The sequence below is a fragment of the Copadichromis virginalis genome, linkage group LG3 (genome assembly GCF_057382275.1).
Source record: "Copadichromis virginalis isolate Kocher_CV1m ecotype Utaka linkage group LG3, C_Virginalis_male_GT1.1, whole genome shotgun sequence".
In the NCBI taxonomy this organism is placed as follows: Eukaryota; Metazoa; Chordata; class Actinopteri; order Cichliformes; family Cichlidae; genus Copadichromis; species Copadichromis virginalis.
In genome coordinates, this window is record NC_140620.1 from 10,821,915 (window position 1) to 10,963,780 (window position 141,866).

Here is a 141,866-nt window from a genome sequence, read left to right on the forward strand (position 1 = left end):
TGGGGGGAAACTCCCACTAGGCTTAAATCTGGGACTCTCCACCATTTGACCTTAGAACTGAAGAAGCTTCTCGGATGAGAGGTGAAACGTCTTCAAGCAACTTAAAGAAGTCCAGACGCTTTTCTTTGCAAGCTCCTTTGACTACGATGGCCTGGATGACTGAGAACCTTCACAGACTTATTCTACTTTGTATTTTCTACTGACTTTTATTTGGATTTCATTTGGACTTTTTCTTTGGCTTCACTTCAGTTTCAGTGAGTTTCCTCAGAGGATTTTCTTCTTTCACTTTAGTTTGGATTCTTTCAAATGTTTCCTTTTGATTGGTTTAAGTCTATCTCCAAATAAACCTTACCTTGATGACTGAGTAGCTGGGTAGTGCAGTGGTAAAACTACACATCTTTGAAGCAGGAGTTGCAAGTTTGATTCCCACCCAGTATCCAGTAAGGATCCTGGCTTCACCCCTCATGCTAACCAGAAAACCCTGGAATGGCGTGGCTTTGTCTGCAGCACAAACACAAGAACATTTCACTACACATCGTTCTCTGTATGATACTGTATATGACAAATAATAAAGCTTGTTTGTTTGAGCATCCATCAAGACAGTTTAAAAATTCACATTTTTATTTATTATGGCAGAATGATTGATAGGACCAGATGGCCCTGCAGTATAAAGTGATCTGGGAGAAACACCACTGTATATCAGTGAAGCAGCAACATGTTTTTGTGGTGTTGCACTTTGTAGACGCTCCCTGAGCACTTCTCTCAAACTCAGCTGCACCTGGAGACAAGCAGGGTTTCTTTCACCTCCACCTTAATGTTGGGATTCAGATGCTGATGATGTTCTGATAACCTTTCTTATCTGTTATTGATCCAGTTCAAATATGTGGCATTATTTCAAACTTATGTGGTTCTTTCAATAAACTCAAACCAAATGGAGGCTCTGCTCTTTCCACGGTGAATCATGCACCCACGCCCTGGAGGGTTTATCAACTTCAAGTTCAGCCTCTGAGCATGTTGAACCAGTTTACTGGATCACAGCCCAGCAGGAAATCCTCTCTGTTCGTTAGCAGTGAGGCAGGAATGGCAGAGTTTTGAGATGTGGATTCACTCAGTTATGAGCGGAGTGATCAGGACTCTGTGTTTGCTGTCCTTCTTTGAAGGATGATGAAAAACTTGCTGTCGTTCCTGCTCCTCGGTAAGAAACTCCGAATATATTTAAAAGTCTCGAAGTGAGTAAACTGCCTATTTCAGGCAGGAAATGTTTACAGCAGCCATGGAAATATGTTTCATGGATGCCTGAGTAAGAGTCAGTTACTGGATTAGAGTCTGTTAACTTTATTGGTTAAATTATTTAGTTTTAAGCGATTCTACAAAGTTTTGTTTTGTGCAGATGCATCACAGTCAGTCAAGTAGAGGGGAAGAGGGGGACGTGTGTGTGTGTGTGTGTGTGTGTGTGTGTGTGCGTGTGTGTGTGTTGGGGAAAGATCATGAGTACAGCAGAAAACAGAAACAGGTTTATCCACTTGAGAAAGAGCAAGAGGCTGAAAAGACATTTAAAATTTAATTTGACTAATATTTTCTTTCTGTTTCTGCACAGACATTGAGATAAGAACATTGTCAGGAATTCTTGTGATCATGATAATTTGGGCATGTGGTAATCTGATATTGTGACCGTCCTAATCTACATAATTAGTGTTTTTGCCAAGGTCCGGAGTCTGGTGACTCCATGTTTGTGTTTTTTGATTACTAATATGCTTCGTTTCATTCGTTTCTGGATATATTTTGGTAATTCCTCCTCCTTAGGTTTTGTTCCTGTGCTGTTAAGTGTTTCATGTCTCTAGTATAGGTTTGGTTCTCTTTATTGATTTCTGCTTGTGTTATATTTATAGTTTCTAGTTTTCTGTCCCACGTTTAGTTATTCTCATGTTGCATCAGTTTCCCTAGTCAGTCATGTCTCCACATCACAGTGTGAAGTCTGCGTCTTTGTAAATGCCTCTTGTTTCCTCTTTTATTTAGACAGTCTTGCATCCCACGTTCAGTGTTTTGAGGTTTGCTTCCTTTGGTTCATCATGTCAGATTATGTTCAGCTATGTCTCCCTCCTGTTGTGTATTCCCTCTGTTGTGGAAAATCTTAAATAAAATTGCAACCACCAGATGAGCATCTCTTTTGAAGTGAGGTTTACTAAAAAAAGAAAAGCATAGCAGTGGAGAAAACATTCAGGTCAAACACCAAAATGGTTGTCTGAATATTGACACCGCCTGAAACTCTTTTATACCTTCCCAAACACTCTCAAAGAAAGAACATTCCACAGCACATCATATATCCATGTGCCTTCAGTCCAGCTCATCCTTGACCCCCTGCCACTCTATGGATGGATCTCTTGAACTTTACAATGGGCCCTCTGTGAAAGTGCAATAAACCCACTTGTGATAACATTATACATGCATACATACAACTGGTGACAGCAGTGATCTTGCTTTACTAAAGTGATATGATTAAAATATGTGATTAATACATCAGAAAAGAAATCTTCCACCACACCTCGTAGCCCTCTGTGTATATATTGTGGGTGTTTCCTTTGTTCCTCGTTGGGTTGTCGGCCATTATTTGATTCCTCGTGGTTCCAAGTCCCCAGGTTGCTCCAATTTCCTCTATTGTGGTTTTCTCGTGTTTAGCTTTCCCCTGTTTAGTTAGTTTTTCTTAGTTTCCCCTTCCATGTTGTTTTAGTAGCTTTTTTGTGCAGTTTTTTTGTTCTGTTTATCTGCGCTTGGGTGTACTTCTCTCCACATGACCTGCCTTTGCCAATCATGAGTAGCCTGGGATGATTTCTTGCCCTAAATTATTTTCTCACTTCTTATGCAATTCAACAAACTGACCACATTCAAAAAGGGAAAGTTTTTTTTGCCTTTGCCATCAGAGCATCATGACAGTGAGATTACCGGACAGAAAAAACAGCGAATCCACATTTTTGCCCAGATTTGGCCTCTTAAAGGCATGTGGGCCTAAACTATTGATCAGCTGTTAAACAGCCTGTTTCACTTTAAGCGTTGTTTTCAATAAATTAAATGCTCAAAAAATGTTTTGTCTCACTCCCATTTCTTCTTGTTGCATGTTGAAGCTCAACTTGGAACCTTGTTAAGATCCAAACATGCAAAATATGATTTTTTGCCATTTTTGAAGTGGTCTTAAACTTTGGATCAGGACTGTAAAATAAAGACCAGGAAGAGGTGTATATTCCAACATTAACTGTAGACTTAGCAAAAATCATTTATAATTAAATACACCAAATGATTTTACTCTCCTGAAATGAATAACAGACCATGTCTTGCTTTGGTGGAATACATCCTAAAGACTTCTTCAAGCCTTGTGAGGTCTTGCTCATGCTGGTCTCTCTGCTTCCTGCACAGCATGGAGTTCATTTGTGTTTCTGTTCCTGTCCTCAGTTTCCCAGCATGCCCTGTCTGTGGTGGTGGAGGTGAATGAGGGGGCAGAGTCTGTCCTGCTGCCCTGTGAGTTCTCAGGTTTAATACCTGAGAATGACTCCACCGTGATGTGGACTCACGAAGATCTTTATAACAAATCTGTCCATCTACGACGAAAAGAAGGAGATGATCTTGGAGAGCAAAACCAGCGTTACAGCGGGCGCACATCGATGAGGCCTGATGCTCTGAACACTGGAAACTTCAGCCTCACTCTGAGAAAACCACAACTGACTGACAGCGGCAACTACACCTGCTCCATCAGTGATGGAAGAGAAGAAAGGAGACTGATAGATATACAGCTGCAGGTCAAAGGTCAGACACAAACCCAAATACTTGCTGTACTTATAGGTCAAAAGTCAGCGCTATGGACAAAGGTCAGGGGTCAAACTGAAGGGAATAATTGGTCAAATGTAAGGCAAAAAAAAGCAAAGACAAAAATGACTGGGTAGGTGGAGAGATTGAGTTGGAAGGGTTTTTCTTTGGTGTTTATTCTTCGCCCATCTATTTTTACACCACTCTGAGAGCCTGATTCTGCTGGAGGGTCTTTACCTTTTAATATTAAGCGCCTTGAGATGATTGTTGTTCTTCTCTTGTGGTGAGTGAAGAGTGAATGATGGCAGAGATGAGTGGAAGTAAGGAAGAGAGCCAATATTTCACAAGTGCTGTAGGCAGAGGATAAAGATGAGATGTGGCCGGCTTTGATTTATATATGAACTGAGAAATGTCAGATATATTAGGAACATGAAAGGTTCAAAATGGAGAAAAGGGTCTGAAGAGGAGATAGACACAACATTCGAACTGAGTTGCTGGTGAATGTTATTAATGAACGTGGTGAAGAACAGCATCAATGAGTTAAGGGTTTCAGATGAATAGAAGTGTGGTGGGTAGACCTCAGGGCGTTGAAGACGTTTGTTGAGAAGCGAAAACAGGATCCTGGTGGTTTAAAATGGAGCACTGTAACAAAAAATAATTTCCCCCAGGGATCAATAAAGTATTCTGATTCTGATTCTGATTCTGATTACCTTCATAAGAACTGAGTTGAAGATTTGTTATTACCGTATTTTCACGACCATAAGGCGCACTGTGCTAAAAGGCGCAGTCTCAGTTATGTGTGCCATTACTGTATTTAACACACACACATAAGGCGCACTGGATCATAGGGCGCATACAAGTACCGTATGCGTATTTAAAAATAAAGCAGGAGCAAAACAAAGTTTGGTACTCACATTTTTATCATCAATCAAACCCATCGAAGTCCTCATCCTCTGTGTCTGAATTGAACAGCTGCGCTAAATCTCCATCAAACATGCCAGGTTCACTTTCTTCACTGTCAGAGTCACTTTCCGTGCCGTGCGGCTCCTCGGAAATGATGCCGGCTTTTGCGAAAGCTCGAACAACAGTGCCAGCAGACATGTTAGCCCAAGCATCTACAATCCATTGGCAAATTGTGGCGTAACTCGCCGGGCGCTGCCTTCCACTCTTGGTGAAACTGTGGTCTCCATCGGTCATCCATCGCTGGATGTGTTTGTCGCCGATGTGTTTGCTGCAGTAGGAGCGGAAGATGGCCAGCTTTTCCTTATAATCCGCTGGAAGTTGCTGCGCTACCGTAGTCCTGGTCCGGATGGAAAAATGGCACGGTTTCATAAAAAGTGAAAGTGAAACTGCTTTTAGCCGAATGGTGACCGTCGAAACGCTTCTCCCGCTCGTTCTTTGCTCGATGATCGCCTTATGTCCGCGGAAACTCAGCTGCGTTTTCTTGACCTGCCGGAGCTTGTTTTCTAGCTTCCTCCATTTGCGAACCATCGATTCATTAATCTTAAATTCTCTCGCCGCTGCTCGATTTCCATGTTCCTCCGCGTAGCTGATGGCCTTCAGTTTAAACTGTGCTTCGTAAGCGTGTCTCTTTGCCATTTTCAGGGTTGTTAAAACAACGGTGTCCTGCATAACGCACATACCTGTTCTTTTATACAGGTATGTGCGATAAAGTCAACGCACACACTTCACCCTTTAGCGTTCTCATGGTGTTCTCTACTACGTCCTCCTTACAACACAAAGGGCGCACTGCGCTATAGGGCGCGCCGTACTTTTTGAAGAAAATCTAAGACTTTTAAGTGCGCCTTATGGTTGTGAAAATACGGTATATAATTCTCAAACACGTAGCTTAAAGCAGATAACTGATAAGCTGGAGAGGAAATGGCATATCACAAAATTAGAAGATCATCATTTAGCCTGGAGAAATAGTTTGTTGCTTCATAAGAAAGAAAATTAGAACACCTTAGTATTGACACACACGTCTGTGAATATATTTCTAATGTATTTTTTACTTTTTCCATTGGTCAGCAGTTACATGAAACTGTTAAGGGTTTATTTGTTTTGTTTTAAGAAATGTGTTGGAATCAGCGTTTCTTATTGTAACCAGAGATTTTAATGATTTGACATTTATTATGATCTCTCAATTGTTGGTAACCATAGCAATAGTTCATAGAGTACAGTTTAGCTGCCATTCAAAACAAAAAGAGTCAGAGAATATTTTTATATGATTAGAGGATAGAGTTAGAGATCAGGAATGCAGCTGTAGGTCAAAGGTCATGTTGCTATTTTCTTTATGTTTCTCTACAGAACAGTTTCCATCCTGGGCCACAGCTCTCCTGGTTCTCCTGGTTCTCCTTGTTCTTCTTGTGGTTTCTGGAGGTCTTCTTTTTTATTTCCGGCACTATTTCATGTCAGGTGAGTGTCTCCTACTACACTACCCATAATACCACTGGTTAGCAGGAGTCATCTGGTGGCTCCTTGACTGTTCAGAGCAGACACATGAGATCTTCATGGTTTCTGTGCTGATGTGTGTGAGACATGGCCGACTGTGGAGGCTCAGTCTGTCTGTTCTTCTGCTCTTCATCCAACATGTCTGCAGCGCTTTACAGGACGCTGCAGACTAGTTACCAAAGAACGAGTCAGGAACACATCAGGAACAAACTGAGACACAATCTGACTGAGACTAGCCCCTTTTCCATTAGTTACTTGTCCATTAATCGGATCGACTGGTTTTACATTGCAATCCAGTACTACCCAGAGTGTGTGGTTGTCATCATAGTAATGCTGCAGATACAAATACAGCATCTTTCAATTGCTGCCTCATTCTTGACAGGACCATCACAGATAACTGGTGGATTCCTGACTGATTTCTGGCTGACCTAACTCTAATGACATCCTCCACTTGTTATGTGAACAATGTTACCATGAATGTTAACAGCATTTATGAAAACCAGTGGTAATCTCGTGTGCATCCACTAGGGAGAGCAGTGCTAATTAAAGTTCATTCATGAGCTCTATAAATATAACAACAGGGGTTATGCACACTGGACAAGCAGAAAGCAAAATGTGATGTTTGCATTCTACGGTTATTGATAAATAATGTTTCATGAACATGAAAGCATGGCATGGCAATTTTTTCCCCAATAAATTAACAGTAATGGGAGTAAAAATCACAGTCCTGCCTGCTTACTCAAGTTGTCTGCCATGTAATCTTAGTACAGTATAATACTATTGTGGTTTATTTTTATACTCTGTTTCAAAAACCCACTCCAAATCCAACAACTGGTACATGTACCCCAAATAAGAGCCCAACCTCCAGTATGTATGTATTTAGTTATGATCAGAATCAGAAATACTTTATTGATCCCGAAGGAAATTATGGGTTACAGCAGGCAGCATGCTGGTTGGCGCATGCGCACTCACAAAGGAACCGTCCAACCAAACATACTTACACAACATCACATCGGGGAGACAGGTCAGAGAGGTAGGCTGAAAAGAAAAACAGCGAAAATACACAACATGAGGTAAGAGGGGGAGAAATAAGCTCCACCCAGACTGAGCTCCTGATGGGAGAACAGTTTGAGAACAGAAAAAAACACCTCAGCACAAAAGCACATGACAAACAACAGGGTGAGTAGGGTGAGAGTAAGCCAGTGTAGACAGCATATCCAGTTCTCCAGCATGCGCTGGGCCCAGACCTGCCGTCTGACCTCGGCTTTGGAGATAAGCGTTCATCATATGCATCATATCATCATCATATGCAAAATTTATGGGGAAGAATCGTCTGAATCCTGAAGATGAATAAATAAATAAAAACTTTAATAGCACAATTTGCTAAAATGTATTAAATAAATGTCTTAACAGTAATTTTACTAATAATGCATGGATTGCATTGTTTTAAAATGCAGTAAACTGACGACTGTGAACCCCTGTATTTTTGTTTAGCTTTCCTTACTTGCTCTGTACATCTCAAACTTAAGTGTAACTTAACAAATATATATACAAAATATACCAAGTAGAAATTTCTACTTGGTGAAATGACCTGACAGAACATGCTGACACACTTTTTTAACAAAAATATATAAAACATCTACTACATGAAAGACAAAAAAAAAAAAAAAAAAACCCAGAACGACACAATTAAAAACAAGTTGTTTGTTGTTCCCATTTCCAAAGACCCAGGCCAGCCCCCATGAAACATAGCTCAAAAAAGCTGATAAGAGTTACACACCCACGCACATCTATCATGCTCAATCAGAATCAGCGTACTTTATTAATCCCTAAATTATGTGGGTTACAGTTGCCACAATCCAGTAACAGTAACAGACTATTAACTAGACTAAACAATATGTTACAGATTTACAGATTTAAGAAAAAGCACAATATATACAAATCACTCAATAATAGATATCAAGGACTGGCAGAGGTAAGTTAACACTGGTCTAACGCTTTAATTTAGCTTGAAAAACATTCTCCAAGGAACAACTTTGAAACACCTTCATAAAGACAGCAGAGCACTTAAAAGAAGAGAAACTAGATAAAAGTCTGGCCTCTGAAATAAACAATATAGAGAAATTATAAGATGCTGAAGACTTTTAAAATTTGTAAAAATTTAAATAAATCTAAAGAATAATTTCAAATATTAAATTGAATCTAACAAAAAAATGAAGGCCATGCTCATAATTCAAACCGGGGTCTTAGCAAGTAACAACCCAGAAAACTATTCAGAAATGTCTGAATTGTCAAACTGCCTGTAAAGTTTTATCCAGTTATTTTACATTTTCAAAACTTAACTTTTGTTAACATCACCTCATACACACAACTTTTGTTATGTTTTATTTGGTGACAAGGTTTACATTGAAAGTTCAAAAAATATGAAATTCAATTCATTTTTATGTAGTCCCAAATCAAAACAGTGGCATTAATGTTTTTTTGTATTATAAGGCAAAGAGCCAACAGTGATACTGAGAAAATCTTCTATAGCGAACCATCCAAGTCAAAGTATTTTTCAAGAATGTGCCATTTCTCTGTGACTACAACTGAGTAAATGTTTATTTTAAAAGTAGGTACGTCATAAGGGATAAAGTCAGCCTCTGGCTGACCTCAGAATGCTTTATTGTACTTAAAACCGTACAATAATTTGGAGGAAACCCCAACAATCAGATGATCTTTTTAACAGCAAAAATGTGTCAGAAAGGTCATATCCTGGTTAAAAAGACGACTCCAAGGTTCTTCACAGTGTTACTGGAGGCCGAGGTAATGCATTCAACGTCACTATCTATTGAGACACCATGTTTTGTTGTGTTTTTTAGATTTTTAGGGCACATTAACCTTCATTTTATATAAATTTGGGAAAAGGAAATTAAAGTTAATTTTGGCCTATGTCATTAAGGCGTGGCTACAGTTTAATTGTCATCTTTCATTATACATGAAAAAAAATCTTTGTATCGTCTGAAATGAAAAAGTATGCCGTGTTTTCTTTTTTTAAGACTTTTATTTAACTTTTTTTCCCCCAACAAATACAAGACTGGTTCACATCCAAAACAGTAACACTGCACAGCCCTAGAGTATTACACATTCTCCAGAGTCCACAGAGAACTTGTGATTATTTATTTATGTCCAGAATTGTTGTCCATTAGAATCCAGTTTACAGGTTACTCCCAGTGCTTCCAGTGGTTTCTTCCATTTGTCCACAATAATTCGGGAGCTCCCATCAATATAGTGTCCCAGCCTGATCAGAGTCATGACATCAATGATGAGCGACTTCCATAGAGAAATGGAGGGAGGCTCAGCCCCCACCCATCTCAACATGATGCTTTTCCTAGCCAACATTAACAGTGACTGAATTATATGCTCATGTTGTACCAGTGAGACAGGAATATATCCCAATATACACATTAATGGGTTTTCTGTCGCCTAATGACCAATGGCTGTGCTAATATTGGCGCAGACCTTTTTCCAAAATGACTGAATAATAGCACATTCCCACAAGAAATCTAGTGCCCACTCTGGCCTTACACTTGAGACAATTTGGAGATGTTCCCATATTATACTTACTATAAATATACAGAGAAATATGCACATTGTGCAGGATTTTGTACTGCAGTTCTTTAAATCGGTTACAAACAGAGATTTTAGATGGAAGGAGCAGGATTTTGTCCCATGCTTGTATATCTATTTCACATTTAAGCAACGTCCCCCAAGATTTTCTCAACCATGTTAATTTGTCCACAATTAGGGCATAAATCTCTGAATAAAACTTTGATACAAAATGTTTATGCTCCCTTTTATCCAGAAAGAATTTCTCCAACTGAAAAGAGGCTGTTGAGATTTGTAATCATTTAGCATTTTTTAACACATAATCTCTCAATTGCAAATGCTTATAAAACTCAGTCTTTGACATAGAATACTGGGACTTCAGGGATTCAAATGATTTAAACTCACCATGTTTAAAGAGGTCATAAAACCTCTTTACACCTACTTTATGCCATCCCACAAAGCTCGACCCTATGCTTTGCGGCAGAAGGTCTGGATTATTTATAAGCGTTGACAAAATATTAAACCGAAGGCTGCTGTTAAAAGGTTTTCTAAATTTTCCCCACGTCCACATAGCATTATATATCAGTGGGTTGTGCTTTATTCCATGAGGTAAGTCATTTAGATGTTTCCCTAGAAAGTTAACAGGTGAGGATGGTTTACATAATACTTCCTCAATATTTAGCCATGGCAGATCAGAACGTTCATGTATCCAGGAAGAAAGAATCCTCGCTTGTATTGAGAGAACATAATTTTCTATATTTGGCTCTCCTCACCCGCCCAGATCTTTCGGTAACTGTAAAATGGTAAATGGCCTGTATTTGTATAGCGCTTTACTTAGTCCCTATGGACCCCAAAGCACTTTACACTACATTCAGTCATCCACCCATTCACACACACATTCACACACTGGTGATGGCAGGCTAATTGTGTGTCCAATTTAATTTTGGGTTTTCTTCCTGCCCAAATGAAACCCACCATAGCCTTATTAATTACTTTAATATCTTCTGATTTCAAAATGGCAAACAACATGCCTGTGGGATATAATATTTTCAGTAAGATTACCATCTTAATGAGATTTATTCTTCCCAAAAATAACATCGGAAGTGACTTCCATCTTCTCAGCATCTCTCAAAGATCTTGAACCATTCCATTAATATTTTCTCCATATAAGTGACTAACGTTTGGTGTAACTTTAACTTCCAAATATACAAAACCTGGTGGTGCCCAGTGAAAAGGTTTAACATATAAAGGTTCAATGTCCCCTCCACTACACAGTCATTATAACAGATTTATCAACATCTACCTTGTATCCAGATATAAGACCAAAGTCCTTGATACACCTAGTAAGAACAGGTAGAGAGTTAGCAGGGTCAGTCAGTGCCAGAAGAATATCATCTGCATAGAGCAGAGTTTTATGTTGTCTATCCCCAATTTTAACTCCATGAACACTTGGATTTTGTCTAATGGCCAAAGGCTCAATGGCCAAAGCAAATAATAGTGGTGACAATGGGCTACCTTGTGCTGTACCTCTGCTCAATGTAATTGGGGAGGATAACAAGCCTTTAGTTAACACAGATGCTATTGGTGATTTGTATATAATTTTGATCCACCCCAGAAACTTTTTCCCAAACCCAAATCTTCCTCCCCTTAATAAAGCCTGTCTGGTCAGCATGCACAATAGAGCACATTACCTTTTCTAGCCTAAGAGCCAGTATCTTTGAAAGTATCTTATTATCAACACCAAGAAGGCTAATAGGCCTGTAAGACGAGCATGACTCCGGATTCTTATCTTTTCTAGCTATCAATGTTATATTAGCCTGGTACATAGATTCTGGGAGTTTCGATTCTTCGAATGCTTTATTAAAAACCCTTAATAATAAACTATTTAACTTCACTTTCATTACATTAAAAAATTCTACTGGGAAGCCATCTGCCCCAGGACATTTCCCTGACTGGAGTGCAGATATAGCTTTATCCACCTCCATCAATGTGTGGGTGACTCCAGCAGCCACATGGACACTCCAGCAGGCTAACCTGATCTTCAGAGAGCTGAGGGAATACTAAGTCGTTTAGGAAAAAGCCCGAGTTAAGCCTTGTTAGGTCCATCTCAGACTGGTATAAATTTGTATAGAGTTCTCTGAAGCACTCATTAATCTGACGGTTTGCTACTTGCCTCTCACCATTCACATCCACAATAGCTGTGATAAAATAACTTGATGGAGTATTCCTTGCAAGACGAGCCAGAAAGCGTTTAGGCTTATTAGCTGATGCAAAAAGCCATTGTCTGGCACAAACATCTCTTTCAGTCTTTCACATTATCAAATTACGCAAAGATGTCCTGGTAATATTAAGCTCACTTAATGTTTCAGCTGATTTTGTTACATAATATTGTTTCTCCAGCTTTTTTTATATTATTCTCGACCTCTAACTGCCTTGTTAATCGTTGTTTTCTTTCATGACTTGTGTATGAAATAATCATCCCTCTAATGTAAGCCTTATATCCCATAAAGTTCTCGTGTCTATCTCCTCTTTAACATTTATTTCTAAAAATAATGTTGTTTGCTCTGTTGTGAAATGTATAAATATCTCATCCAAAAGAGACAGTGTGCTCATCTTCCAAGACATGGAGGCTCAATATGTCTCATGGGTTGAACAGTTAGGACCACAGGAGCCTCGTCAGAGAGACCTATATGACCAATATTTACCTGCTGAACTAACTGACTGATACACTTGGACATAAAAATATAATCTATACGAGATGCTGACAAGTGAGGGTTAGAGTAGAAAGTGTACTCCTTAGGTAGTGGATTATAGTGTCGCCAGACGTCCACAAGGTCGAGCTCATTTACAATTTGCCAAAGGGCTTTGGAATTTTTTGTCAAAGTAGATTGTGGGGGAAGTTTATCCATTTTGGGGCATAAAACACAGTTAGAGTCACTCACTAATATTATATTAGCACAGTCCATGTCCACTAACCCTCTCAGATTATAAAGTGGAGGTGCAGTGTTTTCAAATAATGTTTCCTCAGGAAAGTATCTATATGTGACCTCTGTGTAGTGTCTTCTCTGGTCTGCATTCACAACAAAAAGGCAATGGTTAGAATGATCTCTTTTTAATGTCGTGGGCAATCAGCACAAAACCTAAATGGGAAAGCAACAACAGAGTTAGCTAACTATGCTCCCAATTTGTTTCCTCTCCTCCCAATAAAGAAATCTCACATAAACGTGCACTCAGTTCAACATAAAGACTGGTGAAATGACCCGCAACGAATGATGTATAAACAACAAAAATAATCGGGTCAGACTGTATTACTTTAACAGCCTGCGATATGATTTTTCCTCCCCACGACATTTGCGCATTCCTTACCTCGCAGGAATCCTCCATTATTCTGAGGATTACCCAGAATCCCTTGCCCTTTGTGAATATTGCAGGGTGACTTTTTCAACAGTAGGTGGCGCCAATGTCCCATTTAGCAGGATTTTACTTCAACTCTATTTAACTATGTTACATATACAGTAAAAAGTATTGGTCCCAGCATAGAACCCTGTGTAACTGTGTGATTAAGTTGCAGAAGACTGTTCATTTACGTTAAAAAATTAGAGCCTATCAAACACACATGATTAAACCCACAGCAGTGGAATTACCATAATCCCCAAAGTGTGTTCTAGTTAGAAAATACTGTGATCATTTTTTTTTTTCAAATGTCATATTGAGGTTGAGGACAGAAATAATTTCTGTGTCAGAAGATGATGATTAGTAACGTTCACTACAGCTCATGTTCTGCTTTGTTGCCCTCTCAGATTATAAGGTGGAGGTGGATTCAGGGGTGGAGTCTGTCCAGCTGCCCTGCAAAACCACAGTTAACCTGCCTAAAGATGCTAAAGTGGAGTGGAAGAACAAAAACAACAGGAAGGTCCACGTGTATCAGAATGGCTCTGACCAGCTTGAAGAACAGCATAATTTTTACAGAGGGCGAACAAGGATGAAGAGAAACTTACTGGAACCTGGAGACCTCAGTCTGACCCTCAAACCCCCCACAGACACAGACACCTACACCTGCACCGTCTACAACAACAGGGGGGAGATTCTGATGAAAAAAGAAGTGCTGCTCATTGTCAGAGGTCAGTGCTGTAGATACAGGTCAAAAGTCAGAGATCAGACTTATGGATAAGACAACGACCAAATCCACCTGAAAAGTCTGCAAAAAGAATTTTCACCTGTTCACAGTGGGGGACTTTGAGTAAGCCCTAGTAAATAGTTTTAGAGTACCGTATTTCCCGGACTACAAAGCGCACCTGAATATTAGCCGCACAAGCTAAAATCAGGGGAAAATCCTGTTTTGTACATACATTAGCCGCACCTGACTAAAAGCCGCAGGTGTTTCAATGTTGACTTATCATGTGTAAGAGAATATGCACAAAGGGAATTGTCAGGAAAGAGATGGCTGTTTGGAGACACACCACTTTTATTAATATTTTTGAAAAACAAGTTATGGGTACATATTTGCACATGTAGTACATAACAGTAACCTATAGCACACCAGGAAAATAGATTCGGCCTACCTTTTAGGCTCAGGTGCAGCGACACGGCTTTAACAAGAAGAAAAGTCAGTCATTCACCACCATCTTCCTGCGCTCTAAAACCACCAAAGTCCTCTTCTCCAGTGTCGGATACTAACAGGCTCAGGATGGCTTCGTCATCCACTCTCCGCTTCTCTCCTTCGTTGTCACTTTCAAAACCAAAGAAATCCTCGTTGTCAGTGTCAGAGTCGAACACCCTCAGAAGGGCCGTGGCGGTGTCCTCCTCTCCATCATGCAGCAGTCCAGCCCTTCAAAATCCGTTGGTGATCGTGGATGTTTTCACACTTTTCCACGCTGTCAGAATCCACCGGTGGAGTTGGGCATAACTTGCTTTTTGCAAGTTTATCGCTGCTCATCATCCACGACTCCCGCTGAACGCGTAGCGCTACTTTGAAGTTTGTTTTTCGCGCTACTTCGTACGGCACTACGTTGCCTGGCGGACGGACATGTGACTAACATACCACTCTTGAACCCCGATCCTTCCGCCAGGCAACGTAGTGCCGTACAACAGCGGAACAAACAAAACAAATCGTCTTACGATATCACAAAAATCACGGACAATCCATAGAAAAGCCGCACCTGACTAAAAGCTGCAGGGTTCAAAGCTTGTGCAAAAAGTAGCGGCTTATAGCCCGACAATTACGGTATATGTACTTTACATATTCTAATTTTAAAATTATTATTTTGCTAGCTAGCAAACTCACGGGATAAAATTTTGAAATGCACTGAGTGTGATGCAATACAGCGCTATTATAGCAGTTAGTTATGGCATAACAGCAATGTTAGCCAGGTACTTAACTAGCCAACTTAAGGCATTCTGATTAAAGGCTCAAAGTGAAGTTGTCACCAAGTAGAATATGGTCTAGAACTGGTTTATAACTAACTGGTACCAAACGGAGAGAGCATATAACCCCAGTTTTAGCTTCTTTACACTGGCTTCCTGTCTCCTACAGGATCCAATTTAAACTTCTACTTTTTGTTTTTAAGTCACTTAATACCCGAGCCCCTCCTTACCTGTCTGAGCTCCTCTCTGCCTATGCTCCAGGAAAAACCACGAGGTCTAGATCAAAACTAATGCTGTCCATCCCACGGACTAACCTCAAATCCCGTGGTGATAGATCCTTCTCTGTGGCAGGTCCCAGACTTTGGAATAGTCTCCCCTTAAATATTAGATCTGCACAAACACTTGAGCAATTTAAATCATTACTAAAGACACATTTCTATGCCCTGGCCTTTAACACACTATGACCCAAGCATTTTGGTCTTATTTGAATCAGTTTAGTTATTGTTTTAATTCTTTTACTGTCCTTTTATTGTTTTTTATTGTTATTATTGTGTTACATTGTTGCTTTTTAATACCATTTTTATATTGTTAAGCACTTTGTGCAGCATCGGCTGTTTGAAATGTGCTATATAAATAAATTTGAGCTTGACCTTGACCTTTATATTTTTGTGTATTGCTGCGGCTTTTTCAACTATTAACTTGGAACCTTTGACAACACCTTTGGGGGAAATAATGGTAAATGCCTGATGCATATGTGCACAAAGAATAGAATTTTGTGCTACTGAAGTTCCCCGACTTTCATTCTAAATCTGTTTATTGTGAGCACCTACACGTTAAACAACTTAAGCATTATAAATAGCTTCAAGCTCACACTGAGGCACTATCAGCCACTGACACAATAGACAAATATGTTTGTATGTGAATATTTCATACTTTAAGGCTGCCTGTTTTTTTTAAGGGAGATGAACATTACATTATAATTGCGCATAATAATATCACAGATGATCGATTAAATAAATAGATTTTAGATAGATGCTTGTGCATTCTTAAAGTCTTATATGTTGAACTGAAGTATGTCATCTGTTCACAGCCCCTCCCAGTCAGTGCTGTTATCCACGCCTGTCTTACTGTGTATTATTGTGTATAATAGGCAGTGTATTATTGTCTTCAACAATAATACACTATATGCATATAAGGCAAACTTTTCCTTTTGCAGTATTTTTGTGTGGTGCATTTTTCTATGTTTTAACAAAAGGGTAACAAAGGTATTTAACAATTCATATATGAAGGAAGGATGATGACAGGATTTTTTTTCTTAAGTATTTTTATTCTTCTTTAGGCACAATTTACATGTCCACTTTGGTGGACAACATATGTTTTGACTTATGAATTGAATATGGAGTGACACATCAGTGTCCAATGTAGTTGTTTATGTGCAAATATACCATCAACATTGACACAAATACAAGAAAACAGCCTGTGAATAGCTGTCCGCTGTAGTGACCACTATGCGTGAAAGGGTTAATGACCTTATAGTACCATATCACCCCATTAGCTAACTCTCCCTCTCTCTCCTTTACCCCATATCATGTCTGCTGCATATGTACAAAGTCATTTACTGGGCGTTAATGTTTGCACTAAATTACCACACTGTAAATACTGTTATATTATCTTATACTGTTTGCGCTCAAACTATCATATTGTAAATACTATTATATTTTCTTTGTTATTTACTGTGCTAAGTGCCTTCCTTTTACTTTATATCGTATACTTTTACTACAGTTATTTATTACCATGCTGCTTCTTGTTTTATTGCTGCTGGCCTTTGTGAGCTACCAAACAAATTTCGTTGTATAACTACAATGACAATAAAGTTCTTCTTTATCTTATCTTTATCTTCACTCTCGCTCTGCAGGCCTACTTGTTGTTCCTAGAGTATTTAAAAGTAGAATGGGAGGGAGAGCCTTCAGTTTTCAGGCCCCTCTTCTGTGGAACCAGCTTCCAGTTTGGATTCAGGAGACAGACACTATCTCTACTTTCAAGATTAGGCTTCAAACTTTCCTTTTTGCTAAAGCATATAGTTAGGGCTGGACCAGGTGACCCTGAATCCTCCCTTAGTTATGCTGCAATAGACGTAGGCTGCCGGGGGATTCCCATGATGCATTGAGTTTTTCTTCTCCAGTCACCTTTCTCACTCACTATTTGCTTTTTTTGTTTTTTTATTTTGTTTTGCTTTTCTTCAGCCTGTCCCATTTGGTTCTTTTGCCATCAGAATTATTGTCTAAAGGCAAAGAAAGATGCCCAACAGATTTACTTTACCAAATGGACCAACCGGCCTTGCCGTATTGGTCTATTTGATTCACCTTTGCTTTTATTTATTTATTTTTTTAATTTTCACTTGCTACACGGGACAGACATGAACGGTGATGAAGGGCAAAACAAAACACAACAAAACAAACAGACAAAAAATACCTGGATCATCCGTTGAGAAAGAAAAAAGAGAAAACAAGCAAAAAAAGAGAGCAATGTAATAAACTACAACATCGTGATGATCTATGTGAATACAGGGAGTGCAGAATTATTAGGCAAATGAGTATTTTGTCCACATCATCCTCTTCATGCATGTTGTCTTACTCCAAGCTGTATAGGCTCGAAAGCCTACTACCAATTAAGCATATTAGGTGATGTGCATCTCTGTAATGAGAAGGGGTGTGGTCTAATGACATCAACACCCTATATCAGGTGTGCATAATTATTAGGCAATGTCCTTTCCTTTGGCAAAATGGGTCAAAAGAAGGACTTGACAGGCTCAGAAAAGTCAAAAATAGTGAGATATCTTGCAGAGGGATGCAGCAGTCTCAAAATTGCAAAGCTTCTGAAGCGTGATCATCGAACAATCAAGCGTTTCATTCAAAATAGTCAACAGGGTCGCAAGAAGCGTGTGGAAAAACCAAGGCGCAAAATAACTGCCCATGAACTGAGAAGTCAAGCGTGCAGCTGCCAAGATGCCACTTGCCACCAGTTTGGCCATATTTCAGAGCTGCAACATCACTGGAGAGCCCAAAAGCACAAGGTGTGCAATACTCAGAGACATGGCCAAGGTAAGAAAGGCTGAAAGACGACCACCACTGAACAAGACACACAAGCTGAAACGTCAAGACTGGGCCAAGAAATATCTCAAGACTGATTTTTCTAAGGTTTTATGGACTGATGAAATGAGAGTGAGTCTTGATGGGCCAGATGGATGGGCCCGTGGCTGGATTGGTAAAGGGCAGAGAGCTCCAGTCCGACTCAGACGCCAGCAAGGTGGAGGTGGAGTACTGGTTTGGGCTGGTATCATCAAAGATGAGCTTGTGGGGCCTTTTCGGGTTGAGGATGGAGTCAAGCTCAACTCCCAGTCCTACTGCCAGTTTCTGGAAGACACCTTCTTCAAGCAGTGGTACAGGAAGAAGTCTGCATCCTTCAAGAAAAACATGATTTTCATGCAGGACAATGCTCCATCACACGCGTCCAAGTACTCCACAGCGTGGCTGCAAGAAAGGGTATAAAAGAAGAAAAACTAATGACATGGCCACCTTGTTCACCTGATCTGAACCCCATTGAGAACCTGTGGTCCATCATCAAATGTGAGATTTACAAGGAGGGAAAACAGTACACCTCTCTGAACAGTGTCTGGGAGGCTGTGGTTGCTGCTGCACGCAATGTTGATGGTGAACAGATCAAAACACTGACAGAATCCATGGATGGCAGGCTTTTGAGTGTCCTTGCAAAGAAAGGTGGCTATATTGGTCGCTGATTTGTTTTTGAATGTCAGAAATGTATATTTGTGAATGTGGAGATGTTATATTGGTTCCACTGGTAAAAATAAATAATTGAAATTGGTATATATTTGTTTTTTGTTAAGTTGCCTAATAATTATGCACAGTAATAGTCACCTGCACACACAGATATCCCCCTAAAATAGCTAAAACTAAAAACAAACTAAAAACTACTTCCAAAAACATTCAGCTTTGATATTAATGAGTTTTTTGGGTTCATTGAGAACATGGTTGTTGTTCAATAATAAAATTATTCCTCAAAAATACAACTTGCCTAATAATTCTGCACTCCCTGTATAACAGTAAATACTAAATATTGAATATTATTGTGCAGCACGTAATATCGACAGCGCACAGTGTGCTTTAAGGTAGGAGCCAAAAAGGGTGTAGTGTGTGTGAGCACCCGTGTGTACACCTGTGAGCATGAGCGCGCTTGTATTTAAAAGGTTCCTTCATGCAATGATCTGCTAGAGCACAGGTGTCGAACTCCAGGCCTTGAGGGCCGGTGTCCTGCAGGTTTTAGATGTGTCCTTGATCCAACACAGCTAATTCAAATGGCTAAATGACCTCCTCAGCATGTCTTGAAGTTCTCCAGAAGCCTGGTAATGAACTAATCATTTGATTCAGGTGTGTTGACCAAAGGTGAGATCTAAACCCTGCAGGACACCGGCCCTCGAGGCCTGGAGTGCGACACCCCTGTGCTAGAGGGTGTGGGGGGGCCACAGCCCCGTCCTCCAGGGCATGAAGCAGGTATGGAGGAGATCAAGACTCCAGACATCCAGAGGCCCCCAGAACACAAGAGACCAAGGAAGACCAACAGAGGGGCAACTCACTATTTGTTAATAGACCTCTCTGCATTGAATCATCTCTCTTCCACAGCATGTCTTTTAATACTGTCTCCCATCTCTCGCCTCAACCGGTCGCAGCAGATGGCCCCGCCCCTCCCTGAGCCTGGTTCTGCTGGAGGTTTCTTCCTGTTAAAAGCAAGTTTTTCCTTCCCGCTGTCACCAAAGTGCTTGCTCATAGGGGGTCATATGATTGTTGGAGCTCACACTGTATGTATTATTGTAGGGTCTAGCTTACAATATAAAGCGTCTTGAGGCGACTGTTGTTGTGGTTTTGCGCTGTATAAAAAAATTATTCAAATTGTGTCTTAAATGCTGCCAGTGCCTCTCTTTGCTGTAACCAACCTTTCTCTTTATTTCTGAGCTTTTTAAGGACTTTAACTGATGCATCAACCTTTGAAAATGGAAAGAAATCAGTCAGATTCATGGCTGCATCACAGTGTCACATGTAGTTCTCACCATCAGCTGGATTATATCTATAGCAGCAAACAGCAGCTGACGCACAAATCTTTGTCTGTGTTAATAAAGTTGGATCAGTTCAAATAGTTTGCTGCTCTGCATTCAGCCTGTTAGAGTCAACACAAATGTCTCCATCCAAGCTCATGTTGTGCTTTGTTGTCCTCTCAGTTCCCCAGGTGGAGGTGGATTCAGGGGTGGAGTCTGTCCAGCTGCCCTTCAACACCACACTTCACCTGCCTGAAGACGCTAAAGTGGAGTGGAAGGACAAAGGCAGCAGGATGATCTATGTTCATCAGAACGGCTCTGAGCAGCCTGAAGAACAGCACCAGGCTTACAAAAACCGAACGAAGATGAATGAAGACCTGCTTAAAACTGGAGACCTCAGTCTGACCCTGAAACACCCCACAGATGGAGACAACAGGATCTACACCTGCACCGTCTACAGCAGGGAGGGAAACATCCTGCTGAAGAGACAAGTGCAGCTAAAAGTCAGAGGTTAGTTTTGTAGATACAGGTCAAAGGTCATGTAGTGTGATTGAGAGTGAATCAGTGTGAGTGATGGAGGCAGCAGGAAACTAACAGGCTGACTATCTCAGTGAAAGACCATCTCTGAATTGAGGACTAAGGGTACATTCTTTGCCATCTTACTGTGATTGCAGCCATTCACCAACTTTCTACAAATGGTACTCATGGCCATTGATCAGTGGTCTTTGATCAATGGTCATGAGAATTTGAATATTAATGATCAAGGAACTGACCTCCCAGCCCATTGTTCCTTCAGTGAGCTGGTTTCAGTCATTATGCAAATGTCCTGTTTATAAGGTTGGGGAAACCTACAGTCAGCTGAGACTGAAGAAGTCACTTGGATGAGTGACGAAATGTTTCTCCCACCAAAAAATGCTACGTCCAGATAAACAGAATCAATCGGTCTTTTTCTAGGAAAACTCCCTGAAATGTAAATCTCATTGAAACAAGTTCAGTGTTTCACAATAAAAGCCTCTTTAAAGCATTGATTCTACTCTGCTGTGGACACAGACAGCTAGAGACCCACGGCTGAGGAGTCCTTCCTGTTAGACCTCTTTGAAATCCGCTTGAAATCTGCCCGGTAACAAAAAAGGGAAAAGTGGATGTCCGCACAGCCCCTCACACTCCCCGTCTGATGACATTTAAGATAAGATAAGATAAGACTTTATTGATCCCACAATGGGGAAATTTTTGCGTCACCTCAGCTCAGGTACAGATATATGAAGGAAATACAAAAATACAAAAATACTTAATTTATGTCACTGTGACCACGCGGACCCTCAGAAATCAAGTGTTTGTGTCCACTGACATGTTAGAGTGCTTGTACTTTGAAATGCACACAGGAAATGATGTCTTTTCATAAAGAGTGTAGTGCAGTAAGTTTAAAAGAGCAGGGCCAAAGCAGACTGATGGATTATTGTGACATCACTGTTTGATTCTTCTATCAAATAGAAGAAGAAGAAAAGTTCTCTTCAGCAGGGGAGGTCAAAGGTTAAAGGAGAGAAAACACACAGTTCATGGAAATGAAGTAAAGGCCTTCCTCATTGTGATGACCTTTGACCTGCTGCCTGTTATTTTCACTCATTAACGTGTGAAAGCAGCAGCTAGCAGCAGCTTTTAAGGTCCACTGTTTTCTTGCATGTTACTTAATGCAGGCAGTGATGTTGTAAAGCAATGAACACTTTAAGGGCAAATTTCCAAAGTGGGAAAATGATGGTGGAGACAGAGGTTCAGGTTTAGGTGGAGTAATGACCCACCTGCCTCTCTTAAACAGCTACTGCTTGATGGCTGTTCAGTCATGTCCATTAATCCGTAAATGCCTGTTTCTAATCACTGATTTATTCCATACATTTATCCCACTTTACACAACAGTTACTGAGAGAAGTTAATTTCAGAAGATGTAAATCTGTCAGCAACTGTGTCACATTTCAGAGTTTAACTAACTTCCTTACAGTACATGTGCATTTCTTCATAGTCAGAATAAGTCAGCACATCAGCCTGAGACAAGAGTAAATGTAAAAAAGAAGAAGTTTTCATCCAGAGGTCTGTGGTCCAGACAATTTCCAGATGTATTGATATATAAAATTTGGTTATGCTATTCAGTGGTTAGACACCAATTGCCTGTTACATCAGTATAGAATAACAGAATATAATAGAATAGAAACAGGACCTCTGCAGTCTAGACACTGATGGTGGTGAAGATAAGGCATGGATGGAGCACTGAGCCGAGGTTGGGATGGGGAGGAGGTGGGTTGCATAAAGGAGTCTGCAAAGGAGAACGAAAGATGAGCTGTGAGATTTATGTCACACAGAGGAGGCTGGTTGGCCTGAAGAGTGTGGGCAGTGAGATAATTGGACTAGAATAATGATGCCAGTTTTGAGTTTGGTGGTATGGGAAAGTGGAAGTTAAGTAACAAGCAGCCAAACACCTGGAAAGCAGACAGATGAGTGAATACAGATGTTCCTTGTTGAACTTACACATGAGCTTCATTTCATGATCTGCAGAGTCAGTATGAAGTTTATTCTGTTTAGCGTCCAAAGAAAGAAAAGAGCTTCCTGTAGATCCTTGTAAATGTGATGTCTGTAAGATGTCTCCTCTCTCTTTGTCTGAATGAATGTTCTTGAGCAGCGCAGCTCTGTGCTAATAACTGCTTTATTCCACATCTGTATTCATAAAAGTGAATAACAGTGGATCATCTCTCATCTAATCAGCATTTCTAATGTTGTGTTTGTTGTCCTGTCAGTCTGTCAAGTGGAGGTGGATTCAGGGGTGGAGTCTGTCCAGCTGCCCTTCAAATCCACAGAAAACCTGCCTGAAGACGCTAAAGTGGAGTGGAAGGATGGGAGATCCAGAACGGTCCATGTGTATAAGAACGGCTCTGATCAGCCTGAAGAACAGCACCAGGTTTACAGAGACCGAACGAAGATGAATGAAGACCTGCTGAGAACTGGAGACCTCAGTCTCACCCTGAAACACCCCACAGACTGGGACAGCGATGATTTCATATGTGAAGTTTGGAGGAGTGGAAACATCCTTAGAACAAAATCACTGCTGCTCAAAGTCAGAGGTTTGGTCCTTTGTTTGTCTTGTTTTCCTGGCTGCCACTGAGGACAGACTTTCTGGACTCTGACTCACACATCATTTCTTCTTCTCATGTTTCATCCTCAGCTCACATGATTGCAGACATGAGCAATTGCAGACATATCTATATATATCTATATATATATATATATATATATATAGATATATATAGATACACCCAGCACGCCCCTGCGGGCGGTTTATCCTTCAAGCTCGGGTCCTCTACCAGAGGCCTGGGAGCTTGAGGGTCCTGTGCAGTATCTTAGCTGTTCCCAGGACTGCGCTCTTCTGGACAGAGATCTCCGATGTTGTTCCCGGGATCTGCTGGAGCCACTCGCCTAGCTTGGGAGTCACCGCACCTAGTGCTCCGATTACCACGAGGACCACCTTTACCTTCACCCTCCACATCCTCTCGAGCTCTTCTCTGAGCCCTTGGTATTTCTCCAGCTTCTCGTGTTCCTTCTTCCTGATATTGCTGTCATTCGGAACCGCTACATCGATCACTACGGCCGTCTTCTTCTGTTTGCCTACCACCACTATGTCCGGTTGGTTAGCCACCACCATTTTGTCCGTCTGTATCTGGAAGTCCCACAGGATCTTAGCTCGGTCATTCTCCACCACCCTTGGGGGCATCTCCCATTTTGACCTCGGGACTTCCAGGTTATACTCGGCACAGATGTTCCTGTACACTATGCCGGCCACTTGGTTATGGCGTTCCATGTATGCCTTGCCTGCTAGCATCTTGCACCCTGCTGTAATGTGCTGGATTGTCTCTGGGGCATCTTTACACAGCCTGCACCTGGGGTCTTGCCTGGTGTGATAGACCCCAGCCTCTATGGATCTTGTACTCAGAGCTTGTTCTTGTGCTGCCATGATTAGTGCCTCTGTGCTGTCTTTCAGTCCAGCTTTGTCCAGCCACTGGTAGGATTTCTGGATATCAGCCACCTCCTCTATCTGCCGGTGGTACATACCGTGCAGGGGCCTGTCCTTCCATGATGGTTCCTCGTCTCCCTCCTCTTTCTTGGGTTTCTGCTGCCTGAGGTATTCACTGAGCACTCGGTCAGTTGGGGCCATCTTCCCAATGTATTCTTGGATGTTCGTTGTCTCATCCTGGACTGTGGTGCTGACACTCACCAGTCCCCGGCCCCCTTCCTTCCGCTTAGCGTACAGCCTCAGGGTGCTTGACTTGGGGTGAAACCCTCCATGCATGGTAAGGAGCTTTCTTGTCTTTATGTCAGTGGCTTCTATCTCCTCCTTTGGCCAGCCTATTACCCCAGCAGGGTACCTGATCATGGGCAGGGCGTACGTGTTGATGGCCCGGATCTTGTTCTTACCATTCAGCTGACTCCTCAGGACTTGCCTGACCCTCTGCAGGTACTTGGTGGTTGCAGCTTTTCTAGCGGCCTCTTCATGGTTCCCATTCGCCTGCGGGATCCCCAGGTACTTGTAACTGTCCTCTATGTCTGCAATGTTGCCTTCTGGTAGTTCAATCCCCTCAGTTCTGACTACCTTCCCTCTCTTTGTTACCATCCGACTACACTTCTCCAGTCCGAACGACATTCCAATGTCATTGCTGTATAGCCTGGTAGTGTGGATCAGTGAATCGATGTCTCGTTCACTCTTGGCATACAGCTTGATGTCATCCATGTACAGGAGGTGGCTGACAACTGCTCAGGTATCCGTAGCCAGTCTTGTTAATGATCTCACTGAGGGGGTTCAGGCCTATGCAGAACAGCGATGGGGACAGAGCATCTCCTTGGTAGATCCCGCACTTGATGGTGACTTGTGCTATGGGCTTGGAGCTGCCCTCTAGTGTTGTACGCCACATCCCCATTGAGTTCCTGATGAAGGCTCTCAGGGTCCCATTGATCTTGTACAATTCTAGGCATTCCAGTATCCAGCTGTGGGGCATTGAGTCATAGGCCTTCTTGTAATCAATCCAGGCAGTGCACAGGTTGGTCAGTCTGGTCTTGCAGTCTCGGCTGACTGTTCTGTCTACCAGTAGCTGGTGTTTTGCGCCTCTGGTATTCTTGCCAATTCCTTTCTGTGTCCCGCTCATGTATTGACCCATGTGCCTGTTCATCTTAGCCGATATGATGCCTGACAGGAGCTTCCATGTAGTACTGAGGCAGGTTATTGGTCGGTAGTTGGAGGGGACCGGTTCCTTCTTGGGATCCTTGTGTATATATATATATATATATATATATATATATATATATATATATATATATATATATATATATATACACACACATATATACATATATACATATATACATATATATATGTATATATGTAACAAAGTGATTTCCACGTCTCCTTCATGATGTGACAGTGTCAGAGCTGAATGCACTTGTAGAGCATCATGTTTTTATGGCTCACATTTAAAGTGTTGCAGCTCTAATGTACAGCTGTCATATTAGAAATAGAAGCAGCTCTGATTTTAGTGCTCAAAGAAATCTATGAAGTGATGAATTCACACATGAACAGTTTTCTGCAGCGTTCCTCTCGGCCTTATTTGCAGCTCCACTCTTGTTTTTGCTCTAATAATTATTTCTCTCCATGAGCTGTTTCTCTGCCTGAAGGAGGCGCCACTCCATCGCTTCATTTAGTGCAGAACAAGAGTCACATGATGCTGCTCTGAACACCAATCACACTTTGTACAGCTCATGTTGTGTTTGTTGTTCTCTCAGTCTGTCAGGTGGAGGTGGAGGAGGGGGCGGAGTCTGTCCAGCTGCCCTTCAAAACCACACAAAACCTGCCTGGAGATGTTAGAGTGGTTTGGGAATGCAAAGAGCCTGAACCAGTAATGTTGGTCCATGTGTATGAGAACGGCTCTGACAAACCTGAAGAACAGCACCAGGTTTACAGAGACCGAACGAAGATGAATGAAGACCTACTGAAAACTGGAGACCTCAGTCTGACCCTGAAACAGCCCACAGAGAGAGACAGTGGAGAATATGCATGCTACGTTGTGAGGAATCGAGCTGTGGTTAGAAGGAAGAGAGTGCAGCTCAAAGTCAAAGGTTTGTGTGTACATGTTTACACATCTTTGTGAGGACAGAACATTGGCACTATACTTGTGGGGACAAAATGTCTGGCCCAACAAGTTTTAAGTCAAATGTGGTTTTACTGTCAGGGTTACAGTTAGCCTAAATTTTACCATGACCTAAGGGTTCAAGTTTACTTTATTTATACCTATAGATAAATTGGCTTTATGAAAATAATTATAACATTTGGCATCCCCTCACAAAACACACACCCACCCATTAAACCCTGACAAACACATTTGATTATTACACAAGCAATAAAAAACAATATAAATGAGATCAAGATGAATCAAATAAAACAGTTCTTATTGTGTTTAGTGACGGCAGCAGAGACAAAACTGTTTTCTTTGGAACTAGAAACCTTCGTCTAGAGGAAAGAAGCTACAGAGGCCAGGGGAGTCCAACCTGTTGTCTCCTCAGACGCAGTTTGACACCTCTGAGTCTCCCTCTTTTTCTTTTCCTTTTGTCACTTGTTCTGTTAAAATCTCTCCGTATAAAATCCGGCATACATGAAGTAAGGTCTTTACCACCATACGAGACGTTACGTTGTAGCAGCTCCTCACGGGAGTAAACAATCTTCAGCTGACTCACAGCCTCACACTCATCAGGGGAAACAAGCCGGCACAATAAAAATCCAACAACAATGAATAAAAAAGAATCCATGTCTCACTGTTAGTGGAGCAATTATCACCTTGAAAACCCATCACTTGTGTGTGTGTGTGTGTGTGTGTGTGTGTGTGTGTGTGTGTGTGTGTGTGTGTGTGTGTGTCTCTGACTGTGTTGTGTCTCCTCTGCAGGGAGAGTTCAGGTCCAGGATCAAACAGGGGACATCAGGAACAGAAGCAGCTCCATTGATCCGACTCCTCTGATGGCTGATCAATCAGTTTGATCTGTGTGTTCTTTGATTATTGATCAGTGATGTCAGAGTGGAGTCAGTGTGATGTTGTTGTTGTGTGTTTGAGACTTTTAGTGTCCATGAAGGTCTCTGCTGCCGTAGATCCTCTGAACTGTGACAGAGGTCTCACTCTGGAGGAAACTCTCAGCACTTTCCAGCAGCTCCTCCATCATGGAGGACGTTCCCTCACTGTAACAGGTGGAGGAGAGAGGAGAGGAAGCACAGGTGGATCCTCTGAGGAAGAGGAGCGTTCCTGCAAACCACATGATCACATGACCAGAGGACAAGCATTTGCAGAAACACATTAAAGTCAGCCTGTAAACACGTTTGTGTAAATTCTAGTCGTGTTTTTCTGTCACATTCAAATAAAAGCAGAGAAAGCAGAACAAATGCTGAAGCTGTCTGTGTGAAATAAAGGAGTTACAGTACTCACACACACACACTCACACACACACACACACACACACTCACACACACACATCTGTCTCCTTCACAGAAGAAGAAGAACAGGATGATGAAATGTCTGCTGTGATGCTGTATGATGCGAGCCGCTGACAGACACTTCAGTGTGTGAGTTTATGTGTATGTGGTTTGTGGCAGGCAGATAAACACTGCTTTGCATCCAACGCACTGACTTAGAAATAGATCAGAAACACACACACACACACACACACACACACACACAGATGTTTTCAGAAAGCTGATGGTGAAATCTGACCGCAGAGGGAACTTTCAATGTCCGGGTGTTTGAGCCTTCGCCTCTGCGCTGTCAAATCTGTAACGGGGCAGTGATGGGACGCTGGCCGCCACCTCGCTCCAGTTCCTGCTTTTATTCTGAGGGTGGTTCAGAAGCAGTGATGCCAAAAACCACACAGATGTCTCAGATCCCAGCAGGAATGAGAGTACACCATGTACTTTGTTTTCTCCAATCCTCCAAATCTGACACCCAAAAACTTCCATCCTTTCCATCCAGCATCCATCCTGAGAGTCCATTTTCATAGAGCCATGTAATGGAGACCCAGGTGTTCCACTGCGCTTGCCTTCATTTTAATTGTAAATAAATAAATGAATGTATTTTTATAAGTTTGAGGGATTGGTATTTAAAAGGTTACATGAAAAAGAAACATTTATGGTTTGGTGATTCTGTAGTAGGTTTATCGAATTTGACATTTTTATGGAAGGTGAAGAAACATCCATCCTGTGTCAGGAAGAAGAACCTGAGTGGCAGCTGATTGCAGTTCATCATTTGTCTTGTAAACCTAAATTCCTCAAACATGTATTTAAGAGAAGTGTGTTTGCTGTACTCATCTTTTCCTGGTCACTTCTTTTACAGGAGCAAACGAGTAAGAGCAGCTCAATCAGCTGCTTATGAGCTCTTAGAATAAACCAGTGTGCCAGCTTAGGGGAGTTTGGTTAAGGTGTTTCTAATTTATATATAACTGACTGAAGTGTATGTGTAATTTAATTATTTGTGGGACTTTGTGCGTATATAAATAAGTCTTCCATGTGTTGTGTTGTGCTTTGATGTTTGCTTACATGGATGATCAGTGTAGCATTTGGTTTGCTTGGTTTCCCAGATATGGGTCATACAAGAGGCTCACCTGAATCAGGTGGAGTATAAAAGCAAGCCAGTTGCTATTAGAAAGGTTTGGGTTCTTTGGTGTGTAAACTCATGCTTTTCATAATAAAGACCACATGTTGGTGGATAAAGTTTATTCCAGCAGGCCAAACTCACAAGTCACATGACCAGATACCCTGAAACGGGAAGGACTGGACTCACAAAGTCTTCTACTTTCAATGGGATTTTAAAACAATTTAAAACAATTCTAAAAACATTAAAAACAGCCGCACCTTCATTCATTTAAATAAATTATTTGAACTGCAGGATCTGAAAATTCCCACCATTCCTACTAAGAAGTCAGACCTGAGATGATTAAAAAAAGGTGAACTGTGATAGGACGATGAATATTAAAGCAGAATTTATTATGAAACTGATGGTTGTGTCTAATCTGGTTTATTGTTGAGCCTCTTCTGTAACACTTGGCTTCCTCTCTCTCTGGTGTCGTGTGGTTGTGTGGCAGGAAGTCCTGCTGGTTGTGAAATGTGTTTACTGCCAGCTGGATGTGTTGTTGTGTTGGTTCACCGCAGCTCCATGAATCTGACACACACCTCATCTGGAAGTACTTTTAATCCTGATACTTTTTCTTTATCTTATTTCGCTTCCTCTGACATCATCAGTTAAATAAAAGTTAAACTATACAAAATAAACCCAAAGTCCTGGATCAGAGGGCGGAGCTCTGGACTAATGAAGGGCCTGGACACACCTGAGGAACCACAAACATCCAAATGTGTCCTGAGGTTTGATTTCTCCCCATTAAAGCAGGATGGAAGCACTTTGAGCTTCGCCATGTTAAACAGCTGCTTCCATCAGAAGAAACAATAAAACATCTGCATGACGACTGCTTTCACATCACACCCTTACTGCAGTGAACACTTGCTCTCACACACAGAGACACTCCCTGCCAGTATAAATCAGCCTGTTGTTGTTGTTGATGTTTCTCTTGATGGGCGTAACATCCGTGGGAGGGGGGCAGGGACTGAGGGCGACATGATGACATGACACTTCCTGCCAAACACGCAATAAAACAGACGGAGCAGAGCAAGACTCGGTCAGAACCTGCAGGACCCCCCACAGGACCAGGATTACCCCGGACCTCCAGGACCGCCCCGAGAGCTTGTTACGATGTGGCTGCTTCTGATGATCGTCAGCCTGCTGGATCAGAACCAGGCTGTGCCAGTAAGGCTGGATCATACTGGTCAGTTCATGAGACATGAGGCTCATCTGTGACTCTGAGACGTGTTTGTTTTTGTCTGCAGCTTCCAGGAGAACTCCACAGCCTTCAGCTCCTCCTGCAGAGCCAAGTGGACCAAACAGCAGTGAGTCAGTGCAGTACAAGTACACAGAGTACTCTCAGTTCTAAGTGGCTACAGCTAGAGCAGCAGACTCCATCAGAGTTGTAGTAAACTTGTATTTTGAGGTGTTTTCTTCAGGCAGATATTGATGCAGCTATTTCATCAGCCTGAGCCTTGTGTTTCCCACACACGCTGTAACATGTGTATCCAGATGAAACCCTACTGCCTTCCTTACATTAAAGCATCTTCATCTGAAGTCTTCAGTTTCTAACATCACTGTGTGTCTGCAGCCTTCGGCCCCTCCTGACCCCGCTCAGAAGATCACTTCCTCCTCCTCCTCCTCCTCCTCCTCTTCATCAGTTTCCTCGGAGTCAAGCCAGAGTTCAGAGGTCAGAGGTGACCTGAGTTACAACACAATCTCACTGTATACTCTGAGTCTATTTGCAGCTTTGAGGTTAGAGTCTGGTAAAATCTTTAATTTGGTAAAAACTGAACGGAGTCTGGTCCTGCAGTCCAAATATCTGCTATATCTTGTTAAATGATCACAACATAAAATGGTACATTATTCAAAAACCTCAGCAGCATCCATCAGAAATAATTTTATAATATGTCCTCCATCTGCAGTCATTACGTCCTGACACGTGCTGAGTTTTTTCTTATTTGTAGTTTTTTACCTTGTAGATGAAATGAGAACCTGCAGCGTTAAAATGAGCGTCACTGTGCCATGTGACCAATCAGCTGTGGTTATTAAGGACAGAGTGACTGAATCAGTCCGTTTGGTCGATGTTTACAGGGTCCACAAATGGTGCGAGAACGGCAGAACCTGGAGAACACGGTAACACACACACACTCAGCTCCGTAAACAAATATCGTCACTCTTACTGTGCTACAATGTGTGATGTCATGACGTGTGTGTGATGTCATATCCTGCAGGCTGTGGAGCAGGTGGACTCCTCTCAGGAGGTGAGCCGTCACTTTGATGTAAATAAAGCTTATTTTAATGAGATTAAATGTTAAATGTGTGTCTGTGTGTGTCAGAGTGAGGAGCTCCTCCAGCCTCCCAGTGACACCAACAGCACCACCAGCACCAACCTGTGGATCAATGAGCTAGTTTTACTAGGAGAGAGAGCGGGCAAGCAAGAAGGCGACGGAGAGAGAGACACCAGAGATGGAGAGGACAGCGTGGAGAGCCAACACAGGGTGACATCACAGTGACATCACACACACCTGGGCAATACTTTAAACAAGAATGTTTGATCTGATCGTCTGGAAGATCAGATGAGTGAGACTCTGGGGCGCAGACAGCTTAAATTATATTATATTCTATTACATATTATATCTATTATATTATGTTACATTGATGTTGATGGTTGCTAATATAAAAATATGCACCTGTCAGGTTTTAGGTTATTTCTGTCTGCAGTCCTGTGCAGGTCACATGACTTACAGCAATAAAACTAAAAAACGAACTGAGACGAGACTGAAAGCACAGCTGGTTCAAACTGATCTCTGATTGATGAAAGTGTAATGATGACGCATTAGGTGGGCTTGTCCCACGTCTCCTGGTTGGGTCTATGGAACTAACCCAGCCTCCCCCTCAAGTCAGCTCGTCGTCTTCTTGGCTCCTTTAGGTTCTACAAAATAAATCAACTCTAGTGTGACTCCCCCCTGTCTCTTTTTACCCCGCCCCCTACCAGCCTTTGCTGATGACCTTCCACCACCTCCTGACACGACCTCGGCACAGAGAACCCGGTCTGATCTCAGAAGTGGCTGCAGAGGGAGGCGTGTCTGAAGTTGGCGACGTGGGTGGTGCCAGAGAGGAAAACTCTGAGTTTCTGCAACTGTGGGGTGACAGCATTGAGCGAGAGGCCGGGCTGACCTTTGACGTGCCTGACCAAGGCCTCCATGAAAATGAGGCGGGGCTTGAGCTGGGGCTGTAGAGACCATCCCCCCATTGTTATGATCACTTATTAACCAGTAAATGATGCAATTATTATTATTATTATTATTAACTACTGAAGCGTCACAGAACATGTAGCTCCACATATTAAATGTTTAACTGTCCCGATCAATCAAGCTCTGAAGTTTTAATGAGCACTGAGCATGAAAGCAGATCATCACACAGTGAATTGACGCAGAGGTATCAGCCTCTGTTTGGATCCCAGCAGTTTAACCTGAAACAATGAGCTGAGTTTGACTGTAAATAAACGTGTTCCCATGTTTTGTTTTTTCTGTTTGAGCCTGAACATTTATTAAACTAAACTTCACATCTGTGCCTTGTCACTGTTTGGTAATAAAAAGTTTAAATTTTTCATGAACTCCAGTCCTGTTGCTTTTCCATTTAAATATCACCATGCTCGATCCACTGTAATTATTGAAATTGTTAATAAAATTGTGGAGTCTCAAGCAGCTGCATGTTTGACTGCACTGTGATTTAGACTCATTCACCTGAATCTTTTTGGTTTATTTTTAGTCATTTTGTTGATTTCAGGTCAGTTTTTATTAGTTTTAGATATTTTTTTTCAGATTTTTTACACAATAAAACTCAGATGATAAAGAGAGCTGTGACATGTTTAGATATTTAGGTTATTTTCTTTGAAACTTACAGAAAGGACCAGACTGGTTCGCATCCCTTTATTTTTTTGTCAACAAACATTATAATAAACATTAATGAGGTTAATGATTTCATTTTACAGTCCCTGAAAAGGAAACAAACTTTACTTTGCAGCAGAAAAAACAAAGTAAAATAAATGCAGTTTTACTTCGTTTTAGGTTTTTTTTTTCTCCAGGTAGTGGTTCAGCACTGTAACAACATAGCTTCAGAAAAGGCAGGATCAGGGCAGCTTCTACAGGAAGCACAAGTTTGTGGTCCTTAAGGAAGAAGTGTGCCATTTATCGTCCTAACAGGAGCAAAGGGTTTTGATTGGGGGCTCTGAAATGCCCGATATGCAGAACTGTGAGCAGCTCCTGGTGGTCTGTGGATCCCTGAGGACATCTTCTCCTCTGGTTTTACAGCAAGTTTGTGGAGGTGGGTTCTGGTCAGTCTCATTTTCTGTGCCTACATTAAATAAATGTTTGTCGTCTTTAATTGGGTGTTTGTTTGTTTGTTTTTAAATCTCCCATAGGTATTATTCACAGTATTAATTTAAGAGTGCAACAGAAAGTTATTCATTTCTGTTGTTCAGCGTTTTTTCCCCCTCACAGCAGCACACTGCAACAAGCAGACCACACAAATGTGTTTATGATGTTCTGAACAATAGAACAAACTCAGATGGAATTCCACTGCAGACAGTAAAAAGGAAGAAGATCTGAAAATCTTCTACATGAAACATGAAATGGTTATTTTATAAAGAGACTTCTGCTGATCCCGGCTCCAAGTTCTCTGTCCTGTTCTGATGTTGTTCTCGGTGTTGTTTGAAGGTGCCCTTGTGACGGAACGTTTGCCCGCAGTCCTCACACCAGTATGGTTTTTCTCCTGTATGGATTCGCATGTGACATGTCAGGCTGAACTGCCGACTGAAGGCTTTCCCACACTCATCACAGCTGTACGGTCTTTCTCCGGTATGGATACGCTGATGTTTCCTCAGAGAGCACGGGCGGGTGAAACTCTGCCCGCACTCCTCACAGTTGTATGGCTTCTCTCCAGTGTGAGTTTTGCTGTGTTTTTGTAAAATACATTTCTGCTTGAAACTTTTCCCACACTTGTCGCAGCTGTACGGCCTTTCTCCAATGATAACTCTTTGATGACTTTTAAGGGAGCACGTGTGAGAAAAAGGTTTTCCACACTCCTCACACCAGGGCGGACTCTCTCCGGTGTGGATTTGCTGGTGGACTTTCAGGGAAAATTTCAATGCAAAACTTTTACCACACTGGTCGCAGCTGTATGGTTTCTCTGCTGTGTGCAAACGTATGCAGTGAGTGTTCAGACTACATTTTAGAGTAAAAGTCTGACCACACTGATCACAGCTGTATGGCCTCTCCCCGGTGTGACTTCGTTTGTGCTTCCTCAGATGGGATGACTGAGTGAAAGCTGAGCCACATGTGTCACAGCTGTATGGTCTCTCTCCTGTGTGAACACGCTGGTGGATCAAGAAACCACTTAGTTGAGTGAAAGTGGAAGGGCACTGATCACACCTGTATGGTTTCTTCCCGATGTGACTTCGCTCGTGCCTCCTCAGATGAGACAACTGAGTGAAAGCTGAGCCACATGTGTCACAGCTGTACGGTCTCTCTCCTGTGTGAACACGCTGGTGCGTTAAGAAAGTCTGCAGTCGAGCGAAAGTGGATGGGCATTGATCACAGCTGTACTGTTTGTCATCCATGTGAATCTTCCGATTCTTGTTTGAGGCGTTGTCATGGTGCTGGGAGCCATGATGTCTGGGTCTCTTGTGGCCACCACGTTTCTATGGCAAAAGAGGAAAAAGAAGGACAATTTGGTACAACAAGGTGAATGTAATTACAGAGACAACACACGGGTTCATAAAATGCTGGGACTGAGCTTTGAAACCTGGTGGAGGAGGGCGGATGGAAAAAGGGAGGAGAAATACATGCGAAACTTGAAAAATTAGAATATCGTGCAAAATTTCATTTATTTCAATCATTTAGTTTAAAAGCTCAACCTAATAATAGGATAGACATTGCAAAGCAAGATATTTAAAACCCTTTATTTGTTATAATTTTAATGATTATGGGTTACAGCTTATGAGAACCCCAAAATCTCAGAAAATTAGAATATTACATGAAATCAATAAAACAAGGATTTTAAATACAGAAATGTCAGAGCTCTGAAAAGTATAATCATGCTTATGTACTCAGTACTTGGTTTGGGCCCCTTTTGCATGAATTACTGATTCAATGCAGCGTGGCATGGATGCAATCAGCCTGTGGCACTGCTGAGGTGCTGTGAAGACCAGGATGCATTGTTCAGTCTCATGTCTCTCATCTTTCTCTTGGTAATGCCCCATAGATTCTCTATGGGTTTCAGGTCAGGTGAGTTTGCTGACCAATCAAGCACAGCATTCCCATGTTCATTGGACCAGGTTTTGGATCTTTTGGCAGTGTGGGCAGGTGCCAATTCCTGCTGCAAAATGAAGTCAGCATCTCCATAAAGCTTGTTGGCAGAAGAAAGCATAACATGCTCCAAAATGTCCTGGTAGACGGCTGCATTTACTCTGGACTTAACAAAGCACAGTGCACCTTTATCTTCCACACTTTTCCCTTCCACATAACTTTCTATTAATGTGCTTTGAAATAGCACTTCAGAAACACCCAACTTCTTATGCAATTGCTTTTTGAGGCTTTCCCTTCTTATGGAATGTGTTAATGATGGTTTTCTGCACAACTGTCAGGTCAGCGGTCTCCCCCATGATTGTGATTCCTACTAAACCAGACTAAGAGACCATTTCAAAGCTCAGGAACCCTTTGCAGGTGTTTTGGTTTAATAAGCTGATTAGAGTGTGACACTTTGAGCCTAAAATATTGAACAATATTCTAATTTTTTGAGCTTTTGAATTTGGAGTTTTCATAAACTATAAGCCATAATCACCAAAATACTAACAAATAAAGGCTGGAAATATCTAGCATTGCATGTAATGAGTCTATATAGTACATTAGTTTCACCTTTTAAGTTGAATTAATGAAATAATTGAACATGATATTCAAATTTTTCGAGTTTCACCTGTAGAAGAGGTGGACAGAGAGACAAGTAGGAAGGGAAGAAAAGGAGAAGAAGAAAACGCAGATACTGAAACAAGGAGGAAATGTTTTCTTTCTTTCCTTATTAACACGTCATTTCATTATCTTCTACTTCCTTTCTTCTTCTCTCCTTCCTCATTGGCTTCAACCTCTCCTTAATTTCTTCTCACCCTCCTTGTTCATTTCTCTCTTAGTTATTTCCTTCTCTTCCTCTTTGTTTGGTTCTCTATCTTTCTATCCACTCTTCTTTCAAACTGCTTTCCATCTCTACCTCCTCATTTCTTTCTCTCTCTCTCCATGTTTACTTCTCTCCCATCTCACCTCCTCCTTTCCTTCCCTGTTCCCTCCCTGCCTACTTTCTTCCTCTCTCCTTCATTGTAGAGCATGTTTAGCTGAGGGAGGATAACCAGTGTTATCACGCTGACCTCTGAGTGCCTCGTGCTATCCTCAGATTCATGCTTCAGCAGACTGCAGCTCATTGTGAGCTCTGCACATGAAATTAATAAAACTAGAGCTGGGCGATAGAACGATAACGATATGTATTGTGAAATAACTTTTTCTCGATAGAAAAGTTAAACTATTGCGATAGGCCACATCTCTCTTGTCCTCTTAAAAAAAAAGGGAACAACAGCCAATCCAAATTAAGTAGCGCAGAGCCGAACCAATCACAGCCACAGCATCACGTCACGTGACTTGTTACGTACAGCACAAGTGCCAAGCCGCACGTGTGTTTGTTTGGGAAGCAGCCAGCCGCCGTGCCGCCCGGGTAATGGAGGAAATGAGTGTGCCGACTAGAGAAACATCAACCGAAAGCGTGACCGAAGAGAAAACAGATGATGGTTCCAATGCCGGAGAGATTGTCGAACGGAAGAGCCACAGAAGTTCCGTAGTGTGAAGGTATTTCAGCTATTTCAAGTCTGACAAAAACAGAGTAGCGTGCACTGTAAATGTGCCGAAAGCAAGTCTGGAAATACAATAAAGCGGTGCAGCTCAGTCTCTGACTGGAAGTGGTAATTCGTCATTCGGCTTTTGTCAGACTAAAGTAACTGTTAAAACTGTTTGAAAAGCTCAGCTATGCAACAAGGAGAGATTGAGAATTTCCTTTTAGTTCTCAGTTTATTTGATATTGACAAAAGTTAGTCAGTTTTGTCTGTTCTTCTGTAAAACAAACTAAGATTTATTTTTAGAATTAATATTTTGTTTTTAAGTGAAATTGACAATTTAGTCTGTTTCGTTTGTTCTATTTTGAAACTTAAACGTGATATGAAAAAATCTTATATCGCCCAGCTCTACATAAAACTGAACACAAGAGCAGTTCACTCCGGTTTGGCTCCCAGGCTGAAACAATGTTTTTGTTTCTGACTTTCTCTCGAGTCCAAACTCAGAGATCCTCCACTCACAAACTTTGGAACTGCCGACCACAAAGTAATTCACACTGGAGTATTTAAAGTTAATAAATACTGTAAGATTACAACAGAGTAGCTCTACGGGACATTTATTTATGGCCTCACCTACTGAGTATCCATCTGATAACAAACAGGGTGTTGTGTTCAGAACATCCTGTTCTAATCTAATCTACTTTTTGTGTTTGTGCACTAGTGGAGTGATGTGTGTGTGTCTGACTGTCTTGCGTTTCCTCTGCAGGGAGAAACTAGTGCGAGTACATTATGTGTGGACATCACCCCCCGCTCTATTATTATATTTATTATTTATTTGTTTAGTTTTGTCTGAGCTTCTCCACTTTCTCTAAGCTGTTTTCTAATAAACTATTGTTGAAGTTCGCCAACTTCACAGATTGTTTTGATGGTAGAGATCAAACAGAGACAAGAACTTCATTTGACACTCTTTATTTTCCAAGCATTCAGTGAACACATATCTGCGGGACTGTTTTGATCACGCGGACTGGGAAATGTTTCACGTGGCTGCTAGGGACATTGATGAATACACAAACTCAGTCTGTGGATTTATCAGGAAATGCGTGGAAGATGTCGTCCCATCCAGAACAGTTAAATCCTTCCCAAATCAAAAACCCTGGATTAACGGAGATGTTCGCGCGGCACAGAGCACCGCTTTTGCCTCGGCGAACACATCGGACTACAAACACGCACATTACCAACTCCGGAAGACGATCAAAGCAGCCAAACGTGAGTACAGGGACAGGGTGGAGCAACAGTTTGACAACCCTCGGAGTATGTGGCAGGGACTAAACACGATCGCAGACTTTAGAGGGAAAACCAGCACACCGCAGACCACGGCCTCTCTGTGTGAGGATCTAAACGTATTCTACGCTAGATTCGACACAGCGAACACCATGAGACTGGACAGTGTGCGCACCGCGGATGACGTCAGTGCGCACACTGTGTCTGAGGAGGATGTGCGGAAGTGCTTCAGGAAGGTGAACGCGCGCAAAGCTACTGGTCCGGACGGGATTCCCGGCCGGGTCCTCAAGTCATGCGCGGCTCAGCTGGCTGGAGTGTTCACACACATCTTCAACCTTTCCCTCTCTCTGTCTGTAGTCCCAGCCTGCTTCAAAATGGCCACCATCGTCCCTGTACCCAAATCCTCCACCATCTCCTCATTGAACGACTGGCGACCTGTAGCCCTAACCCCCATCGTGAGCAAATGCTTCGAGAAGCTGGTCAGGGACTTAATCCGCTCTGCACTACCCGACTCACTAGACCCTCTACAGTTCGCATACCGCCACAACAGGTCCACTGATGATGCCATAGCCCTGACACTACACACTGCCCTGTCACACCTGGAGAAGAGAGACACGTATGTGAGAATGCTGTTTGTAGATTACAGCTCAGCATTCAATACCATCGTTCCCTCGAAGCTGGACAGGAAACTGCAGGATCTAGGACTGAGCAGCTCCCTCTGCAGCTGGATCCTTAGCTTCCTGTCTGACAGACACCAAGTGGTCAGACTGGGCAGCATCACCTCATCCCCCATCACACTGAACACTGGTGCTCCACAGGGGTGTGTACTGAGCCCTCTCCTGTACTCACTCTACACCTACGACTGCACAGCCACTAACAGCTCCAACATCATTGTGAAGTTTGGGGACGACACTACAGTGGTGGGTCTTATCACCAACAGTGATGAGACAGCTTACAGGGAGGAGGTCAGCGCCCTGACCCACTGGTGTCAAGACAACCATCTCACCCTCAACGTCGCAAAGACAAAGGAGTTGATAGTGGACTTCCGGAGGTGCAGAGAAGTACACACCCCCATCACCATCAACGGCGCTGCTGTGGAGAGAGTGAGCAGCTTCCGGTTCCTTGGAGTACATCTGGCTGAGGATCTTACGTGGTCAGTACACATAAACAAAACAGTGAAGAAGGCGCAGCAGCGCCTCTTCTTTCTCAGGAGACTGAAAAGATTCGGCATGAGCCCCCGCATCCTCAGGACCTTCTATCACTGTGCCATTGAGAGCATCCTCACTGGATGCATCACCACCTGGTATGGCAACAGCACCGCCTACCACTGCAAAGCTCTCCAGCGAGTAGTGCGGTGCTCTGAACGGATAATTGGAGGTGAGCTTCCCTCCCTCCAAGACATCTACAGGAAGCGCTGCCTGAGGAAAGCGGGGAGGATCATCAAGGACTCCAGTCACCCCAGCCATAAACTGTTCAGACTACTTCCATCAGGAAGGAGGTTCTGCAGCATCCGGTCCCGTACCAGCAGACTGAGAGACAGCTTCTTCCACCAGGCCATCAGACTGCTGAACACTTCATAGACACCTCAGCTTCACTACTGGAACTTTAACATTATGCACTCCACACTGTATATAAATGCCACTTGTTTTGCACATATTCAACTCTGTATATTTTTATATATTTATTTTATTATTTTTTTACTATTTAATTTGTAAAAATGTGTACACACACACACACACACACACACACACACGTAGAAAAACATTTAGTATACACATCCAGAAATGCATACACTATTATATATTGTACATAGGGCTGAACGATATATCGCATTTGCGATAATATCGCGACATGATCAAGTGCAATTTTCTAACCGCAAAGGCTGCGATTATACTGCGATTATAAGGCTGTCCAAATTACTACCATATCCCAGAATTCATAGCGCGGCCCAGCCAAACTCCAGTTTCCAGCAATGGCGGCCGCTACTAAGTTTTAAAATTACTCATACTAATCTTTCTGGGTCACAAAATAAACTTTTAACATATTTTCAGGCGAGAAAGTAGTTGTGTAAACATCAAATATCTGCTCGGTTTATCAAGATATCCCATATTTGCAAAAGTGCTTCGACGTTTTCAGAGGCGTCTGCTACCCACCAGCTCGACAGCTAGCCGGGAGCTCGAGGATTACTGATGCGGCCGAGAACGGCACAACTCCCGGCACATCATTTTCAGATCACCGCGGAGTTTCGCTGCTCGGGTTAAACGTAATATATAAGTCACTTAGACAACCTAAAAATGTTATTGTTGGGCTTTTTTCAGTGTTTTGTTTGTTCGTGAGTAAATCGGTTTGGCTGAGATTAAAGTTATTAGATTAGATAAAATAAAACTTTATTAATCCCCCGGGTGGGTTCCTCCTTGGTTTTCACACAGCTGACTAAACGTCAAACAGAAAACTTATTAAACAGAAGTGTGAGACAGTCGAGAATTTACACCAGTGTCTGGTTATATTTTAGATAGCAAGAAGCAGACGGCCGAGTTTATTAAACTCCACCGAGACAGCGGTGACGCTAATCAGAACTAGACCGTCCAATTTCACGCCTTTAAACTTTAAAGGCGTGTTTGTGTGTGTGTTTATACAATTGCTATTATGTTTGCACTTTATGTGTAATGTTACTGACTGCAGAGATCAGTAAGATGTGTGTATTTTTTATTTATTAGTTTTATTTATTTAATATTATTTTTTAATTGAATGACTGTCTAGTAGTTCACAGATGTCGAAAAACTGAGTGTGGTAAAGCCACTGATTTTTTTTATGTATATTTCTGCAATCTGCACATTGTACTGACTTTCATTTTAATGTTTACACCAGGGTTCCTTGTCAGCACTTTATGCTCAGATGTTTGTAAGCTAAAAATAAACTATTGTGTATGTTCAAATATACTGTTGTGATTGAAGAAGTTAAATAAAAATGTCAGTCATCAATTCATGCATCACCTCATGTCATCATAACAGAGGTCTGTCTTCCAGGAAAGAACAGTTTAAAATTAATGTAATATAGTATTGGCCATACTATATGATGTATTGCTTGTCTTTGTTTAATAATACAGAAGACAAAGACCTTAAAAAATAATCGCATATCGCATCGCAATCGCAATATTGGGGCAAAAAAATCGCAATTAGATTATTTTCCATAATCGTTCAGCCCTAATTGTACATATATTTATTAGTTTCAGGTTGGCCATTCTTGTATTTTGCTCGTTTGTGTTGTTGTGTTTGCACATCTCTGTTGCTTGTGAAGCTCACACACAAGAATTTCACTCGCATGCGCTGTGCCAGTGTGCCTGCACATGTGATGTGACAATAAAAGTGATTTGATTTTGATTTGGAGACCAAGCAGCTAGAGCTCTCTATGGGCGAGGTCTGGCTAAACAAAGGGATGTACTCGTGGAAGCTGCTCTCTGTGACACAACTGCTAGTACTTTCTCTCTCCATCTCTATGGTGACACCACTGTCTCCCCATCTTATCTCGCTCACCTTGGTCTACTCCCCTTTCTATGCAAGCTGCTCACATTCTTTGACTACACAGAAGCAGGCCAGAAACTAAAGCAACCTGAAACACAATTAATACAGCATGGAATCAACAGAATTACTTTATTCAATTTAAAAAGAATAATTATCATTAGCTTTGTCGTTTCCATTACTTCATTCCACACTATTTTGTGCAATTTTCAAGCTGCATCTCCAGCATTTTTGTATTGAACCATGTGTTCTCGCTACATTATTAAGAGTTTTGCAAGTTTAGCTCAGAGATCATAAACTCAGTCCTCGCTGCCAGTTTTTTGACACAACAAAACTCTGTGGATGCTCTTAGAGACTGCATTGTGGAGAGCACACTGACCAGCTGCATCACTGCATGGTACAGCAGCACTACTGCTATGGACTGCAAACGCCTGCAGAGCGTGATAACAACTGCAGAGACGATCATCTTGCATATTAAGCGCATAGCTGTTGGTGGCATTAAAAACTGTCTTTAGTGATTCAGGATTCAAGCGTTTATTGTCATATGCACAAAGAATTTCTCTGTGTATTGAAATTCTTTCTTTGCTATCCACACACAGATGCCTGGTTAATATTTATAAATAGAACAGACAAAATACAAATAGTATAAATAAATAAATGAAGACAAAATGTAAGTGTGAAATAGATGTAGTGCAAGAGAGCTATAAGAACAATCTGACTCTTTCTCCGTACAGATGCACTAACCTGTAGTTATAGAGCAGATGCAGTTTCTTCATCAGCCTTTCCCCTGTTTTTATGGCCATGAACACATTTGAATCTAGAACTCCAATATTATCCATTCAATTCCGCATTAAAACATTAAAAAACTCAAATTGTTACCTGATAATAATAATACCACTTTTAAAGCCGTTTAAATAACCACCACGGCTTCTGGGAGGACGATTGCTGAGTTTACGAGATGCACCTAAACGCCCCATGCATTCCTGACGGAGTCTACAGCTTGGACCGTAAGTTCTGGTGCAGACGCGCACATCGTTTTCTTAAACTGCGCGGCTGTGTCCCGATGGTTGTTTTGTCTCCTTTCTTCTGTCAAAGTTAAAGCCTGAACAGGAAGTCCCTCGTGCCCCTTCACGTCCTCTTTCAGCTGTGATAACCTCTCACCTGTAGCTCAGCGCGAGCTGAGGAGGACTCCTCTCCGTTGCTGTTCTGCGTGTCCCGGCTTTCCTCCTCCATTATTCCTGCTCTGCTCCTGTTCCGCCAAAACTCAGCAGCTCGTCTCAGTACTCTCTCCAACTCTCGCGGTGACTAAAAAATAACGCGAGAAGAACAAAAACACTCCCATGGCCTTTCCTCAAGTACGCGAGTCCCAAGAGTCCGACACGCACAGACTAGCGATTTGTACAGCGTACTTGATGATGTCACAGGTCCGGAGTTTTTACTCTCTTAATTCAACTGTGACTAACATGTTATGAAGCTTAACTTTAATCTCAGCCAAACCGACTGACTCAGGAACAAAGAAAACACTGAAATAAACCAAACATTAACATTTAGAAGCGATCGAAGTGACTTATATATCATGTTTGACCTCAGCAGCGAAATCTCTATTAATAAAAATAATGTACATGTATGCCTTAATAAAAACAAACAGGTGAGATGTTAGGACACTTTATTTTTATTTTAGTGGACACTCAAAAATTACAACAGACAGCTGCTGGGGTTTGGAAGAGAACTGAACAAAGATTTAAAATATAATCGATCATTTTGAAGCAGCCTTCAGAATCTCCACGTATTAACATGCTGTCTTTGTTTCCTCCTGAAGTGAAATATATCTCAGCCAAAACGATTTACTCAGGAACAAATAAACCAAACATTAACATTTCGAAGTTACCTAAGAGACTTATATATCATGTTTAACCTGAGTAGTGAAAGAGCATGGGAGGGTTGAAAACGATGTGCCGACCTCTCGGTCTGCTATGGAGCTGGTGGGCAGTGTTGGGAAGGTTACTTTTAAAATGTATTCCATTACAGATTACAGATTACAGAATACATGCCCCAAAATGTATATGGAGCTGGTGGGTAACAGATGTCTCGGAAAACGTCGGAGCACGTTTGGAAATATGTGATATGTTGATAAATCGAGCAGATATTTGAAGCTTACACAGCTACATTCTCACTTCAAAATAACTTACAATTTTATTTTGCGACCCAGAAAGAGTAATATTGAAAAGTTTTAGACGCGCTCCTCCGCCATTGCCGCGTTTGGGTTCTGGACTGATGACGTATCACGAGTACACGAGAATGCAAGCACGCACAAGTACGCATATTGAAACAGGCCCCTTGTGTATTTCTTTATTGACAAACATCTCCGATGGTAAAGTGTTGGAATCTCATTCTGGACTTATATCCTTCCTTCCTTATTTCCTTCTTCCTCCTCGTGTGCTTCACTCAGCGGGTGTAAATCACCTTCTAAATGAGGTGAAAATAAATCTGAGTTTGTTTCTTTACATTAATCTGGAGTGAGCCTCATCTGTGACACAGGTTATAATCTTTTTTATTAATTCATTGTTTTTCTTTTCTACGTTTATTCTTTTAAATGTTTTTAACCTGTCAGAACGGCTCCTTGTTTAATATGAAATGTCAGACTTCAGGGGAAACTTGTCCTTCAGAGCCATTGTGTGTTTATCACTGCATTCAGGGTTCAGGTTCATGGATGGGAAATCTGCGGCTCACTTTGCTTCAGGTCTGAAACCGATCAGCGATCCCAGAGGAACATCGAGAACGATCAGCACTGATGATCATGCAGAAAGATGCAGGGGATTCTTTTAAAGAACAGGTTTTTATTCATGGCAGTGAAGAAGAAACTGGAACTTTCCCTCAATTACTAGTTCATGCATTACTTGATGAGGTTTTTCTCAGAGACTGGAAGGCCAGCTCTGTAGTTCTGATGGATAACGACGCATCACGCAGAAAAGCTGAACCTCTGTGAACATTTTACCATCAGCAGTAAAACTTCAGACACACACATCTGATTACACAGTTTACCTGCTTTGTTTTATTTATTTATCCTGGATACGATGAGCTGCACTGAGCTTCTGTAAAAACTTTATTTAAACGTGTGAGTACACTCTGGTCAAAGATGGTGTTGTGTTGTTCTGTTTACAGTTAAATAAAGACTTGAATCCTCTTAAAATCATCACTTTCTGTTTTTATTCACAACCATTTTATTTACGCAGCATCACAGCTTTGTCACATGTTCGTCGGTTTAACGTCCATTTCTTCTCACGGCGCTCGTATCCAACTGTTCGTCAGTGGTCGATGACTCTGTCCGCTCCGTCGACACGTTTAAATAAAGCTTTTTTGAACACGCTACTCGCTGTCCCATGACAGTCGTTTGAGGGCTCCTCCTGTGTGGACGACGGTGAGGCCACAGGTCGCTGCAGCATGACGTCACCGTAGAAACACCATGGTAACAAGACCTGCGAGACAACCACAGCATCACTGCTTCATTCTCTACCTCCTCATTTCCTTTTCTGCCTCCTTCTTTGTATGTTTTTATGTACTTCTGAATCTTCAACTTCTCGTTCCCTTATCCACCATCTCATTTCCTTTTCTACCTCCTTATCTCCTTCGTTTTCCCTCCAACTACATTCTTGTTTCCTTTTCGTTCCTGCCCTTCTCTCCTAATTCCTTCTCTATATCTAGTTTCTTTTCTGCTTCCTTATTTCCTTTTCTATTTTCTTGTTTGCTTCTTTATCTCCACATTTCCTTCTGAGACTGCTTCCTTTTTGCTCTGACTTCTCATTTCCTTAACTGTCCCTAGATTCCTCCTTTCTTCACCTATAACTGTTCTTCTCTACTTCCTTGTTTCCTTCTCTATCTCCTTCAATTCTTTACTTTCTTTTTGCTTACTTTCCCACTGTCCCATTTGCTCCTGCCTCCCCTCTCTCTCAGGTCATACAGACGTGTGTGTGTGTGTGTGTGTGTGTGTGTGTGCGTGCGTGCGTGCGTGCGTGCGTGTGTGTGTGTGGTGTTACCCAGTGTGTAGGCGCAGACCAGTTTCTGATTGGTGGACACGTGCAGCCAGCGTGGAACCAGCGAGTTGCTGTCAGTGTGCAGGGGGAGCATCAACACTGTGACACACAGCACCGCCACAGCCACACACACCGCCCACTGAGACGCGCTGCGCACAGCTGCAGACGCAGACACACACACAGAAACATCATTAATAAGATCAACTCACTCTGCACCCGCGAATGCACTGCTGCAGGAACCAATCAGAGCACTCCATGGTGCCTTACCTGTGCAGGCAGGCAGGTGTGCCTGTGTGGGCAGGAGCTGAGAAGTAGGATGAGGCAGCGCCCTTTGTTGACCTCCTCTTTGCTCCTCTTCCTCTTGTCCTCCTCTAAGCTCCGCCCAAATCTCCCGTCGTCCCACCTGGCCTCCACCCCTCACCTCCATGCGGAACCGGTCCCTGCGGCCCCAGTGTCTGGGGGAGACGTCCAGGTGACGCACGACCCTGACAGGAAAACAAAATACTTGATTGCATGTGAGCGTCGTTATGGATTAAGTTTTAAACAAAGTTTGAAACACTCACAGGTCGACGCAGGACTTGGCCCGGATGCTGCCCTCTGCCTCCACCACCCTGTAGAACGAGGGCGCCGTGCACCACACTGTGAGGACAGAGAGAGAGGCTGTTAGAGGCTGTTAGAGCCAGTGGCGGCATGACCAGGGCCTAAACAAGGCTGCACTCACTCTTGAAGCTGAGGCTGAAGTTGTAGGGGTTGTAGAGGGTCAGCACCCTCCTATGGGAGCTCCTCTGCTCTGCGTAGAACACCATCTCTGAGGGGAACAGGAAGACGGCAAGACGCGGCACGCCCCCCACCGCCACGCTCTGCTCCCCTGCCACCGCCGACCCCCCCTCGTCTCCTCGCCCGTCATGGCTCTGCCTCCTCCTCATTAGTCCGCTCTGTGTGGAGCCCCGCCCGCGGACATGATCGGAGAGCTGTCATTGGATACCTAGAGGTAACACCGCCTACCACCACAGCGAGACAAAAAAAAAATCATTTAACGAGGAGAAAAAAAGTTTCTCTTTCCTAGGTTGTGGCTCCTTGGATCCTCCTCTGTCTCCTTATTTTGTACAATGCCTCCTTGTTACCTCTCCCTACTTTTTCCCCTCCTCCCCGTCCTTTCTGTGTCCTCATTTCCACCCTGCCCCCTTTATTTACCAACTCCTTTTTTCCTTCCTCATATCCCTCCTTCCTGCCTTTTCTCTGCCACCATGATTCTTACCCGATACCTTGCTGCCTTCTGTACGTCTTTCCTTCCTTCTGTTTCTTTGTTTACTTCTCTACCTCCTCTTATCCTTCTGTGCTTCTTCCCTTCCTTCTCTGTTTCCGTGTTTACTTCTCTACCTCCTCTTATCCTTCTGTGCTTCTTCTCTTCCTTCTCTGTTTCCGTGTTTACTTCTCTAGCTCCTCTTATCCTTCTGTGCTTCTTCCCTTCCTTCTCTGTTTCCGTGTTTACTTCTCTACCTCCTCTTATCCTTCTGTGCTTCTTCTCTTCCTTCTCTGTTTCCGTGTTTACTTCTCTACCTCCTCTTATCCTTCTGTGCTTCTTCCCTTCCTTCTCTGTTTCCGTGTTTACTTCTCTACCTCCTCTTATCCTTCTGTGCTTCTTCTCTTCCTTCTCTGTTTCCGTGTTTACTTCTCTACCTCCTCTTATCCTTCTGTGCTTCTTCCCTTCCTTCTCTGTTTCCGTGTTTACTTCTCTAGCTCCTCGTTTCCTTCCCTAAACAAACAGGACCCAACATGTAAACAGTGGAGAACAAACACAGGTGACGCCTCATAAATAAGTACCTCAGCTCCTGTGTATCCCTCCGCTGCCAGCCTGTAGTATAAATTGTTTATTTCTGGATCTCTGTGTAAAAAACTCCGAAAAACTTCACTAACAGACTTTCTGTTAGTGAGCTTCCTGCTGTTTGCTAACGCTAGCTGCCCAATCACTCGCCAAAACACCAGTAACGTGACGCAGCAGAAACTGTCGCCAGCTCCGCGATATGATCTCCGGCAGCCGGACGGCCACACCGAGGCGTTTTATGGGAGTTTAATCCGGTAAAAAAAAGAAGAAAAAAAAACAGAAATAAAACTGCTCAGTGTTTCTACTCACCGCTGCCCCGGATCTACTTCCTCAGCAAGCTGTTGCTTATAATAAATCCCTCCCCCTCTCTAGCTCTAAACCAATGAGCGTTCGGAAAGAGTCCCAGCCTTCTGTTGTTTTGTGTGTCACATCAGACTCCTTAGTTTGACGCTGTGTTTAAGCTGAAATGATGGTGGCAACAGTTGTAATTCATTTTTAATTCTGAAACTAAACAAGAAATCGTTTTGGATTTATAAAAGCCATAATATTCAAGAAAATGGTACAACAATGGTTGCTACAATGTTTCAACCATGCTACAAGAAAATGCTTTCTTTCTTTGGCTCTCGGAGGAGGCGGACGCATCTTTCACCGTCTCCTTCCCTTATCTTTCTGGGTTATCCTTTTGTGTTACACATTTCACTGTTTTTTTCCTTTGCTACCTCCCTGACCTGTACGGTCTTCAAGGTCTGTCTTCTCGGTGGGCAACTGCAACTGACAAATAAAGGCTATCATCTCATCTCATTACAATGGTACAACATTATAAGCAATAAATTATTTAACAAATAATTGTGGCTTTTAGTTTCCTTATTTTAAAGAAACTAAACATTTATATAACGTCCTACCAGTTATACACTTTTAAATTTATGTTTTCTACATATTTATAGATATACTTAATTTAAATAACTAGCGTTGTAGCATCTGCGGCATTCAAGTTCTCTCGGAAATGAAAGACATAAGAATGCCATGCACGAATTTTTAGTTGAGTAGGGCCTCTTTATCAAAAGGCTCGTCATCGTTTCAAGTATCAGTCTGTATAAACATGTTTTTGGTCAAATGATGAGGAATTCATAATCAACTTCACGTGTGTAATTTATTGCATGCCAAATGCCAAAATGTTTAAAATAACATTTTTCTTTTTAATATAACATCAGTAAGTCAAAGACTACAGCCTTCTAAATATCTGATATACGCTGTACGTCATTAACTTCGTTGTATTAGTTGATTAGTAGAGTTCGGATGGAGGAGTTTAAAAGGAGACCATGAACGGAGCACGTTGATCGTTCCTCGCCTCCTGATTGGTCCGTTGCTCTTCGTGTCTCGGGACGCGTCCGCTTTATAGAGTCACCTTGCTGCTCTTGCTGCCGCCGCTGCGACGGGGAGAAAGCAGGCGGAAAGCTCGGCTCAAAGGCACACAGGCAGGCGGGCGGCAGAAATCTGAACGCAGACTCTGCGGCCACTGACCGATCGGGGGAAACATGGCGGATGCGAAGCCCAAGACCTCCCCGAAGGCCATCAAGTTCCTGTTCGGGGGGCTGGCTGGGTAAGTGATGCGGCTAGCTGCCATGCTATCGCGCTAATGTCAGGGGTCAGAGGAGAGCTCTGGTCAGTTTAAACCCGCTCTGTGTGGTTTAAAGGACAGCACTGAGGCCGTTACTGCGGCGGAGCGACACGCTGATGGTTAGCTGTTAGCAGCTGATGCTGGCTGTCACAGGACGGGCTGCACCCCGAGAACTCCGAGGGGACGTTTTTCATCAGCACACCGGTGTCATGACGAAATCTGGGCACCTCTCTGCATGTGTTAGTTAGCCATGTTCGAGTAGAGCTTCCTGCCCCTTTTTTCTCACCAGAACACATTTAAACATGCAAACTCGTAGAAGTCCTGCAAATGTTCCGCTTGTATCCCCGGGAAATTATTTGTTAAAACCTCCCGCCTGGGCTTTACAACGAGGAGTGCTAGCAGGCTAACGCTGGATTGGCAGCGAAGCTTCCCTAAAGTAAACTCTGACAGCAGATAAGGGGAGGTGGCACCAGTCAGGGGGACCTGACGTCGGCTCCCCGGTCTGAGCTCGGCCCTGGCCGAGTTCCCGTTAGCATGCTAACTGTTAGCCGGGATGGATGACAGCTTTATGACCATGATGATGATGATGATGATGATGATGATGATGATGATGATGATGATGATGATGATGTAACCTGGTTTAGCCTCTAAACTCTGAAATCAGCTTCAGTTAAACTCTGATCCATGTTTATCACAAAACATTTACAAATGTAATCATGTATCATAAAAGTTCATTAAGCCAATTAATAATTTGATGAATGAATTAAAATTATAATCTCAATAATTATCTCACACTGCACCTCAGTGATTGGATGCCCCTCACTCAACAGGGTGCGTGACTGTCTCTGACATCATACTGATCCAAAAATAGAAAAAAATGATAAACTGAACAATTTGACCTTTTGGCTCACAGGGATTAGTGAACGTATGCTGACATGAAGGTTAACATGAGTGTATGAGAGGAAACATGGAGAACATTACTCACACACACACACTTTAAGACGATAGTGTGTGTGTGTGTGTGTGTGTGTGTGTGTCAGGTTACCTTAGCAGGTTAAACAGCCTCATAATAAACAGTTGAAGGTCACCAAATGTTGACAGTATGGCTGCTTCTTACAAACTCCGTGAGGTGGTGTCAACAGTTGACTTTATTTCAAACCTGCACACCTTTTTTCATAGATGGATATCTATCGATATATCTCTCAGAAACTATAAAAGTTACAAATAATGACATGACTAAATGTTAGAGCTGTAGGTTTGCAGATTAGGCCTTCATTTATATTTTAATCCATATTTGGTGTGAATCAGAGATAATTTAGAGGTATCTCTGCACCATCTCTAATTTTACAGTTTGTAATTCGTCAGGATCCCAGCACGCTCTTCTGTGAAGCTTCATTTGAGATAAATAAATGGACGTGTTCTGATTTAAAAGACAAGAATCGCTGCCCCAGGCAGGTTTTCATCATCGTGAGTTAATCTGTGCTCTCACCTGCTGCCGTCGGTGTTTTCTAAGGGAGGCTAAACTCTCACCTCCTGATAAACTCACAGTACCAGCTCTTCCAGTCCCTGATAACTTATCACTGCAGAGTTACCACATCGCTGCAGCTTCACTGCTAACAGAAGTGTAAATTCATTAGAGCAAACACCTCTGTTCTCCAACTGCGCTTAAACAACCTGCCATGTTTTAGTTTTTACTGTCTCCCTTAACTGTAAAACTCCTCCCTGATGTTCTTTTCAAATAAAAAGAACTTTTCAAGTGAACTTTGATTTATTTTGATCACATTGTTTGGATTTCAGTGGAAGTCGTTGGAACAGTCAGTCCAAAGGTCTCATTTTATAAGTTACGATTTAAATCTGTTCAAACATCTGAAATGTCAGATATATGATAACAAGTCTGCGCTCCCAGGTTTTGTTGTGTCTTTGACTGTGCCAAAAAGTTTTTGGTTTCATGTTTTCTCAGTAATGCTTCAGCTTTAATAAACGTACTTGTGCTGTTCCCTCTCTGCAGGATGGGCGCGACAGTCTTCGTGCAGCCGTTGGACCTGGTGAAGAACAGGATGCAGCTGAGTGGTCAGGGGACGAAGGCTCGAGAGTATAAAACCAGCTTCCACGCCTTGTTCTCCATCCTGAGAAACGAGGGCGTGGGGGGCATCTACACCGGGTACCAGCGCTTCGCCCCATCCTGATTTTTATCATTTTAACTCACGTTTCATCTCCCTGCTTCATTGTGGGTTTCTTTGTGTGTTTGTCAGTCTGTCAGCAGGTCTTTTGCGTCAGGCGACCTACACGACGACCCGTCTGGGAATCTACACCATCCTGTTCGAGAAAATGACCAGCAGTGACGGCCGGCCGCCGAACTTCTTCCTCAAGGTGAGCTGAAAGAGTGAAAGGCTTATGAGCTCTGAAATCATCTAAGCCTGTAGAAAGCTTTTAAGCAGTGGTAAAGGTGTAGATGCCACAGCACCCTCCATGCTGCTGAGTAACAGTGTGCTCCCCCTACAGGCTCTGATTGGTATGACAGCTGGAGCCATTGGAGCATTTGTGGGGACGCCAGCAGAGGTGGCGCTGATCAGGATGACGGCCGATGGACGGTGAGACTCTGTTTACCTTCGAGCAGCTTTCTCTGCTCGGCATGGACACAAAATGACTCGCAGGCGTTTTCCTCACCGTTTGTGTCTCCAGGTTACCTGCAGACCAGCGGAGAGGATACAAGAATGTTTTTAATGCCCTCGTTCGAATAACCAAAGAGGAAGGCGTCACTACGCTGTGGAGGGTGAGGCTACCATCATCATCATCATCATCATTTTCTTCACTTGGGCCTGAATGAGTAGCCATTAGTCCAGATGCAGTAATTTAATGTGGAAATTTTAATTGATAAAAAGGTTTGTGTCCTGAAGTGGTCCTTCACCCAGAGTAGATGCTGCCCGATTTAACATCACACAAACATTACATTAGCTCTTTTTTTTTTTTTTTTTTTTCTTATTTAACTATTTCGTTTTTCAAGCCGTTGTACTGTTATTAATATGTGTGAAAGCAGTTAATGGGAACTGTGAGCTACTGCTGCAGCTTTTATTGAAGGGGAAAAAAAACTCTGCGAATCCTGAGCAAAAACAAGAAAAATGACCTCAGTTTTGATTCTGATATTTTTGAATTTGGCTTTTTCTCTGCTTATCCTCATGTTTCCAAAACATTTATATTCCCAAAATTCTCAGTTTTTCTTCTAAAGAATTTCCAAACTGAAGAATGTCACATGTTCTAAATCTGGGTCTCTCTTTATCAAACACAAATGTCTAATCTAATCGTTGCGCGAGACTGTGGTGCAGTATTCGCTGCTTTTTAGAATAATTTTAGCTCCTCAGGTGACGATTGAATAAACGCTCATGGATTTAGTGGCTTTGTTTTGTTAGTTTTTACAGCCCTTGTTAAAAATGTGTCTACAATATTTTAAATAATTTTAAACTGAATTAAAACATTTAAATGATCTTTTTATTTTTATTAAAAATATTAATTGAATTTTTTTAATTTGCAAAGGATTTTACTGACCATCTGCAGTACTTCCATAGGGCAGCAGAGGGCAGTGTCGCAGTCTTTTTCAATGTATCAGAATCAGAACACTTTATTATTCCCAGACGACATTACGTGGTCACAGTTGCTCCAAGACGGGAAGGACAGGGAGCTTCTTCTTTTCTGATCTCTGCATCTTTTTTTCTGATTTTGCAACAGTTTTCCCACCAAAGATGGTGCAAACATAGGTCAGATAAACTGAGTCATTACAGTGCCTCAGTTTTTGTTCAGTTATAAACACTTGGTAGTAACATCTTAAACTTTTCACTTAAAAAAAAAAAAAAAAGATTCTGCTTGCAGGAATCTAAAAGCTTCATCCATGAAATTCTCACTACATGATTAACAAAATTTGACACTTGTCCTTTCATTCTCTGGAGTAATTTGTGTGTGACTGCTGTAATATCAATAACAAAAGTTAGATGATTTTTAAATCAAATTTCCTGATGAGTGTTAGTAATAAAATGAGGATTTAAGTGCTGAAACCTAAACTGGGACGGATCTCAGCTATTCTGCTGAATCAAAGACGATAAAAAGCTGAACTGTAAATCGGAGCTACAGCATGCTCTGAGGGTCGCTGACATCCCTCCACCTCTACCCTCGCTGGTTCATTTCCCACAGAAAAGACTCCAGACGTCGTCTGTGGAGCGTTCACGTCTGTTTGTTGGTTCAGCAGCTTTATCGAGTCTCTTTGGGTGTTTTTAATAACTGAGCTGATGACGACTCTGTTGTTGCAGGGTTGCATTCCCACCATGGCTCGAGCGGTGGTCGTGAACGCTGCTCAGCTGGCCTCGTACTCTCAGTCCAAACAGGCGCTGCTCGATTCAGGTGCCCAACACACGCACGCACTCACGCACGCACACAGTCTTTCAGTGACGCACACTCTTCATCAATATGTTTGTGTGTTCTCAGGTTATTTTAGAGACGATATTCTGTGTCACTTCTGTGCCAGTATGATCAGTGGTCTGGTTACCACGGCAGCCTCGATGCCCGTCGACATCGTAAAGACCAGGTGAGACTGAAGGCGTTTGATGAACTCTTCTTCTGTGGTCCAGCCGAGTCTGACCACCTTCTCCTTTTTCTTGGCAGGATCCAGAACATGAAGATGATCGACGGGAAGCCAGAGTATAAAAATGGTTTGGTGAGTCGCCAATTTTATTTGTTTTTACTTGTTTTTGTTATTACATTTTGGTCATTAAAATCTTTTTTTAGCATGAAAGTTAAATAATGCTCTGAAAGCAGATGAGCTGATGAATAAATGCAATATTGTTCCTGGTAATACTGTGATTTTGAAGTATTTGTACAGGTTACTTCTGTATCTTTGATGTTCTTTGTGTAACATTTAGATTTAGACAATTTTCTGACAATCTCCAATACACATTGACAGGCCTCTTTATTAGGTACACATCGCTAGTAACAAGTTTTATCTTCAGAACTCTTTAAATCTTAATAAATTTAACAAGGATTTTGCTTCATATTAACATCATATCATCACACAGCTGCTGCAGGTTTGTCAGTTGCTCCTTGATGAGGAAGATGCTCCATTGGAGTCAGGTCATTTGAGTACAGTGAACTTATTTTCTTATGTTAGAGATGAATGGAGCTTTTTGACATGTGTTATCCTGCAGATATCAGGAAATGTGGTCATGACAGGATGGGCACGGGCATCATGTCTAAATGCACTGAGTCACTGCCATGTGATTGGCTGATAAAACACAAGTCAAAGAAGTTTAACAGGTGTTCCTAATGAAGTGGCCAGTGAGAGGACTGATATACAAGTTATATTAAGTTATATTAATACTGTATTAATAGACTTGTTCCGGTAATAAGTGTTTATATTCTGGGCACCGACTGAATTATCTGTGTCATGATCAGGAGGTGCTGGTTCGAGTGGTGGGGAAGGAGGGCTTCTTCTCTCTGTGGAAAGGTTTCACCCCGTACTATGCCCGCCTCGGCCCGCACACCGTCCTCACCTTCATCTTCCTGGAGCAGATGAACCGCCTCTACAAGACCTACGTCCTCGACGTTTAGCCCACGCGCACACACAGTGTTTGAATTCTTTCTGTAAAGAGAAAAATGTAAATTAAATGTAGTTCAGACATCATTCACAGATGTTTTGAGTAATTAAGTCTTATTTGTAGAAACCCTACCCCACTGTCTCCCTGACAACACGCAGCATGATGATGGGATTGATGGGTAACCATGGTAACAACCATGGCTGAGCAGAGACTCGTGGTTGAATAAAGACTTTTTGACCTTGCTTTGTTGTCATTTCCATCACTTCCTACTTGGACTCCTGTTATTAATTACATCAATACGTCGGCTAAACTTTATTGTAGTCGATACTGATGTTGATGCCTCTCAATGGCTCAATATAACATCTGGCACAGGACAGCTGTTATGAAAGTAAGGGAGAAAGTTGGTCCAAATCTCTGGCCCCAGGAAACCCAGCTTGGTCCTGATGGTTTTCCTCACCATTTTTCTGCCAGGGTGAGTTTAGCTGTTAATAATGTAGACTCTATTATTAAATTAAATGAAAGGAATAAATTACACTTTTATGAAACCACCTGCTATTTTTATGTAGTTTCCATGTTAGCAGGCTGCAAAGTGCTCTATAACTGTAATGGATCTAAAAGTGTTTAAATCTTCAGTTTTAGATCATCCTCAGTCTAAACTTAAAATCATAAAGGACAGCATTACATTTCTGATATTAACAGTAACTCTGGGCCTCTGGAGTGTACAGCTAATGCCATCTCTTTATAAATATGGATAACAAAAGCTAAGGAGTGCTGCGTCATTAAAAAATACAGACTATTAGAGTAACAGGTGTGTAGTGTTGCTAACTAGCTAGCAAAAAGCCTCAAACAAAGTGGGTATGCTAGCAGCTAATCTAGCAAATGAATTAACACGAGTGATTTTAGATGTTTTAAAACTATAACATGAGAAGCTGTGTGTCTTCTTCATAAGTGACGTGGTTGTATTTACCTTAAGTGAACAAGTCATCAGTTGTGGTAAACCTATCACCAGGTAGACTGGTCAGAATGCTCTGGTTACAATCCATTTCAGTTTGTCTTTTGTACAAGTGAATCCACCTGTGTTTGTCTGCCTGAATTACACTTACACTGCAGGGGAAACTGAACAATAACCAGAACAAAGTCTAAAATAAAAACTGCCAAATATCTGCACCACTGAGTCACGCTTTATTTTCTCAGCATCAGAAAAGGTTTCATTTCTGACCTGCAACAAACATATGCACTGTGCTGGCTATGGAAGCCCGTTTCCGCCACACAAAAAAAAGTATCCATAACTCGAACTGTCGAGTTATTTTCTCAAAATTTCGAGTTACTATTCAAAATTTTGAGAAAAATATCTCGAAATTTCAAGATATGGATACTTTTTTGTGTGTGGTGAAAACGGGCTTCCATAGCTGTACAGCTTGCAAATTTATAAGAGGAAGTTGAATGAATTTCTGGCCTTTATGTCACTCAAATGCAACAAACCAGGAAATATAACATGTTGATCTATGTTTTGCATCAGCCACTAGATGGCACTGTGTTGCTGCAGAGTAGTGTCAGAGTAGCGGTTTTCTACGCAATCCCTCGCCGTTGGACAGTGCAGACATTGAGGCTTACGGCGTTCCCACACCGCGCATGGATTGGGACTCTAGCAACCTGCCCGAGGCATGGCGGCGCTTCAAGCAGCTCGCCGAGCTGATGTTCGCTGGTCCTCTTCGGGGGAAGGAGGAGGCAGACAAATGCAGCTACCTTCTTCTATGGGTCAGTGAGAAGGGACGGGATGTCTACAACACGTGGATGCTCACCGCAGACGACTCCCGAAAGCTTCAAATGTACTACGATTACATCACACTGAAAGCTAACCCAATCTACGCCAGATATAGGTTCCATGAAAAGATGCAGGGTGAAAATGAGGCATTTGAACAGTTTATTACAGAACTGAAACTGCTTGACTGTGGGTACCCAAATACAGATGAAATGGTCAGAGATCGCCACACATTACATAAGAAGAGGAATAGTTTCCCAGGTTAAAATGCCCAAGAAGATCAGTTTTAAATCTCTCTCCTCATCGATGGCCGAGCCCGAGTTCTTGATGACAGACTTTGCCAAGATGGAGTTTCAAGGACAGCTGCACCTAGGCTTCCAGGCTATCCATGCCTTCCAGAAACATGGCCATCTTCACTCAAATACAACAAACCAGGAAATATAACATGTTGATCTATGTTTGCATCAGCCACTAGATGGTGTTGCCATCTAGTGGCTGGACCCCAGACCCCTCAACAAGGCCATACAAAGACCCCATTACCCTCTACCCACCTTGGAGGATGTCACCATAAAACTTCCTGGGGCCAAGTATTTTAGTGTTTTGGATGCCAGATCAGGCTACTGGGCCATTAAACTAAGCCACGAATCATCTCTGTTAACCACATTTAATACTGTGTTTGGCAGGTACCGCTTCACCAGGCTGCCATTCGGGATACTCTCAGCCCAGGAAGAGTTCCAGTGACGCGTGGATGAGCCCTACAAAGGCCTGAGGGGCGTGGCAGCCATTGTGGACGACGTGTTGGTCTTCGGAGGAGCCAAACAGGAGCATGATGACAACATGAGGACCATGCAGCAGGGAGAGAAGTGTAAAACTGAACCCTGACAAGTGCACCATCTGCGTCAAAGAGGTCAGTTACTTCGGTCACACATTGTCACACGAAGGACTAAAACCAGAGCCACAAAAAGTAAAAGCAGTCCAAGACATGGCGCCCCCGCAGAACAGGGGAGAACTGGAAACAGTGCTGGGGATGGTTAATTATTTAGCAAGATTTGCCCCACACCTGTCAGAGATAAACGTGCCGCTCCGCCAGCTGTTAAACCAGGACAGTGAGTTTGTATGGGACAAGAACCATGACAGATCCTTTCAACAAATGAAGGAGCTGATCACTAGAGAACCAGGCTCAGTTCTCTCCTTCTTCAACCCCAAGAACGCGCTACGACTCCAGGTCAATGCACCCAAAAGTGGCCTCGATGCTGTGATGCTGCAAGACAGCAAGCCAGTCGCCTACACATCCAAGTCACTTAACAGCACTGAGCAGAACTATGCCCAAATAGAAAAGGAACTGTATGCTGTTCTCTTTGGCTGCAAGCGGTTCCACGAGTAAATGTACGGTCAACATGTGACCATTGAATCGGACCAAAAGCCACTAGAGTACTCAAAAAGCCACTAGTATCAGCACCACCACGGCTACAGAGGATGATACTACAGCTGCAAAAGTATAACATCAGCATCATCCACAAGCCAGGGAAAGACATCCCGGTAGCCGACTCGCTCTCCCGGAAATCCATAGAGTTCTACGATAAATCACTATGTGACGGGATGGATGCGCAGATCCACTCAGTCCTCAGCAACATGCCTGTCACTGATCAGATAAGAAACAAAACAGGCCAGGACCCTCAGCTTAACACTCTGAGAAGGACCACATTGGGTGGATGGCCGGATAAAAGGTCTCAATGTCCGCCTGACATCCAGGAGTTTTGGAACCACAGGGATGAGATCTCACTGATATATGGGATCATGTTTAAAGGAGAGAAAATGATCCCAAAAAGGTTCAGAAAGGACATGATAGATCGGATTCACTCCAGCCATATGGGCATAGAAAAGAGTAAAAACAGAGCCAGAGACCTTCTGTTTTGGCCAAGCATGGGAAAGCAGATTGAGGAAGCAGTTGGAGCCTGCAGCACATGCCAGGAAAGACAAACTGCTAACCCCAAGGAACCCCTGCTGTCAAATGCAATACCAGAAAGACTGTGGCAGGTTATAGCAACTAATCTGTTTACTTGGAACTCGGAAGACTACATCATCATCGTAGATTACTATAGTAGGTTCTTCGAGTTGGAAAGACTGTACAGCTGCACTGCAGAAGCAGTGATCCGCAAACTAAAGTCAGCCATGGCCAGGCATGATATTCCAGAGTCAGTGATTAGTGATAACGGCCCGTGCTATGCTTCAAGTAATTTCCAACAGTTCTCAAAGTCATGGAGTTTCACCCACAACACTACTAGCCCCCATTACCCACAGAGCAACGGCCTAGCCAAAAAGACTTCCAGACAGCAAAAAAACTACTGGACAAGGCCAAAGCTGAACATAAGGATCCCTACTTGAGCCTATTAGAATACCGGAACACCCCCGTGGACAACTTAAAGTCGCCTGCATAACTACTCATGAGCCGGAGACTCCGCTCCATCCTCCCTGCCACACCAAAACAGCTGGAACCACAAGTAGTTTGCCAGCAAACAGTGCGTGTGAGGAGAGAAGTCTGCCAGCAGCGCCAGCAGACTTATTTCAACAGAGCAGCCCGAAATCTGCCTCGACTATATCCTGGCACACCGGTCCAGTTCCGTCAACAAGATGGTTCCTGGAAACCAGCTGTGGTCACGAGTTGTGCAGACGCGTCCAGAAGCTACAACATAACCACAGATACAGGACAAGTTTATCGCCGTAACCGCCGACACCTCGGCGAAGGCAGAAACAGCGTAGGAGGTGAGGAGTTCATTCAACCGACAGTCAACAGCAATGACAGCGCTGTGGTTTCTCAGCCCCCGCCTGTGGATCCCCTGATAAAGACAACACCCAGATACACAACTCGATATGGGCGCGTTACTAAACCAAGACAAAAAAAAAAAAAAAAAAAAAAGAAATAAAGAACATGTTAACTTAAAAAAAAAAAAAAAAAAAAAAAAAAAACTAAACCAAGACAGGTCTTGGACCTGTAATATTGTAAAGGCTGCAGGTGGAAAAAAAAAAGAAAGGCTGTTCACATGTTTGTTGTTCCAATGATGTCACTAAATGCATCTATTTATTATGTTAATGATGTAGCCAGTATTGAGCCGAATGCTATGACATTAATGGATGTTGCTCAGGATGTTTATTCCCGTAATTTCAGTTGCCAGACAAATTTTACAAGCCTGAGTTGCTTTGCTGTTTTGTTCTTTTTTTTTTTTTAAAGAAGGGAGGTGTAACTTGTTGACCTATGTTTGTATCAGCCACTAGATGGCACTGTGTTGCTGCAGAGTATGTATGTTACCGGCTAGCAAGAAGCACCGGAAAAAATGGAAAAAGAAAATAAAGTGGAATCGGAGCAGAGAGCACACAGGTTCTCTCTTCCCTAACCTTCCTTCACATAACACAACAACTCACTTTTCCGGCACTGGACTGGCAGCTTCTGAAATCTATCATTTGCCGAACCCCCCCCCCCCCCCCCCCCAAAAAAAAAACAACAACAATTTATCGGCACTGGGTTGCCGGTTATCGTCCTACCACCCCTCCAGGGCCAGGTTCTGTCCTCTAAGACTCCTTTTAATACATCTGAACTTTGCCTTCTGTTGCATTTGGTTCTGACAATACCCCAAATGCATTATCATTTTCTATGAGGTTCAGTTGTTCGGATTGGTGTTATTGTACTCGGCTCTCTGCCGGTTTTGGGGGTTATCATTATAGAAGGCAGTTCTCCTCTAATCATTCTTTCAAGTCAGCCAACCCTTCCAAAACTGCTCACCATTACCTTTGTTTGTTTCAGAAATCGGCACAGTAGTTATCGCTACCTTACCAAAAGTAAATTAAAGAGCCAGGTACCCCCTCTCTGTCTTCTACTCTAAGACAAGCTCACGTAAATTATTTATGAACAATCAAGCCATTACCACAAGTCTCAAATTTCCAGCATACGTCACTGTTTCAATTCAGAGTTAAGCCATGTTGCTACCTAATTGAGGGTTCCCTTCATTTATCTATAGAGGTCTTTAATTGTCCAGAATTGCCTTTGATCTCTTCTCCTGCCAATTCTGCCTAATTTTGTGTAGTCATCCACAATCCTAGACCATCTTATTGAGGCAAGGGGCTACTTATCTTCACCAGCCTGCCTACCACTTACATTACTGCAGAGGTCTTTGACCATCGTAACGCACAGTTCTTACAGCTTGTAGGGGATGCATTCATGGGGATCTGGCAAATCAAGGGAGCTGCCGCCAGTTCCCTTCGAGGCCTTCCCCAAACCGTAGCTCAGTTCTTGTTTAAGCCACTCGCCTTTGTCTACTAAAAACATGCTGCCAACCTAAAATGAGGATATGGGCCCAGCTAGTGAAAGTCTAAAATAAAAGCTGCTAAACAGCTGCACAACTGAGTAACATTGTATTTTCTCAGCTTCAGAAAAGGTTTCATTCTGTGACCTGTGCAGCTAAAATGGAGCAAAATCTATTTTGTAGCTTGTTAGCTTGTGACAGGATTACAGTTTAGCTCTGGAATGAAACACACCTGAGTTACAGGTGAAGCAACATTTTTCTCCTCCCCTCATGGTTATCAAATGCAGCAAACCAGGAAACAGGCTGTTGTTCTTTCTCATCTAAGAGAGATGCACAGGCTATCAGACTGAGTTCAGTCCAAACTTGCAGCTTCCTCTGAGTAAATCCAGCCACAGGAGAAAGAAAGTGGAAAACTCCAACACTGCTGCTTCAAGCTGCTGACGCTCCACACACTGAATGTGAGTTTGAGCAAAAACACGACTCAAAGGAAGTTTCAGTGAAGGTGGTAGAGGAGGGAGGGGAGCCAGGACTGACTGTACTTCCTGTCTGCTGTTTTCAGCTTCACTCACAGACTCAATGGCTTCCAGATCAGAGGAGGATCTCTGCTTTCTGCACCCCCAGGAGATACTCAGACTCTACTGTCTGGACCATCAGCAGCCAGTGTGTGTCGTCTGCTGTACCTCAGAAAGACACGCCACACACAGATTTGGACTCATTGATGATGTTGCACGACAACACAAGAAGATAATTCAGGAAAATTTGGAGCCCTTAAAGAAGAAGTTAAAGGTTTGTGAAGAAGTTAAAGTGAAGTTTGATCAAACAGCAGAACACATTAAGGTCCAGGCCCGACACACAGAGAGGCAGATTAAGGAGCAGTTTAAGAAGCTTCACCAGTTTCTAGCAGAGGAAGAGGAGGCCAGGCTGGCTGCACTGAGGGAGGAAGAGGAGCAGAAGAGTGGGATGATGGAGGAGAAGATGGAGGCTCTGAGCAGAGAGATAGCAGCTCTTTCAGACACAGTCAGAGCCACAGAGGAGGAGCTGAGAGCTGAAGACGTCTCATTCCTGCACAACTACAAGGCTGCAGTGGAAAGAGTCCAGCGCTGCCCCCTGCTGGATGATCCACAGCTGCCCTCAGGAGCTCTGATAGACCAGGCCAAACACCTGGGCAACCTGACCTTCAACATCTGGAAGAAGATGAAGGACATGGTCTCCTACACTCCTCTCATTCTGGACCCAAACACTGCAAATCCATATCTCATCCTGTCTGAAGATCTGACCAGTGTGAGAGGAGGAGAGAGGCAGCAGCTTCCTGATAATCCAGAGAGGTTTGATTATTCCTGCTCTGTCCTGGGCTCTGAGGGCTTTAACTCAGGGACTCACAGCTGGGATGTTGAGGTTGGAGACAGTACACGGTGGGTACTGGGTGTATTTGCAGAGTCTATGGAGAGAAAGGGAAGCATACTGTCTGGATTGTGGGGAATATTGTTCTATCAAGATAAATACTCAGCACACTCGCCATCAGCTCCATCAACTGTTCTCTCAGTAGAGAAGAAGCTCCAGAGGATCAGAGTGAATCTGGACTGGAACAGAGGAAAGCTGTCGTTCTCTGATCCTGATACTAACACACACATACACACCTTCACACACACTTTCACTCACAGGATGTTTCCGTATATTAGCACTGATGGTAAAGTGAAGGTGTGTCCGTTGAAGGTGTCAGTGTCAGTGCAGCAGATGAGTTGAGGATGATGATGTTTCTAATGTTGTTTCCTGTCAGTGAGTTGAAGCTGTTAAACTGCAGCTGTCCTCCTGCTGCCTCGTTGTTCCAAAGCTCTTTGTTTCTCTTTTAGTTCTCACTGTTTCTTTCTTTCTGATTTAGTTTGCTGGGATATGGACTGACATGTGTTGAATGGGAGGAGCAGTTTGTTGTTGTCTTCTTGTCTGTTTATGACAACAATATATTGTTGAAACAATGATTCATGTTTAACTCCATATATGAAATGTTTCTGATCTTTGAATTCTGTTCTTTTGTCTGTTTCATTTACTTTATTTAAATCCAATAAAAAATGATAATTCCATTGTGGAAGTAAAGAATCAGGTAATGTGAAAGAAAAATGTAATCATATTCAGGTATAACAATTATTTAATAAACCCATTTGTAAGAGACAATTAAAGGTTAATTTTATTGGTACTGGTAAAATGATTAGAGGAGAAATATATATGTTTGATGTTAAGAATAAAATTCTAGTTGATTTTAAAATACTGTTTGTTAAATGTATAGAATATAGAAGTGCAACATTCTAATGCGCTTTTTAGTATTTTGGGTTTCCGGCACACTGTTATTGCGTAGTTGGGGAGTCGGATAAGCTGGAAGCAACACAGTTTTTTGACCGAGTCTTGCCATGTAAACTAAAAGTGTCAATAAACATATTGTTTGCAAGAAGGATGCTTGGACTAGCTCGCGTTTCAATGCATGTTGCCGGACTGACTCCTAACGGCGGTACAGAAGAGTGAAATAGAGACGGAGTGCCGCCACTACATAAGTCAAAAAACTAGCTTCACCGATATGTGGAGGATCGGCTGCACAGCGATGGAAGGGCGCAGCTAAGCGGAATGTAAGATAAGAAGCGCTGCTTAAGGATGCTGGCACAGAACCGGACATTTCTTTGGATTATTCTTTAGAAGAAGGTAACAAACTCTCTTATTACTTCGTGCCATAAGAGGAAAACGACGTCTTTTAGAGGCTTGTTAAGTTTGGTGGAAAACGAAAGTGAAACTTCACTGCGTGCCGTCGTCAACCCCGCACTCCTTTTTCTCTCTCTGCCCGTGGGACTGCATGTTGTAAAACAGGATTTGATGCAGTCAATGCGGAGTTTTTGGCATGTTATGAAGCTGGTTTACACTATGTCTATTAAAGTTTCTAAGCAGAAGACAAATAGTGCATGCAACTTGAGCCAATAAACCCCTGCAACTTATAAGATGGCAGATGAAAGAGAGGTGGGAAGAACATGCAAGTTAACAGAGATGGCTTGGAAGAAGCTGTTAACCCAGATGACAGCGCATCACAGGTTGGAGCTAGAAAGGATGCAGTTCATAGCTCGCATGGGTCTCAAGTCAGCCGAGCATCTACAACATCCAGAGTTTCCTCCACTCGTGCTAAACAGGAGGCAGAACACGCAGCCTTGCTGGAACGAGCTGCAGCATTGAAGAAAAGGCAAGAACTTGAGTTGGAGTTGGCCAGGATTAGGCAACATCTTGAGCTGGAAACAGCAAGAGTCAAAGCGGAAAAGGAGGAGTTAGAGTTGGAGACTGCATTAGCGGAAAGTCAAGCAAAATTAAAGGTGCTCAAAGAATATGAAAGATCTGAAGATGGTCTGAGCAGTTATGTGTCAATACAAAGATCGCAAGGTCGAGAAGTTAAAAAGGAAAGAGTTGGCATAATGCTCCCACAACAAGCTGATGTGAGTAGTCACGCTAATTCACAAGTGCAAAACTCACAGGTACCACAACTGTCTCATCCAGTCTCCACTCATGGGCTTAATGCTCACGTTGACAGAAGTGATGATCTATTGTCGGTCATGCAGAAACAGAATGTAATCACTGAGTTACTTGTGAAACAGCAGCAGTTGGCTCAGTTGCCATCAAAGGACATTCCTGTTTTTAAAGGTGATGCACTACAGTATAAGGCCTTCATAAGAGCCTTCGAACATGCAGTAGAGCAAAAGACTGATAACGAGCAAGATAAGCTGTATTTTTTGGAACAGTTCACTGCTGGCGAACCACAGGAGCTAATTCGCAGTTGTGTACACATGACTCCTAGCAAAGGTTACCGTGAGGCCAGACGGTTGCTACATAAGCACTATGGAGATGAGCTAAGGATCGCAAGCGCATTCATTGAGAAAGCACTCAAATGGCCGTAAGTGAAAAATGACGATGCAAAGGCATTAAATGCCTATGCTATGTTCCTGACTGGATGTCGCAACACCATGGAGGATGTTGAATTTTTGGAAGAGATGGGTAATCCAACCAATCTACGCACAGTGATATCCAAGCTGCCCTACAAAACCAGAGAACGTTGGCGCGTAGAAGCATTTGAACTCCAAGAAAAGAGGGGCAAAAGAGCAAGATTTGCAGATTTGGTGAACTTTATAGACCGCCAGGCTAAAATAGCTATGGCTTTAGTAATATCCCAGACAACCGTGCAGCGACAAGTGAAAAGACTGACCAAAGGGAAAAATATCCAGCAAAGAAGGAGTTTCGAGGAAGCAGTTTTGCCACCAACATTTCCGCCGAGAACAAAAGACTACAAGAAACAAACGTTAAAACCGAAAATTCAATCAAGACAGTGAGTGCCTTTGAGAAGCCATGTTTGTATTGTCAGCAGCCTCACACTCTTGCTTCTTGTGGAAAGATTAAGAATCAACCACACAAAGAACGTGTGGATTTCTTGAAGTCAAAGGGACTCTGTTTTGGATGTTTAGTTTATGGGCATCTCAGCAAGTTCTGCAAGCGCAGAATGGAGTGTAAAGAGTGTTCACTAAAGCACCCAGACATTCTGCACATGGGGAAAAAAGAAAGTTCTGTGGAAACAGAAAGGAAGGATGTTACTGATGGTAATGAGGCACCTTGTGCTCAAGTTCCTGTCAGTCAAGAGACTTGTAGGCTTACAGGGGCCAGAGAAGAGGAGTGTGTGCTCTCTATAGTACCAGTCAGGATCAAATCTAAAATGAGTGATAAATATATAGAGACATATGCCTTTTTGGACCCGGGAAGCACGGCAACATTCTGCACGGAAGATCTACAAAGGAAACTGAATGTTAAAGGAAAGCCTACACGGATACTTCTAAGTACCATGAGTCAAGAAAAACCAGGAGAACAGAAACTCATGAACAGTTTTGTTATATCAGACCTGGAAGTGTGTGGGTTGGAAGATTCCAAGTTCGTTGACTTATCCAAAGTGTTCACTCACACTAGTATACCTGTGAGTAGTGGAAACATACCCAAGCAGTCAGACATCCAGAAGTGGCCTTATCTACATGAAGTGAGGCTACCAGAGATAGAGGCTAATGTAGACCTGCTTATAGGAGCCAACTGTGCAAAAGCAATGGAGCCATGGCGTGTCATTAATGGACATAATGGAGGTCCTTATGCAGTGAAGACCACCATTGGTTGGGTTGTGAATGGACCTATAAGAAAAGAACTAAATGACTAAGAAAACAAAGAACCACATTTCTCAGTGAGCCGAATCTCCTTAGTGGAAGTTGAGAAGCTACTGGTCCAACAGTATAACATTGATTTTTCAGAACGTAATTATGATGACAAAGAGGAAATGTCACAAGAAGACAAACAGTTTCTACGAGCAGTAGAAAAGACAACGACCTTCGAAAATGGACACTATAACATTGGATTGCCACTTAAGAATGAGAATCTTCAAATGCCAAACAACCATTGTGTTGCGGAGCAGCGGATAGCATGTTTGTTCAGGAAGTTTAAGAAGAATCCTCAGTTTTTTGAAGATTATAAGTGCTTCATGGAAAACATCATCACCAAGGGCTATGCAGTTCCAGTGCCAGACCACCAGTTGAGCCGTGACGACAACAGAGTGTTCTATATACCACACCATGGGGTGTATCACCCGAAGAAGAGAAAGTTGCGGGTCGTGTTCGACTGTACGGCTTCATACCAGGATATGTCTCTAAACAAGGAGTTACTGCAGGGACCGGATCTGACTAACACACTGGTGGGTGTTCTTTTAAGATTCCGCGAAGAGCTAGTAGCGCTGATAGCAGACATTGAATCAATGTTTTACCAAGTCAATGTACCAGAAAGAGATGCTGATCTTCTTCGTTTTCTCTGGTGGCCAGATGGCAAGCTGGATGAGCCCATGAAGGAATATAGGATGATGGTGCACCTCTTTGGAGCAACTTCCTCACCAAGTGTCGCCTCATATGCGCTAAGAAGAACGGCAGAAGATCACAAGGAAGAAGCATCTCCAGAAGCTGTTCAGACAGTCCTGTGCAACTTCTACGTAGATGACTGTCTTAAAAGTGTAGCTACTGAAAAGGCTGCAGTGAAGTTAGTCAGTGATCTCCGTGCTCTGTGTACCAGTGGAGGGTTTACATTAACAAAATGGACAAGTAACAGTAGGAAAGTGTTGATGTCAATTCCTGAAGAACACAGAGCCAACGAGGTGAAAGATCTGGATCTTAGGCATGACACTTTGCCAGTTGAGAGAACTCTAGGTGTACAGTGGAACACAGAAACAGATACCTTCACTTACACTATAAGGTTGCAAGACAAGCCAATGACCAGAAGAGGCATTTTGTCAGTCATTAATTCAATTTATGACCCTCTTGGCTTTCTAGCACCAGTCATCTTACCTGCAAAGCTTTTGTTGAAAGATCTCTGTAAAGAGCAGCATGGTTGGGACAAGGAGATCAATGAAAAGCATGCAAAAATTTGGAAAAAATGGAAAGAAGACATTGTACTCCTCTCCAACTTCCATGTGAGTAGATGCCTAAAGCCTACAGGTTTCGGATGCACTGTTGTTGCGCAGTTGCACCATTTTTCCGATGCTTCAGATTATGCATATGGAACTGTCTCTTACCTGTTGATGGAAAATAGACGAGGCAAGAGACATTGTGCCTTTCTCATTGGGAAATCCAGAGTTTCTCCGCTCAAGCAAGTCACAATTCCTAGGCTTGAGCTGACTGCAGCAGTGATTTCAGTGAGGATGGACAGATTACTGCGACAAGAACTTCAAGTTCCTCTGCAACAATCAGTCTTCTGGACGGACAGCACAACTGTGCTTAGATACATTGATAGCGAAACATCTCGCTTCAAAACATTTGTTGCAAATAGAGTTTCACTGATTCGAGAAGCAACCAGGCCATCACAATGGAAGTATGTGACATCGGCAGACAATCCTGCAGATCAAGCAAGCAGAGGCTTAAAGGCAAAAGATCTGTTGGAAGGAGGTTCATGGATTCACGGGCCGAACTATCTTCTAGACGAAAACGAATGGCCAGAACAGCCAGTGAGAAAGAAGGAAAACCTTCAAAATGATCCAGAAGTCAAGACTTCAGCAACGGTTAATATACTGACAGTTGAGGAAGGCATGGAACCAATGAAACGTGTGATAGACTACTATTCAGACTGGAATAAACTGAAAAGAGCAGTAGCCTGGATAATGAAGCTAAGGAAGGTGCTGCGGATGTTAAAAGAAGAAAGAAAACAGTACTCAAAAATAGTCCAGAAAAATGAAAATGATCCCGAAAAGCAAAGGTTAAAGTTGCAAGTGCACATGAGGACATTTAAATCTGCAATGGGAAAGAAAGCGCTTGCTTTGGAGGATCTTGAGGCTGCCAAATCAATAATTGTTCGTTTCAGCCAGAAACAACATCATGGAGAGGAGATCAAAATCCTACAGGAGGGAGGACAGCTCAGTTGTAGCAGCCAGCTGTTCAAATTAGACCCAGTTCTTCGAGATGGGATGCTGAGAGTTGGCGGCAGACTCAATAAATCACTCTTGCCAGAAAATGCAAAACAACCAGCAATTCTTTCTAAACACAGCAAAATCTCTGAAATCATTTTGAGAGACATCCATCAACGAACTGGTCACTGCGGTCGCAATTATGTGCTGGCGCAATTGCGATGCAGATATTGGATTCCTCAAGCCAATTCGGCAATTAGAAAGATAATCAACAAATGTCAAACTTGCCGTAGGATTTCTGGAAGGGTTGGTGAGCAGAAGATGGCAGACTTACCTGAAGACAGTCTTCTACCAGACAAACCTCCGTTTACAAACACTGGTGTCGACTACTTTGGCCCATTTGATGTCAAGCGGGGCCGGGGTACTGTCAAAAGATATGGTGTCATGTTTACCTGCCTCACTCTCAGAGCTGTGCATATTGAAGTTGCAGACAGTCTTGACACAGACTCCTGTATCAACGCGATTCGACGTTTCATCTGCAGAAGAGGTCAATTTACCATCATGAGGTCAGATAATGGCACAAACTTTGTGGCAGCGGAAAGGGAGTTGAGGGAAGCCATTCAAAGACTGGATAACGACAAAATAGAAAGAGTCCTACAACCAAAAGGTATAAAGTGGATTTTTAACAGCCCGGCTGCTTCACATCAAGGTGGAGTTTGGGAGAGACAAATTCGAACAGTGTGTCGAATTCTCAGCTCTCTCTTGAAGGAACAAGTGCCAAATGAAGATTGTCTTCATACGATACTGTGTGAGATTGAAAGCATCATTAATGGCAGACCTCTCACAAGCGTCTCAGATGACATAAATGACGTTGAAGCTTTAACGCCGAGCCATCTGTTGCTGCTTAAGTCACAGCCCCTCATGCCTCCAGGTGTCTTCAACAAAAATGATGCATACGCCAGAAGAAGATGGAGACAGGTTCAGTACCTAGCAGATTTGTTTTGGACCAGATGGACTCGTGAATATCTTCCACTTCTGCAAGAGCGCCAGAAGTGGCTGAAACCGAGAAGAAACTTCGTGGTCGGAGATCTTGTGCTGCTGGTGGACAGTTCTTCTCCACGCAACTCCTGGCTCATGGGGAGAGTGGTTGAGACGTTGCCAGACTCAAGTGGAACAGTCCGAAGATTGAAAGTAAAAACTAAAAGCAACATCCTGGAAAGACCTGTTAACAAGTTGTGTCTTCTGGAGGAGGCTTCATCCGAGCGATGAAGAGAAAGAATGTTTGTTCATGGACATTACAATTAGGTTGGCTCTTAATGATTAATGTGTAAGTTAGTAATTGTTTAGTTCTCTCACCTAACCAATTAGGGGCCGGATGATGTAAGAGCCAATTAAAGGTTAATTTTATTGGTACTGGTAAAATGATTAGAGGAGAAATATATATGTTTGATGTTAAGAATATAATTCTAGTTGATTTTAAAATACTGTTTGTTAAATGTATAGAATATAGAAGTGCAACATTCTAATGTGCTTTTTAGTATTTTGGGCTTCTGGCACACTGTTATTGCGTAGTTGGGGAGTCGGATAAGCTGGAAGCAACACAGTTTTTTGACCGAGTCTTGCCATGTAAACTAAAAGTGTCAATAAACATATTGTTTGCAAGAAGGATGCTTGGACTAGCTCGCGTTTCAATGCATGTTGCCGGACTGACTCCTAACGGCGGTACAGAAGAGTGAAATAGAGACGGAGTGCCGCCACTACACCATTGTGTAACAAGAAAACAGCTTTCTTTTAATTTTCATGTCTCTGCTAAGAATGAAGTGAACAACAGTGTTATTTACAGTCATGTTGTGATAGTAATATTTACAGGTTCAAAAGCTAAGAATGAGCCTAGGATGACTGAACATGAACTATGAAGTCTTAGACAGAGTCAATTGAGAACCAGTAGGTTAGCAGACATTCTAGCGAAGGCTGGTCTTAAATACAACCGGCTTCATTAGTCCTAGGATTGATGATGACTCTGCCTAGAGGATGAGAGCAGGGACTGTGGAAAATTGCTGTGATTCATCCAGAACATGACACTATTTTTATCCGCTGGATAAACCGGTTTAAGATCAGAACACGGTGAACAAAAACAGCATAAATGAAGATGTACAAAAAGTCTCCATAAAAGGTTGATGATGTTTAAGAAAGCCTTTATACACTTGATGATTTGACAGTAGGACTCTAGGACAAACATTTTTGAATCAGTGAGCTCAAATGACTAAGCTTTACACACTTATCTGTAGATTATCATCATTTCATGAACATGTACAAAGGTTAAAAAATTAAAACAAGAAAAAAAAAAAGCGACTTTACCGCATTTTGTAGTGAATGGGAATTCCTAGGTGTACAAGTGCAGTAAATGTACCATCAGTACATTTACTGCTGCACTTGCTGTAAAATTTGCTCGTGTGTTAGAGGAAAACAAAATAAAATAAACCTTTTCAGGCTGGATGAGTCATTGTAGTTTATTAACTAATAACATGGGCTAATAAAATGGTTATGAAATAGTAGTTCATCTAGTTTTTTCTTTTATTACGCTATCTAATTAAACTACTCTAAACTAACGCTGATTTTTTTTATGATCCTTGAGAGGAGAGAGACTGGAGAAGAGAAGGAGCACATCCAGGTTGTTTCGTATAATAAAAAAAGATCCAATAGAAAAGCAGCATCCCTTGGAAATTAAGTCCCCAGTGGATTACAGTGGAAATCTTCTCAAAGTTATAACCCACAAAACATTGAAAATTCCTGAGAGTTATACTCGAGCAGGACAACAATAGTGATCCAAATGCTCTTTAACCTTATAATAAAATAAGACAAAAATGGAGCAGAGGAAAAAGCAAAAAAATAAGTAATCAATTTGTCCACAGTCCACAAAGTCCACGGTTTAGGCAGCAGTTTATCACTCTCTGTGTTGATCCCATCTCTGCTGGAATTCCCAACTGTGAACTTCTTTAAGCCAATCTTCTGAACTGTTCAACTCTCAGAAGACAAATAGAATAACAGCTGATTTCTTCTACATAAAACTTTTATACCCAGTAATCCTTACTCGCCTCTCCCCTTCTGGACAGCAAAGGCAAGAAGGAATTAATGACGATGTTTATCAAATGTGAAGCGTAGCTTTGATCTTCTTTTGCTGCCGGTTCAGTAAATTTTGGTTAGAGTGAAAAAACCTGCAGCTCAGGATCTGTGAGCTGTCAACTTTCAGCCCCGACAGCATGTACACAGACACGCTGTCGGGGCTGAAAGTTTACAGAATGCCGATATTTCCGATTTTGATGCGTCAAATCGCGCTTTGTGTTTACGTCTTTGTGCGGAATCCGTTTACCTCCTATCAATTGGTAAGTTATTCCAGTGTCCAAGTGATGCAACTGCAAAGACCCAATCTCCTCCATGTCAAACTGCATTGTTCCTCCTGTATCCGAGGTTCGACTAACAGATGGAGTATCCTTTCCAGCATTTTATTTTATTTTCAGTTGTTACAGATGGGAAAGACATGGCTGGAGGATAAGAAAAGGGAGAGAGAAAGATGAAAGAAAAGAAAAACAGAGGGGAAGAGGGGCAGTAAGAAAGGACACTTAAAAAGAAAAAATCTCCCGGATCGCCTGTTGAGAGAAAAAAAGAAAAGAAAACAAAGAAAACAAGCAAAAAAAGAGAGCAACATAATAAACACAACACCATCGCATTAATCTAGTTAAGTGTAAATAACAGTAAATATTAAATATTGAATGCTGCAGTTCAGCACACAGTTTTCAGTTTTATTTGTCATATGCAAGTTAGCACAGGGTCAACATTGCAATGAAATGTGTTTGACGAGCAGCAGTCACTCAGCAGCATGGTACAGATACAAATATTAGAGAGACATGGTAAAAGAGAAAAGATGACTATATGTATCTGTAACCCATGGTTATTTTATTGTATTCAATTGTATTCTGTTTTTATTCTAAATTGAAGTGTTACTGTTTTGTTAAATGCTGAGTTTTCCCATGTACCATGAATGCACCATAGCGCGTGCGTGGTGACTTTCTTTCACTGCATCCGCCTGCACGGAGCTAGATGCGCAAAGCTGTGTGGATATTCAGTCCTGTAACGTGTTGCGCTAAGGAATTAATGTTTTCTATGAAGAATATCCTGGTGAGTCTCACAGTTGCAGTTTCAGTTGTGATTCATAGTCCAGTTTCTGAGCATAAAACCAGTCAGGATACTGTGCTTGTCGGAAATGTGATGTTTGTCTTAGAACTTGCTAACGATTGCTTAGCTGTGTTAGCCGTGGAAAGTATGCTAGCGTACCCACATGTGCTCCCTGGGCTAATGCGCGTACATGTGAAGTTTTAGCTAACACACCACGGAGACACTTTTCATGCTTCATGATTTGCAGTGAAATGTATTTTGTTGTTGATAAATTGTTATTGGCCAATAAGAACTGTATAGATGTGTGATGTGTGAGGAACAAAAAGGGATAACACTAGAGAAACACATGTTTTATTTTACAAGTGAGTGATTGCACTGCACGTTGTGTGCAGGCTGGTTTTTTTTTTATGTGGTAGAAATCTGCTGCAAGGACCGAGCGGTACCATCTAAGGACTGGATGCCACTGGAGGTCCCTAGAAAGGACGTTCTCAATCTGAAGGCCACCTGTTTCCTTTGAGGGTGGTAGGATATAACGATTTGCAATTTTTTTGGATTAACGTTTTTTTCTGAGATCTCAGGACACTTTATGTTGTTACTTTTTTCTTTTTTTTTTGGGTCAGATCTGATTCCACTTAACACAAAAAACTGATGCACAAAAAAGCAAACCAGTGACTAAAGACAATTAACACTTACTAAGAACACTGAATACTAAGTGCACTGAACTGAAATGGACAGCCTACCTGATACATTTATTTACACTTTAAATGATATGTTGTACATTGTTGAGATTTACATGTTTGAAATGATTTAAATGTTTTGTTCATGTCTATGATTTGGACCATTTAAATGTTGAATACACTCAAATCACTTTTCTCCCTTTAAGTTGTTGTCAGTGTCTCATTCTGAGTGGAGGGATATTCCTTCTTTAAGTTGAGTTACCACTGCCAGTCTCCTTACGATCCTAACTGAACCCAACGAGAGTAGATTCTCAAATATTGTTTTTTTCTTGACTTTGTATGACAGATTACTGTGGATTTGACTGAATTTGGACTACTCAGTTAAAAAGGGTGACAACTAGTGGCGAGCCAGCCAGGAGATTGGCATAGTGGTTTTACCTCCAACTCATATGACACACTGAGTGATACGTTTATTTTCGAAAATTGGCACCTGACCTTTGTGAATGCTTTAGAGTTGATAGACAGAAAACCCTGCTTATTACAGGTATTGAAAGACATCGTAGTGAACATGATATAACTAATGTTTTTGAAGTCAATGGTAAGATCTCTAACATTGTCAGGGTCCCCGATGAGCCACATCAGCCCGAAGGCAGAACACTTATAGTGTATGAGTCTGAACAGTCTATCTTAAAGATAGACCCTTCCACCTTAGGGGAAGTTGTCAGCCCTGTAGACCCTACAGTGAAATGGGTTTCCAAAACCGTCAGAGATACCACCCAAGAAGAAATGGGCAAAGAAGTGGCCCATAGATACCTGAAGGAACTTGAGTTTATGGGGGGCAGTGGGAGGGCAGGCTTCCTCAGTATTTTCCAAGGCGAGTTGCAGGCCAGCTCTACCCCCCAGACTGAGACACAGTCACCCGTTGACCATAACGTTAATACGACAGCTGACATCATTCCCAATACTGATTCAAGTGAACCCGTAGAACCCACAAGTGCTTTCAGCCCACATACTGACACTTTTGCTGGTCCAGTACATGTGGACGAGAGCATCTACAACCCTTCGCATATTCAGAAAGTAGTGGTTGAACATGTTATTCGTAATGAGCCAAGTCACGCACCCCTTGCTCATGCTAAGATACGTACCTTCTCAGGCCGACTCCCACGGCCCAACAGTGAAGTCGACTATGAGATATGGCGTACCCAAGTCGATCTTCTACTCGGTGACCCTTTTCTGACTGATGCCCTCAAAGTGAGGAAGATACTTGAGAGCTTACTTAGCCCTGCATCTGAAATTGTAAAGCCTCTGGGGGTCACTGCGACACCAAGCACTTATGTCACTCAGCTTGATTCAGCCTTTGGAGTTGTTGAGGACGGTGAAGAGCTTTACACTGCCTTTCTTGGCTCGAATCAAAACAGCGGAGAAAACCCATCTGCCTTCTTGAACCGTCTTCACAGCCTTCTCACACGAGTCATTTCTAGAGGGGGAGCCCCTCCTACAAATGTAAATGCTTTTTTTTTTTTTTTTTTTTTTTTTTAATATCTGAAAGATTTTTATTATTGCATTTGGCATTTGTTTTCAACAACTTATATATATCAGCATTTGTCCGTTTTTAACAAGTTTTATTTTAAAAGTAAGAAATAAAAACAATAACTTACCTTAACAAAAAAGAAGACTCTCATATGCAAAAGTGAGTAAAATCTAGAAGAAAAAAAAACCGTCAGAGCAACTGTGTAAAATAAGTAACCAAAACCTCACATGATAACAAAGTTTTCAAAATGTAGTAAGACAAACTGTCAGAAGATCAGAGTAAAATCAACAACAAACAAAAATGTTTTTCTTATCTTTTCCTCTGACTCTTTGTATGGCTTTTTGTCTTTTTGCTGGTATCTTTAGGTGCCTCTTTAGTCTTGTGACTTCTGAGCATCTTTGGACTTAACAGCTGTCTTGCAGTCAGGCTCTTTGGTCTTTTTCTTTCTTGCTTGTTGCCCTTTTGCCTTGTTTCTTTGCTTTCATCACACTTCGCCAAAGAGCTTTTCGTCATTAGAGACCTTTTCCTCTTTTTTGGGTGTGCCACTGGAGACTCATAGCTAGTCCCAGGGCCATCTTCTTTTACTCTAACTGTGTCTTTGTTTTCAGTTGTTCCTTCTTCTCTCAAATCATTTTTTTTCTTTAACCATGGTCTCCATCTGTGGTCCCTGTTCCTTTATGTCTTTGTCCTCTGTGCTCAGTACTTTGTCTTTGTCTGTAGTTTCTATCATGTGAGTGAAGTTGGCCCCCCCACCTTCTTCAAATCCAACAAAAGTGGTATCAAACGTTTGTGCTGCAAAAAATTTCGTTTGTGCTGCTATCATTTTAAAGATATTAATAAAAATTTCCATAGGTCATCAGAGGTCAACCAGCCCCCCCACATTACCCAAATCAAACAAAATTGATGTCAAACGTTTGTGCTACGTTTGTGCTGGTTTGTGCTGCAAAAACTTTCGTTTGTACTGCTATCATTTTAAAGATATTCAAGAAAATTTCTAGAGGTCATCAGAGGTCAACCAGCCCCCCTACATTAATGGAATCAAACAAAACTGGTGTCAAACGTTTGTGCTACGTTTGTGCTGGTTTGAAATTGTCGTTTATGCCGCTTTCATTTTAAAGATATTACCAAAAGTTTCTAAAGCTCAACCAGCCACTTTCTTTACTGTAAAGAAATTGAGAGATATTAACCAGCATTGGATATTTTTTTCTTATGATCACACTCTTAAGTGAGTGAGTCTATGAGTCTGTGGTGGCCAGTGCGATCCTCTATGCTGTTGCATGCTGGGGGAGCAGGCTGAGGGTCGCAGATGCCAACAGACTTAATAAACTGATCCGTAAGGCCAGCAATGTTGTGGGGATGGAGCTGGACTCCCTCAAGGTGGTGTCGGAGAGGCGGATGCTGTCCAAGATAAAGACAATGTTGGATAACACCTCCCACCCACTCCATGACATGTTGGTCAGTCACAGGAGCTCGTTCAGTGAGAGACTGAGATTACCGAAAAGCACCACTGAATGACACAGGAAATCATTCCTGCCTGTGGCCATCTCCCTGTACAACGCATCCACTTAACACACTGTTTGCTGCTACAACTACACATGTTTCTTTTCCAAATATTTATTTATAAGTGACTTATGTATGTATGTATGTATATATATGTATATATTGTACTATTCTTAGTTAGCGTATTGTCTGTCTTGTCTTAATGTTGGTTTAAAATGGAGCACTGTAACAAAAAATAATTTCCCCCAGGGATCAATAAAGTATTCTGATTCTGATTCTAAACCTAGTAATCAAACTGCTATAACTTATTTATAAACTATGTTAAATATAGCATTTAAAATAATTAATGCATTCGGTTGGAGAAAAAACTTTATTTGCTGGTAACAAAATGCTTTTTGTTACCAGCAAATACACAATATGTTACGTTCTGGTCCCGGCAAGTAAATACGTAACAAATAGTTTGCCCCACTCACTTCCCACCCACGCACAAACCCCAACAACGACACCTTTTTCAAGTATTTAAGCAGCCATTTATTTTCATCGGCAGTGAGCAATGCCAAAACAATAAACAAAACTCCCTATAAAGCAATCCCTACTCCTCCCTACACCAAAATAAAAAGAAGCCAAAACAAAAGACAAGTCACTTACCTAACTATCTAACGAAAAACAGGAGAAAACTTGTTCAACAAAAGAAAACGGCTTCTCACGCCTACTAGGCTGCGACAGTGAAAGTTATACAGCAAAGGAACAAAAAGTGACCGCCACTTGTTAACTTATTTACAATTATTTACATGGCAAGGCTAGAGGTACACGTGAAAACTCCAGCCTGCACTACAATGACACAACACACAACTCCGTGACCGAGTCAACGGGGTTCCAAAAAGCAAATACACAATTGCCATCATTCCTTTGTGTAGAGCACAGCGTGCGGACATACGCTGGTGTTTTCAGATGCTATGGTTACATCCTTTCTTAGGTCATCATACATCTCCCAGATGTACGGGTTCCTGTTACAGAATGTCATATAATGCCCGAGTGTTTCTGGTGTTGGGCCCTCCTGAAATGTAATGACTGCTTTCAGTGTGAATTTCTCTCCTTGAAGTAGCAGAGTGGATGGGAATTCAGTAAGCAAAAACCTTTTTGGACTGTGAAAACTGTGCTCCAGAGTTTCTGTAGAGCATTTTCCAAGGTCTGTGTCATACAAGCTCTCTCAGGGTGAAACTGTGACAAACAGTCCCTATGCAAAGTTGCTTTCCTGATGAATCTGTTTTAAATGCTGTTGGAGATGCATCAGGACTTTCGATTGGTCTTAGGCATGGCGATGCTGGAAGGTTGAGCCCTTGTTCAACAGCAGACTGAAGGTGAGCTATGCCAGAAGCTGAGAGGACTGACAGATCAATGGAAACAAAAGGTATTTGCCTTGTGTTCGTTGTGTAAAGTTTGCAGTACTGGGAGGAACACTGTCTTGTGAAGTGAACACTTGGATTTTCCATCATTGTTTTTTGAATTACTGTGGACACATGGCACTGTGCATCAACACGATGAACACCAGTCTTCAACTGAACAGGGCAGAATATTGAGCTCAGCACCTCTGCCCTCAATGAATAGGCATGTTGAGTGACACCCTTTGAAGCAAGGGATTTCACAAGCTGGAATACTTTGTTCTCCTCTGAACTATTCAACATGTTTTGAGCAGTACGACTGTCACAGTAAGCGCAGCACAGACTTTGACAGAAGGCATCAAAGGCACAGGTGTTCATGACACAGTATTGTCCTTTGCCAAGTTTTACTGGTTGTTGATTATTTCCATTTTTTAACAGCCCTAGCTTTACTTTTTTCTTTTCCACAGCTGGATCTGAGTGGAGCCATTCAGGACAAGGGGAGCGGTATGAGGTCAATTTCCTCTTCTTTGGTGGAACTGCAAGGCCTCTCCAGTTTCCCAAAGCTGCTGTTTCTTCAATGTCCATGTCTGTGTCAATTTCGGGCTCCTGAGAGGGGTTATCATCCACTTCCTGCTCCACAAAGGCTTTGTGTGGATCCTGACGCTTCACTGTACCATCCTGTCTGGCAACCTCTGCTTCTTTTCGTATTTGTTTTGCAGAACAGATCCGCATGTTCCCTTCAATAAAACCAAGATGACGTGCAATGAATTTATCTATCCTTATAGGGAGATTTTCATGCTTGAACAGACCATGTTTAATGTTCTTGAACTCTGCTTCAACATTAGCTGAAGTTGCAGTGAGCTTTTCGCTCTGAAATAGGGGAACCATTACTCCAGTCCAGAGTGGTAGGTATCCTCCCAATCTAATTAGGTGTGGGACGAGCTCAGGTAGATAGTGCATATTGTCTTGATCACCATGATCTTCAGCATGGCACCTGCTCCCCTCACAAATATCTGCCACCCACTGCCTTAAGTCAGTGTTTATTTCTGTGCATGGATCCAATCTAATGTCTTCTTCTTCCTTGTCATCAGAAACAGACATAGTCTCATCTGCAATCTTTCTTTTCAGATTTGATTTGGACACTTCTGACATAATGGGGTTTCCAAAACTGTCACAGCCTTCTGTCTCACTTAATGCCACAATAGCAATGCTGCATATTAGGACCTTTGCTTCTTCCAAGGATTGGGACTTGACAAGTTGTGCCATTGATCGCACGTAGAAATCCCTCACCCGATGAGGCTTTTTTCTCAAACAGTCCCACTGGCAAATCATTTTGATTAAGTGTGCCACATCCACTCTGATAAAACATGGTGGTAGTTTGTAGGATTTTTTCCGAAGCAAGACACCAAAGCATTCATTAATGTAACTCTTCAAATCTGAATGATGTGTTAAAGCCTTAACTAAAGCACCAAGTAAAGCTAAGGAGAAATCACAGATGGCCTCCTTTGGGATTGGTGCTCCAGCACGAATCCATTCCGATAACCATCTTGTGATTGCCTGGACATCATGTCTCTCTGACAACATTTGCACCACTGGAACGTGAGAGTTGTCCCTTCCTGTTAACACACCTTGATACAGGAAGATATTTCCAGACAAAACATTAGGCCTGAGAAGCTTTTTTACAACTGAGCCAGTCGCATCAAGGGCGACTATGGGGTGCTTTTCAGTCTTGTACATCAGCATTTGAGTGTGACTCCAGTAGTGACAGAAGAACTTGTCTAATCCAATGTCCCAAATGCTTCCACTGTGAGGGGAACTGTATTTTAATGAGTGGAGAGACAGTATTGGGTTTTTATGAGCAACTTCTAGTTGATTTTGTTCGTGTTTGGCTTTGCGCAGAGTTGTCAAATTTGGTAGATGGCTTGGCTCTGGATCACCAAAGTCCATCAGCTTTGCTGCCTCTGATGCTCTCCACACATGGGGCTGCAGTCTGCCTTCACAAAGTTCTTTTGTTACTTGTGCCCTCAGACTTTCGGACATGGCTCTCTTAGAAAAGCCAGTGTGCATGGATTCATCCGTGTTTGCCATTACACATTTCAGCACCATTGAGCAGTGATTTTTCAGGTTCCTTATCACATGTAATGTACAGCTGGCCACTACACTCTTTGCAAAAGCCTCTGATTTTAATAAAACAAGATACAGTTCTGGGGTACACCTTGGCTCGTTTAAAAGTAATGGTGCATGTACTTTTAACCTCTTTCCAGATTCCCTGGTTTACAACATGAGTCCATGTACCTGGCTTCAAAATTGTGTATTCCCTTTTCTTGAAAGTACTCTTTTTGTATGTGACTTTATGTGGAATCATATGTATCCACTGTTCAAATGGGAGCTCCACATTGAAAGTCTTGCAGTCTTTGTTTTGAAAAGGAGAGCTGCTTTGTTCAAAATCATTATCATTGTCACTGCTGTCTGTGTCAGTCAGTTTCTCTTCGTCACTGTAATCCAGAGCAGCCCATACATTGTGTCTGTTTAATTTAACAAAAGTGTAAAGAGCTTTTGGTGTCATCTTTTCACCAAGTTGTTTGCATAGATTTTGCCATATGTCATCACTTGGAGTTGAAACTTTTCCATTTTTTATGACTGCTTCTTTAGAAGCACGAAGGACTTCAAATACTGCAATTTTGTCCACCACTGATTTCTTTGGCATCTGTCAAGCAAAAATTAAAAATGTGATATATTACTGCTATAATTTGGTTATAACTTTAATTCTACATCTTTAAGTGGACATAAAAGTACTTACTTTGATACACTGTTTTGACGTAGTAAATTGAAGTGTTGATGATTGCTGTTGCTCATGGGATCTATCTTAAAAATGCAAATAACATAGCTAGCACATGTTTTCTTCAACTGTTGTTTTTTTCTCTCAGAAGAAGAATGTGTATGATAGCACCCCCTGGTGATCACAAACCAAACACAGGTCGCTATGTTTGTTTGTTTTTTGGCAGAGTTTATCAGTTTATCCTTAACACAATCTAGTTCAAAATTCATTTGATCGGTACAAAAATTAATTTAGTCAATGTTCAAAGCTCATCATTAAAATACTTGTAGATAAATCCAGGCTCTGTTGAGATAAATCTGTGTCTGTGTCAAGTTTGACTCTTGCAAAAAATATAGGTCGGCCCTTTCAGGTAACATTGACAGTTACCTAAAATTCACAGTTCTGCAGGGTGTTTGGAGCCTTTAAGCTCAGATTTGCTGAATCACTGAGGTGCACTCCTGTGTATGTTAATTTTATACAACTTGCTCATGACAGCCCACATACAAATGACAGCACTTTTGTTAATATTAGCATTTGACTTAAAAGCTACAGTTCACATATTATTAGGTTAATGTTTTAACAACCATTAGCATTTTAGCATATACCCTGCTGGTAGCACACTAGATGGAGTAAGGTAATGTTAAGAAACATGGTAGTCAGTGATCCACAACCAGGTTATTGGCTCAAAACACCTTATCTAATTATAAACTGATACGCACCTACTGGCATGCCCCTTTAAATTTCTTCATAAATGTTATTTAATGTTATTATTACGGCAGCACGGTGGTTAGTACTGTTGCCGCACAGCAAGAAGGTCCTGAGTTCAATTCCACCATCACACCAGGGTCTTTCTGTGTGGAGTTTGCAGGTTCTCTCCCCGTGTTTGCGTGGGTTCTCTCCGGGCTCTCTCCAAAGACATGCAGCTTGTGGTGATAGGTTAATTGGTTAATCCGAAAATTTTTGCAGCACAAACCATCAAAAAAGTAGCACAAATGTTTGACATCAATTTTGTTTGATTTGGGTAATGTGGGGGGCTGGTTGACCTTTTGACCTTTACATTTTCATTCATATCTTTAAAACAGAAGCAGCACAAACGAAAATTTTAGCAGCACAAACATAGCACAGTTGATTGACACCAGTTTTGTTTGATTTAATTAATGTGGGGGGGGGGGGGGGCTGGTTGACCTCTGATGACCTATGGAAATTTTTATTAATATCTTTAAAATGATAGCAGCACAAACGAAAATTTTAGCAGCACAAACCAGCACAAACGTAGCACAAACGTTTGACATCAATTTTGTTTGATTTGGGTAATGTGGGGGGGCTGGTTGACCTTTTGACCTTTACATTTTCATTAATATCTTTAAAACAGAAGCAGCACAAACGAAAATTTTAGCAGCACAAACGTAGCACAGTTGATTGGCACCCATTTTGTTTGATTTGGGTAATGTGGGGGGGCTGGTTGACCTCTGATGACCTCTAGAAATTTTTATTAATATCTTTAAAATGATAGCAGCACAAACGAAAGTTTTTGCAGCACAAACCAGCACAAACGTAGCACAAACGTTTGACATCAATTTTGTTTGATTTGGGTAATGTGGGGGGGGGGGGCTGGTTGACCTTTTGACCTTTACATTTTCATTAATATCTTTAAAACAGAAGCAGCACAAACGAAAATTTTAGCAGCACAAACGTAGCACAGTTGATTGATACCCATTTTGTTTGATTTAATTAATGTGGGGGGGCTGGTTGACCTCTGATGTACTAAACTGGTTCAAAACATACTTAGAAAACAGGAAATACTTTGTATCAATAGGTAACTTCACATCCGAGCAGACAAGTATCACATGTGGAGTTCCCCAAGGTTCCATCTTGGGACCTCCTCTGTTTAACATTTACATGCTCCCACTGGCACAGATTATAAAGAACAACAAAATAAACTACCACAGCTATGCAGATGACACACAAATATATATCACAATGTCACCAGGAGACCAAGGCCCTGTACAGGCTCTTGGTAAATGCATTGAGGAAATTAATGACTGGTTGTGCCACAATTTTCTCCAACTAAACAAAAACAAAACTGAAGTAATAGTCTTTGGCGCCAAAGAAAAACGATTACAGGTCACCAGAGAACTTCAATCTATACATCTAAAAACCACAAACCAGGCGAGAAATTTGGGTGTAGTGATGGATGCAGACCTAAACTTAGAGAAACACATTAAGACAATAACAAAATCAGCTTACGATCACCTCAAGAATATTTCTAGGAAAAAAGATCTGATGTCTCAACAGGACCTGGAAAAACTAGTCCATGCATTCATCTTTAGTAGGCTTGATTACTGTAGCATCTTTACAGGTCTACCTAAAAAATCAGTCAGACATCTACAGCTCATTCAGAACTCTGCTGCTCGAGTCCTCACTAAGACCAAAAAAGTGGACCACATCAGTCCAGCTCTGAGGTCTTTACACTGGCTGCCTGTCCGTCAGAGGATAGACTTTAAAGTTCTGATGCTGGCCTATAAAGCTCTGAATGGTTTAGGACCAAAATACATCAGTGACCTCCTGACCCAGTATGAACCTTCCAGATCCCTCAGGTCATCTGGATCCGGTCTTTTATCAGTTCCTAGAATCAGAACCAGACACGGAGAAGCTGCATTCAGCTTTTATGCTCCTTATATCTGGAACAAACTCCCAGAAAGCCTCAGATCAGCTGAAACACTCAGTTTATTTAAATCCAGGTTGAAGACTCACCTATTCTCAGCTGCATTTGAATAAAGCACCAAATCCACACTTTTAAGCTTAAATTTCAAAACTTACATTAACTACTGCTAGATCGATAGCCGCATCGGGAATGGCGCTGTCCAGCCAGGTTTCAGTGAAAATCATGCACGAACAGTTATTAAAAGTCCGTCGAGTGGCGATCTGCAGTCGTATTTCATCCAGTTTGTAACGGATTGAACGGGCGTTGGAGAGGAATATGATCGGGAGTGGTGGTTTAAATGGACTAGTCTTTAGCCGTGCCCACAGGCCTCCCCGCTTGCCTCTCTTCTGCCTCCGCTCGCAACGTCCCTTCCTGCGGCTTGCTGTTGCGGGTAGCCCCGGGGGTTGCTTAACGATCTCCGGGGGGATGAGATACTCGGATGTTAGTTGAAGATCTCCACGGCTTAGTTGTAGTAGATCATCTCTGTTGTATTGAAGTAACCCCAGACTGTGTGAAATAATACACAGTACCACCAAAAGTGCAAAAGTGTAGGAGCTCCGGGCCGCTGCGTCTGTGCGCGCCGCCATCTTCCAGATATAAGGAGCATAAAAGCTGAATGCAGCTTCTCCGTGTCTGGTTCTGACTCTGGGAACTGATAAAAGACCGGATCCAGATGACCTGAGGGATCTGGAAGGTTCATACTGGGTCAGGAGGTCACTGATGTATTTTGGTCCTAAACCATTCAGAGCTTTATAGGCCAGCATTAGAACTTTAAAGTCTATCCTCTGACGGACAGGCAGCCAGTGTAAAGACCTCAGAGCTGGACTGATGTGGTCCACTTTTTTGGTCTTAGTGAGGACTCGAGCAGCAGAGTTCTGAATGAGCTGTAGATGTCTGACTGATTTTTTAGGTAGACCTGTAAAGATGCTGTTACAGTAATCAAGCCTACTAAAGATGAATGCATGGACTAGTTTTTCCAGGTCCTGTTGAGACATCAGATCTTTTATCCTTGAAATATTCTTGAGGTGATAGTAAGCTGACTTTGTTATTGTCTTAATGTGTTTTTCTAAGTTTAGGTCTGCATCCATCACTACACCCAAATTTCTCGCCTGGTTTGTGGTTTTTAGATGTATAGATTGAAATTCTCTGGTGACCTGTAATCGTTTTTCTTTGGCGCCAAAGACTATTACCTCAGTTTTGTTTTTGTTTAGCTGGAGAAAATTGTGGCACAACCAGTCATTGATTTCCTCAATGCATTTACCAAGAGCCTGTACAGGGCCTTGGTCTCCTGGTGACATTGTGATATATATTTGTGTGTCATCTGCATAGCTATGATAGTTTATTTTGTTGTTCTTTATAATCTGTGCCAGTGGGAGCATGTAAATGTTAAACAGAAGGGGTCCCAAGATGGAACCTTGGGGAACTCCACATGTGATACTTGTCTGCTCGGATGTGAAGTTACCTATTGATACAAAGTATTTCCTGTTTTCTAAGTATGTCTTGAACCAGTTTAGTACAGTTCCTGAAAGACCTGTCCAGTTCTCTAGTCGTTTGAGTAATATGTTGTGGTCAACTGTATCAAATGCTGCATTGAGATCCAGTAAAACTAGGACTGACATTTTTCCACTGTCTGTATTCAGACATATGTCATTAAACACTTTTGTCAGAGCGGTTTCAGTGCTGTGGTTCTGTCTAAAACCTGACTGGAAGGCATCGTAGTAGTTATTCTGTTTTAAGAAGTAACTGAGCTGTTGAGAAACTGCTTTTTCAATGATCTTACTTAAAAATGGGAGATTTGAGATCGGCCTGTAGTTGTTCATTTGTGTCTTGTCAAGATTGTCCTTTTTCAGTATAGGTTTAATTACAGCAGTTTTTAGTGGTTCCGGAAACACACCTGATAATAAAGAAAAGTTGACGATCTGTAACAGGTCTGACTCTAAAGTCTTTGAGAACTTTTTGAAAAAACTTGTTGGCAGGACATCTAAACAGCAGGAGCAGGAGTTCAGTTGACCTTAGATGTCCTCCAGGTCTTTGCTGTTAATCGGGTGAAACTGTTTCATGGTGTTTAAACAGTTTTTTGGTGGACACAGTACATATCCTGGATCTGCTGTTGATGTACCAATTGCTTGTCTAATTTTTTGGATTTTTTCTGTGAAGAATTTGGCAAAGTCATTGCAGGCCATGGTCGAATGAAGTTCAGCTGCCACTGACACAAAAGGGTTTGTTAGCCTGTCAACTGTAGAAAATAAGACCCGAGCATTATGGCTGTTTTTAGTGATGATGTCAGAGAAGTAGGACCTCCTTGCACTCCTCAGTTGTAAATTATAATTGTGAAGTTTCTCTTTATAGATGTCATAGTGAACCTGGAGGTTTGTTTTTCTCCATCTGCGCTCAGCTTTCCTACACTCTCTTTTTTCATTTTTTACCAGTGTGGAGTTTCTCCATGGAGACTTTTTCCTTCCAGAGATAACCTTCACCTTAATGGGAGCAATAGTGTCCATTACATTTAACATGTTAGCATTGAAGCTATTGACGAGCTCATTGACTGACCCTCTGGACAGGTCAGGTGTTAATGGGAAGACCTGGTTAAAAATTGCACTACTGTGTTCAATTATACACCGTTTTGTGATCACTGTTGTTGATATATTTGTGTGGACTGAGATTTTACTTTCAAAGAAAACACAGTAATGATCAGACACGCCCACATCAGACACAGTAACCTTTGAAATGCTCAGGCCCTTGGAGATCAGTAGGTCAAGAGTGTGTCCTCTATTATGTGTGGCCTCCAGCTTTCTTGGAGTCCCGCCTAGGGACTCCAAGAAAGCTGGGTACTCTGAAGCACAACTCGGCGCATAAGCGCAGACGACAGTCAGGACCCGCCCGACCAGAAGGAGCAAGCAACAAATCCTCCCCTCCACTGGGAGAAACCCAAATATACAGGCAGCAAGCTGAGGGATACTAGAATACCCACCCCAACTCGTCGCATCTCACCAGGGGCAACTCCAGCCCATGGACAAAATAGCCTCTTGGATCCCTGGGACACACAAACCTCTCCACCACGATATGGTAGCGATTCACAGCAGGAATTTTTAATATTATTTAACGGTAATAAACAACATTTCTGACTGAAATCGTCTATGAATTAGTGAAAGTCAAATTGAGGGAATAAAGACGAGGACTTAAACTCAAAGGTTAAACTCCATCTTGAGCCGTTGTTTGTGTCAGACAGAATTTGATGTTGATGCTGTTACAATAACTGCTAGCACTTCAGTGAGAGGACCCAAAATCTGCAACAAATTAAATCCACCTTAACATCACCTGTATTTGTGTGACAGCACTACACTCCAACTAAAGGGGACCTGACAAATAACCAGAACAGTCTAAAATAAAAACTGCCAAACAGCTAAGTCACACTTTATTGTATGAGATTCAAAAAAGATTTTGTTTCCTGACTTGCAGTGAACATCTGCACTCTGCTGTCATACTCACACATTTATAACAGGAAGTGGAAAGAAGCTCGATCCCTCACGTCACTTACATGCAACAAACCAGGAAACAGGATGTTCTTCTTCATCAGTGCAGAGAGACGCACAGACGATCATACTGAGCTCAGACCAAACTAGCAGCTTCCTCTGAGTGAGTCCAGCTACAGGAGAGAAAAGTGGAAAACTCCAACACTGCTGCTTCAAGCTGCTGACGCTCCACACACTGAATGTGAGTTTGAGCAAAAACACGACTCAAAGTAAGTTTCAGTGAAGGTGGTAGAGGAGGGAGGGGAGCCAGGACTGACTGTACTTCCTGTCTGCTGTTTTCAGCTTCACTCACAGACTCAATGGCTTCCAGATCAGAGGTGGATCTCTGCTGTCCGGTCTGTCAGGAGGTCTTCAGAGATCCTGTTCTTCTGTCATGTAGCCACAGCTTCTGTGAACACTGTTTGAAGAGATGGTGGAGAGAGAGACCAACACACGAGTGTCCAGTTTGTAAGGAAATATCAGTTTATGAACCACCTTTAAACCGAGCTTTAAAGAACCTGTGTGAGTCGTTCTTACAGGAGAGAGATCAGAGAGCTTCAGAGGCTCTCTGCAGTCTGCACTGTGAGAAACTCAGACTCTACTGTCTGGACCATCAGCAGCCAGTGTGTCTCGTCTGCAGAGACTCAGAAAATCACACCAATCACAGATTCAGACCCATCGATGAAGCTGCACAACAACACAAGAAGGAACTTCAGGAAACTCTGGAGCCCTTAAAGAAGAAGTTAAAGGTTTGTGAAGAAGTTCAAGTGAAGTTTGATCAAACAGCAGAACACATTAAGGTCCAGGCCCGACACACAGAGAGGCAGATTAAGGAGCAGTTTAAGAAGCTTCACCAGTTTCTCGCAGAGGAAGAGGAGGCCAGGCTGGCTGCACTGAGGGAGGAAGAGGAGCAGAAGAGTGGGATGATGAAGGAGAAGATGGAGGCTCTGAGCAGAGAGATAGCAGCTCTTTCAGACACAGTCAGAGCCACAGAGGAGGAGCTGAGAGCTGAAGACGTCTCATTCCTGCACAACTACAAGGCTGCAGTGGAAAGAGTCCAGCGCTGCCCCCTGCTGGATGATCCACAGCTGCCCTCAGGAGCTCTGATAGACCAGGCCAAACACCTGGGCAACCTGACCTTCAACATTTGGAACAACATGAAGGACGTGGTCTCCTACACTCCTGTCATTCTGGACCCAAACACTGCTGATCCAAACCTCATCCTGTCTGAAGATCTGACCAGTGTGAGAGAAGGAGAGAAGCAGCAGCTTCCTGATAATCCAGAGAGGTTAAATGGATTAATCTTCTCAGTTCTGGGCTCTGAGGGCTTTAACTCAGGGACTCACAGCTGGGATGTTGATGTTGGAGAGAGTACATGGTGGGGACTCGGTGTGTTAGCAGAGTCTGTGCAGAGGAAGGGAGACATACAGTCTGGATTATGGGTAATAGGGTGCAGTTTAGGTACGTACTACACACACTCGCCATCAGCTCCTCTCACTGATCTCTCAGTAGAGAAGAAGCTCCAGAGGATCAGAGTGAATCTGGACTGGAACAGAGGAAAGCTGTCGTTCTCTGATCCTGATACTAACACACGCATACATTCCTTCACACACACTTTCACTCACAGGATGTTTCCATACATTAACACTGATGATACAGTGAAGGTGTTGCCGTTGAAGGTGTCAGTGTCAGTGCAGCAGATGAGTTGAGGATGATGATGTTTCTAATGTTGTTTCCTGTCAGTGAGTTGAAGCTGTTAAACTGCAGCTGTCCTCCTGCTGCCCCGTTGTTCCAAAGCTCTTTGTTTCTCTTTTAGTTCTCACTGTTTCTTTCTGTTTCTTCTGTCCACCTTCTCACATGGAAAATCATTTCACTGTTTCTCACTGAATGACTCCCCAAACTAGATTTGAAATTCTATCAAGTTTCTAATCATTACAAGTGATTCATGTTTCTATTTGATGTGTAAATGGAGATGATTTAGTTTGCTGGGATATGGACTGACATGTGTTGAATGGGAGGAGCAGTTTGTTGTTGTCTTCTTGTCTGTTTATGACAACAATAAATATGTTGTTGAAACAATGATTCATGTTTAACTCCATATATGAAATGTTTCTGATCTTTGAATTCTGTTTGATTAAAGACTTTCTTCATGACACAAATGAGATTTCAGTGTATTAATAGAACTAAATAAGCTCAGAGTTGAAAGGCTGGAGTATTATGTACGTGCTTCACTGTCAGGATCTTCAGGGGGATTCAAAGGGAAACATCAAACTGCTGTAATGAGATAAACTAGTTGGGCTGAACACACTTATCTGTAGTTTGTCTCCATCCAGGATCATCAGAATATAATGAACATGTGTGAAGAGCCACAAAATGCTGCTGCCCTCTCAGCATGATGAGCTCCAGCCTTTGTTAGCAGGACAACAGGAAACATGAGACAACTTTCAGAGACAGTAACCAACTGTGGCCACAAGATGGCAGCAGCTGATCTGAGATCCTTTATTGGACAGAATGACTCTGCTCTGTGACATCATCAGAGAGACGGCCTTCACTTTTATATATCTGAAGTCATGTCTGCACTGCCTGCCTTGTTTGTCCTGAGCTCCTATATGTGAATGTAAGGAGAGAGAGCAACAGCACAGTGGATCAAAGCTGCAGATGATGATCACACACACACCTCAAAGTGTCACGATCTTGGGTCTTATGACCCAGCGTTTTGAGTTTTAGTTTATTTTGATGTTTATAGTAAATGGTAAATGGCCTGTATTTATATAGCGCTTTACTAGTCCCTAAGGACCCCAAAGCGCTTTACATATCCAGTCATCCACCCATTCACACACTGGTGATGGCAAGCTACATTGTAGCCACAGCCACCCTGGGGCGCACTGACAGAGGCGAGGCTGCCGGACACTGGCGCCACCGGGCCCTCTGACCACCACCAGTAGGCAACGGGTGAAGTGTCTTGCCCAAGGACACAACGACTGAGACTATCCAAGCCGAGGCTCGAACCGGCAACCTTCCGATTACAAGGCGAACTCCCAACTCTTGAGCCACGATCGCCCACATAGTGTATGGTTAAGCTCATTAGGTTTTCTTTGTTCATTTGCTTATTAGTCTGCCCTTGTCTTTTCAACCCCTCTGTTAAGTCTCTCTTGCCCTTCATGTGTTTCATGCCTGGATGTCTTTTGTTAAGTTCATGTGTCAGGTTTGCGTTTCAATATGTGTCCTGTTTTATCTTGAAAATCTGGGAAAGTCTATGCCAGCACCCTGGCATAGACTTTCCCAGGGAGGCTGAGGAGTGTGCCCCTGATCTCCATGCAACATTGTAGAGGCGTGTCAACCAGGATAGCCCTACAACGTCCAGAGCCTTCAGGAACTCGGGGCGGACCTCATCAACACCAGGGGCTCTGCCACCAAGGAGTTGTTTAACTGCCTCAGTGACCTCGCCCCCTAGAAATTGGCAGATCATTCCACTCATCCCCAGACTCTGCTTCCTCCTCGGAAGACGTGTCAGTGGGATTCAGGAGGTCCTTGAAGTATTCCTTCCACCGCCTGACAATTTTTCAGTTGACGTCAGCAGCGCTCTGCCAGCACTATACACAGTGTAGGTAGAGCACTGCTTTCCCCTCCTGAGACGCCTGACGGTTTGCCAGAATCTCTTCGAGGCAGTCCGAAAGTCTTTTTCCATGGCCTCTCCATACTCCTCCCACACCCTAGTTTTTGCTTCAGCCACTGCCTCAGCTGCATTCCGCTTGGCCTGTCGATACCTGTCGGCTGCCTCCGGAGTCCCACAGGCTAACCAAGCCCGATAGGACTCCTTCTTCAGCCTGGTGGCTCCTTTCACCTCTGGTGTCCACCATTTGGTTCGGGGTTACCACCACGGCAGGCACCAGCCACCTTGCGGCCGCAGCTCAATGCAGCAGCTTCAGCAATGGAGATACTGAACATAGTCCTTTCGGACTCAGTGTCCCCAGTCTCCCTGGGAATGCTGTTGAAGCTCTGCCGGAGGTGTGCGTTGAAGATCTCGTGGAATGGGGCCTCTGCTAGACGTTCCCAGCACACCCTCACTACGCGTTTAGGTGCACCGGGTCTGTCCAGCGTCCTGCCCGCCACCTGATCCAACTCACCACCAGGTGGTGATCAGTTGACAGCTCAGCCCCTCTCTTTACCTGAGTGTCCAGAACATATGGTCGCAGGTCTGGTGATACGATTACAAAATCGATCATCGATCTGCGGCCTAGAGTGTCCTGGTGCCACGTGCACTTATGGACACTCTTGTGTTCGAACAGGGTGTTCGTTATGGCCAAACTGTGATTAGCACAGAAGTCCAATAACAAAGCATCGCTCGGGTTCAGATCAGGGAGGCCGCTCCTCCCAATCACGCCCCTCCAGGTCTCGCTGTCGTTACCCACGTGAGCATTGAAGTCTCCCAGCAGGACAACAGAGTCTAAAGGTGGAGCACCTTCCAGCACCCCCCCGGCCCACGGACTCTAAGAAGGCTGGGTACTCTGAACTGCCACTCGGCGCATAAGCGCAGATGACAGTCGGGACCTTTTCCCCGACCCTAAGGCGCAGGGAACAAACCCTCTCATCCACCGGGAAAAACCCCAACATACCGGCAGCAAGCCGAGTGCATATTAAAATACCCACCCCAGCCCGCCGTCTGTCACCAGGGGCAACTCCAGACTGAGACAGAGTCCAGCCCCTCTCCAGGAGACTGGTTCCAGAGCCCAAGCCATGCGTAGAGGTGAGCCCGACTATATCTAGCTGGTACCTCTCAACCTCACACACTAACTCAGGCTCCTTCCCCACCAGAGAGGTGACATTCCATGTCCCTATTGCCAGTCTTGGCAGCCGGGGATCAGTCCGCCAGGGCCTCTGCTCCTGGCCGCCACCCGGCACACAATGCACCCGACCCCTATGGCACTCCTGCGGGTGGTGGGCCTGCGGGAGGATGGGCCCTTGTCTCCTCTTCGGGCTGTGCCCGGCCGGTCCCCATGGACTAAGGCCCGGCCACCAGACGCTCGCCCTCGGGCACCCTCCCCGGGCCTGACTCCAGGGCGGGCCCCCGGTAACCCTATCCCGGGCAGGGTAAACTGTTCCCTCGATGTTCTCTTCATTAGGGTCTTCTGAATCGCTCTTTGTCTGGTCCCTCACCCAGGACCAATTTGCCATGGGAAACCCTAGCAGGGGGCAAAAGCCCCCAGACAACATAGCCCCTGGGATCCCTGGGACACACAAACCCCTCCACCACGATAAGGTAGCGATTCACGGAGACATAAACATAAAATAATTAGAACACCATACATTACAAATTTTCACAATATTACACTACAATTATGCCAAATACCTTGTAGTGTTGGTAAACTAACCAGGCTTTTGCAGATAGCTCGCTGAAGTCCTTAGCGTGATTATTAAAAGTGGGCCTCACAGCCTATATTATCACGCCCAAACCTCGTGATAATAGTGGTGCAACAAAACCTTGTTCTTTGTGACAATGTAACTCATGGTTATTTTATTGCCAATTGTATTCTGTTTTTTATCCTAATTTGAAGTTTTACTGTTTTGTTAAATGCTGAGTTTTCCCATGTACCGTGAATGCACCATAGCGCGTGCGTGGTGACTTTCTTTCACTGCATCCGCCTGCACGGAGCTAGATGCGCAAAGCTGTGTGGATATTCAGTCTTGTAACGTGTTGCGCTACGGAATTAATGTTTCTATGAAGAATATCCCTGTGAGTCTCACAGTTGCAGTTTAAGTTGTGATTCATAGTCTAGTTTCTGGGCATAAAACCAGTCAGGATACAATGCTTGTCGGAAATGTGATATTTGTCTTAGAACCTGCTAACGATTGCTTAGCTGTGTTAGCCTGTGGAAAGTATGCTAGCGTACCCACATGTGCTCCCTGGGCTAATGCGCTTACATGTGAAGTTTTAGCTAACACACCACGGAGACACTTTTCATGCTTCATGATTTGCATTGAAATGTATTTTTGTTGTTGATAAATTGTTATTGGCCAATAAGAACTGTATAGATGTGTGATGTGTGAGGGGGGAAAAAAAAGGGATAACACTAGAGAAACACGTTTTATTTTACAAGTGAGTGATTGCACTGCACGTTGTGTGCAGGCTGGTTTTTTTTACGTGGTAGGAATCTGCTGCAAGGACCGAGCGGTGCCATCTAAGGACTGGATGCCAGTGGAGGTGCCTAGAAAGGATGTTCTCAATCTGAAGGCCACCTGTTTCCTTGGAGGGTGGTAGGATACAACGATTTGCAATTTTTTTTTTGGATTAACGTTTTTTCTGAGATCTCAGGACACTTTATGTTGTTACTTTTTTTCTTTTTTTTGGGTCAGATCTGATTCTACTTAACACAAAAAACTGATGCATCAAAAAGCCAAACTGTGACTAAAGACAATTAACACTTACTAAGAACACTGAATACTAAGTGCACTGAACTGAAATGGACAGCCTACCTGATACATTTATGGACACTTTAAGTGATATATTGTACATTGTTGAGATTTACATGGTTGAAATGGTCTAAATGTTTTGTTCATGTCTATGTTTTGGAGCATTTAAATGTTGAATACACTCAAATCACTTTTCTCCCTTTAAGTTGTTGTCAGTGTCTCATTCTGAGTGGAGGGATATTCCTTCTTTAAGTTGAGTTACCACTGCCAGTCTCCTTACGATCCTAACTGAACCCAACGAGAGTAGATTCTCAAATATTGTTTTTTTCTTGACTTTGTATGACAGATTACTGTGGATTTGACTGATTTTGGACTACTCAGTTAAAAAGGGTGACAACTAGATAAACATTTATTATTGTTAAGGTTCAAATATTGAGGAGGGATACAGGAGGAATCCAAATAACAATACTGGTCTGGCCGGTTTAAGTCAAACGATGATTTTTAATGAACACACGTGGGGAGATGTACACTGCAAAACATCAGCTGTAGATCTCCGCCCAAAAATACACCCGCAGTTGTTTTGTATCATCAAGGTATTATTTGTGACGCCCCCTCATGCGTCAAAGCAGATACAATATATGCATAAGTCTCAAAACCACAAATGTTCTATTGACAACTTTTGGCACAGTTTGAAAAGAACATTCTCCTCGCCTACAAGCCAGGTGCTTCCTGTTCATCTTCTGACTCTCGCTTATTGTCTGGAACATCAGCAGCACGTCCTACAACAAACTGTCACGTATGCCAGCACAAAATGCAGCTACAAGCAAAATATGTCTGAACTCTTACTTAGACCTAAGTTCACCTACTCTGCATGTGTGTATGTCACGACCTCAACTGCACTGTCTCACCTCTCAGCAGACAGAGGCCACTCTCATATGGGAAACACACCTGATAATAAATCTAAGTATGTAACTGCTTTAATTAAATGCCACTACTGAAAGCTTAATCAAAAGATATAAATGAATAAAAGATAATAATGAATAACCTGATTATTCAAATAGCATCATCCAAACAGCTCCTCAAAATAAGTTACACTTACTCTCTCTTAGTTTCACTTTCGCAAGCACGCTCTGCAAAAGCATGCGTTTCCTGTCAGCCTGCAACCTAGTCTTTCACACTGACGTCTGGGCCTCTCCCATACAAACCAACATAATCAGCATATAAACATTTAAGATTATAAAAAGCATTTAGGATTATAAATTAAACGCAACAGTTTAAAGTGGTTATAACTGCACCTGCAATAAAGGCTAATTGGGTGCCAATATGTTTAAACATCTGAATGCAATATCTATACTGTAGACTGTATTATTAATGCAATGGTAATGATAATGATTATGAAAAATAGCAGTAAAATATTTCCCTTATCTCCACATTATACACAAGATTAGACACACCTTTACAATATTGTGCACAGAAATGTACAAGCAAAAACATTTTAACTGCTGGAACCAACAATTAACCTTCTTTTTAACCTATATAAGCCTTTTCCGTGACACTTACAAAAACAATATTTCACAGAGCTTCACAAATGAGTGTAAACACCTTAAACAAATTATCCATAATGACTGATAATGCAGGAAATGGCTCTTGAAAATTTCAGAGTTTGGAGTTTCTTTAGTTCATTCCTGGGATTCCGCCTTCCTCAGTTTGTAGTCTGTCAGCTTTAGTCAGACAAGATGGCATCCAGGCAGGTTCAGTTTCAAAATGGTCCTGAATGAAAAAATTCATGGATATTTTTGTGTTTTGTATATATTTATAGATATAAATCTTTAGAGGTTTGACATTCAGGCACACTGGGGAAAAAAAGCTAAATTCTCTGTATCACAATAATTTGGGCCCTGGGCCTGAATTCAACATCAAAGAATTTATTGACAAACAAAATTAATAACATTTGAAGGATTCCTTGATGTTCATGTAGACTTTTGTTTCATTATCATTCATGTTTTCGTACACATATTGTATACAAAGACCATTTGTTAAGTTGTTAGAGCTGTGTACATCATGCAATCTTTTGTATAGACAGCATACAAATGCAAAATAGGCATGCTACAATAAAGTGTTACCACAAAGGAAACTGAGGACTCATCACAAGACTTTATTTAATCATTCATTTTGACATGAACACCTACAGTATGAGCATTTTCATTTATTTAATTGTGACATTAAATCTCATATTGTAAAGACTCAACATTGTAATAAGCATTATGTTGTTCATTTAGACTATTTAGGTTTATCCTTTTTTCATGCAAAGTGTAAATCTCAGCTAAAACTATTCTCAGCTAAACAGTCTTTGTCAGTGTCACCAGCTGTCTTACTACATAATCAAACATGAATTTTGATTACCGGTATGTGGAGTATTAGGTCCCTGCCTCTGTGGAACAGGCAAACTCTCACTTTGGGACGGGGCCAAAGGACCCTGTGCTCCCACAGTGTTGGTTGGTTCACTAATATCATTGTGTTTCTGTAATCCTTGTTGTATCTGACAGACTGCCTGTGCATTCTTCTGACATCTCAGTAATCCTCTCTCAGTCTCATGAAAGAGAACATCAACATGCAGGATTACATTTGGAAATATCTGAGACCATCCTGTCCCACTTGTTGAGTAGTTTGTCTTTCGGGTATGGTGCATCACAACCAGGATGATGTCTTTATTACCTGCACACAGCAGAAACATCCCTAAATAAATATAATCAAATAAAAAGCCATTGCATTGTTACTGTTTTGGATGGTTAGAGGGCTGAAACCATAAGAAAAGATGTTTCCATGATTATCTTGAAAACTGAATTAAAATATTCATATGTATATTGATAGCGAGTAAAGTAAAAGAGAAACTATAAAACTATAAAAAACTGAACATACTTTATATTATTGTGACCAAGCTTTATGATACCTGGTGCTTTAGCCATGGCTGCCTCCACATCTGACCTAACACGAGAGTTGATTGGGCAGAAAACAATGACAGTGTTGCATTCCTGTAGGTCTATGCTCTCCACCAGTAGCTGTTGAGACAAATTTACTTGGTACAGCACATCTTTGTCTGCCCCGAAGGTCTCAGCTGTACAGTAACTGTAGAACTTTACTGCATCTGCACACATTTTGAAAAGAGGAAAAACTTAACAGAAAAGCTTTAAAACTTTTTTTTAGTTTGATTGGACGCTCACTCAGATGGCAAATTTTGTCTTCTTGATAAGAAACGAGGTTGTATTTACCATGTAATGAAGTAATGCATACTGCGGTACACAATGTGGTGTGATTTGTTAAAAAAGGGGGAATTGGCAAGAGGTTGAAACTCTTCTTCTTCCCTCCCATGGAAAATACTCTGGAAGCACCGTTAATCTACCAATTATTTAATTATTTTGTACAACTTTGAGTGTCATGTAGAGAATATTTATGAAAGTCATCTAAACAAGTTCAGAGGGTAAATGTATAACCACTGCCTTTACAAGAATATTTAAATTTATTCATCAAAAAACAAATGAAATCATTTTAGTAGCTGTCTTTTATTAAAGATATAAGAAATCTGATAAATGCTATTTTATCATACCATTTTGGCCTGAAATTGTATAATGAAAAGGTGAAATTTATATAATTCATACAGGTATTTATGCACATACCTGTATGAGGGTGTGTCACGAAATCAACGAAGCATTTGAAGAATTTGTTGATTTTATCATCCTCATGGCGTTTTTGATAGGCCACCAACAATGTTTTAGCAGCTGAAAAGATAAATGAGAGTTTCAGGCTGCTTCACTGTGAATGGTTTTTAGCTGCTTCAGCTGAAAAGTAGAAAAGTATTTAGTTTTCGTTTCCAATTGTTTGTCCAAGGTATACCAGGAGGCATTACTGATGGAGCTTTGGAAAGCGAAGGTTTTCTGTGTCAGAAATTCATTAACAAATTCTTACAGTGTGACAGTTACACGACAAAATGAGCAGATTAATATATGGCATGAAATGATTCAGAACATACTGACCAATAGGGCATGTGGCAGAGAAGAAAACTTTGCATAATTTTATTTAGAAATGGCAATACGGTTTAAGAAGTCGAAGAAGAAATACCCTTTAATTAGTTGGTACATACCCTCCCTGTATTCTTCTGGAAGATTGTTAATGTGTTTGTGCAGCTTCTGGAAGAAATTGCAGACAAATTGATTTATTTACAAATCAAACTACTGTTGATTTGCTGCTTTGACTCACTTAAAGGAATGACAGCTTTATTTTTGTTGTTTTTAATGAAGTGAATACTAATTAAAACTCCTGTTTTTTGCATTTACGTGTGGACGAGGAATACAGAGTTCGTCACACAACGTCACAGGTATGAGCATTTTTTCACGTCACGCTGTGCGCCACGTTATTGTTTACATGAGATTAATTGCAGAATGGCAGATAGTCAGATTAACAGTATTTTGTCACTATCTTCAGGTTTTACATGCTTGCACACACACAGTTACTGTGCCTCCATTTAGAAAGTCAGAGGCGTTATGGTGTAATTATTTTACATGTAGTTATTTTTTCCCTGTGTAATAATATTCAACATTGCTATCAATATATTTTTCAAAAAATGCCTCTGTGTAAAATGGGCTTAAAAACATAAACAACTGTAGGATACTGTTTGTCCGTGATTTGAACCGGGGGAACAAATCGTGGCAGGATCAGCCTGATATTATTTGTATCCCGCTGTAACTTTACTGTATAAAGAGCTAACATCTCCAAAATGTCAGGAGTAGTTAGTCATTATGAGAAGTGTTTGTGAACTAAATATCAAGAATGTGGGATCCTGTTTGTCCATGATTTGAAGAGCCCAGCGCTGCTCCCGACGAAGGGAAAACCAATCCTGCAGGGGAGACCTACCTTGGCACTTGTGCAGGTGAAACCAAAGGGAAGATATGCTTCTTCATATTTATAGTCTTTGGCTTAGAATGAAGTTGGTTTGGAAACATATTCAGCGATGCTTCATCTCCTGCTTTGCGTTTCTGTGGGCGCTAGCAGTGTCCAAGCGTTTTGTTGGCACCAAACCTAGTGGGAGTTTCCCCCCCCCCCCTTCCCCAAAGGGGGACAAAGGACCCCCTGATGATCTTCTACTTAATCGCCTGAGCCAAGGTGGGAAACTGGGCGTGGGTCCCAATCAGCCAGAGTTTCGGGTGTGTTCATTGTGAAACCTGGCCCCACCTTATCATGTGATTTCCTGAGGTCAGATGGCCCAGGATGTGAGTGGGCGTTAAGGCGTCTGGGAAGGGATCTCAAAACTGGATTATAGATGGCAGAGAGTTGGTGTCGTAAACCCCGCCTCTGTTCAAAGATGGTCGCTCACAGTGAACATAGATGGCTTCTTTCACTCCTCTTTCAAACCATCTGTCCTCTCTGTCCAAAATGTGAACGTTGGCATCCTCGAAAGAGTGTCCTTTATCCTTAAGATGCAGATGGACTGCTGAGTCTTGTCCTGTGGAGGTGGCTCTTCTATGTTGTGCCATGCGCTTGTGAAGTGGCTGTTTGGTTTCTCCGATGTAGAGGTCTGGGCATTCCTCGCTGCACTGTACAGCATACACCACATTGTTCAGTTTGGGTTTAGGAGTTTTGCCTTTCGGGTGAACCAGTTTCTGTCTGAGTGTGTTGCTGGGTCTGAAGTACACTGGGATGTCGTGTTTGGAGAAAACTCTCCTGAGTTTCTCTGATACACCGGCTACATAGGGGATGACAATGTTGTTGCGTCTGTCCTTCTTATCCTCCCTCGCTGGTGTCTGATCTTCTTTTCTGCAACTCAAGCAACTCAAGAAGTCCAGACGCTTTTCTTTCCAAGCTCCTTAGTCTACGATGGCCTGGATGACTGAGAACCTTCACAGACATACTGGTTATAAGGTTTGGGGAAACTTGCAGTCAGCTGAGACTGAAGCTGAGACTGAAGAAGTCACTTGGATGAGTGCGGAAATGTTTCTCCTACAAAACGCTACATCCAGATGAACAGAGTCAACTTTTGGAGATTAAGATAAATAGATAAATCTAGAGATATAGGTATAAATATAAATATAAACATGTATATAAATATAAAAGGACAAGTACGTCTACAAATATATGTCATGGAGTACAAAAATGCACCCTGTGCACTGAGGTTTAATAATTCCGTTTCACATGTGTGGACCTGACCAAAGAACATTAATAACGAAGGAACAACCTCCTGCAACATTCCCTCAGACAGCAAGGTTGAAGGAACCTGTTGCTGAAACTTCTCTTTAGATTGTGCAGTGTGTTATGGGGGGGGTCATTGTTCATGATTGCCAGCATTCTGTCAACATACATACATATGCAATATAATTGGCACTCTTGTTTTTGACATAAATACCTGCTCTTGATGCGCTGTGAAAAACTTTGTGATTTCTGATTGTTTGAACTCTCGTCCAACTTACATTACTGTTTTCTGTAAACTTCATTATTTTTCCGTCCTGTATGTACCGCATAACTTTGTACTTTGTCTATTTTCTTTTTGTATTTTAAAGATAGCAGAAACTTGCTTTGATTCTAAATGTCCACCTTGTCTTTTATTTTCATGTGTAAATGCTTCATATTATAATCATTATAATCATAGATAGTCCTCCTTTTAGATGAGGTCACATAAAATACTTAACAACTGTACCATGAATGGCAATAATTAACAATTATTTATAAAACCTCTATTAATATTGTATGTATACATGTGCATCTACATACTGTGTTTATATGTAATGTTAATTATGTACTTAGACTTTGCGAATGCTGCCATGAACCATTAACAGCTTATAAATAACTGGTTTGTACTTTCTGTTGAATCCATAATTCAGTAATTAAGTATGAAAACACTTGTGTCAAAAATATTGTTATATGTGAACTCACTAAAGACATTTACATTACATACATTGCAAGCATTTACAACTGTGCGATTACAAAAATGATGATTTATGTAATTTATAATAACTTAATTTTTGATAGCTCATTGTAGTTATTATAAAGTGTTACCCAAAAATCATGCCATTATCTAACCTTGTATTTTTGTGGCCAGAGTACTGCACATTGCTCTTAAAGTTAATGAAAAAGTGTTTTTCTTAGCTCCATCATGATAGCTCCTGTTATAAAGTGAGTTCTGCGTGTGTATGTTTTATGTTAGTTGTGATGTGAGTGACCAAGGAGGTTTGCTAACCTGTACTTGTGGCGTTGGAGCAGCTGAAGGTGAATCTGAGGAAAAAATATTTAACAAATCAAAGAGTGTTGTTAAAAATTGTTATATTATTTTGACTTGCATTATATTTCACACAAAGTAAAGAAAAGATCAGTTAGCTGAGATTTGTATGGCCTTTTCCATCCTGTGCTATGATTGTGTGTGTAGTTCAGGGATGCCCAGTCCTCGAGAGCTACTGCTGCTTTTAAATGCATCCTTGTCCCGACACACTGGAATCAAATGAATGGCTTATTACCGGGCCTTTGCCAAACTTGAAGCCATGCTGAAGACGTAATCAGACCATTTGATTCAGCTGTGTTGGAGTAGGGATGCATCTAAAAGCTGCAGGACAGTGGCTCTCGAGGACTGGACCTGGGTACCCCTGGTGTTGTGTATAGAAACATAATGTCTGAAACAGTTGAGAGTGAGGGATTTAAATGTGAAATAATATTACTGACTCTGCATAGCAGGCATAACGTGAGCACATTAATAATGTTTCAGCACTATTATTAAAATCAGGTATTATGATTATTATCATCATTAGAATTATATCAATGCCATTAACAGCAACATGAAAGCACTGCAGTGACTCCGTTAGATATTGCCATTAAACAATTTGTCCCTTACTCTTAGGGTCCATGATCAAATCTGAAGACCTGAAGGAAAGAAAGACAAAACTCAGAAGCAACAGGTAACAGATGTCAAACTCCACTATGTTAAGTGTATCCTAACATACTTTACAAGGGGCTACACTTTGGACAGATCATCAGTCTAAACAATCAGGTTTAATAGTGTAACCAAAAATATAAAAAAAATAAGAAAAGTGAGAAGCTGTTCTGTGTAACCCATGTTCTCAAACATCAGACAAACTAGAAAACAAAACCAACCAGACAGGGGAAAATGAAATTAAAATACCAAAACATATAAAACAACATCAGTCTGGTTTCCTACCTTGTGCTGCTGCTGTGACTGCTGCAGAGAGGAGGATGCAGTGAAACTACTCAAAGAGAGCACTTGGTCTTTTATACAGTAGCCTGCCCACTTTCACTTTCTGTTTTATTTTATGATAAAGCATGTGGTTTATAAGAAATCAACCCCCTGTGTCTTGGAAATCCTCTTAATTCCCCTGAGCTTTATGTTTTAGCACCTGACAACTTTTTGCAGAAAAATAATAAGTGAGCAGTCTGCTGGTTGCAGAGATAAAATAAAAAGACTAAATATAAATAATGTGAACAAGCATTTTTTTAGTTGCTTTGTTCATCAGTAATGATAAATTATAGCCTGCAAACACTTATAAAGAATGCAAAGGTGGCAGGGATAGCTCAGTAGGTAGAGTGGTCGGTGGTTCAAATCCACTTAACTGCTATGCTGAGATACCCCTGAGCAAGGCACCATCCCTACACATTGCTCCCCGGTCACCTGCTTAGTGGCTGCCCCTAACAAATTCAAAGAAAGTAATTTACCCACGGGGATCATCTATTATTATTAAAGAGGAAAATCTTGTGATTCACATCTCATCATTTTGTCTCATCACTCAGTTTCAGTTTCACTTTTTAAAAGCTAAATACATATTTCAGTTTTATCTTTTCTAATTATTGCAAAAGTTAAGTAAGAGAAAGGTCAGATGAGGTTTGCATCAAAAAGTAGCAGGAAAGAAAAACATCAGGTAAGATACTTCCCAGAAGGGACTCTGGGAAGTACCTGGGAAGTACCTTTTTATACTTTCACTTTGTCATTAAGAAAGTGAAAGTATAAGATCTGATCAGTCTATATAAGACCGACTTTGTTCCATTCAACAGTTTCACTTGATCTTTGCCTCTGCAGCTGCATCACAATACAGGTAAGAATTCTTTACCATGTATGTTATCAGGTTAAAAATGAGCCTTAGTGATTCATACCAGTTCATTTTTATTGTGTTTTCTTACTTTTCTCATTGCTCAGGAGTTTGGAAATCCCACACTAGTGAGTGGAAAGTTCAGTCTGCAGACCATGTGCTGTAAAATCATTGCCACTACACTTTAAGTCTTACTCTCTAAAATGTTGCATTTTTCCCTCCTTCCCTTAATGAATTTATTGTAGAAGGCAACATTTGTGCAACGACTGTGGTTTTACGTTTAAGCTTTAAACTCATTTAGTTTAACTTTATAATTATTTTATAAACTTTTTCTTTTTTCGGGTGTGGGCACCTGATCATTGAAATATTTGTGTGTTACTGATTGATATTAACTTTATCTTTACTTCTTCAGTTTTAGCAATGGGAGGTAGCTCTTCTTCTCCTACACGTAAGTAGTATATAGTGAAGAAATTGTTCTCTGTTGCAGAATAAGGCAAGAGCTGCATATTAGAATGCAATTTTAGTCTTTGTTGCACAGTTATATTCCCACTGCAAAAAAATCAGAAATATTAATGGAAACTGAAATTGTATTTTACTTTCTCTATGTTTTACTTTGTAGCATCTCCAGCTCCACCACGTCTTCCTAGTAAGTTATATCATAAATTTAACAACATAAATTCTACAATTAATTTGCACATACCTGTCTAATGCGTGTTTCATGTTGTTTGTTTTTATTTTCTAGCACCTCCACCTTCTCCTAGTAAGTTTCATTTTAGAACATTGGTTACTGTTATTTGCAGATTATTTTGAACAAAACTGATTTCTCCTGTTTACAAATAGAGTTCATCTTTTTTACGCTCTAAAATGCTTTTCAATTCAATTTTCAGCTTTGAAAACTCCGTGGAGACAAGTATCTTGGGGGTAAATCTACAGTTTCCAGTCTTGTGAACAGGACTGAGAATATCAGTTGCTGACTTAGACCAATTTTCTTCTGTTTAACTCTAACTACTGCAATACATTTGGAAGGCTGTACTAATAAGTAATTTAAAAAAATGGGTTCCCTTCACCGACCATTTTATTTTATGAAAAATGCAAAAGAGATGTTTGATTTTCTCACATGAACAGAAAAGCTTATCAGATGTTGCAAACATTGCTCAGCCAACCACAGCCCTATTATTGTTAGCCACATCTCATACACAATTTCTATACGTGCATTTTAAGTTAATAATGTGTCTTTCGCTGAGTCTGCTGAAGTGCCTTAAGCATTCTTTGATCTTACACTGGATGTTAATGCTCTTGTTAAAAATGTAATATACAAAAATGTAGTTCAAACATGCAGTTTTTCCTCAGGATGAATTACTGTGGCTTCTGTAATCATCTAACTTTTTTCATATAGCTCCATCATGAGGTCAAAATTTAACTTGCATTGGAAAACTGACGATTTTTACTATCCCTTATGTCCCATTCAGAAAATGTTATCATGCTTTTCTGATAACAGGCATTATCAAACGTCACAGAAAACATCCCATAACTAGCATTTTCCTGATTGAACAGCTGTGTTTAAAAAGCAGCCTCACAGAGCTGTTAGAATGTTTTAACCTCATCAGTCATGTTAAAACTACATCTACAATGTATTAAACTTTTTTAACCCCATTTTACAGGAACCAGGCAGATCTGCAGTATGTGAAGAATTTTCAGCTTCAAAATGACCAAGTGACACATGTCAGAGTTTTGCTCTATGGCCCAGTCGGTGCCGGGAAGTCCAGCTTCATCAATTCTGTCAGCAATGCCTTACGGAGAAGAATAACCTGTCCAGCTTTGACCAACGCAACAAATGAGGAGGAAGGAAGTTTCACCAAAAAAGTAACTTCCTTTTAGTTACACTGACTCGATGTATGGAAATTTAACAAGTGAAACTGTGACATATGGTAAAATATTAGCCTACACACCATGTTAAAGATTTAATAAGTAATTAAAACTTTTTCATCATGTTCAAAACAAATCCTATCTCCTTCCAAGTTGTTTGTAAACTTTTGTCATTCAGTATGAAACCCACAACATTAAGAAAGACACAGGGCAGTTTTACCCATTTGTCTTCAATGACCTGATGGGTTTGGAAGAAGGGAGTGGACAAGGAGTGAGAGTGGAAGACATCAAACTGGCCATGATGGGACATGTGAAGGAGGGTTATAAGGTACAATCATCAAACTGTGAACTTTGTTTATTCTTTAAGTAAAACTCTCAAATTTTCTTCAAGTTATTTTGTGAGAGAAAAAGTAAATCATATATTGATTAATTTATTGAAGTTTTTTTTTTTTAAAAAAATACAGATTTGCACAGTCTTCTTTCATTCATGTTGTTAATGAGATTCTTGTTATACTATACAATGAGTGTGGGTTCACTGGATCTTTGTAACATATTGCAGTTAAACCCTGCTTCTCCATTGTCCACTTCTGATTCTGGCTACAACCCTTCACCTTCTCCAGAGGACAGAGTTCATGTTCTGGTTTGTGTCCACACTGGTAACGCAACAGAAATTAACAGCTCAGTGTTACAGAAGATGAAAATCATCAGAGAGGCAGCCAGCGACTTGGGTAAGAGGGGATTAAGTGTGTAACAGACTTACAGTGCATTTAAAGAACATCTTGGCTATTTATTCTAACACTTTACTTGTAAAAGAAAACAAATACATGTGCATGAAAAACACAGCTGAAGTTCTGCATTAGACTTGTTTGTCTTAAAACATCTGATAAGAGAAGTTTTATAACTATACCTGGTTAAATATGGACGGTCTCTGCTGGAAGACATTTCACTGAATGATTCACAGGCTTTTGAGTGGTATTTGTTCATATTGTATGCATAGTCAAAGTTCTTGTCAAGTTAACCCCAGACTTATCAGAAAATATCTCATATTGCAGGTATTCCCCAGTTAGCTGTTCTTACCAAATTTGATGAGGCCTGTCCTGAAACTGACAAGGACCTGAAGAATGTGTACAAAAGCAAGCTCGTGAAGAGAAAGGTGAATTTTGGCTGGAAAAAATTAACATTACAACAATACTGGCTGGGTAAATGAAACATTGCAAACCTGAACTCAGATCTTACAGTAATTCATTTGTTTCTGTAAAAACCAGATGGGAGATCTGAGCTCAAAACTGGGGATCCCGCTTAACTTCATCCTTCCTGTGAAGAACTACAGTGAAGAAACAGAACTGAATGACGATGTTGACACTTTGATCCTGAGCGCAGTGAGAATGATGATTGACCTGGGAGAAGACTTCATTGACTCTAAATTATAAACTGACATACACAGTGATGTAATACACTCGATGAATAATACATAATCCCAGTAGAATAAGAGTCACTTTTTCCACACAGGGTGACGTTAATTACCAGATAAAATAAAAATCATGAAAGTTGTTACGGAAAGCTGATATGATTGAGTGTGATTAATATGAAAAGAAACACAAGTTTCATCTCTCTCTTTTCCTTTTTTTAATATCGACTAACATCACAGAAATATATCGAAGAACATCTATAATCAAATAAAATAAAGCTGTCATTATCTTTGCAGATGAATTTCACACATGCACTCCAGCAATGAGCTTGTGTAGCCATCACCCAGCTCTGCATGTTAGAATGCAAATGTGCACTGAAGAATAAATAAATGTCCCATACATTTGCATTAAACCTTGAAAAAGTACAGGCCAGGGTTCGGGCAGGGCTCTGGCTGAGGGCCCTGCCCAAAGGGACACCCTTAGGTTAACCTAAGGGTGTCTTAACTTAACACTTAATCCCTTAGGCGCCCGTACTTGACCTGGGCGCATGGGAAAGTTGGTTTTTTTTTTCTTTTTTTTTTTGCCTGTCCCGTTTGGCTCTTTTGCCATCAGAATTATTGTCTAAAGGCAAAGAAAGATGCCCAACGGATTTACTTTACCAAATGGACCATCCCAGCCTTGCCGTAATGGTCTATTTGATTCAACTTTTATTGTTTATTTTATTTTTCATCTTCACTTGTTAAATACTGGACAGACTTGAATGAGGAAAAGAAAAGAAGGGAGAAAGAAAGAGGGAAAAAAACAGCTGAGAAGAGGGATGGTGTGAGTAATGTGAATGTCTAAGTTGTGAGATAAAACTGAGGCACAGGCAGCCAGAAGGGGACAGGGGGTGGGGGGGGGGGGGGGGGGATGCCCGGCCCGAAGACGGAGCACCCCCACAACCCCACGCCCGTACGGACCCACCACGGGGCAGCCAGGCTACCAGGTCAGTAACCCACGTCAGTCAGCACAGACCGTCCCCTAGCCCCGCTGCACGCAGCCACGAGGAAACCGTCACCTAAGAGCCAACAGAGCCCTTAATAGGCCATGACTGCTACCCCAGGTTGAGCCCTCCAAGGAAGATGCCTCCGGGGAACCCCCCGATGCCCTAAGCCTGTCCCTACCCCCACACCAATCACAACAGTGAAGGCGGGACCAAACTATGACCCCCACCCCCACTAGGTGATGGAGCTGATCAAAGGAGCCCAGAGCAATTGATCTGATGTGGTGGCAGAGGCTGTATCAAGACTAATGTAATCTAATAGATAATTTCTATATTGGTTTGAATTAAGATTATTTTTACGTTTGGTGGCTATATTGGTCGCTGATTTGTTTTTGTTTTGTTTTTGAATGTCAGAAATGTATATTTGTGAATGTGGAGATGTTATATTGGTTTCACTGGTAAAAATAAATAATTGAATGGGTATATATTTGTTTTTTGTTAAGTTGCCTAATAATTATGCACAGTAATAGTCACCTGCACACAGATATCCCCCTAAAATAGCTAAAACTAAAAACAAACTAAAAACTACTTCCAAAAACATTCAGCTTTGATATTAATGAGTTTTTTGGGTTCATTGAGAACATGGTTGTTGTTCAATAATAAAATTATTCCTCAAAAATACAACTTGCCTAATAATTCTGCACTCCCTGTATACTGAGACTAAGTCGAAGTTAAAAGACAAAAAATACAAAAAATGATAAATAAATATGTTCCATCTATCTGTTTGCTTCCTCTTATCCTCTTCAGGGTAGTGGAGGTCGCTGGAGCCTATCCCAGCTGTCATAGGGCGAGAGGCGTGGTACACCCTGGACAGGTCGCCAGTCTGTTGCTAAGAAATAGAGAAATATTTTTAATGCGTATCCGCTCATTAGATTGTTTTATGTATAAAAGAAGGCCAGCTTTGAGACTAGGTCACAGGCTGACAGGAAACTGCATGTTTTTTGTAGAGTTATTGCAAGTTATTACAAGCTGCACAGGAAGTTTTAGTGCACAGGCATATTAATAGATAAGACGCAGAAAAGAGGACCTTTGCCATATAAGCAATGTTGGTATCGAAACTGCGTGACGTGTAAAGTACAGAAATAACACCATATAAGACACATGTTGAGCTTGTAATGTTAGAGATCCTGCAACTGGCGTTTGGGCTGTGCAGGGGTGTCTCTCTTCCGGAAGATGATTGAATAAAAAGAAATAGAAATGCTTTAACACACTGAGTCAGTTTTCTCTGTTCTATCATGGGGACAAAAGAATCGGGGTTAATACTAACACACAGCGTCAGACAACATTGCGTACTCACATTTACTTCTTCATTCACGCCTATGGGCAATGTAGATTGATCAGTTAACGTATCCCCACTAAGTGCAAGTCTTTGGACTGCGGGAGGAAGCCGAGTACCAGAGGAGACGGGGAGAACATGCAAAGTGTTTTCATAGACAGTCAGTCATAAAGCGCTATACACAGTGACACATGATACACAGTAATATGGGTTTGAATGCAGCCTGTCCTGTACAGATGTGTTCATGTGTTCTGATTTAACGGCAGATTTCTCCACATGCAGGACAAAAAAATTCCTGCTTCTGTAACAAAAAATTAACCACATATTGAATTTGAATTCTCGAACCTTTCCGTCGCGTTCGGGTGAAATCATTACAACTTAAAAATCATAAATACTGTGTTTTACATCTGATTGCCTCAAGGCCTTATGATATCATCCACACTATGCACTTAAACATATAAAAGTGATGATCACCTGTTTTTGAGTGTTTTAATCAACTTTCACGGGGTTTGGGCAGGTAAGGGCAGCAGAGAATTGAGCTGATCATCCACAGAAGCACAGAAATCCAAGGAAGAATGTTGAGTCATTTTTCCAGGAAATAACAGGCTTTGTTATGGTAAAAAATATTTTGTACTTATAAATCAAATGCGTTGTTGTGAACTTTTTTAACCTTGCAAACCAAAATGTCCGAAGGTTTTATGTTTGTGCATCTATAGATAAAAAGAAGTTACATTTTGTTTTCTTAAGGCCTGATTAAATATACAAAGCAAAACCCTACCTGTAAAACTCCGCAATCAAATTGCCTGGCTGTGTGTGAGTTTCAACTTGCCAGTACGACCCAATTGTTTTTTTGTTTTGGTTTTTGTTACCCAATTTTTTCTTCCTTTCAGCTGATGGTTCATGTCAATCCCAAATGTAAAACTCCAAAAACAAGATTCAGGCATATCTAGTACACACAGAGCTGCCACACAAAGAAATGACAGAGCATAGAGCGTAGCCAGCACTACAAATTTTGGATCCTCAGCTCTTAGTGGTGAGCGCAGTGCATGCTACGTCCGCTGTGAAAGGGCCTTTACCCTGCGTAGTGTGACTCACAGCAATGGTCCTGGGTCAGTCCTGACTTTGTGTTAAACTAACCCTAAAGCAATAATAGCATTTCTAACCACTGATATACCACAACTTCAACAGCTAGCAAAAGTTAGGGACCTAGCTTGTAAGAGCCATGTGTGACCAACAAGAGAAAGATGGTTCACAACTTCACCTGAGAGTAAAAAGATAGAAAGAGTGAAGAGGTGGAGAGAGACAGAAAGAAGGAAGAACACTCCAGGCCAGCCAGGACTATGACACTATTAGATTTAAAGGTCCAAGATTCAGCTGCTTAGCCTTTTTCTTCTGTGACACCAGGAAATAATCATCTTTTGAAAACCACAGCTGTTACTTCTCCACCTTCTACTCAGGTTGTTACTTAAGAATGTTTTAACTGGGCTGGTTCTTTTCTATCTGAGCCTTCACAACACTTTATATAACATACCTTGTTCAGTTTTATTTTTTTTTAAATGCTTTCTGTGTAACATTCACACTCTAAACAAGTTTCTTGTTGTTCATTTAATAATGTCTTGATTAGATCTTTAAGAAGTTATTACCTTATTACTTACTACTACTGCTACATTGAAAGTGCTTTATAAAACTATCATTATTATTGTCATTATTATTGTTATAAATTAGGATTTGTTCATACTAAATGAAACTGTTTGTTTAATCTGCAAAATTAGTGGCTGAAAGTTTAGATAAATGAAATGAATCGACAAACAGCAGCATTTTTTGCTGCAGCAGGAAAACTGAACAGAATGTATGTAAGAGGTCAGAGTGAGGATGACGTCACTTAATACAGGAAATACATGTTTGTCTGTTTTGATGATGAAGGACTTCTTCAGCTCTGTAAACAGCTACACTTGAGAGGACAGAGGTGATTTCATGGATCAATAACAATGTGTTTATCAGCTTTCATCATCGCAGTGCAGACATGACGTCAGATCTATCAGAGTGAAGGCCGTCTCTCTGATGACGTCACAGAGCAGAGTCCTTCTGTCCAATAAAGGATCTCAGATCAGCTGCTGCCATCTTGTGGCCACAGTTGGTTACTGTCTCTGAAAGTTGTCTCATGTTTCCTGTTGTCCTGCTAACAAAGGCTGGAGCTCATCATGCTGAGAGGGCAGCAGCATTTTGTGGCTCTTCACACATGTTCATTATATTCTGATGATCCTGGATGGAGACAAACTACAGATAAGTGTGTTCAGCCCAACTAGTTTATCTCATTACAGCAGTTTGATGTTTCCCTTTGAATCCCCCTGAAGATCCTGACAGTGAAGCACGTACATAATACTCCAGCCTTTCAACTCTGAGCTTATTTAGTTCTATTAATACACTGAAATCTCATTTGTGTCATGAAGAAAGTCTTTAATCAAACAGAATTCAAAGATCAGAAACATTTCATATATGGAGTTAAACATGAATCATTGTTTCAACAACATATTTATTGTTGTCATAAACAGACAAGAAGACAACAACAAACTGCTCCTCCCATTAACACATGTCAGTCCATAGCCCAGCAAACTAAATCATCTCCATTTACACATCAAATAGAAACATGAATCACTTGTAATGATCAGTGTTGGGGAGTAACGGAATACATGTACCGCCGTTACGTATTTAAAATACAAAATATGAGTAACTGTATTCCGTTACAGTTACCGTTTAAAAAGCTGGTATTCAGAATACAGTTACTTTGTTGAAATAAATGGATTACACTGCGGTACTTTCCTGTTTCATTTTGTCGCGGGTCAGGACTGTTTGGGTTTTGTTTGACAGCTACGTTCTGTTGTTCCAGGCGGCAGCGTTACGGTTGCCATGGTTACGACGCTCTCTCTCTCTCTCTCTCTCTGCGACTGTGTGTTTCCTGGGTGAGAGAGCGCCTTTTCGTTGTTGTTGTTGTTGTTGTGCTAAGCTAACAGGCAGAATGCTACAAGCATAGCTCTAAAGAATGTAGCATCATGGGCAGTGTAGTCAGTGCTGCAGGGAGAATGGACTGCCATACACGTTATGGGTCTGTGAGCTCGAGGAGGGAGAAAAAGGGGAGTGGAAAGGTACGAGTTGTCGTCGAGGAAAAATGGGAGCTAGAAGCATGTAAATATAATAATAACCACTTCAGCCAAGAAGAGTGCCTGACGAGCCCAGTTGTAAGTAAGCTATTAAGACTCGACTGTACACCGTGTTCGTGTTTTCCTCCGAAAACAATAAGTTCCGTTGGAGCAGTCTTTCAACGCCTCTCTCTGTCTCTCGCAAGAAAAGTTGACCCACACAACAAAGTAAAGCTATTTTTCGGCTACGAGCCGACAGGGACCCCGCCGTATTAGTCAGAGGTCCCTTTACTACAGTTCAGAGTCGCGGACCTTCAGTAATAGTAATAAATCACACAGCAATAGTACATTCACGTTGTTGTAAAAAGCATGATAATATATTAAGTAATCCAAAGTATTCAGAATACGTTACTGTCATTGAGTAACATAACGGAATACGTTACAGAATCCGGTTGTTCAGTGATGACGCGATGAATCCTACTTCCGGGTCTAAAGTAGTCTGCGTTTAATATGGCTTTTGTGTTATTAACATGCTTAATGTTATGTATTTTCTTCTATTTGATCTCAAAAACCTCCTAAAACAGTCAATGATCACTGTTGACCTCCCTCGGCTTTTATTACCGCTAATCATTTATTTAAGCTCAGTTTTTAAAACCTTAGGATGTAACTACAGCCCAGCCTATGCAGCAGTATATGAATGACTAACCTCGTATTGTGGATGGATTATCTCAGTTGTTCTCCTGGCTGAAGTTTGGTCCTTTTACAGCGATTACATTTGTTCCTGACCACCGAGAACACTCACGTTAACTTTTATCGAGTGGAAAAAAAGTTAGCTTGTTTATATTATGCTAACATAGATGTGTCGCTAGCGGTCATGTAGCACATCATTATATACCAGCTAGCCCAACTTCAGTAACTCTAAAAACGTCACTGCTGTTTAATTTTCTGTCTTCATTTATGCTGGAAGTGATAACAGAGCTGTACGTTTTAATTTGTTTCCAAAACCCCGCAGTCAGGACATGCTATATTGTATTTAGATAGAAGCTAGCGAGCTAACTCCCTGCTAACTTCTAACTCCGTTAAATGTCATAAATTCCGTTTTCATGGATGCCTGGATGTTAAACTCAATTGTTACACCTGGTAGAGCAGAACGCTGATCATTTTATTAAAGATGAAAGACTTTAGACAGTTTTTCAACTCTCAGTAATGCCATAGTGATCGTTTGATATATGGACCTGCAGCAGAGTTTAGACCCAGACACGGCTAGTGACGTCAGACTGAACAACCGGATACATTTTGGGGCATGCATTCTGTATTCTATAATGGAATACATTTTAAAAGTAACCTTCCCAACACTGGTAATGATTAGAAACTTGATAGAATTTCAAATCTAGTTTGGGGAGTCATTCAGTGAGAAACAGTGAAATGATTTTCCATGTGAAAAGGTGGACAGCAGAAACAGAAAGAAACAGTGAAAACTAAAAGAGAAACAAAGAGCTTTGGAACAACGAGGCAGCAGGAGGACAGCTGCAGTTTAACAGCTTCAACTCACTGACAGGAAACAACATTAGAAACATCATCATCCTCAACTCATCTGCTGCACTGACACTGACACCTTCAACGGCAACACCTTCACTTTATCACCAGTGTTAATGATTGGAAACATCCTGTGAGTGAAAGTGTGTGTGAAGGTGTGTATGTGTGTGTTAGTATCAGGATCAGAGAACGACAGCTTTCCTCTGTTCCAGTCCAGATTCACTCTGATCCTCTGGAGCTTCTTCTCTACTGAGAGAGCAGTTTCACATGATGGTGAGCGTGCTGAGTATTTACCTGTAGAAAACCATAATCTCCATAATCCAGACTCAATGTATCCCTTCCTCTGCACAGACTCTGCTAGCACCCCCAGAGCCCACCATGTACTGTCTCCAACCTCGACATCCCAGCTGTGAGTCCCTGAGTTAAAGCCCTCAGAGCCCAGGACACAGCAGGAATAATCAAACCTCTCTGGATTATCAGGAAGCTGCTGTTCATCTCCTCGTCTCACACTGGTCAGATCTTCAGACAGGATGAGTTTTGGATGAGCAGTGTTTGGGTCCAGAATGAGAGGAGTGTAGGAGACCATGTCCTTCATGTTGTTCCAGATGTTGAAGGTCAGGTTGCCCAGGTGTTTGGCCTGGTCTATCAGAGCTCCTGAGGGCAGCTGTGGATCATCCAGCAGGGGGCAGCGCTGGACTCTTTCCACTGCAGCCTTGTAGTTGTGCAGGAATGAGATGTCTTCAGCTCTCAGCTCCTCCTCTGTGGCTCTGACTGTGTCTGAAAGAGCTGCTATCTCTCTGCTCAGAGCCTCCATCTTCTCCTTCATCATCCCACTCTTCTGCTCCTCTTCCTCCCTCAGTGCAGCCAGCCTGGCCTCCTCTTCCTCTGCTAGAAACTGGTGAAGCTTCTTAAACTGCTCCTTAATCTGCCTCTCTGTGTGTCGGGCCTGGACCTTAATGTGTTCTGCTGTTTGATCAAACTTCACTTGAACTTCTTCACAAACCTTTAACTTCTTCTTTAAGGGCTCCAGAGTTTCCTGAAGTTCCTTCTTGTGTTGTTGTGCAGCTTCATCGATGGGTCTGAATCTGTGATTGGTGTGTTTTTCTGAGTCTCTGCAGATGACACACACTGGCTGCTGATGGTCCAGACAGAAGAGTCTGAGTTTCTCAGAGTGCAGACTGCAGAGAGCCTCTGAAGCTCTCTGATCTCTCTCCTGTAAGAACGACTCACACAGGTTCTTTAAAGCCAGATTTGAAGGTGGTTTTGACCGTGAAGATCTTCTCTTACAAACTGGACACTCGCGTGTTGGTGTCTCTTTCCACTGTCTCTTCAGACAGACTTTACAGAAGCTGTGGCTACATGACAGAAGAACAGGATCTCTGAAGACCTCCTGACAGACCGGACAGCAGAGATCCTCCTCTGATCTGGAAGCCATTGAGTCTGTGAGTGAAGCTGAAAGCAGCAGACAGGAAGTACAGTCAGTCCTGGCTCCCCTCCCTCCTCTACCACCTTCACTGAAACTTGCTTTGAGTCGTGTTTTTGCTCAAACTCACATTCAGTGTGTGGAGCGTCAGCAGCTTGAAGCAGCAGCGTTGGAGTTTTCCACTTTTCTCTCCTGTAGCTGGACTCACTCAGAGGAAGCTGCTAGTTTGGTCTGAGTTCAGTCTGATCGTCTGTGCGTCTCTCTGCACTGAAGAAGAACAACATCCTGTTTCCTGGTTTGTAGCATTTCAGTGACATAGAGGCCGGAACATCATTCAGCGTGAGTGTGACAGCAGAGTGCAGACGTTTGTTGCAGATCAGAAACGAAACCTTTTCTTAAGCGTAGAAAATAAACTGTGACTCAGTGGTGCAGCTGCTTGGCAGTTTTTATTTCAGACTTTGTTCTGGTTATTGTTCAGGTACCCTAGCAGTGGGAGTGTAATGCAGTCACACAAACACAGTTGGATTTACTCTGGAGAACTTCAAGACATGGTGAGGAGGTAATTTAGCCATGTAAATCAGCTGTATTGGATCAAGGACGCATCTAAAATCTACAGGACACCGGCCCTCAAGGCCTGGAGTTTCCCCATGCCCGAGTTACTGTAACAGCAGCTACTTTTCCATCAGACCAACACCAACATCAAATTCTGTCTGATACAAACAACACTTCTAGATGGAATTTATCCTTTGATTTTAAGTCCTCCTCTTTATTCTCTGAAACACACTTTCATTCATTCATTGATTATTTTAGTCAGAAATGTTGTTTGTTACTATTAAACATGAAATATTAACATTAAAGAAGATGTGATGAAGGAATATTTGGAATATCTGGAGCTCTATTAAGTCATGTAATAACAACATGTGCATCATAGTGCAAAAGTAACATAACAAAGCTTTGTTCAGACAGTTACCTTTCAGTCGATTCACTCGGTATAACACATAAATAATAGAGATGGACCGATCCGATATTACGTATCGGTCCGATACTAACCTAAATTACTGGATCGGATATCAGAGAAAAAAAAAAAAGTAATCCGATCCATTAAATATCATGAAAGCACCTCACAAAACTTGCAACACGCCGTAACTCGCCTCAGAATGTTAGCAGGTCGGAGCAATATGCATCACGTGATAGAGCGGCTGTGGCCTGTCGGTGGTCTGGATAGTTTTGGAGCTTCGTTAGCAAACCGGCATTTCATCTCCGACAAAATCATACCCGAGAGAAGTAAAGCAAGTGTGTAAGTCCATCTCTGAATGTTTGTAAAGCATTCCTGCGTTAAGCTTAACAAGCACTACCTCTTCTTGCTGCTACTTCAATCATGAAACTGCTTAATGATCAGCTGATCGGCTGTCCGTCTCTCTTGTTGGTTTTTGGTCCACTTTGCACCAGAAAGAGGAAACCAGTGGATAAAAAAACAGCAGCACGTTTAAGCTTGATAAGCTGTTGTTAGAATGTATTTAATATTACTTTCTACACCAGGATCTTTTTCTACATAGCTGACGCTGGTAACTGTGCAGGGGCGGATCTAGCAAAGTTTAGCCAGGGGGGCCGATAGATATTAACAGGGAAAAGGGGGCACAAAGACATACTTTTATTTCCTATTCTCATTTAAAATGTCGAGCTTTTAATAAATAATTATCTGACACCCAAAGTTTTAATTTGATGTAAAATGAATAGAAGTCAATTACTGTATATAGTAACTATTAAGTCTAATATATATACTAGGGAGGATGGTTTAAGTTTATTAGATTGATCAGTATTGCTGAACTATGAAATATATTTTTTTGCATACAGGTATAACAGAATAGCTTTAGTGTAGTGTTGTTGTTTTAAACTTATACAACTTATACAAAATGCAGCAAGATATTTAAAAAAACAGTTTTGTTGATTAAAAAACACTACATCGGATTCATATCGGTATTGGAAGCAGATATCCAAATTTATGATATCGGTATCGGACATAAAAAGTGGTATCGTGCCATCTCTAATATATATGGGATATCACGCTCCTTCACGTGTCCTGGCTGAAGAAACCTTTATTCACGCCTTTAAGGCAGATGACGTGTGATGACACATATAGCCACTGTCATCACAGTCATCCCTCAGTTCTTACGCTCTTCAACTCGCCGAGAACACCTCTGCTGAGTTGGGCTAGCTAACTGCTGCTAGTTAGCTCCGTTGTCTGCAGACTTGAACTTTGCTTAACTGCCCCTGTTGGTGTTAGCCTCCACCGCGCAGTTGGTGTGTAGGCTGCCCGTGGAGCGCTTATTTCAAGTTTTTCCCGTGCAGTGTTTTGCTTTGTGTTTTGTTATGGACTTCAAACCGAAGCGAGCAAAGCAGAAATCTTCTGATCGCCCCTGTCCTCAGGGATGCCCTTTCTCTTTGCACGACAGCAACTAGCACAATGCCTGCCCTGTCTGCCTGGGGATCGTCAATGCTCGGAGAGCGTTGACGGAGCCCGAAGCCTGTGCGTTTTGTCGCCAGTTCCGGCGCTCGACCCTGGAAAGACGGGTGACATTTGTGGAAAAAGTGCAGGGACGCTCGGCTGTCGCAAGGCAAGACCCTCACCTTTCCGAGTCTGGAGCCCCAGCTTTCTCTGAGTCCAAAGACGAGGATTTTCCGGTCGATGTCCCTGCAATTAGCTGGGCTGACCACATGGAATATGTTGACGGGTTAGCCGATGACGAGCCGGAACCATGCAGGAGCGCTGACGGGCTTCAGCAGATGGAAGCTCTGCGCGACATCATCCCCAGACGTCAGCCCAAGCCCGCAGCCAGCTCTCACAGGCCCGCCACTCCTCTAATGACTGGCAAGAGACCAGCGCCCACTGCTGAAGTGGGTGTGCCACCAGCGAGAGCACATCCTCCGGCCCGAGCTCCACGCCAGTCAGCCTGGAGCAAAGGCCCACCCTCGGGCCCCCGGCGGGACCTGTCGTCCAGGAGGAAGAAGCTTCAGCCCTCCTAGCTGTGGCTTAGAGTGGAGAGGGGGTCTAGCAGCAGGGAGACGCTGTTTTTACCCCTCTGTTGCCGCACAAGAGGTGCCGCTTAAGTTCTGTTCAGGTTGTCAGCCCCAGAAGGTGTTGCACTTTCCTAACAATGTCTCCCAAGCACAAAACATCTGCACACAAAATGCCTCAGGTAACCCTCTGTTCAGGTGTGCTAAATGTTCAGGTGACCACATCGAGTGTTCCCGCTGTTTTTCATTGTTGTGTCCCAGAAAAGGTGCCTCCAACAAAATGTATGAATGTACATGTGTCATGGTCCGTGGTCCTGTGCCTGCGGAATGCGTGATGCTCGGGTAGCCACACCCCCGGGCTGGGCCATCACCGACACATCTGCTCTCCATCGCGGTGATTACATGAAGAGCTGCTTAACCCGGCGCTGACGGATGCTCCACGCCAGTCCGTTACTCACCTCACAGTGGTAACTAGACTTCCCCGAAAGCGTGCGTTCACTTCTGGTTGGAACTGTGTTTAATCCGCCTACTTGTGCCCAGGTTTCGACCCGGCATCCGGCGTCTGCCACCTGCCTGTCCTCCGGCTCAACTGGATCACTCGGTGCATCATCTGGCCCATTCGCTATTCCCACGGACTTCCTGCTCACGGACTGCCACACTTCCCTCCCGAGCTCCCACTGTCCTGCTCTATCGTAAGCCCCCCTACTCTGACTCAGTCCTGATGTGTTTTCCCCGCTTCCCGGCTCCCTACTAATCCTCTCCCCTTTCTATTGCAGCCTCCCACGGTCCCGATCCCGGCTTCCTCGTGTCATTTTTTTCCCCGGGTTTTTAGTTCCTCGTTTTGCTCCCTAGTTTTCCCGGGTCGCCTTTCGTTATTATAATAAAGTGTCTTTTTCTGTTAGCACTGAGTCTGCGACTGGATCCTTTTGTGCACGCGCGGTGCGGCGCATGACAGTACGGACTGGCCAGAATGGATCCAGCAGACCCAATACGTTCAGCTATTAATAAGCAGGGTGCCATGCTCGGCCAACACGATCAGTTGCTTCTCTTACTTCAGGATCAGTATCAAGAGCTTAGCGGGAAACGGGGAGAAATGCACGCTAAACAGCCCGACCCCGGCATACCGTTGTGTGACGTTGTGTTTCCACGGCGAATTGGACCAGTGTGGGGTTTCCTTTTTCAGTGTACCCTTTTCTTCAGTCGCTCGCCACTCGCCTTCCCCACTGACGCGGCCAAGATTTCCCACTTTGTGGGACTGCTGGGTGGAAGGGCGTTGGCGTGGGCTGAAGCCTATGTATCTTTTAACCCGATACAGAGTTGCGACTTCGATGACTTCCTCGAAGAATTCAAAGCAACTTTCTCCCCGCCAGTTTCCGAGGATGATGCTGCTCAAAAGCTAGTGGCGCTCTGCCAGGGCCGGTGTAGTGTTGCGGAGTATTTAGTGGAGTTTCGCACAGTGGCAGCCGCTGTTGGCTGGCCCGATTCGGCCCTAAGGGGCATTTTCCTACGCTCCCTGAACGATCAGATGAAAGATCAGCTCGCGTTTCACGAGGCAGCTAAATCATTCAAGGATTTGGTGTCACTCGCCCGTAGAATTGATAAGCGTCTACGGGAGAGAGAGGCTGAACGGCAGTCCAAGCCACCGAAACCCGTATTGTACCCAGAACTTCGCGTGTCACCCCCCCCTGCCCCCATTTAGCTCTCCAGCGGCGTGCGCTCGCTCACTGTCTCCGCCGGAGCCGATGCAGATCGGGCGCTCTCAGCTCTCGCCGGAGGAAAGGGAACGCCGTTTTCGGGCCGGGGACTGCTTATACTGTGGGAAGCCGGGACACCGCATCGCCAGCTGCCCGGTTCGCCCAAATGGACCAGCTCACCGGTAGGTTCGGGGATACGGGTGGGCAGCACATTAAATGCTATTAGACCCCGATTAGTTGTGTCCGTTGCCATAGTAACCAACAAAAAGACTGTTACATGCAGCGCATTAGTGGATTCTGGGGCGGAGCAAAATCTCATAGATGAGAAGCTGGCTAAAGAGCTGGAAGTACCACTCACTCTGTTGGAACCTCCCCTCCCTGCGTCAGCGCTGAATAAACAAGTGTTTGCTTACATCACCCATCAGACTGCGCCTGTGAAAGTAATCACTTCCAGGAATCATAACGAATCACTTTCATTCTTTACCTTCCCGTCTCCCGACACCGCGCTCGTGTTAGGTTACCCGTGGCTGCAAAGACATAATCCCCACATTGATTGGGCAGGGAGCAAGATCGCCAGTTGGAGTTTGTTCTGCCTAGCTAATTGCCTGAGATCAGCAGTTCCTGCTGCACCAGCTAACCTGACCCCACTTGTTACACAAGCACATGACCTTTCCTCCATCCCACCCGAGTACCATGACTTACAGGAAGTGTTTAACAAGGACAAGGCTTGCTCTCTGCCACCTCACCGCCCCTATGACTGCGCCATTGACCTGCTACCTGGTGCCCCGCTGCCCTCCAGCCGGTTGTACAACCTGTCTCGCCCTGAGAGGGTGTCGATGGAAAACTATATCCAATTATCACTCGCGGCCAGTATTATTCGACCCTCTTCTTCCCCTGTAACTGCAGGCTTCTTCTTCGTGGGGAAAAAGGACGGTTCGTTGCGGCCATGCATTGATTACCGGGGCTTAAATGACATCACTGTAAAGAACAAATACCCTCTTCCGCTGATTAACTCTGCTTTTGGATCTCTCCAGGAAGCCACCGTTTTCACGAAACTGGATCTGCGAAACGCGTACCATCTGGTCCGGATAAGGGAGGGGAACGAGTGGAAGACCGCTTTTAACACACCACTGGGCCACTTTGAGTATTTGGTTATGCCATTCGGCTTAACAAATGCCCCTGCAGTTTTTCAAACTCTAGTGTGCTCCGAGACTTCCTGAACGTGTTTGTTTTTGTATACTTGGATGACATCCTCGTTTTTTCCAGGACCATGGAGGAGCATCGCATTCACGTCCGGAGCGTCCTGCAACGGTTACTGGAGAACAGACTGTTTGCCAAAGCAGAGAAATGCGACTTCCAAGCCTCATCAGTTTCCTTTTTGGGCTATATCTTAGCAGGAGGGCAGGTGAAGACGGACCCAGCTAAGATCAAGGCAGTTCTGGAGTGGCCAGTCCCGGATTCGCGGAAGAAGCTTCAAGGCTTTCTCAGGTTTGCAAACTTCTACCGACGCTTCATCCGAAACTACAGCCACGTCGCCGCGCCCCTCACTCGCCTCACTTCTTCTAAGGTAACTTTCACCTGGCCCCCAGAGGCCCACACAGCATTCACTAAATTAAAAGAATTGTTTACTTCGGCACCCATTCTACTCCACCCCGACACCACCAAACAATTCATCGTTGAGGTGGACGCGTCCGACATGAGAGTCGAGGCTGTTCTCTCTCAGCGGTCTGGGCCTCAAGGTAAGCTCCAGCCGTGCGCCTACTTCTCTCGCCGGCTCACTCCTACTGAAAGAAATCGTGACAAAGGCAATAGGGAGCTCTTGGCCATAAAACTTGCTTTGGAGGAGTGGCGCCACTGGCTGGAGGGAGCCTTTTCTCATATGGACGAACCATAAGAATCTGATTTTTCTGAGGACTGCTAAAAGGTTAAACTTCCGACAAGCCCGCTGGTCTCTGTTTTTTACCCGCTTTAACTTCACTCTCTCGTATCGCCCAGGTTCACGGAATGTCAAGCCAGATGCGCTCTCCCGTCAGTACTCCCCAGACACGGAAACATCGTCACCAACCACCATTCTCCCCCCAACCTGTGTGGTGGGCGCCCTCTCCTGGGATGTTGAGGAGGTTATCCCCCAGGTCCTCCCGGGCGACCATGACCCAGGTACCGGACCGCCTGGATGGCGTTTTGTCCCCGTTGCCGCCCGTGGAGCGGTAATTCATTGGATCCACACTGCACGATTTTCATGTCACCCTGGCGTGAGTAGAACCATTGATCTCCTCAAACGATATTTCTGGTGGAAGACTTTAAGAAAAGCTGCGAGGGAGTACGTGGCTGCCTGCGCTGTTTGCGCCCGCAATAAACTATCCACTAAGCACCCAGCGGGCCTGCTCCACCCGCTCAGCACTCCTCACCGGCCTTGGTCTCATATTTCATTAGATTTCGTTACGTGTCTTCCTCGTTCCTCGGGAAAGAGCGTCATCCTCACCATCATCGACCGGTTCTCCAAAGCCGCTCACTTCGTCCCGCTAACAAAACTACCCTCCGCCTCTGACACAGCCCAAGCCCTAATTGAGAACGTGTTCCGGCTCCATGGTATTCCCCTTGACATCGTCTCAGACCGAGGCCCGCAGTTTACTTCACAAGTATGGAGGACCTTTTGTTCCATTCTGGGCGCAAGAGTTAGTTTAAGCTCGGGTTTCCATCCGCAATCTAATGGCCAGACTGAGCGGCTTAACCAGGAGCTTGAGGCTGCGCTACGCTGCGTAGCGTCCCAAAACCCCACCTCCTGGGTCACCTATCTACCCTGGGTGGAATACGCACATAACTCACTTACCTCGTCTGCCACTGGTTTGTCCCCGTTCGAAGCTTCCCTCGGTTACCAGCCTCCACTTTTCCCTGAAAATGAACTCGATCTTGCAGTCCCCTCTGCATGGCATCATCTCCGGCGCTGCCAGCGGGTCTGGCTCAGGGTCCGCCAAGCTCTCCTGCGGACGAAGGAACAGCACACACGCCATGCCAACCGCTGTCGAACCCCCACCCCCCGAATATCGGTCGGGGCAGAGGGTCTGGCTAGCTGCCAAAAACGTTTCGCTGCGCGTGACATCCCGAAAACTGGCCCCCCGCTTCATCGGCCCATATGAAGTTGATGCGGTTGTTAACTCAGCGGCAGTTCGGCTCAAGCTCCCTGTTTCCTGGCGCATACATCCCACGTTCCACGTTTCCCAGGTCAAACCTGTCCGCCGCAGCCCGTTGTGCCCTCCGTCCGAGTCCCCTCCTCCCGCCCGGCTTATCGCCGGTCACCCGGCCTATACGGTCCGGCGGATCATGGCTGAGCGCCGGCGTGGGCGGGGGTGGCAGTTCCTAGTGGACTGGGAGGGGTACGGTCCTGAGTACCGCCTCTGGGTTCCGCGTTCCTTCATTCTGGATCCGTCCCTCGTCGCTGACTTCCGTGCTTCTCTCTGCAGGCCGCAGTCCGGTCGGTCGCCTGGGGGCGACCCTTGAGGGGGGGCCACTGTCATGGTCCGTGGTCCTGTGCCTGTGGAATGCATGATGCTCGGGTAGCCACACCCCCGGGCTGGGCCATAAACCTGCTCTCCATCGCGGTGGTTACATGAAGAGCTACTTGACCCGGCGCTGACGGATGCTCCACGCCAGTCCGTTACTCACCTCACAGTGGTAACTAGACTTCCACGAAAGCGTGCGTTCACTTCTGGTTGGAACTGTGTTTAATCCGCCTACTTGTGTCCAGGTTTCGACCTGGCGTCCGGCGTCTGCCACCTGCCTGTCCTCCGGCTCAACTGGATCACTCGGTGCATCATCTGGCCCATTCGCTATTCCCACGGACTTCCTGCTCACGGACTGCCACACTTCCCTCCCGAGCTCCCACGGTCCTGCTCTATCGTAAGCCCCCCTACTCTGACTCAGTCCTGATGTGTTTTCCCCACTTCCCGACTCTCTAGTAATCCTCTCCCCTTTCTATTGCAGCCTCTCACGGTCCCGATCCCGGCTTCCTCATGTCATTGTTTCCCCGGGTTTTTAGTTCCTCGTTTTGCTCCCTAGTTGGTCGCCTTTCGTTATTATAATAAAATGTCTTTTTCTGTTAGCGCTGAGTCTGCGTCTGGATCCTTTTGTGCACGCGCGGCACGGCGCATGACAACATGTTTCCATGTTACAATCGATAAAGAGTGTTTTTTATTCTCAAACAGTCACAAATGCTCAGGCTGCAGGCAGAATGAGTTAGGTCAGGCAGGTGATGCTGTCCCCTGCAGACACACTGGAGGGAGACAACGCCCCGCCGACGGTGCTGCAGGTCAGCCGGCACGCTGCTCACTTCCCTCAGTGGTGCACTCGCGCACCCTCTCCGTGTGTGCTGCGAACCATTGCCATGGGTCACTGGTTGCAGTTCCAGGTCAATCCACCTCGTTTCCAAAGAGTCGTAAAGACGACTTTCAACACCGAGGTGGCCATGATACTCAGAGAGGAAATAAAGGCGCTATTGCAGAAAAGAGCAATACGAGTGGTCCCCGCTTCGGAGACAGACAAAGGTTGGTACAGCCGTTATTTTGTTGTTCCGAAAAAAGGGGCAGGGCATCGTCCCGTCCTCGACCTGCGAGTCTTGAACACGTATCTACGAACGTACAGGTTCATGATGCTAACACTCAGACAGCTCTTGAATGCGGTCAGCCCGGGAGATTGGTTTGCAACAATCGATCTTGCAGATGCTTATTTTCATGTAGCTATACACCCGAAACACAGGCAGTTTCTGAGGTTTGCATTCGAGGGCGTAGCCTACGAATACCTAGTGCTGCCGTTCAGGCTGTCGCTCGCTCCTCACCTTTACGATATGTACCAAGGCAGCGCTAGCACCCCTGAGAGAGACAGGCATCCGCATCTTACCCTACCTAGATGACTGGGCTCTTGTAGCTTGCTCCAGAGAGCAGGTGGAGACACAGCTGTCACTGGTTCTGTCACATATTCAGACACTGGGGTTCAGTGCGCATGTGCCAACCAGCATGCAGCCTGTTGCAGTCGCTCCTGCTTTTTCTCTTAGATTAACTCTGTTTTCTTACGTATTCTTTATTTTCTGACTTGTATTTAATGGAGCACAGTAAAAAAAAAAAAATTTCCCCTAGGGATCAATAAAGTATTCTGATTCTGATCAGATTCTCTGTGAACTTTCAAAAGAGCTCGCTAATTTATTTGAAGCGTCCACACTCGCAAAAGGGGGAGGAGGGTAATCCCAAGGGAGCAGATTACTTTTCTCGGTTTGGAAATATGCTCGCTTTCCAGCCGCGCACGTTTGTCAGAGCACAGAGTGGCTGCATTTCATCGCTCCCTCGCTCAGTTTCAGCTGGAACGCAGACTGCGTTTCCAGACGATATGAAGCTTGTTGGGCTTGATTTCATCTATGATCGCTGTAGTACCACTTGGACTGTTAGAAATGAGAGTGTTTCAACGCTGGACTCTCTCTCACCGTTTGTGTGCATCCAAATCGGTATCGGATCAGTATCGTCGATACCACCATGAATATTACTTGGTGTAGCGGCGGCACTCCGTTCCTATTTCACTCTTCTGTACCGCCGTTAGGAGTCAGTCCGGCAACATGCATTGAAACGCGAGCAAGTCCAAGTATCCTTCTTGCAAACAATATGTTTATTGACACTTTTACATGGCAAGACTCGGTCAAAAAACTGTGTCGCTTCCAGCTTATCCAACTCCTCAACTACGTAACTACAGTGCGCCGGAAGCTCAAAATACTAAAAAGCGCTTTAGAATATTGCACTTCTCTATTCTATACATTTAACAAACAGTATTTTAAAATCAACTAGAATTATATTCTTAACATCAAACATATATATTTCTCCTCTAATCATTTTACCAGTACCAATAAAATTAACCTTTAATTGGCTCTTACATCATCCGGCCCCTAATTGGTTAGGCGAGAGAACTAAACAATTACTAACTTACACATCAATCATTAAGAGCCAACCTAATCGTAATGTCCATGAACAAACATTCCTTCTCTTCATCGCTCAGATGAAGCCTCCTCCAAAAGACACAACTTGTTAACAGGTCTTTCCAGGATGTTGCTTTTAGTTTTTACTTTCAATCTTCGGACTGTTCCACTTGAGTCTGGCAACGTCTCAACCACTCTCCCCATGAGCCAGGAGTTGCGTGGAGAAGAACTGTCCACCAGCAGCACAAGATCTCTGACCACGAAGTTTCTTCTTAGTTTCAGCCACTTCTGGCGCTCTTGCAGAAGTGGAAGATATTCACGAGTCCATCTGGTCCAAAACAAATCTGCTAGATATTGAACCTGTCTCCATCTTTTTCTGGTGTATGCATCATTTTTGTTAAAGACACCTGGAGGCATGAGGGGCTGTGACTTAAGCAGCAACAGATGGCTCGGCGTTAAAGCTTCAACGTCATTTATGTCATCTGAGACGCTTGTGAGAGGTCTGCCATTAATGATGCTTTCAATCTCACACATTATTGTATGAAGACAATCTTCATTTGGCACTTGTTCCTTCAAGAGAGCGCTGAGAATTCGACGCACTGTTCGAATTTGTCTCTCCCAAACTCCACCTTGATGTGAAGCAGCCGGGCTGTTAAAAATCCACTTTATACCTTTTGGTTGTAGGACTCTTTCTATTTTGTCGTTATCCAGTCTTTGAATGGCTTCCCTCAACTCCCTTTCCGCTGCCACAAAGTTTGTGCCATTATCTGACCTCATGATGGTAACTTGACCTCTTCTGCAGATGAAACGTCGAATCGCGTTGATACAGGAGTCTGTGTCAAGACTGTCTGCAACTTCAATATGCACAGCTCTGAGAATGAGGCAGGTAAACATGACACCATATCTTTTGACAGTACCCCGGCCCCGCTTGACATCAAATGGGCCAAAGTAGTTGACACCAGTGTTTGTAAACGGAGGTTTGTCTGGTAGAAGACGGTCTTCAGGTAAGTCTGCCATCTTCTGCTCACCAACCCTTCCAGAAATCCTACGGCAAGTTTGACATTTGTTGATTATCTTTCTAACTGCCGAATTGGCTTGAGGAATCCAATATCTGCATCGCAATTGCGCCAGCACATAATTGCGACCGCAGTGACCAGTTCGTTGATGGATGTCTCTCAAAATGATTTCAGAGATTTTGCTGTGTTTAGAAAGAATTGCTGGTTGTTTAGCATTTTCTGGCAAGCCTGATTTATTGAGTCTGCCGCCAACTCTCAGCATCCCATCCCGAAGAACTGGGTCTAATTTGAACAGCTGGCTGCTACAACTGAGCTGTCCTCCCTCCTGTAGGATTTTGATCTCCTCTCCATGATGCTGTTTCTGGCTGAAACGAACGATTACTGATTCGGCAGCCTCAAGATCCTCCAAAGCAAGCGCTTTCTTTCCCATTGCAGATTTAAATGTCCTCATGTGCACTTGCAACTTTAACTTTTGCTTTTCAGAATCATTTTCATTTTTCTGTACTATTTTTGAGTACTGTTTTCTTTCTTCTTTTAACATCCACAGCACCTTCCTTAGCTTCATTATCCAGGCTACTGCTCTTTTCAGTTTATTCCAGTCTGAATAGTAGTCTATCACACGTTTCATTGGTTCCATGCCTTCCTCAACTGTCAGTATATTAACCGTTGCTGAAGTCTTGACTTCTGGATCATTTTGAAGGTTTTCCTTCTTTCTCACTGGCTGTTCTGGCCATTCGTTTTCATCTAGAAGATAGTTCGGCCCGTGAATCCATGAACCTCCTTCCAACAGATCTTTTGCCTTTAAGCCTCTGCTTGCTTGATCTGCAGGATTTTCTGCCGATGTCACATACTTCCATTGCGATGGCTTGGTTGCTTCTCGAATCAGTGAAACTCTATTTGCAACAAATGTTTTGAAGCGAGATGTTTCGCTATCAATGTATCTAAGCACAGTTGTGCTGTCCGTCCAAAAGACTGATTGTTGCAGAGGAACTTGAAGTTCTTGTCGCAGTAATCTGTCCATCCTCACTGAAATCACTGCTGCAGTCAGCTCAAGCCTAGGAATTGTGACTTGCTTGAGCGGAGAAACTCTGGATTTCCCAATGAGAAAGGCACAATGTCTCTTGCCTTGTCTATTTTCCATCAACAGGTAAGAGACAGTTCCATATGCGTAATCTGAAGCATCGGAAAAATGGTGCAACTGCGCAACAACAGTGCATCCGAAACCTGTAGGCTTTAGGCATCTACTCACATGGAAGTTGGAGAGGAGTACAATGTCTTCTTTCCATTTTTTCCAAATTTTTGCATGCTTTTCATTGATCTCTTTGTCCCAACCATGCTGCTCTTTACAGGGATCTTTCAACAAAAGCTTTGCAGGCAAGATGACTGGTGCTAGAAAGCCAAGAGGGTCATAAATTGAATTAATGACTGACAAAATGCCTCTTCGTGTCATTGGCTTGTCTTGCAACCTTATAGTGTAAGTGAAGTTATCTGTTTCTGTGTTCCACTGTACACCTAGAGTTCTCTCAACTGGCAAAGTGTCATGCCTAAGATCCAGATCTTTCACCTCGTTGGCTCTGTGTTCTTCAGGAATTGACATCAACACTTTCCTACTGTTACTTGTCCGTTTTGTTAATGTAAACCCTCCACTGGTACACAGAGCACAAAGATCACTGACTAATTTCACTGCAGCCTCTTCTGTAGCTACACTTTTAAGACAGTCATCTACGTAGAAGTTGCACAGGACTGTCTGAACAGCTTCTGGCGATGCTTCTTCCTTGTGATCTTCTGCCGTTCTTCTTAGCGCATATGAGGCGACACTTGGTGAGGAAGTAGCTCCAAAGAGGTGCACCATCATCCTATATTCCTTCATGGGCTCATCCAGCTTGCCATCTGGCCACCAGAGAAAACGAAGAAGATCAGCATCTCTTTCTGGTACGTTGACTTGGTAAAACATTGATTCAATGTCTGCTATCAGCGCTACTAGCTCTTCGCGGAATCTTAAAAGAACACCCACCAGTGTGTTAGTCAGATCCGGTCCCTGCAGTAACTCCTTGTTTAGAGACATATCCTGGTATGAAGCCGTACAGTCGAACACGACCCGTAACTTTCTCTTCTTCGGGTGATACACCCCATGGTGTGGTATATAGAACACTCTGTTGTCGTCACGGCTCAACTGGTGGTCTGGCACTGGAACTGCATAGCCCTTGGTGATGATGTTTTCCATGAAGCACTTATAATCTTCAAAAAACTGAGGATTCTTCTTAAACTTTCTGAACAAACATGCTATCCGCTGCTCCGCAACACAATGGTTGTTTGGCATTTGAAGATTCTCATTCTTAAGTGGCAATCCAATGTTATAGTGTCCATTTTCGAAGGTCGTTGTCTTTTCTACCGCTCGTAGAAACTGTTTGTCTTCTTGTGACATTTCCTCTTTGTCATCATAATTACGTTCTGAAAAATCGATGTTATACTGTTGGACCAGTAGCTTCTCAACTTCCACTAAGGAGATTCGGCTCACTGAGAAATGCGGTTCTTTGTTTTCTGAGTCATTTAGTTCTTTTCTTATGGGTCCATTCACAACCCAACCAATGGTGGTCTTCACTGCATAAGGACCTCCATTTTGTCCATTAATGACACGCCATGGCTCCATTGCTTTTGCACAGTTGGCTCCTATAAGCAGGTCTACATTAGCCTCTATCTCTGGTAGCCTCACTTCATGTAGATAAGGCCACTTCTGGATGTCTGACTGCTTGGGTATGTTTCCACTACTCACAGGTATACTAGTGTGAGTGAACACCTTGGGTAAGTCAACGAACTTGGAATCTTCCAACCCACACACTTCCAGGTCTGATATAACAAAACTGTTCATGAGTTTCTGTTCTCCTGGTTTTTCTTGACTCATGGTACTTAGAAGTATCCGTGTAGGCTTTCCTTTAACATTCAGTTTCCTTTGTAGATCTTCCGTGCAGAATGTTGCCGTGCTTCCCGGGTCCAAAAAGGCATATGTCTCTATATATTTATCACTCATTTTAGATTTGATCCTGACTGGTACTATAGAGAGCACACACTCCTCTTCTCCGGCCCCTGTAAGCCCACAAGTCTCTTGACTGACAGGAACTTGAGCAAAAGGTGCCTCATTACCATCAGTAACATCCTCCCTTTCTGTTTCCACAGAACTTTCTTTTTTCCCCATGTGCAGAATGTCTGGGTGCTTTAGTGAACACTCTTTACATTCCATTCTGCGCTTGCAGAACTTGCTGAGATGCCCATAAACTAAACATCCAAAACAGAGTCCCTTTGACTTCAAGAAATCCACACGTTCTTTGTGTGGTTGATTCTTAATCTTTCCACAAGAAGCAAGAGTGTGAGGCTGCTGACAATACAAACATGGCTTCTCAAAGGCACTTGCTGTCTTGATTGAATTTTCAGTTTTAACGTTTGTTTTTTGCAGTCTTTTGTTCTCGGCGGAAATGTTGGTGGCAAAACTGCTTCCTCGAAACTCCTTCTTTGCTGGATATTTTTCCTTTTGGTCAGTCTTTCCACTTGTCGCTGCACGGTTGTCTGGGATATTACCAAAGAGTGGATCCATAGCTATTTTAGCCTGGCGGTCTATAAAGTTCACCAAATCTGCAAATCTTGCTCTTTTGCCCCTCTTTTCTTGGAGTTCAAATGCTTCTACGCGCCAACGTTCTCTGGTTTTGTAGGGCAGCTTGGATATCACTGTGCGTAGATTGGTTGGATTATCCATCTCTTCCAAAAATTCAACATCCTCCATGGTGTTGCGACAGCCAGTCAGGAACATAGCATAGGCATTTAATGCCTTTGCATCGTCATTTTTCACTTGCGGCCATTTGAGTGCTTTCTCAATGAATGCGCTTGCGATCCTTAGCTCATCTCCATAGTGCTTATGTAGCAACCGTCTGGCCTCACGGTAACCTTTGCTAGGAGTCATGTGTACACAACTGCGAATTAGCTCCTGTGGTTCGCCAGCAGTGAACTGTTCCAAAAAATACAGCTTATCTTGCTCGTTATCAGTCTTTTGCTCTACTGCATGTTCGAAGGCTCTTATGAAGGCCTTATACTGTAGTGCATCACCTTTAAAAACCGGAATGTCTCGGCCTGGGGCTCGGTCACTCAGGCACAGCTGGGGGCCGGCGGAGCTCACGGGCGCGTCACTGCAACTCCCCCTGACTTCTGCTCCGCGGCTGCTGGGCGAGCCCTCATCTGGGACTCTCCTCAGCTCTTACTGGAACAGTGGCGCGGCTGCCCCTCTGTTGGTCTTCCATGGTCTCTTGTGTTCTGGGGGCATCTGGATGTCTGGAGTTTTGATCTCCTCCATACCCGCTTCACACCCTGGAGGACGGGGCTGTGGCCCCCCCACACTCCCTAGCAGATCATTACATGGAGAAACCTTTGGAATGCAAGCATGCTGATCCACACAGGTATGCACACATGGGTATTCACAGACGCGGACTAAAGCTTTCTTGGCTGCTGCCTCAAAGCACACTGTGCGCTGTCTATCTTGCGTGCTGCACAATATCGTTTATTATTTAGTAAATATTGATATCTATGACTAGCTAGTTTATTGTGATGGTGCTTTGTTTTCTCTATTATTATGTTGCTCTTTGTTGTTTGCTGTCTCCTCTGTTTGTTTTTTTTTTTTTTTTTTTTTTCTCCATACAGGTGACCCAGGAGTTCTTTTTTTTTTTTTTTTCTCTCTTTTCCCCCCCCCCCCTCTCACCGTCTCTTCTCCCCTTTGGTTTTCTTTCTTTCTCTCCCCCTCTTTCTCTCATTCATTCCCCCTGTCCTATTTATAAAAAAAAAAAAAACAAAACAAAAAAAAAAAACGGAATGTCCTTTGATGGCAACTGAGCCAACTGCTGCTGTTTCACAAGTAACTCAGTGATTACATTCTGTTTCTGCATGACTGACAATAGATCATCACTTCTGTCAACGTGAGCATTAAGCCCATGAGTGGAGACTGGATGAGACAGTTGTGGTACCTGTGAGTTTTGCACTTGTGAATTAGCGTGACTACTCACATCAGCTTGTTGTGGGAGCATTATGCCAACTCTTTCCTTTTTAACTTCTCGACCTTGCGATCTTTGTATTGACACATAACTGCTCAGACCATCTTCAGATCTTTCATATTCTTTGAGCACCTTTAATTTTGCTTGACTTTCCGCTAGTGCAGTCTCCAACTCTAACTCTTCCTTTTCCGCTTTGACTCTTGCTGTTTCCAGCTCAAGATGTTGCCTAATCCTGGCCAACTCCAACTCAAGTTCTTGCCTTTTCTTCAATGCTGCGGCTCGTTCCAGCAAGGCTGCGTGTTCTGCCTCCTGAGTGGAGGAAACTCTAGATGTTGTAGATGCTCGGCTGACTTGAGACCCACGCGAGCTATGAACTGCATCCTTTCTAGCTCCAACCTGTGATGCGCTGTCATCTGGGTTAACAGCTTCTTCCAAGTCATCTGTAATGTGCTCCTGCTGCTCAGCTTCATTTGGAATCATATGCTTATGATCCTCTGCGATCCATTTCTTTGTTGTTTGCATAAACTCTCTTATAGATGCCATTTTGGGCTCAAACCAATTGTCCTGGTCAAATATTTTTTCTTCTTCAGACAAAAGGCTCATAACCTGGTTATTGTGACTGTGAAACTCATTCAGAGCCAATGCAAAGTCACTTTCCATTATTTCTTTCACATTTTGAAGGTTCTGAGCATCACTCATCATTATCTTTATCTCCTTTATTTTGCCTGTGATTGTTCCTAATGTTCGTCTTCTTAAGGCAATCCATCTGTGTAATTTTTCTTCCAAAGCTTTCTCTGTTAACTTGCATGTTCTTCCCACCTCTCTTTCCTCCGCCATCTTATAAGTTGCAGGGGTTTATTGGCTCAATTAGCATGCACTATTTGTCTTCTGCTTAGAATCTTTAATAGACATAGTGTAAACCATCTTCATAACATGCCAAAAACTCCGCATAGACCGCATCAAATCTTGTTTTACAACATGCAGTCCCACAGACAAAGAAAGAAAAAAGAGATCGGGTTTGACGATAGCACGCAGTTAAGTTTCACTTTCGTTTTCCACCAGACTTAACAAGCCTCCAAAAAACGTCTTTTTCTTCTTACTGCACGAAGTACTAAGAGAGTTTGTTACCTTCTTCTACAGAATAATCCAAAGAATTATCCGGTTCGGTGCCAGCATCCTTAAGCAGTGCCTCTTACTTTCCGTTAGGTTGCTCCCTTCCGTCCGAGCGCCGTGCAGCCGATCCTCCACATGTCGGTGAAGCTCAGTTTTTTGACTTATGTAGCGGCAGCACTCCGTCCCTATTTCACTCTTCTGTACCGCCGTTAGGAGTCAGTCCGGCAACATGCATTGAAACGCGAGCAAGTCCAAGTATCCTTCTTGCAAACAATATGTTTATTGACACTTTTAGTTTACATGGCAAGACTCGGTCAAAAAACTGTGTCGCTTCCAGCTTATCCAACTCCTCAACTACGTAACTACAGTGCCCTGGAAGCTCAAAATACTAAAAAGCGCTTTAGAATGTTGCACTTCTCTATTCTATACATTTAACAAACAGTATTTTAAAATCAACTAGAATTATATTCTTAACATCAAACATATATATTTCTCCTCTAATCATTTTACCAGTACCAATAAAATTAACCTTTAATTGGCTCTTACACTTGGTATAGGATCGGAAAGGAAATCAGTGGTATCGCACATCACTACTGGCTGCTCCCGTATGGGATTAGAACGATGCCACCTTATCCCATAGTCCAGCCAATGAAGCGATTCACATTCGTATATACGCAGCTAATCAACGTAGCCGACAGGCTATAGCTGTGTCCCAAAACGTCAGCTGCATCCTTCAGAGGACCCGGCCTTCGCGCTCTACGTGGGCCGGGTTCTTCAAAGACAGAGAAGGCCGGAAGTGCGACGCTGTGAAATGGGATGGTCTAGCCTTCAGATTTGCGTCACCGCTGTCTCGGTTGAGTTTAATAAACACGGCCATCTGCTCCTTGCTATCTAAAATATAACAGGACACTGGCGTAAATTATCGACCATCTCACACTTCGGTTTAATCAGTTTTCTGTTTGACGTTTATTCAGCTGTGTGAAAATCCCGGAGGAACCCACCCGATGGATTAATAAAGTTTTATTTAATCTGATAATCTAATAACTCCGATCTCAGCCAAACCGATTTACTCCGGAACAAATAAAACACAGAAAATAGGCAAACAATTAAAATTTTAAGTGAGTTATATATCATGTTTAACCTGAGTAGCGAAAGCGGGGGTCTGAAAATGATGAAGCCGGGAGTCCACTGCTCTCGCCGGCTGGAGTGACCATTGAACCCCCCCCCCCCCGGCTTGCTATCGAGCGGGTGGGTAACAGACATCTCCGAAAATGTCGGCGCACTTTTGCAAATATGCGATGTCTTGATAAACCAAGCAGATATTTGATGTTTACACAGATACTTTCTCGCCTGAAAATATGTTAAAAGTTTATTTTGTGACCCAGAAAGATTAATAAGACTAATTTTAAAACTTAGTAGCAGTTGTTGGCAGCTGAAATTTGGCTGGGCCGCGCTATGAATTCTGGGATATGGTGGGCCACGAAGGACACACCCAACCCATCCTTCAAATTCGGGGAAATGAAGGACGCATTTGTCGGCCGCATTTGAAGGAGTCGATGAATTGGGACAGCCTTCGTCGCATGGCTGTGACATAATCGGCTTTCAAATGCGGCCTGCGGAGGATGCAGCCGACGTTTTAGGACACAGCAGCTGACAGTGTCCTTATGTGCCGACACCGGTGTTTTAGCTAGCAAAGCAGTGTGGCTGATGTGGAGTGAAGTGAGTTAATGACAACGTGTACAACCATTGGAGATGTGAGCAATTGACGGAAACAGTGTGGACTTTATACCAGTTTTTAAATTGTGTTGATAGGCCACGTAAAACCAGAGTTGTGATAAAAATATATGCAATGTTTGGGTTTCTTCCTGAATACTGTCGTTGTTTATATTTACTGCGGAAAGAAACGGTAAAAACGGCGTTTTATGAGGAAAGCGCTCAAAAGCACCCTCCGCCTGTGAGCAAAAACAGAACCAAAACCCCCCCCACCCTTTCCTATTGGTGGAAAAATGTACCATGTCGACCAATCAAAAATGATATGGCAACGTGGCATCTAGTTGTTAAGAAACTGAAGTTTTAGGAATGATAGCGTTGTTCTGAGATGTGAGAGATTTGCAACATTTAGCGCAAATCTTGTGTAGTTAGTGTGTAGTGTAGTCAATATAGTTTTGTTGTGCGTGTCAGAAGAATGAGGCGACTGCTGAATGTTACAGGGGTTACAGCAGTGATACGTCTCCTGTTGTCAGGCCTGCAGGTATTAGGCTGTTGTTCTCCTTTATTTCATAGTGGACAGAAATAATTTTTTGGAGTGGCACAAATAATTTGTGTGGCATCAGATTTCATGCAGAGCAGCTGATTGTTCTGTAAATAGTTTGAAATGTTTATTTTAAAAAAAACGACTTGGCTCTATTTTTAGATAAACAGCTGCAAAAAACTTTGTTGTTTGCATAACTCAGTAACTTTTTTGAAGAAGTAACTATATAATTAATTGCTCAACATTGGACATTATTTACTGTATTTTTCAGACAGAGAGTTACAGGACTCTCTCCCAGACCGCAGACTCATACTCATAATACAAGTCAGCTTTAAAAAGAAAGAAAGTTGTGTTTTCAAAATTGGAGTTCAAGTTAATTTTACTTCCAATAGTGTTAACATACTACACAGGTCATGAACAAGATTTTTTTTACATTTTCATCGTAAGTGGGCTTAAGCAGTTAAGTAGTGTAACATAAATCTAAATGCTGTAATTTGATTATTTTAATAAACCATGTAACTTTGATGGATTCGATTCTGGCGTGACCACAGTGCACTCTCTGTGCTCTCCTGTGATTTTTGTGTTTTTGACTTTAATTGAAATCGGGAAGCTGTAATCCACCTACTGCTAATCTGAAGAATTACTCTCCATTGTGACAACCACAAGACTCTCTCTTCAAGAGAGAGTTAGATCAACAGCTGCCATCTTGCAAACATACCGTCTGGCGCTACTTCCTCCCATTTTTGACCAGGACATGTCCTTCAACGCACATATTAAACAAATATGTAAGACTGCTTTCTTCCATTTGCGCAACATCTCTAAAATTAGAAATATCCTGTCTCAGAGTGACGCTGAAAAACTAGTTCATGCATTTATTACTTCCAGGCTGGACGACTGTCATTATTAGGCAAGTTGTATTTTTGAGGAATTATTGTTGAATTATTATTGAACAACAACCATGTGCTCTGGGGCAGGGATAGCTCAGTAGGTAGAGTGGTTGCCCCATGATCGGAAGGTCGGGGGTTCGATTCCCCTTAACAGCTACCCTGAGGTACCCCTGAGCAAGGTACCGTCCCTACACACTGCTCCCCGGGCGCCCAATGGCTGCCCACTGCTTCACTAAGTGAATGGGTTAAATGCAGAGAGCAATTTCCCCACGGGGCACAATAAAGTACACACTTTCTATTACTTCCAGGCTGGACGACTGTAATTCTTTATTATCAGGATGTCCAAAAAACTCCCTGAAAAGCCTTCAGCTGATCCAAAATGCTGCAGCAAGAGTCCTGACAGGGACTAGAAAGAGAGAGCAGATTTCTCCTGTTTTGGCTTCCCTTCATTGGCTTCCTGTTAAATCCAGAATTGAATTCAAAATCCTGCTCCTCACATACAAGGTCTTAAATAATCAGTCTTATCTTAATGACCTTGTAGTACCATATCACCCTATTAGAGCGCTCCGCTCTCGCTCTGCAGGCCTACTTGTTGTTCCTAGAGTATTTAAAAGTAGAATGGGAGGCAGAGCCTTCAGTTTCCAGGCCCCTCTTCTGTGGAACCAGCTTCCAGTTTGGATTCGGGAGACAGACACTATCTCTACTTTTAAGATTAGGCTTCAAACTTTCCTTTTTGCTAAAGCATATAGTTAGGGCTGGACCAGGTGACCCTGGATCCTCCCTTAGTTATGCTGCAATAGATGTAGGCTGCCGGGGGATTCCCATGATGCATTGAGTTTTTCCTTTCCAGTCACCTTTCTCACTCACTATGTATTAACAGACCTCTCTGCATTGAATCATATCTGTTATTAACCTCTGTCTCTCTTCCACAGCATGTCTTTATCCTGTCTTCCTTCTCTCACCCCAACCGGTCGCAGCAGATGGCCCCGCCCCTCCCTGAGTCTGGTTCTGCCGAAGGTTTCTTCCTGTTAAAAGGGAGTTTTTCCTTCCCACTGTCGCCAAAGTGCTTGCTCATAGGGGGTCATATGATTGTTGGCTGTGGTCAAGCTATTTATTACTGTGCGCAGGAAAAGGGATACACACATCAAAACATCACAGGTCTAAGTTATTAGCACTCTGACCTGGGGCATCGCAGTACACCTTTTATAACATCGCACAAACTCTGTGTATCTTTCAGTTACAACAGTCTTTTTTCCAACCCGCGCTGTTGCTGAACAGACTCCCACTATCTTTTCCCAGGGCAGCACCTGGCGCTGGCTCTGAGCTTCATCCTTCTGAGCAAAGCGGCTAGCAGATAACAAAGTGAAACATTGTTAGGCCTAGCTAAGCTGTTTTTTATTTCACGAGGTCATACTGACACATACACATACCTTATCTAAGCATGAAAAGGTTACACAAAAAACATACAGTGAAATTCTATCCACATAAATCTAAATGTGAGGGCTAAGTCGAATTTCCCATCAGACGTGACGGGCTGGGAAAACATGGAATGAAACGCAAGGAGGACAGAAAATGGAGACAAGACACAAAGACGTAACTGGGAAAAACAAAGGAGAGGGAGACTTTAACACAGGGGGAATGACAGGCTGACACACTGAAGACCCAACACTATACTATACTCAAAATACTGAGTCCGTTGACCCTGAACCATGACAGTTTCATCTTCATTGTGTCTGGATACAGTGGCTCATACAGGCACTGTGGAAAAAGTAAAGGTGTGTAAGTTCTCTTAAAGTGTTTTGTGAACACTTTTCCAAGTATGTTATGTGTTTTCAAATATGACAAATGTAATATGATCATCAAAGAACAGGAACATGTTAATGTTTTTCTTACACTGGGTGTAATTTTTATAGAAGCCTTGCTTATTGTATGAATGTGTAATCATGTATCTTTGATTGAGTGAAAGCAACCCCCTCCCCCCCAAAAAAAGAAAAAGAAAAGAAAAACCACAGAGAGATTATGAACAAAATGCATGGAAATCACTTTAGAGTGAAATTCACTTCAGATGACTCATACAGCACTGACTGTGTTTGACCTTCCACAGCGCTGGAGGCAATAAAACCTTTAGATAGATAGAAGAAGATGGTTAGAGCAAGAGATTATCATATTTGGTAATTAATAAAGAGGAAGGAAGGAGAGGAAGCTTGAACCCAGGCTCCGTCCATTTTAATGACAAGTGACAGCACAAACATCTGTTAACGAGAGAACCTGTTTTTCTATCGTAAAGATTTAATGTACATCAGCAGTACATTAAAGTGTCACTTCAGTGATGCTGTTGGTGGTGTTGGGAAGGTTACTTTTAAAACGTATTCCACTACAGATTACAGAATACATGCCCCAAAATGTATTTTGCAACGTATTCCATTACGTTACTCAATGAGAGTAACATGTTCTGAATACATTGGATTACTTAATATATTATCATGCTTTTTACAACTACATGAATGTACTATTGCTGTTTAAGTTATTACAATTACTAAAGGTCTGCGGCTCCGAACCGTAGTAAAGTGACCTCTGGCTAATACGTCGGGTTCGTGTCGGGCTGGTAGTCAAAAAATAGCTTTACTTTGTTGTCTGGGTCAATTTTGCTTGTCAGAGACAGAGACAGGCGTTGAAAGGCTGCTCCAACGGAACAAATTTTTTCCGGAGGAAAAAAATAACACAGTGCACAGTTGAGTCTTAATAGCTTACTTACAACTGGGCTCGTCAGGCTCTCTTCTTGGCTGCAGTGGCTATTATTATATTTACATGCTTCCAGCTCACAATGATGTTGGAGTTGTTAGTGGCCGTTGTAGAAATGTTTAGCTTATTTTAGAGTTTAGAAATGTGTTAACATAGAATCTAGAATTATTGTGGAGACACTGACACTGCCCTCAAAAGTAAAGGCCTGATAGTGTCACGAACTTTGGAGTAGATTGTAGGAGACCCCTCCCCCACTTGTACTGTGAAAGTAAAACAGAGAGGAGTTAATGCTAAGTGGAAATTCCCCAGCGGATGTTTTGGGTGGGGGTCTCAACATTGTAATTGGATAACTGTGATCTGGAAGGGAGATGGACTTTTATGACCTCTAGGGAGTCACCTACCCCCACAGTGTTTTAACTGTCACGCACACACATCCACACGCACACTCACTCATGTGCACTCACACATACACACAGCTATGTGTACACAGTCACACACGAGCACTCGCATAGACACGCAGGAACGCGCACATGTAGGCATTCACAGGCTCGCACACACACAAGTGAAAGTAGGTAAACATAGTACTTAGTTTTATGGCACCTTGTAGAGGGTTTAGAAGGGGGTCACTGATACAAAACTGCATGTAACAGACAAAGGAGTTGAGATCTGCAGAGGAATTCCGGGGTCCTGTACATCTCCCTTCTAGAAGGTGTAATCGATAAGTGTGATCAATGAGTGTAGATTAATAAAAGTGTTGTGAATTGACTACTGAGTCCCCGGTGTTCTTTCTGGAGGCCTGAGGAATCTACGAACCGGGAGAAACTGTTCAGAGGTAACACCGTGCAGTCGTAGGTGTAGAGTGAGTATAGGAGAGGGCTCAGTACACACCCCTGTGGAGCACCAGTGTTCAGTGTGACGGGGGATGAGATGATGCTGCCCAGTCTGACCACTTGGCGTCTGTCAGACAGGAAGCTAAGGATCCAGCTGCAGAGGGAGCTGCTCAGTCCTAGATCCTGCAGTTTCCTGTCCAGCTTCGAGGGAACGATGGTATTGAATGCTGAGCTGTAATCTACAAACAGCATTCTCACATACGTGTCTCTCTTCTCCAGGTGTGACAGGGCAGTATGTAGTGTCATGGCTATGGCGTCATCAGTGGACCTGTTGTGGCGGTATGCGAACTGTAGAGGGTCCAGTGAGTCGGGTAGTGCAGAGCAGATGTAGTCCCTGATCAGCTTTTCGAAGCATTTGCTGTGGATGGGGTTCAGGGCTACAGGTCGCCAGTCGTTCAATGAGGAGATGGTGGAGGATTTGGGTACAGGGACGATGGTGGCCATTTTGAAGCAGGCTGGGACTACAGACAGAGAGAGGGAAAGGTTGAAGATGTGCGTGAACACTCAAGCCAGCTGAGCCGCGCATGACTTGAGGACGCGGCCGGGAATCCCGTCCGGACCAGTAGCTTTGCGTGTGTTCACCTTCCTGAAGCACTTCCACACATCCTCCTCAGACACTCCTGCGCACACTGTCCGGTCTCATGGTGTTCGCTGTCTCGAATCTAGCGTAGTCAAAGAAGCAGGATGTGGACGGTAGCTGCAAAACTGAAGTCTGACTGGACTGAACCACTTCATGTGTGAAGTTAATAACATGCTGTGCTGAGCTGTCTCATCCTTTAAATCTTTCAATATTTCAGAGTGTAAAGTTCCACCAACAGCTCATTTGTTCAGCTGCAGTTGTAGTTTGGTAGAAATTCTTTAATCAGAGGTCCACTCACTAGTTTTCCTGATAGGCTCTAGTCCCTTGTTTTGTTTTTCACTGTGTCTTTCAACACTTTCAGCACTGTCCTTCTGTGGACGTCACTGCACAGGCTTCGTCTGTGTGCAGTTTATTAGGATCCATAGTTCTGTTTCATCTGACAGCAGCCTCTGCTGACTTACACAAATGATGGAGAAGAAAGTGAGGAGAGCCAGAGATCTGCTTGAGGAGGTCAGGGGGGACAACAAAACATTGTACTGTTTATGTCCTGTTTCTACTTCTACTGTTTAATAACTGTAACAGCCATGAATTCAGTTCAATTCAATTCAAGTCAATTAAATTTTACTTATATAGCACCAAAACACAACAGCAGTCACCTCAAGGTGCTTTATATTGTAAGGTAGACCCTACAATAATAAATTCAGAGAAAAAAAACCCAACAAACATATGACCCCCTATGAGCAAGCACTTTGGCGACAGTGGGAAGGAAAAACTCCCTTTTAACAATAAGAAACCTCCGGTAGAACCAGGCTCAGGGAGGGGCGGAGCCTCATGCTGCGACCGGTTGGGGTGAGAGAATGAAAATGGGATAAAGACATGCTGTGGAAGAGAGAAAGAATTAAACAACTGATTGAACAATTAACAGCTATCAATGAGACCATAACAGTCCCAAACCTTACCTGATATAAATGTGGATCATCGTTTTCAATGGAGTGCAGCTGCAAAGCATGCTGGATGTCCTCGTATCTGACACTTTAACTTGTCTGTTACTTTGGAGGAGCAGACAAAGTCACAGAGACCTAACTGTAGTAAGCAGAGCAGTTGGTGGGTAACGTTTGTGCTGGTGTTGCCATAGTTACTGTTGTGATCTTAGTTTTTAACTTGTATTTTCTCCTTTGTTGTCATTTTTTTCTATTTTTGTTTTTGTAGCTTTCAGCTTTCTTCAATGTTATATATTAAAGGGTTTTCATGTTTTCTGTGGTTTAAGTCATGTGTAACCACGGTAACTTCTGACCCCACTTCCGCCAGTCCCTTTATTGTGGCGGGAATGAATCCTATATAAGTTCCGGGTCAATCAGTTGCATGTCCCTGCTCCTCTGGCTGCTGTTGTCCCTGTGGTTGGCGTATTTGTCAGATATCGACAAATTTTACACTACAGACCAGTTGACAGCGTGCAATAACCCAGCCGATTCATTCATCTTTACACTACCTCACAATCGACTCAACGGTGAGTTATTTGTTTGTTTTGTTTTGTCACAATTAATGTAAATGCGGAGCCGCGATTGCACATCCTAAAACGCCGGTAAGCTAATGCTAGGCTAGCGACAGTAAGTGCAATTACTAGTTTTATTTATTGAATATTGTTGTTTTTATTTTTATTCCATTATGGCCGAATGGTGACTTAATGTATCTAGAGTTGAGCAAGTGATTTGATTTTTGTAGTTTTGTCCGTTTTGGATGTTTTTTGTTACTTTTCTGATGAAATGCCAAAACGGCCTATGAGATTTTGTATTGAGTAAAATTTCATTTAGATTATTGAATCTGTTGCGCAAACACCTGTGATTAAAGGAGTTTTGTAAATATATTTGATTAACTTTGGATAATGGTTATTAGCTTTATGGCTGATATACTTTACTTTGATGGGACCCATGAGAATGTTTTTCTATAATAGTATGTTGAATGAAATTCATTATAAGAAATGATGGTTTGTTGATTATTGTATGAAACATGGCATTAATTACTTGTCTTTGTTATTTATGTATTTATTTTGTCACAGCAGTAGAATGCTGTTTCATTTTCTTTTGTGAATGATAATTTATGTTTTTGACCTTGTTTAGGTCAGGTTTTTTTTTTTTTTTTTTTTTTTTTTTTTTTTTTTTTTCTCTCTCCCGCGATCAACGCCCTGATCGGCGCGAGATGGCGAGCCACCCGACCACCGCTACGTTGCGGTAGGAATTGTGAACCTATGGACTGAATCACAAACTGTTGACGCATGACCTATCACAGGTCCATGGAACTAAACTAAATCACATACTGGACTACACCTCATCCCATCTCCTTTTGGAACCTAATAAGCTGTTTTGTATTGTCAACATTATTTTTGTTTGTGATATATATGCATATGTTTTTATTTCTTTTGTACATCCGTCTATACACTTCTCATAACAAACATAATATATATATTTTGAGCTCTACTTTTGTTTCCTGTGTTTTATTCACACCCTCAGGCTCCATAGGCGAATCTTATTCTGATAGCTCATTGTCTATGAAGCTGCAGTCAGGTGCCCTGGTCCTTTAACCGCGTTAAACATGTTTTTGTGTGCTACAAGTAATAGAAAAGCTATTGTTTATTGAAAACTAACACACAAGGTGAAAATGGCAAATATGTTAGCTAGTTGACTTAAATGACATCACCTAGGTTTTAGTAGATTGCAGTAACTGACTACTTACCTCTCCCAATACAAATGCATAATCCTACATTGGTTGGATTATGTTACCAGTGATGGACACGCAATGCTGATGGTGGCTATAGGAGAGTAACAGAGAAAGAACAGGCCACTGATGGAGAGCAGCGATATCAAAGAGTAGAAAACATATTCCATATGGACATGAGAAGTCATAAACAATACACATATAACTGCCTTAGAGATGATATATGTATTATTCACTGAGCTGTAATGCATCACAGCCACAGTCCTTCAACAATGTCACAGGTTGGAGACTATGTAGATGTTCATTTGG

General features: G+C 42.6%; 10 protein-coding genes across 13 annotated transcripts; 6 read left to right on the forward strand and 4 right to left on the reverse strand.

Annotated features, from left to right (window-relative positions):
* Positions 1-1,051: 1,051 nt before the first annotated feature.
* Positions 1,052-27,796, forward strand: LOC146712727 (uncharacterized). The gene is made up of 8 exons (XM_085452252.1): positions 1,052-1,195; positions 3,445-3,795; positions 6,103-6,210; positions 13,635-13,955; positions 20,489-20,815; positions 23,089-23,412; positions 26,120-26,452; positions 27,274-27,796. The coding sequence occupies exons 1-8, from the start codon at positions 1,162-1,164 to the stop codon at positions 27,363-27,365; spliced, it is 1,890 nt and encodes a 629-aa protein (XP_085308378.1). The 5' UTR covers positions 1,052-1,161; the 3' UTR covers positions 27,366-27,796.
* Positions 27,797-29,995: 2,199 nt separating this feature from the next.
* LOC146712728 (uncharacterized) lies at positions 29,996-32,595 on the forward strand. Its single transcript, XM_085452221.1, has 7 exons — positions 29,996-30,168; positions 30,249-30,308; positions 30,575-30,673; positions 31,078-31,119; positions 31,218-31,247; positions 31,323-31,484; positions 31,982-32,595. Exons 1-7 carry the CDS (start codon positions 30,115-30,117, stop codon positions 32,222-32,224), a joined length of 690 nt encoding a protein of 229 aa, XP_085308347.1. The 5' UTR covers positions 29,996-30,114; the 3' UTR covers positions 32,225-32,595.
* Positions 32,596-32,904: 309 nt separating this feature from the next.
* On the reverse strand, positions 32,905-42,950 carry LOC146712729 (uncharacterized). 2 transcript variants are annotated; one of them, XM_085452179.1, is made up of 2 exons: positions 42,817-42,950; positions 32,905-34,687 (listed from the first exon to the last, which is right to left on the reverse strand). In XM_085452179.1, exons 1-2 carry the CDS (start codon positions 42,886-42,888, stop codon positions 33,629-33,631), a joined length of 1,131 nt encoding a protein of 376 aa, XP_085308305.1. In that variant the 5' UTR covers positions 42,889-42,950; the 3' UTR covers positions 32,905-33,628. The 2 variants fall into 2 exon arrangements, with proteins under 2 accessions (XP_085308305.1, XP_085308306.1); XM_085452180.1 differs by lacking the exon at positions 42,817-42,950 and adding an exon at positions 42,535-42,807.
* Positions 42,951-44,839: 1,889 nt separating this feature from the next.
* Positions 44,840-47,900, reverse strand: LOC146712730 (motile sperm domain-containing protein 1-like). 3 transcript variants are annotated; one of them, XM_085452223.1, is made up of 6 exons: positions 47,821-47,900; positions 46,408-46,687; positions 46,250-46,325; positions 45,954-46,171; positions 45,690-45,845; positions 44,840-45,131 (listed from the first exon to the last, which is right to left on the reverse strand). In XM_085452223.1, the coding sequence occupies exons 2-6, from the start codon at positions 46,610-46,612 to the stop codon at positions 45,103-45,105; spliced, it is 684 nt and encodes a 227-aa protein (XP_085308349.1). In that variant the 5' UTR covers positions 46,613-46,687; positions 47,821-47,900; the 3' UTR covers positions 44,840-45,102. The 3 variants fall into 3 exon arrangements, with proteins under 3 accessions (XP_085308349.1, XP_085308350.1, XP_085308348.1); XM_085452224.1 differs by lacking the exon at positions 47,821-47,900 and adding an exon at positions 47,511-47,779; XM_085452222.1 differs by lacking the exon at positions 47,821-47,900 and adding an exon at positions 46,945-47,156.
* Positions 47,901-48,859: 959 nt separating this feature from the next.
* slc25a11 (solute carrier family 25 member 11) lies at positions 48,860-54,950 on the forward strand. The gene is made up of 9 exons (XM_085452193.1): positions 48,860-49,111; positions 51,138-51,290; positions 51,382-51,499; positions 51,632-51,720; positions 51,812-51,902; positions 53,428-53,518; positions 53,603-53,702; positions 53,780-53,831; positions 54,566-54,950. The coding sequence occupies exons 1-9, from the start codon at positions 49,047-49,049 to the stop codon at positions 54,719-54,721; spliced, it is 915 nt and encodes a 304-aa protein (XP_085308319.1). The 5' UTR covers positions 48,860-49,046; the 3' UTR covers positions 54,722-54,950.
* A 6,383-nt stretch (positions 54,951-61,333) lies between these two features.
* On the forward strand, positions 61,334-63,162 carry LOC146712732 (nuclear factor 7, brain-like). The gene has a single exon (XM_085452178.1). It carries the CDS (start codon positions 61,345-61,347, stop codon positions 62,509-62,511), a length of 1,167 nt encoding a protein of 388 aa, XP_085308304.1. The 5' UTR covers positions 61,334-61,344; the 3' UTR covers positions 62,512-63,162.
* Positions 63,163-86,807: 23,645 nt separating this feature from the next.
* LOC146712733 (nuclear factor 7, brain-like) lies at positions 86,808-88,588 on the forward strand. Its single transcript, XM_085452157.1, has one exon. The coding sequence runs from the start codon at positions 86,818-86,820 to the stop codon at positions 88,204-88,206; it is 1,389 nt and encodes a 462-aa protein (XP_085308283.1). The 5' UTR covers positions 86,808-86,817; the 3' UTR covers positions 88,207-88,588.
* Positions 88,589-95,047: 6,459 nt separating this feature from the next.
* LOC146712734 (uncharacterized) lies at positions 95,048-140,005 on the reverse strand. Its single transcript, XM_085452210.1, has 7 exons — positions 139,805-140,005; positions 100,779-100,807; positions 100,134-100,168; positions 97,047-97,092; positions 96,583-96,684; positions 95,859-96,053; positions 95,048-95,623 (listed from the first exon to the last, which is right to left on the reverse strand). The coding sequence occupies exons 1-7, from the start codon at positions 139,852-139,854 to the stop codon at positions 95,283-95,285; spliced, it is 798 nt and encodes a 265-aa protein (XP_085308336.1). The 5' UTR covers positions 139,855-140,005; the 3' UTR covers positions 95,048-95,282.
* LOC146712735 (interferon-induced protein 44-like) lies at positions 101,967-105,489 on the forward strand. Its single transcript, XM_085452195.1, has 10 exons — positions 101,967-101,991; positions 102,398-102,433; positions 102,605-102,631; positions 102,728-102,745; positions 102,873-102,906; positions 103,647-103,848; positions 104,030-104,179; positions 104,411-104,579; positions 104,904-105,004; positions 105,117-105,489. The coding sequence occupies exons 2-10, from the start codon at positions 102,406-102,408 to the stop codon at positions 105,279-105,281; spliced, it is 894 nt and encodes a 297-aa protein (XP_085308321.1). The 5' UTR covers positions 101,967-101,991; positions 102,398-102,405; the 3' UTR covers positions 105,282-105,489.
* LOC146712736 (nuclear factor 7, ovary-like) lies at positions 111,560-113,918 on the reverse strand. The gene is made up of 2 exons (XM_085452159.1): positions 113,805-113,918; positions 111,560-113,703 (listed from the first exon to the last, which is right to left on the reverse strand). The coding sequence occupies exon 2, from the start codon at positions 113,684-113,686 to the stop codon at positions 112,301-112,303; it is 1,386 nt and encodes a 461-aa protein (XP_085308285.1). The 5' UTR covers positions 113,687-113,703; positions 113,805-113,918; the 3' UTR covers positions 111,560-112,300.
* Positions 140,006-141,866: the final 1,861 nt, after the last annotated feature.

What these genes read in the sequence shown, in the direction of transcription:
- LOC146712732 (XM_085452178.1), top strand. Translation starts at nt 61,345, where the DNA reads ATGGCTTCCAGATCAGAGGAGGATCTCTGCTTTCTGCACCCCCAGGAG.
- LOC146712730 (XM_085452223.1), bottom strand. Translation starts at nt 46,612, where the DNA reads ATGAGGAGGAGGCAGAGCCATGACGGGCGAGGAGACGAGGGGGGGTCG. An exon ending in CTTCAGCCTCAGCTTCAAGA is followed by an intron (nt 46,326 to 46,407) that starts GTGAGTGCAGCC and finishes CTGTCCTCACAG; the next exon opens with TGTGGTGCACGGCGCCCTCG. An exon ending in GCCAAGTCCTGCGTCGACCT is followed by an intron (nt 46,172 to 46,249) that starts GTGAGTGTTTCA and finishes TTTTCCTGTCAG; the next exon opens with GGTCGTGCGTCACCTGGACG.
- LOC146712733 (XM_085452157.1), top strand. Translation starts at nt 86,818, where the DNA reads ATGGCTTCCAGATCAGAGGTGGATCTCTGCTGTCCGGTCTGTCAGGAG.
- LOC146712729 (XM_085452179.1), bottom strand. Translation starts at nt 42,888, where the DNA reads ATGGAGGAGGAAAGCCGGGACACGCAGAACAGCAACGGAGAGGAGTCC. An exon ending in CAGCTCGCGCTGAGCTACAG is followed by an intron (nt 34,688 to 42,816) that starts GTGAGAGGTTAT and finishes CTTTTGCCATAG; the next exon opens with AAACGTGGTGGCCACAAGAG.
- LOC146712727 (XM_085452252.1), top strand. Translation starts at nt 1,162, where the DNA reads ATGATGAAAAACTTGCTGTCGTTCCTGCTCCTCG. An exon ending in TATACAGCTGCAGGTCAAAG is followed by an intron (nt 3,796 to 6,102) that starts GTCAGACACAAA and finishes GTTTCTCTACAG; the next exon opens with AACAGTTTCCATCCTGGGCC. An exon ending in AGTGCAGCTCAAAGTCAAAG is followed by an intron (nt 26,453 to 27,273) that starts GTTTGTGTGTAC and finishes TCTCCTCTGCAG; the next exon opens with GGAGAGTTCAGGTCCAGGAT.
- LOC146712736 (XM_085452159.1), bottom strand. Translation starts at nt 113,686, where the DNA reads ATGGCTTCCAGATCAGAGGAGGATCTCTGCTGTCCGGTCTGTCAGGAG.
- slc25a11 (XM_085452193.1), top strand. Translation starts at nt 49,047, where the DNA reads ATGGCGGATGCGAAGCCCAAGACCTCCCCGAAGGCCATCAAGTTCCTG. An exon ending in CTGTTCGGGGGGCTGGCTGG is followed by an intron (nt 49,112 to 51,137) that starts GTAAGTGATGCG and finishes CCCTCTCTGCAG; the next exon opens with GATGGGCGCGACAGTCTTCG. An exon ending in CGCCGAACTTCTTCCTCAAG is followed by an intron (nt 51,500 to 51,631) that starts GTGAGCTGAAAG and finishes CTCCCCCTACAG; the next exon opens with GCTCTGATTGGTATGACAGC.
- LOC146712728 (XM_085452221.1), top strand. Translation starts at nt 30,115, where the DNA reads ATGTGGCTGCTTCTGATGATCGTCAGCCTGCTGGATCAGAACCAGGCT. An exon ending in GCCAAGTGGACCAAACAGCA is followed by an intron (nt 30,309 to 30,574) that starts GTGAGTCAGTGC and finishes GTGTGTCTGCAG; the next exon opens with CCTTCGGCCCCTCCTGACCC. An exon ending in AGTCAAGCCAGAGTTCAGAG is followed by an intron (nt 30,674 to 31,077) that starts GTCAGAGGTGAC and finishes CGATGTTTACAG; the next exon opens with GGTCCACAAATGGTGCGAGA.
- LOC146712734 (XM_085452210.1), bottom strand. Translation starts at nt 139,854, where the DNA reads ATGCTTTGCAGCTGCACTCCATTGAAAACGATGATCCACATTTATATC. An exon ending in TTTGATCATGGACCCTAAGA is followed by an intron (nt 100,169 to 100,778) that starts GTAAGGGACAAA and finishes TTTTTTCCTCAG; the next exon opens with ATTCACCTTCAGCTGCTCCA. An exon ending in CTCCAACGCCACAAGTACAG is followed by an intron (nt 97,093 to 100,133) that starts GTTAGCAAACCT and finishes AATTTCTTCCAG; the next exon opens with AAGCTGCACAAACACATTAA.
- LOC146712735 (XM_085452195.1), top strand. Translation starts at nt 102,406, where the DNA reads ATGGGAGGTAGCTCTTCTTCTCCTACAC. An exon ending in TGGAGACAAGTATCTTGGGG is followed by an intron (nt 102,907 to 103,646) that starts GTAAATCTACAG and finishes CCCATTTTACAG; the next exon opens with GAACCAGGCAGATCTGCAGT. An exon ending in ATGTGAAGGAGGGTTATAAG is followed by an intron (nt 104,180 to 104,410) that starts GTACAATCATCA and finishes AACATATTGCAG; the next exon opens with TTAAACCCTGCTTCTCCATT.